This window comes from Microcaecilia unicolor, chromosome 4, assembly GCF_901765095.1.
Source record: "Microcaecilia unicolor chromosome 4, aMicUni1.1, whole genome shotgun sequence".
Classification (NCBI taxonomy): domain Eukaryota; kingdom Metazoa; phylum Chordata; class Amphibia; order Gymnophiona; family Siphonopidae; genus Microcaecilia; species Microcaecilia unicolor.
In genome coordinates this window covers 361354389-361468263 of record NC_044034.1, presented here as the reverse complement: position 1 = coordinate 361468263, position 113875 = coordinate 361354389, and the positions used below count along the sequence as shown (strand labels likewise).

General features: G+C 46.8%; 1 protein-coding gene across 3 annotated transcripts; it reads left to right on the top strand.

The window, feature by feature from the left end:
• Positions 1 to 5069: 5069 nt before the first annotated feature.
• SRPX (sushi repeat containing protein X-linked) lies at positions 5070 to 106866 on the top strand. 3 transcript variants are annotated; one of them, XM_030202326.1, is made up of 10 exons: positions 5070 to 5351; positions 68792 to 68851; positions 72918 to 73109; positions 79968 to 80144; positions 87869 to 87995; positions 90720 to 90841; positions 96768 to 96947; positions 98207 to 98340; positions 99493 to 99614; positions 105561 to 106866. In XM_030202326.1, the coding sequence occupies exons 1-10, from the start codon at positions 5279 to 5281 to the stop codon at positions 105739 to 105741; spliced, it is 1368 nt and encodes a 455-aa protein (XP_030058186.1). In that variant the 5' UTR covers positions 5070 to 5278; the 3' UTR covers positions 105742 to 106866. The 3 variants fall into 3 exon arrangements, with proteins under 3 accessions (XP_030058186.1, XP_030058189.1, XP_030058188.1); XM_030202328.1 differs by lacking the exon at positions 5070 to 5351 and adding an exon at positions 29053 to 29097 and having other exon boundaries at positions 68769 to 68851; XM_030202329.1 differs by lacking the exon at positions 68792 to 68851 and having other exon boundaries at positions 5071 to 5351.
• Positions 106867 to 113875: the final 7009 nt, after the last annotated feature.

Sequence of the window (113875 nt, the reverse complement as noted above, 5' to 3'; positions counted from 1 at the left end):
TTGCTGAACTTGAGACTTTTCCTTCTCTGGACTATCTCTTCTTTGCTTTGGTAATCAATAGAAATCAAACAAAATAAAACATGGAAAAGAAAATAAGATGATACCTTTTTCATTGGACATAACTTAATACATTTCTTGATTAGCTTTCGAAGGTTGCCCTTCTTCGTCAGATCGGAAATAAGCAAATGTGTTAGCTGACAGTGTATATAAGTGAAAACATTCAAGCATTACTATGACAGTAAAATAGATACCATTGGAGATTCTACATGGAATGTTGCTACTATTGGAGATTCTACATGGAATGTTGTTATTCCACTAGCAACATTCCATGTAGAAGGCTGCGCAGGCTTCTGTTTCTGTGAGTCTGACGTCCTGCACGTACGTGCAGGACGTCAGACTCACAGAAGCAGAAGCCTGCGCGGCCACATTGGTGATCTACAAGGGCCGACTTCTACATGGAATGTTGCTAGTGGAATAGCAACATTCCATGTAGAATCTATAGAAATCAAACAAAATAAAACATGGAAAAGAAAATAAGATGATACCTTTTTAATTGGACATAACTTAATACATTTCTTGATTAGCTTTCGAAGGTTGCCCTTCTTCGTCAGATCGGAAATAAGCAAATGTGGTAGATGACAGTATATATAAGTGAAACATCCAAGCATTTCATTGACAGTCTAACAGGGTGGGGATGGGTAAGAGGTATGCATGGGAATGCATGAATGCTTTGATGTTCAGGGACTGTCTCTTCATGTTCAAGTGTACAGCGCTGCGTACGTCTAGTAGCGCTATAGAAATGATAAGTAGTAATAGTAGATGGGAAGGTGGTAGAACTAGAGGACATGAATTGAGGTTGAAGGGGGGCAGACTCAGGAGTAATGTCAGGAAGTATTTTTTCACGGAGAGGGTGGTGGATACGTGAAATGCCCTCCCGCGGGAGGTGGTGGAGATGAAATCGGTAATGGAATTCAAACATGCGTGGGATAAACACAAAGGAATCCTGTTTAGAAGGAATGGATCTGTGGAATCTTAGCAAACATTGGGTGGTGACGCCAGTATTTGGAGAATAAAACCGGTGCAGGGCGGACTTGTACGGTCTGTGCCCTGAGAAAGGCAGGGGCAAATCAAACTCGAATATACATATAAAGTAATACAAGGTATGAGTTTATCTTGTTGGGCAGACTGGATGGACCGTTCAGGTCTTTATCTGTCGTCATTTACTGTGTTACTCTTTGGGGTTCTACATGGAATGTTGCTACTAACTGGGATTCCGGAATCTTGTAACTCTTTAGGATTCCAGAATCTTCAGAATCTTCAGTACAAGAAGAGTGCTGGGCAGACTTCTGGGGTCTGTGCCCTGTGAATGACAAGGACAAAGTAAACTCGGGTATACATATAAAGTATCTCATACCATGTAAAATGCGTTTATCTTGTTGGGCAGACTGGATGGACCGTTCAGGTCTTTATCTGCCGTCATTTACTATGTTACTATGAAATAAATAAATAAATAAAATAAATAAATAAAATAAATATGGTAAGCCTAGCTCCCGTGCCCATACCAAACTATACTTATGTCACACTCTCTGCTACTAGTGACCCTGTAATCAGGCAGGGCAGGCTCACTCACAAAGGACGGTGGCTTGGGGAAATGTAGATAGTGGTTTTAATCTCTGAAAAAAGTCCTGACAAGTTAGCTGATCTTCTAGACACTGAAACGAAAATCTGTTCAATCCTAAAAAATGCCAAATATTGAGCACATTTTCACAGCAGGGGCGTAGCCACCGGCGGGCCTGGATGGGCCCAGCCACTTTCCCTCCAGGCCCGCCCGCCCACCCAACATCCCTCGCATGTCGCTGCCCTTTCTCCTGTTGCTCCGGCCGTCCGGGAGCGTTCAACTTTGCCTGCCCTAAAACTCTTGTCCTCCCTGCCGGCACTGCCTTGGTCCCTGCAGCATTCTTTTCTTCGCCCGTTGCCGGCAGCACTGCCATTCACACAGGCAGCTCCGCTCCTCTCTGCCGTGTCCATCTGGCCCTACGTAAACAGGACGTGCATCATAGAGGGCCAGATGGACGCGGCAAAGGGGAGAGGCAGCAGTGGCCAGGAGGAGAAGCTAGCGGGTGGGCATCAATGTCCTTGCCCCTGCCCTGTGAGGGGGCGGGGGTGGAGAGAGGCGGGGAATGGGCTGGAGAGAGTGAGCGAGAAGCGAGGCCGGGGAGAAGAAATCCTGGATGGCTGTAGCAAGGAAGGGGGCGTGAGAGAGGAGATTCTAGATGGAAGGGAGAGACACTGGAGGGAAGGGGGAAAGAAGAGACACTAAATAGAAGAAGAAAGAGAGAGGGGAGGCAATGGCAGGGAGATAGAGGGGACGATGCTGGAGGAAAGGGGAGGCATTGGATGGAAGGGGATGAACAAGAGTGATGGGAGATGCTGTAAAGAGGGAGAGGACAAGATGCTGGATGGAAGGGGGAGGGGAGACACTGGAAGGAAAAGGGAACACAATAGAAGGGGAAGATGCTGGAGGGAAGGGGAGACACTGGATGGAAGGGGATGAATGAGGGAGATGGGAGATGCTGGAGAGGGGGGAGATGCTGGATGGAAGGGGAAAGGGGAGACATTGGATGGAAACAGTGGCGGGGAGGAGAAGAATTGCAGACAACGCTGAACGCTTCTGGACAGAAGTACCCAGAGCCGCGGGAGAAAAGGCAGCGACAGCGAGGGATGTTAAGTTGGGGCAGGATCAGGAAGGCAGAACTAAGTGCTGGACTTGTGGGGGGAGGACAGGGGCTGGAGGGAAGGGATAGTGCTGCTGGTCCTGTGGGAGGAAGGGGATTGGAGGGAAGAAAGAGAGCTGCTGGATGTGGGAGGAAGGAGATCTGGATGGGAGAGAGCTGCTGGACATGGGAGGGAGAAGAGGAAGGGGCTGGATAGCTGCTGGACATGGGAGGAAGAGGAAGAAGGGACTGGAGGGAAGGGAGAGCGCTGCTGGAAATGGGAGGAGGAGGGGGAGGAGAACTGGAGGGAAGGGAGAGAACTGCTGGTATAGCACAAGGAGGGAGGGAAGGGAAACAGAGATACCAGACCAAGGAGATGAAGGAAAAAGGGGGGGGGGGCGGGCTGGGAATCAAGCAACCAAACCAGATGCTGGAAAGGGGTGTGAGAGGGAGAGAAGCTGGATGGGGTAGGGCCAGAGAGGGTAGAGCTATATTGGCACTGGGGACGAAGAGATGGGAAAAGCTGGACAGAGAAATATAGGGACACAGAGAAAGGGACCAACATGACTTGAAAAATAAAGCAAGCAGACTAGAATATGTCAGATTTGTACATCCTGCTAGATATGGCTGGGGCCCAAGGCAGAAATTTGGGAGGTGACACAAAAGCTTACTAACAGGCTGCACCTTCTTCAGCTTCCAGCTGGCCTGGGGTTCTCTCTGGCTAAGGGGCCAAATGCAGTTGCCCTAGTTGTACCTACTACTACTACTACTTAACATTTCTAAAGCGCTACCAGGGTTACGCAGCGCTGTACAATTTAACAAAGAAGGACAGTCCCTGCTCAAAGGAGCTTACAATCTAAAGGACAAAAAGTGCAGTCAATCAAGATTGAGGCAGTCTAGATTTCCTGGATAGAGGTACAATGGTTAGGTGCCGAAGGCGACATTGAAGAGGTGGGCTTTGAGCAAGGATTTGAAGATGGGCAGGGAGGGGGCCTGGCGTATGGGCTCAGGGAGTTTGTTCCACGTGTGGGGTGAGGCGAGGCAGAAAGGGCGGAGCCTGGAGTTGGCGGTGGTGGAGAAGGGTACTGAAAGGAGGGATTTGTCTTGAGAGCGGAGGTTACGGGTAGGAACGTAAGGGGAACACTGTCTCTTGCATGTGATTTTGCACAGTATTGGAGAAAATGCCTCTCTTTGTATTTCTCTGTGCTGTGCTAAATGCAAGGTCTGGCCTCTTGGGATTTTGATTTGTTTATGGTTTGTGGTCACTTATTCTGTATTTGTGTTCTGTGTGTGTGACCAAAGTATTCTGTGAGCATCAATTTTCTATGTAGTATTCTATAGTACTTTGGCTTGTTCTGTTTTCTTGATAGATGTATTGATATTTTAGGGCCCCACTGTAATATTTAGGGCATATTTGGGGGAAGCACTGCTGCTCCCATTGAAGTTACTGGGAGTGGGGTAGGTGTGCGGTAGGAGCAGGGGCGTGGGCAGGGCATATCCAGTGTTGCCAGGTGGGTGGTTTTACCGCCCAATTGGGCGGTTTTCCGCGACCTGCCGCGGGTAATTTTTGCCCGCGGCGGGTTGCGTTTTTTTGGGCTTGTTTTGTGTCTTTTGGGCGGTTTTTTGAGCGTTTTTTCCGGCCGCGGGGGGCGGGGTTAGTGACATTTTGGGCGGGGCCGATGATGGCGGGGGCGGGGTTGATTATGGCGGGGGTGGGGGTGATGACGCGGGGGTGGGGGTGTCAGGGGCGGGGTTTGAGTTTGGGCGGGTTTTGGCCTGGATTTGGGCTGGTTTGGGTGGGAAAAAAATTTTCCACCTGGCAACCCTGGGCATATCAGGTGGCAGGTGTTTCTCTAGTGCCCATCCATCCAACCTGTTGGCCCACCCAAAAATTGCCTTCTGGCTACCCCACTGTTTCACAGCCCACCCCATACATTTGAGTCTTAATCAGGCTCTATCTAGGGCAACAGATACTAATTAGCAGCATTCACATAGGAATCAATTAAAAACAGACATACATAAAACAAATGGTTAAATCTTTCATTTGACTAGCGACAAAGAAAATGAAATACACATCAGAATTGGTACAAGGATAGGGAACAATTTCCAAACAGACCAGAGGAGAACCAGTTTCAAAGGGAGAATTTTTCTGGCCATTTTACTGTATCAAAAGTTTCTCTGCTGCAGAAGCTGCAAATTTGTTCTCTGCCTTTTCGCCTGCTTCGTTTCACCCCCCCCCCCCCCAAACTCAGTTATTTCGGTCCCAGACTTTCCAACACGTCGGACTGGAAAACAAAATAGAGGTTTGCCCTCCCCTAGTCTATGCTGCTCCAGTTTATCGGGAGAGGTGCAGCGGGAGGTCTGATCTGGGGTGGTGCTCCCCCCACCCCCCAGTCGAGAGTACATATCCTTTAAGGCTTGCCACAGCTCCGAGCCCTCTCCTGCACCATCCGATCCTTGCAGAGCCCGGCCCAGGGGGCGGGGATCAGCTGCCTCCAGCCCGGACTGGCCCAGCTCGGCTCTCTAGGCTTCTACTTCTTTCTGTTTCCCGTGCGGAGCTGGCCATGTGGATCCCGGTGCTGCGCCTCTGCCTGTTGCTGGCTGCACAGTCCGCTTCCCTGAGCTCCGGATACCCAGGTAGGGTCGGGGGAGGGTCAGCGAGTGACACGTGGCTGGGTTCGGCCGCCCCGGCCGGGGCAGGTGGACAGTGGACACGACCCCCACCACCTCCTGCCCCGAAGGGCTACCCTCTCTGTTGCAGCTTCCTGCCCCCCCCCCCCCCCACCGTCGGGGGCTGGGGGCTGAGGATGTGGCAGCTCAGGATCAAATTCCTATTATGCTGAGCTTCCAGACTCTTCCCAAATTCCCTGAATGAGTTTTAGATGGCTTTTTTTTTTTTCCTGGAAGGGCCCATGAGGTTGTATATTCCAGTGTTTTATGCCTCCCTCCCCCGTGTTCCTTGTCTGCCGGTCGACTAGATATAAGCTCCACGGGGCAGGAACCAGCTCAGTTCTGCGTACACTTTGTCAAGACTGGTGTTAAAGATGATGGGGAAACCAGGGCACCATTTTGTGTGTGTGTGTGTGTGGTGGTGGGGGGGGGGCTCAGTTCTCACCAGCAGGCTGTATGTTTTTCAAACTTTGGTGGCCCTGCACCTTTAGTGCTGTATGATTAACAGTAGGGCCACAGTCTGGCTCGCTCAGACTGGTCACAACTCACAAGGCCAGGGAATCGACATCTGCCCCCTCCCCCCTTCCAGGGATTGTGAACACTGAGCCAGGCTGGGAATTGAACCCAGCCCCCCCCCCCAACACACACACACACACACTGATTCACCAAAGGACTGAGAAATTCTTAATGGTATTAAACAAGCATTTTGTGTTTCTAGGAACGGGAGTCGGTCTGTTTGCTCCGTTTGAGTGTTTTGTGTGGGATCTGTTTTGTGGCAGCCCAGTCATGAATTACAGCAGACCAGATCCCCCCCCCCCTCTAATAAGGTCTTTAAAAAAACCATACAGCTTTATAACACAGAGCTCAGACTCGGGAATGGGTTTCCTAGACTGTAATTCAGGGACTTGGGTTTGGAGAAAGGTGCGTTTCTCCGTGGGGTCCAAGTCTTGATTTTAAGTTAAGAATTTGTCCAGAAGTGGAGTTTTTCATATGAATGTTTGAGATGAGCACACATGCCTCTTCTACAGCTGCCAATTTACAGTAACAGCAGGATCTTGGGATCATTTTTAGCTCAAGTCAAGTTTCTCCACATATAAACGAATTTGCAGACTAATCCAGCTTGTAATTACACTGCCAAAATTACATGACACTTTTTTAGTGTCTGTTGCCAAGCCCTTTCCCTCTCAGATGCTCGTTTCATGTTTTGGAATGCTCTTTCTTAGTCCAGCACTTTTGTAATTGTATTGACCAGCTTTTGGAGATGGTTCTCAGGGCTCGAAGCAGGTATATAGGTTGGAAATGTAAGCCAATTCCCAAAGCCTGGGTTTGCGGGTGTTATGGAGGGCCAGCACCTACCAAACGAGGGGTAAGGGATTTAGAGCAGAAGTTACAGGGTTTTGGAAGGAGCTGCAGTAACAGAACTTGGAACTGGGTTTGTGTGTGCATTTTTCTGTTCAAATAGGGGGGGGGGGGGGAGGTAATCCCTGGGTCGTTATATAAGAAGGCTGATGGTGCTGATTTGAACTGGATGCGGAAGAAAGGAGGAACTATCAGGCCAAAGAATCCCACCCCCTGTTTATATAGATTTTGTTTTTTTTTTGGGTCTTAAATATATTTACTTTTTTTGTGTGGTTTCTGACTGAGAGAATTTGTGGAGTGTGGGTGTCTGTCTGTTGGCTATGTTGTCCCACCTTTTATAATGAGTTTTAAAAAGTCTAATATTTATTCATTTATGACATTTTTACCCCACATTAGCCCGAGAGTGACTCAGATTCAATTAGATGAATGATACATATTCAAAATTACAGAAACAGATTATAAAATACAATAAGTAACACTAAAACATTGGCTTTGTAAAACAAATATAACATATATGGTGAATTAATCTGGATTCAGCTGTTTTTAAGGGTAGCTGGATAGAGAGGAAGATTAAGTTTGTAAACAAAGAAGTGAAGATGAATAAATAGTGCAAGCATGACCCGTGCACACTCTTTTGTAAAGAGGGCACACTATTGGTCCAAAGTGCATTCTATCTGCAAATAGTGCGCGCACGACCCATTGTGAAGAGAGTGCTCCATTGGTCAAAAGTGCACTCTATCTGCAAATAGTGCAAGCATGACCCGTGCACACTCTTTTGTAAAGCGGGCACACTATTGGTCCAAAGTGCATTCTATCTGCAAATAGTGCGCGCACGACCCATTGTGAAGAGAGTGCTCCATTGGTCAAAAGTGCACTCTATCTGCAAATAGTGCAAGCATGACCCGTGCACACTCTTTTGTAAAGAGGGCACACTATTGGTCCAAAGTGCATTCTATCTGCAAATAGTGCGCGCACGACCCATTGTGAAGAGAGTGCTCCATTGGTCAAAAGTGCACTCTATCTGCAAATAGTGCAAGCATGACCCGTGCACACTCTTTTGTAAAGAGGGCACACTATTGGTCCAAAGTGCATTCTATCTGCAAATAGTGCGCGCACGACCCATTGTGAAGAGGGTGCTCCATTGGTCAAAAGTGCACTCTATCTGCAAATAGTGTGCGCAAGACCCGTTACATGTGTGCACACTGTTTTGTAAAGAGGGTGCACCATTGGTCAAAAGTGCACTCTATCTGCAAATAGTGCAAGCATGACCCGAGCACACTCTTTTGTAAAGAGGGCACACTATTGGTCCAAAGTGCATTCTGTCTGCAAATAGTGCGCACACGACCCACTGTGAAGAGGGTGCTCCATTTCAAAAGTGTGCACCATTTGCAAATGGTATGCACATATTATTGTCAAATGAAAAAATACAAAATGTGTTTTATTTTGTTTTTCTGCTCGTTTTTGTTTGAACCATGTCTCTCTGATAGCAGCAAGATCCAAGGCTGCCTCTAACTTCAGGGCTTGCATACCCTAAACTTTGCTGCTCAGACTGTGAGTGTTTGGGCTCATGTTTTCCAGCTAGATTTTATTGGCTTTTTTTTTTTTCAGCTGTATAACATTTTGCTTAGTCTCTCCCTCTACTTTGTGGCTGATGAATGAATTCCTCAGATGTTTTATTTTATTATTTTCCCCGCAGCTGTGATGGTTCTGCTTTTGCTGGGGGTGCTGTCCTAAACTTGCCTCCTTTCATTTTCTAATTTAAATACTTAGAAACTTACCCCCCAGATTCTATATATGGTGCTTTTGAGTTGAATGCACAAATTTGGAGATCTGTCCAATTTGCACACACAATTTGATTAACCAGCCAATCTGCACTGATAATTGGGCAACAAGAAGAAATCATTGGCACCAATTGGGAATAATTAGAATTTTCGCATGCATCGTTTTAGGTGTATTTTATAAAGAGGTGTCTGAAAATCCTAGTGCATGAATCTGTAAAGGGGGCTTGACTGGGTTGGGGCGTGCCTAAAATTTATTCGGATTGTTATATAATTAAGGGGATTTGCGCCTAACTTACACATGGGGATTTACACCAGGTTTTCATTGACATAAATGGTCACGCCTTAATGTAGTCGTAAGCACTATTCTATAAACCACGTCTAACTGTAAGCGCTAATTTTATGGCACAGATTCCTTAGGCATCATTTATGGAATCTAACGTATCTTTTCTCATTTGCAGAACATTCTTCTAGAATAAGGAGATTATGGGGCTCATTTTCAAATGAGAAAAATGTCCAAAAAGTGACATAAATCTTCATATGGATGTTTTTAAAACATCCAAATTGGTATTTTCAAAACCAATTTTTAGATAAGTACATAAGCACCACTATACTGGGAAAAGACCAAGGGTCCATGAAGCCCAGCATCCTGTCTCTGACAGTGGCCAATCCAGGCTTCAAGAACCCGGCAACCCCCCCCCCCCCAAAAAAAAATATATATATTTTTAATAATAATCAATGGACTTTTCCTTCAGGAATCTGTCCAAACCCCCTTTAAACTCCGTAAGGACAGCCGCTGTCACCACATTCTCCGGCAACGAGTTCCAGAGACTAACTACATGCTGAGTAAAGAAAAACTTTCTCCTATTTGTTTTAAATCTACCATATTCTAGCTTCATCTTGTGTCCTCTGGTTCTGTTGTTGTTTGAAAGTGTAAACAAACGCTTCCCATCTGTCTGCTCTACTCCAGTCATTATTTGTAGATTTCTATCACATCACCCCTCAGCCGCCTTTTCTCCAAGCTGAAGAGCCCTAACCTTCTCAGCCTTTCTTCATAGGGAAGTCGTTCCGTTCCCTTTTTTCATTTTCGTCGCCCTTCTCTGCACCTTCTCCAATTCCTTTATATCTTTTTTGAGATGCGGCGACCAAAATTGGACACAATATTCAATTTTTCTATGAAGTCCATCAGAAGTACATTGAAATCACAAGGGGGCATATCAGGGGCATGTTAAGGGCAGGATCTGGGCATTTCTAACACTTGGACGTTTTCGGCTGCTATAGAAAAAAACCAAACCATCCAGGGCTATAAGTTGGATGTTTTGGTCTGGACCTGTTTTATTAACGAATAAGCCACGAAAAAGTGCCCTAAACGACCAGGTGATCACTGCAGGAATGAAAGGAATGACACCCCCTTACTCCTTCAGTGGTCACTGATCCCCTCCCACCCCGCAAAGATGTAAACGAAACAATACATGCCAGCCTTTATGACACCTTCAGATGTTATGACCAGACCTATTAGAGCAGCAAACAGGTTCCTGGAACAGCCTAGTGGTGGGTGCAGTGTACTGCAGAGAAGGGGACCCAGGCTCATAATCCACTCTATTACACGTGCGGTGGAAAGCGTCAGTCCCCCCCCCAAACCTACCGTAGCCACATTTAGGTGACACCTCCATCTATAAAGGCTATTGTAGTGGTGTACAGTTGAGTACAGTAGTTTTTTTGTGGGTTTTTATTATTATTATTTGTTACATTTATATCCACGTATGCAAAAAAGAATACTAGCAGGGTTTAGCTACATTGCTCAGCGTTGAGCCTGAACTGGTGATCCTGTGTCCCCTGAGGAAGCCCTTTTGGGTGAAACGGGTCCGTTGGGCGTGGACTTCGTTCAGGAGAATCGCTTATGGTCAAGCCAGCAAAGCTAAGTTAATTGGGCCACTGTTGTTTTTTGAATTATCAGCAGTACAAGTGCACGAAACAGTGACAACTATTGCCAGAGTTACCTATGTTAAAAAACTGTTATTGTTATATTTTGCGAACTGATAAAATTAGTCAAAAAAAATTTTTCAGGATCAAATTAAGAAGAGTACAGAGTAAATTTGCCAACCTTCGACCGATGATTAGAAATTGCACATACATGACCGAGATGGTCGGATTGCTCTAGGCTTGCAGGAGATGAGGTCTTTCCCCCTGTTCTCTTCTTTTGAGTTTGTGATTTGAGGTGTATTTAAAACATCCAGAATTTTAACCTGCTCTTTTTTGTTTTTACATTTATATCCCACATTTTCCCATCTATTTGTAGGCTCAATGTGGCTTACATAGTACTGGAGAGGCATTTGGTGACTCCGGTGTAAACAAATACAAAGTGATGTTGTGGTAAGATAAAGTTCACGTGGCACAGCCACACTAGGGAATCGTACAACGGAAGAGTTGCGTTATGTCCATTACGTTCTTTAGTTTTGTTGTGTTGCAGAGATCAGGCATTTATGTTGGATCAGTAGGGTATGCCTTTTTAAACAGGTTAGTTTTTAGTGATTTCCAGAAGTTTAGGTGGTCATTCGTAGTTTTCAAGGCTTTTGGTAATGCGTTCCACAGTTGTGTGCTTATGTAGGAAAAACTGGACGCGTAAGTTGATTTGTATTTGAGTTCTTTGCAGCTTGGGTAGTGCAGATTTAGGTACGTTCGTGTTGATTCGGATGTGTTTCTAGTTGGTAGGTCGATCAAGTCTGTCATGTATCCCGGAGCTTCACCGTAGATGATTTTGTGAACCAGAGTGCAGATTTTGAAAGCAATGCGTTCTTTGATTGGGAGCCAGTGTAGTTTTTTCGCAGAGGGGTTTTACGCTTTCAAATCACGTTTTTCCGAAGATAAGCCTAGCTGCCGTGTTTTGAGCGGTCTGAAGTTTCTTTAAGGTTTGTTCTTTGCATCCCACATAAATTCCATTGCAGTAGTCTACATGCCATTGATTGTCTCATGTTGCGAAATGTTCCCCTTGGGTTTTGAAGGGCTCACCATACAACGTAAGTGGGCAATGGTGAGATGGGTACCTGGGACCTCTTATGTGAAGTCCACTGCAGTGCCCCCTCCTCCTAGGGTGCCCCACTGCTCTTCTGGGATGCCTGAGTGGCCCGTCTACTAGGAAAGCTGGTTCCTCCTACATCCCAATGGCTTGATTTTGTGTGTTTTTCACTTGGCCATTGCTTTTGTTTTGTTTTTTTGTTGGAAAATGGTCCAAAAGGTAGGTGTACTAAATGCAACAACATCTAGGAAATGGTCATTAAAAAAAAAAAAAAAAAAAAAGACGCTTTTCTGGTTTGAAAATGGACATTTTCACCACTTGATTTTTGGATTTTTTTTTCAGCAAAACGTCCAAAGTCGGATTTAGACGTCATATCGAAAATGCCCTCTATATTATACTCTATCATCTATAGAAGAAACAAGTCTAAGATGCTAGTTCAGAGGACATTACTAATTGTGGATCGAGTCTCAGCAAGACATCCTGAGAGGGGAGCAATGAGGAAGTGACCCAACGTCATTTGTTGGTACTGGTTGAGCAGAACCCGACCACGCTGCCCCTGGGCTCAGTTCCTGTCTAAATAAATTCTCTGAAGGAGACTCGTTTGCATGTAAATGTACATTGAAGTGTGTATGCTGAGAATGTAGGGTGTAGGCCGGGTCTGTTTTCTTTTTGGGAGAATGGTTTACATTAGTGACCTGCTAGAGAGAATGGGGGTTTTATTTGGACTTTCCAAACAGTGCACTGAGGATCACACACTAAGGCTCTTTATTCTGGGTGTTAATGAACGGAATGCTCCGGGAGGGTGTCGTATATATATATTTCTGGTGTTTTTTTTCCAGCAGTGTAAGGGCACAGTCACAGTGGAGCAAATGTGGTCCAAGTTTTGGCTGAGTGTGCTGTTCTCTGTAATGCTTGACAGTGCTGAGAGGCAGGTTGTGATCTGAGCAGGGTTATTCAGGTATATATCACGCTGGTATGGGTTTAAACACAGCACCTCACAAATAATGAGGTTGATCTTCTGAGAATATTAACAGTCTTAAATGCAATAAATCAAACAAACACATCCTTCGGGATTACTTAATTTTCTTAATTTAGTTAAAGGGATTCCCGTTATTGGCCTTTAATGCTGATTATTGTGAATGCCAAATTTCGGATCATTCCCAGGGCTTACCAGCCAACAGTTAAAGCCAAAATAGTAGATTCACCAGTTTGTGTAAAATGTTTTCCACCCCCTCCGGGGTGTCCTCTTTCCCGTAGGGTTCCTTGTGTTGTAACCCTGGCTGCATTTGCCAATGTGCTAAAATTGATTTATGAGTAGAACTGTTGTAGCCTGGCTTAGCTGAGGGAGACGGGAGGGAGTCTTTGTGTTTCACAACCACTTTTTTTTTCGACAGTGTGAGGGAAGCTGAGAATGTAGCTGGAATCTTCATATTTAAAGAGGGTGTCATATCTTTCTGATCAGTGGTGTAGCTACATGGGGCCACAGGGGCCTGGGCCCCCCCAAATTTCCTCTGGGCGCCTGGTTTTGCTGGTGGGGGGTCCCCATTATTTTGTAAACACAGTGCTGTGCCGGGCAGAGTAGAAGCAGCGGATGGGCAGGAAAGAGGGGGTTTATTTCCTGCCCCTGAAGAAGTCACAGCCACTTGACCACCAGGGTTGTTCAAGGTAGGAGGGGGCAGCGTGGCAGGAGTGGGGGTACTGGTGGCAGTGGCAGCATGGGGGGGGGGGGGGGGGGACGGCAGCATGGAGGCCCAGAGTACTCTCAATCTGCTCCTGCAGTGGTGTAATTATTGATTTATTTGGATTTTGCTCACACCTTTTTCGGTAGTAGCTCAAGGTGAGTTACATTCAGGTACTCTGGATATTTCTCTGTCCCAGGAGGGCTCACAATCTAAGTTTGTACCTGAGGCAATGGAGGGTTAAGTGACTTGCCCAAGATCACAAGGAGCAACAGTGGGATTTGAACTGGCCACCTCTGGATTACAAGACCGGTGCTCTAACCACTAGGCCACTCCTCAAAGGTGGGTGCTGAGGGTCGCTGTGTGGAAAGTGATGAGGGAAAAAATGAAAATGCTCAATTAATACTTCGGTGTTCATGGAAGAAAAACCTGGAGAAGGTCCACAGAAGATTGACAAAGATACATATGGGGGTAGAGCAGATACTACATTGTTCATTGAAGATAGTTTTGATGAACAGCTTGTTGAAGAAACTTGGCCGTGTTGGGTCCGTAGTACATGTTTTTTATTTTTAATTAAATTCTGCTGTTTATGCCATACTGGTCTGCAGTACCTTCCTTGCCATTTCAGACCTGGTTTCTCCAGACCTAGTTCAATTTCTTTTTCATCTGATGAGATATATACCAGGGTACTGAGGGAGCTCAGAGGGGTGTTGGAAGGTCCTCTAAAGGATGTATTGAATAGATTCTTAGAAACTAGTAAAAAAAAGGCCCGTTTCTGTTTGAAAGGAAACGGGCGCTAGCAAGGTTTTCCTCTGAGTGTGTATGTTTGAGAGAGTGACTGTGTGAGAGAGGCTTCTGTTCCTGCTGCTGTGCATTCCCCGTGTTGTGCTGATTCACTGCTCCCTGTATCGTGGCTCCGCCCCTCTCCCTTCTACTGGCCAATCTGATGTGGGTTGTGTGACGTCACTATTATCTACTCCAACTCCAGACCACCTCCAAGGGATCCACGGTTCCAGGCAGCCTCAGAATGTTGGAGGTGAGAATTATTATATAGGATAGGGGATGTTCTGTGGGATTGGAGAAAGGCTGATGTGATCCCTCTTGACAGAAGTGGGAACGTAGAAGGGGTGGGAACCTACAAACCGGAAGTCTAACCTCGGTGGTGGGACAGGTAATGAAGATGCTGCTGAAGGGAAGGATAGCGAACTTTCTATAATCCATTGGGATGGAAAGAAGCTGCATAGCCCTAGTTTCCCAGACTCTAAAACATTTTAGCTAAAATATTGTAAAGTAAAGAATTGCGACAGGGGAAAGTATATTTTTTGTTTATTTATTGGGATTTATTAACCGCCTTTATGAAGAGATTCACCCTCTTTGTCTTATAGATAAAGAGAGAAAAGTCAAGAAAGGTTTGATTTTGGAGGAAGTCTGACGTCGGTAAAGCGAGGAGTTTTTTCCCCCCACTTGCGGAGTCTCTCCTGTCCTCTGGAGATTATGCCGACTTCTTTCCAGACTTTTCAACATTATTTATAGTTACAGTTATAGAGCCTGCCAGCATGTGGCATGTGCCAGATGAAGTTTGATTTGGGCTAAATTGGAATGTTTGCTCTCAGCCTGAGCGAGAGAAATTATATTTGGTATAATATTTTTTGTTAAAATGTTTCTTTTTGTTGTTGGTAGAGACGGCCTGTTCAAATCAGTGCTGGTTCATATGTGTTTTTTTTAGACATGGCAGCCAAAGAGGGTTTTGGTTTTAAAAAGAAAATACTTTCCTGGATTTATATCTCATCTTATTGATTTTGTGAATGAAGGAGTTTGTTTGCAAGAGTTTCTCTCTGCTTGATTTCGCGTGAAGGGACAACATCGCAGCGCAGCATATTGCGTCCAGCTGACATATTGAATTTTACAACACAGGCGTACCCACGGTGTTACACTTCGTGACCCCTGACGCAGGCGCTGAGCGCCGAAACACGGACCGTGTCGGGTCCACTATAGGATTGTTTCATCATAATACATGATTAAAGGCTTCAACCCCCTTTTTTTTTAAGGCTCCTGGTACTTTTTGTTTTTGTTCCCTGGATTTATATCCGTCATGAAGCCTACCTCGGTCTCAGATTTTTTTTAAATTGAATTTTATCAGCAAAGCGATTTAATAGTTAAATAGCTACCACAATGAGATTTATTGTGCAGTGGGGAAAAGAACTGCTGTTATCTTGGTACTATTACAGGCTGTCTTTGGTTACCATGTTTATATTTCTGAATGGATTGATGTGGTAGAAACGAGCCCCAAGTGGAACAGAAATGGAACCGGAATATTATAATAATTTGGATTGGTGGTTCTCAACCCAGTCCTTATACCCAGCTAGTCTGGATTTCAGGATATTCCTATTGAATATGTACATAAGTATTGCCATACTGGGAAAGACCAAAGGTCCATCAAGCCCAGCATCCTGTTTCCAACAGTGGCCAATCCAGGTCACAAGTACCTGGCAGAAACCCAAACAATAGTAACATTCCATGTAGAACCCCAAAGAGTAGCAAGATTCTAGAATTCTAAACAATAACAAGATTCCATGCAGAATTTCAAAGTGTAGCAACATTCCATGTAGAACCCCAAAGAGTAGCAAGATTCCATTCAGAATCCTAAGTGTTGCCATACCGGGAAAGACCAAAGGTCCATCGAGCCCAGCATCCTGTTTCCAACAGTGGCCAATCCAGGTCACAAATACCCGGCAAGATCCCCAAAATGTGCAAAACATTTTATACTGCTTATCCCAGAAATAGTGGATTTTCCCCAGTTCATTTAATAACGGTCTGCGGACTTTTCCTTTAGGAAGCCGTCCAAACCTTTTTTAAACTCTGCTAAGCTAACCACCACATTCTCTGGCAACGAATTCCAGAGTTTAATAACACGTTGAGTGAAGAAAATATGCATGATATAAACAATATGGGCAGTACATGCAAATCTGCCTCTTGCATATTCATGGTGGGTCCCGTGAAAGCTGGATGGCTGGATTGCTGGTTGGATCCCGCGGACTGGGATTAAGAACCAGTGGTTTATACCAATGCAGGGTTTTTATTGGCCAGTAAGTATTTGTTGAATAAACAAAAAAAACCTCTAATATGATCAGTGGTGACTTTACAGGGCTGTGCTTCTCGAATCTATCCAGGGGGACCACCAGCCGATCGGGTTTTCAGGATATTCTTAATGATTATGCATGAGAGAATTTTGCATATAATGGAGGTGACAGGCATGCTTATCATTCTGAAAAACTAACTGACTGGTGGTCTCCCAGGACAGGTTTGAAAGCACTCTTCTAAGGCAGACAAAAACATTTTAACGTTTTAGGCTTGTTTCAGTTTTGAAGTAGAACATCTGTCTTGCAAAGCCATCGTTCATTACCTGAATGCCTTGATCACTGTTGTATTACAGTAACAGGTTTACGCAGAGAAGATCTGCCGCTCTCTGTCACTCTCTGCTCCCTTGCATCCAGTATTTTCCACCCAAGAACGTGGCTTGGCAGTAGAGAGGGCTGGTGGGAAGAGGGCACTGTTCCAGGAAACTCTGAATGTGTCCTCGGATTCAGTAGAGCAAGAATCTAGAAAACCACAGAGAAAGAGCAGCAGGAGACAGGGGAGACAAGAGGTCCCCAGGAACAGCTGCCATGGAGAGTTAAGGGCAGCTCAGCACAGGCCTGGATTTTAGTCATAGGTCTTTAATGCCAAGATATTGATCTGGGCCTGGCTGCTGTCTTGAAGAGCATTTGGTTCCCTAGGAGCAATTCCTCTAAGTACATAAGTGTTGCCACACTGGGACAGACCGAAGGTCCATCAAGCCCAGCATCCTGTTTCCAACAGTGGCCAATCCAGATCATAAATATCTGGCAAGATCCCCCAAAAAGTACAAAACATTTTATGCTGTTTAACCCAGAAATAGTGGATTTTCCCCAAGTCCAATTTAATAATGGTCTATGGACTTTTCCTTAAGGAAGCTGTCCAAACCTTTTTAAAACTCTGCTAAGCTAACCGCCTTTACCACATTTTCTGGCAACGAATTCTCCAACAGATAACTTCAATGCAGGGACTGCCAACCCTTGCGGAGCTCATTCCTTGCAGGTTTCCATGGTGGGAGGCAGGGGCGTATCTGGACTCTGGCGGTAGGGGGGGCCAGAGGGAGGGGGCACATTTTAGCCCCCCCCCGGCGCCACCGATCCCCCCCGCCATTTCCGGACCCCCCGCCACTGCCAGACCCCCCCCCTCGCCACCAATGACACTCTCCACCCCCTCCCGCCGCCGTCAACTCTCCCCCGCTGCTGTCACTTACCTTTGCTGGCGGGGGACCCCAACCCCCCGCCAGCCGAGGTCCTCTCTTCCATGCAGGCTGCAAGTTGCAATGCTTCCTGTTCTTCTGAGTCTGACGTCCTGCACGTACAACATGCAGGACGTCAGACTGAGTTCCAAATTCTGAGTCTGACGTCAGACTCAGAAGAACAGGAAGCGTTGCAACTTGCATCCTGCACGGAAGAGAGGACTTCGGCTGGCGGGGGCTTGGGGTCCCCCGCCAGCAAAGATCGGCGACGGGTTGGTGGCGGGCGGGAGGGGGAGGTAGAGAGGGTCGATGGTAGGGGGGTCCAGGGCGGAATCTGCGGGGGCCCAGGCCCCTGTGGCCCCACGCAGATACGCCCCTGGTGGGAGGAACCCATGCAAAGGAGGGGGCAGACAGGGTCCTGCAGGGCCTCTCTGTTTGTTGTAGAGCTGGTCCCTCCTCAGAACAACAGTGGAAGCGAGGGAGGACAACAGATGAAGGGGCAACAAGGGTCCCTCTTCCAGCAATTTCTGGAAACTCCTATTGCCTAGGAGTGCACGTAATTTGAAGCCAGCCTGGACTCAGCATGGAGCAACATGGTCCACTATTAGATTCCTGCAGAAGAGGGGTTTTGGTACAGTGAGTAATGACCATGAGATACCAAACCGGAATGGAATAAGAAACTGCATCGCAGGAGAGAGAGGTTGAGACCTGCCCAGAGGCCATCTGCTCCAGAGTATTATTTTTAAACAAAGTGAGGAGCAATAGGATGACAGATCAGGAGTCGGTGAGTTGACGGAGGTGTTCTTTGGGGTGTCCAAAATTCCACCGCACGTCTTATCTACCGTGTGAACCGATACTCTCATATCACCCCTCTCCTCAAGGCGCTTCACTGGCTCCCGATCCGCTACCGTATACAGTTCAAGCTTCTCCTATTGACCTTCAAGTGCACTCAATCTGCAGCCCCCCATTACCTCTCTACCCTCCTCTCCCCGTATGTCCCCACCCGTAACCTCCGCTCTCAGGAAAAATCACTCCTATCTGTACCCTTCTCCACCACCGCTAACTCCAGACTCCGCCCCTTCTGCCTCGCATCACCTTATGCCTGGAACAGACTTCCCGAGCCCAAACGCCATGCGCCCTCCCTGCCCATTTTCAAGTCCTTACTCAAAGCCCATCTCTTCTCCCTTGCTTTTAGCGCCTAACCACCTTCCCATTCCTGATACCTACACTGACTACATAGTTTGTAACCTTTAGATTGTAAACTCTCTTGAGCAGGGACTGTCCTTCCCCATGTTTAAACTTGTACAGCGCTGCGTAACCCTGGCAGCGCTATAGAAATGCTAAGTAGTAGTAGTTATTTAACACGCTTTCCAAAAATACTAGGACTAGGGGACACACGGTGAAACTACAGTGTAGTAAATTTAAAACAAATCGGAGAAAATTTTTCTTCACCCAACGCATAATTAAACTCTGGAATTTGTTGCTGGAGAACGTGGTGAAGGTGGTTAGCTTAGCAGAGTTTAAAAAGGGGTTAGACGGTTTCCTAAAGAAGAAGTCCATAAACCGCTACTAAATGGACTTGGGAAAAATCCACAATTCCAGGAATAACATGTATAGAATGTTTGTACGTTTGGGAAGCTCGCCAGGTGCCCTTGGCCTGGATTGGCCGCTGTCTTGGACAGGATGCTGGGCTCAATGGACCCTTGGTCTTTTCCCAGTGTGGCATTACTTATGTATGTACTAATTTAACCCCTGAGTATACTGGGAACTAAAAGTTAAATCCATAGTACCCTGTACAGCTTGGGCAAACCGAGGGCCCTGTTTACTAAGCTGTGTTGTAGGCGTTCTAACTTTTTAGCATGCTCTAAAAATTAGCACACATTAACGATAGAGACACCAATCGGAATATAATGAGCGTCTTTCATTAGCGTGCGTTAAAAAGTTAACGCACCTACAGCGTGGCTAAGTAAACAGGGCCCCGAGTGCTGTTCAGAAGATGGAGGAAAGGGGCTACAGATCTTAGCGTCTCAAGGGAGGAGTAGGCCTTAGGGTTAGGGCAGTGGGCTTGTGATCTTGGGCAAGTCACTTAACCCTCCATTGCCTGAGCTATTGCTGAAAAACACATGAGCTAAATCCCAAATCCCTTCCTTCTTGAGCGTGAGAGAGATAAGAGCCAATTTCCAGTGAGTCAAGGAAAGATGTTTTGGTCTATATCCTGTGAAGGTTTAATGACAACTGTTAAAGCTGGCTTAGGAAAAGAGGTCATTTGAACACTTAAACTAATAAGTCAGAGTTTAGTAGGCTGAGTAAGCCATGAACTACAAAGGAAAGCAACCTCATCATTTAGTTTCCACATCTAGCACGAACTCATGGACATGCAACTGTGACGATATTGATACAGCATTACGAACTATGAGATTTATGCAGATTGATTTCATAGGAACAGAAATTTCCTTCCATGATCTGCTCAGATGAGGTGTGAAATAATCCCCTGGAACCGGCAAACTAGATTTATGATAATCTCTTAACGAGTAGTTGAACTTCTTCAAAACATGGGGGAATTAGTTACAGTAATAATTTGGTTTTATACAGACGTTTTCTTCCAGACACGTAAATGCTGATACAGAATGGGTGGTCTGGTTTGTTTTCGGTCACTGGGCTGCATTGTGTCCTGTTATTTAATCCCTGTTACTTCTAAGTAAGATTGGCAAAGAGTAAATGAAGCTTACAAAGTGAGCCAGTGGCAGAGCAGGGGTTAGAACTCAGGGGTTCCTTATGATCTCTGGTTTGCAGTAAATGGCTCAGCCCTCAGCCCAGTGGTCACCAAACTTTTTCTGTTGTTTTTTTTTGCTCTTGTTCATGCGCTGCGCTGTGTTGTTGTTACACTCTGTTACACTCCTCCAGGTGTACACCCTGCTTGCGCAGGATGTGGCGGCCATCTTGGATTTGGGCATCTCCAGGCTAGGGCAGCCATCTATAACATCAGCAAAATTCGCCCCTTCCTGTCTGAGCACACCACTCGAACTCTCATCCATTCTCTCATTACCTCTCGCCTTGACTACTGCAACCTACTCCTCACTGGCCTCCCACTTTGCCATCTATCCCCCCTTCAGTCCATTCAAAACTCTGCTGCACGTCTTATCTTCCGCCTAAACTGGTACACTCATATCACCCCTCTCCTCAAGTCACTTCACTAGCTTCCGATCAGGTACCGCATACAGTTTAAGCTTCTCCTTTTAACCTACAAATGTACTCGATCTACAGCCCCTCCCTTCCTCTCTACCCTCATCTCCCCTTACATTCCTACCCGTAACCTCCGTTCTCAAGATAAATCCCTCCTGTTGGTACCCTTCTCCACCACCGCCAACTCCAGGCTCCACCCTTTCTGCCTCGCCTCGCCCCATGCCTGGAACAAACTCCCTGAGCCTATACGCCAGGCCCCCTCCCTGCCCATCTTCAAAGTCTTGCTAAAAGTCCACCTCTTCAATGTCGCCTTCGGCACCTAACCACCATACCTCTATTCAGGAAATCTAGACTGCCCCTACTTGACATTTCGCCCATTAGATTGTAAGCTCCTTGGAGCAGGGACTGTCCTTTTTCTTAATCTGTACAGCGTTGCGTAACCCTAGTAGCGCTCTAGAAATGTTAAGTAGTAGTAGTAGTAGATGGGCGTCCTAGTTGTGGCAGCCATCTTTTAGTTGGACGGCTTCAGGAAGGAAGCCCATATTTGGGCATAGGGCATCTCCTCTGATGGAGGCAGCCATCTTGGAACAGCTGCACATGTTTGAGCCTAATTCCTGTACTATTTAAAGCCCTGCCACCAGTCCTTCCATGCTTCGGCTTCTATTGCTGTAGAGGTCGTGGTCCTTGTCTGTGTTCTACTGCCGGTTAGCTTATGATCCTGTGTTCCTGTGTTTTGACCCTTGGATTGTTTTCTGACTACTCTGCTGTATTGCTGCCTGCCCAGACTTTGGACTGACTCCTGAGCACTCTGCTGTGTTGCTGCCTCCCTGGTTCCTGGACTGTGTCAGCTTTCCCGCCTGTCTGGTTGGTGGCTGTTCACCCCGCTGGTTCCGGAAGTCCTGGTGGCCGCCTGCGCCTGGGGGCTCAACTCCCGGGGAACGGCGGTCGCTTCCCAGCTGAAGCTAGGGGTTGTCTGGCTGCCTGACTGAGCGCGGTGCTGCTCCATCTTCGCCGAGCTCAGCCGGGGCACAAGGGCTCACTTTCCCAGACGTGACAGTCGTCCTGAAATGTTGCATCTACAGTAAACAGAAAAGGAGGAGCAAACCTCATGTAAATGTGAGCAACAAAACAGAACAAACCAGTGAAGTAAATCCGAGGAGAATATCAAAAGGTCTTTATTGGAAAACAGCTAAAATGCGACCCGACACGGCTGTGTTTCGGCACAAAAAGCCTGCCTCAGGGGTCCAGGTGCCATTTTTTGCGGCACTCACTCTCGCCGGTTGGAGGGCCACTGCTTTCAGCGCTTCTATTCTTTTGAGTATGTTACAAGGATTCGATATTCAGAACCCTTACCACAATCTCACAGTTCAGCACTCCTGTCACATAACATCAAAGATTCACCTAGACCCCTGAGACAGGCCTTTTGTGCCGAAACACAGCCGTGTCGGGTCGCATTTTAGCTGTTTTCCAATAAAGACCTTTTGATATCCTCCTCGGACTTACCTCACCGGTTTGTTTTGTTTTCTGGCATCCACACTAAACCCACTTCAAGCCAGTATTTAACATTTGGCTTTGCAATTTCAGCGGTGCTAATGTGGATTGCCTCTTACCCATTTTTAGGTTCCTTGACGATTTAAAAATGTGAACACTAGTGGTGGTAGGAGTAACCAATAAATACATATACCCCAATTGTAGAGGACTCAAATACAAAATCACTACACGCATCTACCTTCGCACAAAATCACGGAATAAACTACCGAGTGCTATAAAAACAACGCATGACTTTGCAATCTTCCAGGAAATCTAGACTACCCCAACTTGACATTTCGTTCTTTAAATTGTAAGCTCCTTTGAGCAGGGACCGTCCTTCTTTGTTTATTTTGTACAGCGCTGCGTAACCCTAGTAGCGCTCTAGAAATGTTAAGTAGTAGTAGTAAGTTATTGAAGACGCACCTGTTCGAAGAGACTTACAATTAGAATCCTCCTTAATGACTCGATTCCATTCTACATCTAAACCAACTAATACTGATCCCTTCTAATTTGATTATGTTAATCACATTATCACTACTGGTCATTATATCTTTACCTGTTTTATTTTGTGTTATGTAAGTAATTCTACTGACCTATCTACCTAATTTCTTACACAGTAATATGTTAAATTAGACCATACCTCATACTCTGTTTATGATTATACCTTTTGCAACATATAGAGGGGCATAATTGAACGAAAACGTCTATCTCCATGGGCGTTTATCTCCGAGAACGGGTCCGTGAAGGGGCGGACCGAACCGTATTTTCGAAAAAAATAGACGTCCATGTTTTATTCGACAATTTGTGAGCTGGGCATTTTTGTTTTTCAGTGATAATGGAAAATGAAAGCGCCTAGCTCAAAAACGAATAAATCCAAGGCATTTGTTCGTGGGAGGGGCCAGGATTCGTAGTGCACTGGACCCCCTCACATGCCAGGACACCAACCGGGCACCCTAGGGGGCACTTTTACAAAAACAAAAAAAAAGGTAAAAGAGCTCCCAGATGCATAGCACCCTTCCCTTGTGTGTTGAGCCCCCCAAATCCCCCTCAAAACCCACTGCCCACAAGTCTACACCATTACTATAGCCCTAAGGGGTGAAGGGGGGCACCTACATGTGGGTACAGTGGGTTTGGGGGGGTTGGACGACTAAGCATTAAGCAGCACAATTGTAACAGGTGGGGGGGGATGGGCCTGGGTCCACCTGCCTGAAGTCCACTGCACCCCCTAACAACTGCTCCAGGGAGGTGGGTATGACATTTGAGGGTGAAAATAAAAAGTTGTGAAACATCATGTTTTGTGGTGGAAGGGGGTTAGTGACCACTGGGGGAGTCAGGGGAGGTCATCCCCGATTCCCTCTGGTGGTAATCTGGTCATTTAGGGCACTTTTTGGGGCCTTATTCGTGAAAAAACAGGGTCCAGGAAAAGTGCCCTAAATTCTAGCTACAAACGCATATTTTTTTTCCATTATCGGCGAAAGGCGCCCATCTCTCCTCGGCCGATAACCACACCACAGTTCCACCTTCGCCACGCCTCCAACACGCCCCCGTCAACTTTGTACGCTTCCGCGATGGAGTGCAGTTGAAAACATCCAAAACCGCCTTTCCATTATACCGATTTATTCGTTTTTGTGAGATAAACGTCTATCTCCCGATTTGGGTCGAAATCTAGGCGTTTTTCTCTTTCAATTATAAGGTGGATAGTGAAAGCCACATTGAGCCTGCAAATAGGTGGGAAAATGTGGGGTACAAATGCAGCAAATAAATAAATAAATAAATAAACAACTCAATGACTCCCACTGCTATAAACAAAAAGAAGGAATGATCAGATGGCCATATATTGTGACCCTCCAAAGGGGGTCTGGTGCGGGGGGTCTGTCTCTCTCTTGCTCCTGTGTCAGGACCCGGGTGATTGCGTTAACATGATAACCCGGGTCCTGGCACACAGGAGCAGGAGAATGACGGACCAAGGGAGGAGCAGACACAGGAAGGTAAGGGGGGGCGGAGGGGGCAGTGGGTAGTGGCGGCTGTGGTAGCCCTGCCTCGGGCCCAGCGCTGTCTCTCGGCAGCCCTGGCTGTAGAAGCCTGTCAAGATAGGACTGCTGAAGAGAGGAGATACCACTGCTAATGTGACTGTTTCCGTGTTAAACTCTGAGTCTATGGCAGAAACAGACTTGCTATTCTGTTTGTCTGTTCAGCAATCAACTTTCCTTTTGGATTCCTCTGCACCCTGACTCTGTCTGTGGGGCTCCCACAGTCTCTCCACCAGTTGCGTAGCTACGTGCGGCCACGGGGGCCTGGGCCCCCCCTAAATTTCTTCTGGGCCCCTGTTTTGCTGGCGGGGCTGAAGCCTTTGTCTAGTGCCGGTCTCAGCGCTGCTACCTTGCCTGCCCTGCTCGCTCTTTCCCTTACGTCCTGCACGCTCCTTTTAGTGAAATTGAGCATGTTCAGTTTCACTAAAAGGAGCATGCTGGACGTGAGGGGAAGAGCGAGCAGGGCAGGCAACACAGTGGTGCCGAGACCAGCGCTGGATGAAGGCTTCAGCTGGCGGGGGTTGGGGACCCTCGCCAGCCAAGGTATTAAATTGTGGCGGCGAGGTGGCAGGGAGCAGTGAGGCAGCAGCGGAGGGGCGGCGGTGAGGCGGCGGCAGTGGCGGGATGGCAGACCAAAATGTGCCCCCCCCCCACCTCGGACTCCGGCTCCCTCCCGCAGTGAGGTCTGGCTACACCCCTGCTCTCCACCAGCTGCATTACCACATAACCATTTACATATGTAATGGGTGTGTCAATTTTAGTGCCTGCCTTATAGAACCGCCCCCCCTAGTAGGGAATACAAGGGCTTGTTAGGTAAGTTTCTGCCCCAGAGAGCTTACAGTCCAAAGCAACAGGAGATGATGAGATGACCTTTCCAAGGTCAAGAGTAGAGGCAGTGGGAGAGGTGGAATTTGAACGCGGCTTTCTCTGGCTCTCAGCCGCCGTTCTATTCACTTTGATGTGGAAAAATGACCCTCTTTATGTGGTCGAAGAGGGAAGAGTGTTGCTGCCTGAATCTGTCATTATTCGTATTACATTTTAATGCATACGTTTCTTCAAAGTAAATACCGCAGTTCTGAGCCACGGGTGCCCCTTTTGGGAGTTGTGCATTCATCTGCTCTCCCAGAAAACGTTCATGAAAATAAAATTAACGATCAGAACGACGTGGTAACGTAGTAAGTGGCGGCAGGTAAAGACCATCCATGCTTTCGTTTAGGGTTGTAACTGCCACACAGTGCAGGTTACCCTCCCCCCCCCCCCCCCCCAATGCCTCTAATTTACAAATTCAGACTTTGAGAAGCAGCTTTAAATACTGGTGAGATGCTGAGAGCCCTCCAAGCTGCTGGAATAGCCCAGAGAGCTCAGATGTTAAAAATATCTTTACAAATTGTGCTCACTAAGATCCTCTTTTGATTTATAAGGAGAGGCACGCCCATATTGAACTATTAAAAGCGAGTTGGCATGCCCGGGAAGCTGTATTTGCTGCAGGAGCCCAGCCGACTGTGTGGTGTAACTGTAGCCTGCCAGCGGTTTGCGTTCATGTTGGCTGTAAAGGCAACCGCAGTCCTTGCCTCCTGGCAAGGGCAGTGAGAACAGTTACACTAGGGCCCCCGAGCTTCTAAGAGTCAGCCCTGCATGGGTTTCCTGACATTAATAACATTTGCAACCCTTTTTTTAAGTGTGGAAGAACAGGAGAAAGTGAGAGGGTCCTTTGGTTCTTTCATGCCCGTTATCCCCCATCAGCAATGTTACATTTCTTAGGATCTCATTAGACAAGACTCAGCTTTGCATCTGCAACGTGTCCCGCTCGGTACCTAGCTTTTAAAATGAAATATACAGTGAAACCTTGGTTTTCGTTGACTTCGGATTTCGTCGATTTGTTTCGCGAAATTTTCGTCTCGGTTTTCGTCGATCGCCTCGGATTTCATCGGCATGCCCACGCAGCTAATCTTGCGTTCTCACGTGTCGTTCTTCTGGGGCGTTGTTTCCGGTTGTGGGATCACACTGCTGCTGTTCTATGAACAAAATTTTGTTGTTTTGCCACACGACTGCTGCTGCTGGTTGAGTGCCTGTATAAAAGTCTCTGCTGGTTTTTGACCGAATTTTCTATACGTTAGTCTTTTTTATTCATTTAAAAGAAAAATTGCTTGTTGCCTCGGTTTTTGTCGGTTTCGGTTTTCGTCGATAGTTTTCGGATGAATTATCGACGAAGACCGAGGTTTCGCTGTAAAAAGAAAGGATTTTCTAGCGTTGTGACGGATACAGTGTTAAATTCTAGACAGCTGGGACTGCACTATACATTTCCACCAGGGGCGTACCCAGACGACAGATTTTGGGCGGGCCAGGGCAAGACGTGGGTGGGCACCAAGTGTTCTCCCCCTCGTCATTGCCAAAAAAATATCTCAGCTGGCGGGAAAACGCTTCTTTCCACCTTGGCAGTCTGCAGTAGGCATGCGCTGAAAACTGAGCATGCGCAGGTGCCGGTATCATGGAGAGTAGCGTCTCCGTTACCATCAGGGGGAAGTCTTCAGCTGGCCAAGCTTGGGATCCCCACCAGCTACTGCTAAATGTGTGCTACTGTTGGGTGGGCCTGAGCCGTAAGTGGGCGGGCCCCTGCCCACCCAGGCCCACCTCTGGCTACGCCACTGCTTTCCGCTGCTGGCTATTCATTTGACAATATAGGAGAGAGATGGCACTGTACAGGCACGCAGAAGGGACAGTCCATGATATTAATTTGTAAACTGCCTTCAAGGCTCCCGTAGGGTGGGGTAGTAAATATTAAATAAACTTGGAAACTTGGGGCTCACATTCTGCCAGTAAAACATGGGTTCAGAAGAGTTGTCGTGTTTGCTAGATTAGCATTTTCTCTCTGTTCCCTGGGGAATGTGTTTCCTTCTACTTTTGTCTTTAAAAAGAAAATGTTCATAGAGGTATTTTATTAACACAGCATCAAGTGAAATACACACAGTAAAATAATAACATGGAACAAGAACCAAGTCCATAAAACCTCAGTACACGCTGGTCTTTAAAGACACAAGACTATCTCTACTTCAGGAAGCAGGTGAACATAGTAACATAGTAGATGACGGCAGAAAAAGACCTGCACGGTCCATCTAGTCTGCCCAACAAGATAAACTCATATGTGCTACTTCTTGTGTATACCTTACCTTGATTTGTATCTGCCATTTTCAGGACACAGACCGTAGAAATCTTGCCCAGAACTAGCACCACCACCCAAACACCAGCCCCGCCTCCCAATCTCGGCTAAGCTCCTGAGGATCCATTCCTTCTGCACAGGATTCCTTTATGTTTATCCCACGCATGCTTGAATTCCGCTACCGTTTTCATCTCCACCACCTCCCACGGGAGGGCATTCCAAGTGTCAGTTGTTGTCAGACATAGGACAGGAAGGAGGTGCTGTCAGAGGCTCTGAGGAAAGGGAGCCAGGCCTGGTCCCTTCCCCAGCTAGGCGGAGGGGTCCTGGGGAGAGAGGCCCAGGAAACTCCCAGGCTATGGGGCCTACAAGGCCGAAGGATCTGAAGGCCCGGCGGAGTAGCTCTCAGCCAGCCCCTCCTCCAGCACGAAGGGAGCGTAGTCCCCTGGACCGTAAAGCTTCCAGGGCCAGGGAGGATTGTGGATCTGGCGCCTCCTCCATGACCCAGCGGCGTCCAGGTAAGGAGCCTGAAGATCATGGGGGAGGAAGGAGGAAGGTTGAGGCCCTAAAGGTGCAGACCCAGAAGGAGCAAGGACAAGAAGGAATGGAGGTGGGGCAGGAGGCCCAGTTGGGATTTGAGGAAGCCGGCAGTGAAGAAGAGTGGTCAGAAGAAGGGGAGGAGGCCGGTGAGTGGGAGAAGATGGACCCAGGACAGTGTGCCAGAGAAACGGTGGAGCGGGTGAGGCACATCAAGTCTCTGGAGAAGGAAATAGAGGAGCTGGGGAAACGGTTGAAAATGACTAAAGCCATGAGTAGGCTTGCCCCAGCAGAGCATGGTCAAAAGTATAAGACTGAAGAAAAGCGCTTAACAAAGTTGCTGAAACAGAAGGAAAAAAGAATTGCTTGTTTAAAAACAGGCTCTGCAAATCCCTTGAGGGAGGTTTATGAGAATCAAGAGAGGATGCAGGCTGGTACATCTAAAACTATGAGCCAGGAGGTTTTTTCCCCAGCACAGGAATCTACCAGTTTAAGCTCAGGAACATTGTTTCACAAAAGGCAGTTGGTAACAGAGATTGTACAAAGTCCAAACAGTCAAAGTACATTGCAAACTATGAAAGCCCTGATGAGCCCAAGGGAAGAGGGAGTACTCAGGTTGGATACAGCTCCAGGAGAAGGGGGAGGGGTGGATTGTTTGGCCTCAGGTATTCCGGTAGAACAGAAAGGAAAAGACACAAAGTTACAACACTGTCATATTATTGAAACGGATGGAGACAGGCTTTTCACCCAGGACAATTGTTCAGTACCCACTAGTGGGGAAGAAGAACAGGGTGTGGAAAAAAGTATTGAACTTACCTGTATGGAGAGATTGCAAGAGAAGCAAAAGCCAGCAGGCTTCCAACTGCAGGAGCACTCCAAAGGTGCTCTGATTGAGGCAGCAGTTTCTGGTGATCAATTATCATCAGCTGTGCAGCTTGGCTCAGAGCAGGTCTGCCCGCGAGGTCAGGACGGACAGGAGGAAGAATCAGGAGAGGTCTCTGTTCAATCTGCAGTCAAGGTTGCAGGGGACCTGCTAGGGTATGGTGCCCAGGACATGGAGAATCAGCAGGAGAAAGAGGAGCGGGAACAGGAGTTGCATGGAATGGAGCAGGACATTGGACCAATTGCTCAGTCCAGAGTAGGCTCTGAAAGTGCACTAATTTTTAAAGCTCCTGATGTCCCAGTTGAAGGTCTGGGTTTGAACTGGTTGAGGGGGGGCTGTGGGCGAGGGGAGGGTGGGGGGCGGGGGGAGGGTCTTGGTCAAGAGAGGGGTATGCTTTCTTGTCGGCAGGTGGGGGAGGGGGATGTGGGGAGCCGGGATTCGGAGGAAGGGAAGAAGGGTATGGGAGAAGTGAGGGGGGGCGGGGGAGGGGCAGGGTGCTCTTTCCTTTGCGGCGGTGGTGAGGGGTGAGGGGGGAGGGGAGATGGGGGGGCGGCCAGTGCCTGTGGAGGGATCAAGGGGGAAAGGGGGGGAAGGGAGAGGGGTGGGGCAAATCCCCAAACGAAGGAATGTTGTGCAGATTAGATGGGTGGGGGAGGGGGCTATGCCTTCTCGGGAGATGGTTTTGAGGATGGTCATGGGTCTGGGGTTTGTGCCGGAGGACTTCTATGCCTGTATTCACCCAGTTAATTTGCCTGAGTACGATGTTAGTTTTCTAACGCAGAGGGGTATGGAAATCTTTTGGGAAAGGTATGAGGAGGTGAAAGGAAGGGGAGATTGGAGCAATTATGTGGTTATTCCTATTAGTAGACCTGACTTGGTGCAAGTCACTGTATTGGTACGAAACGAGTCCATTTCAGGGGCAGACCTGGCCTACTGGTTACAGAGGCATGCGGATTTGAGAACCCCGTTATCCAAACTCCCGGATCCAAGTAGGGTGTGGGCAGGGGGGTGGGGGGCTTGGGTTAAGCTAAGACAGGAAGGGCAAGTGGTCAAGCACATTCCTTCTGCGGCTTTTATTGGCCGGGACAGGATTCTCTGTTTTTACAAGGGACAGCCACGGCAGTGTTTCCGTTGCGGATCCTTTCGCCATTATAGTATGTCTTGCCCAGTACAACAGTGTGTAAAGTGCGGGAGTAAGGAGCACTATACAGAAAATTGTTTCTCTATCCGTTGCAATTTGTGCGGGGGTCTGGGGCATGCCTTTAGAGACTGCCCGAGGGCGCGTCATAATAGGAGGGATGAGGGCAGGGGGAATATGATTCGGGGAGAGGGGCAGGATCTAGGTCAGGGGTCTGGGGGTTGGGAGGGCTTGGGAGGAAGGGGGAGGAGAGGGAGGTTTGGGGGTACAGGGGAGGGGTGGTTTGCAGGGGGAAGAGGAGGGTTTACGGTTAGAGGAGGGCGGGGGTCTAGAGAATAGAGGGGGACAGGAGGGGGAGGGAAAGGGAGAGTGGGTTCAAGTGTCAAAATTAAAGAAACGGAAGGTTTCAAAGGGTAAGGGTTTGACATTACAGGGGTCGCCTGGGGTGGGGCAGGGGGGTAATCGATTTCAGATTTTGGAAGAAGAGGATGGGGGGGCAGAGATACAGGGGGAGGGGGATGATGGGGAGAAGGGACCTCAGGAAGAGGGAGGAGGGGAGAGGAGTCGGGGAAAGGATAAGGGGGAAAGGAGTCAAGGTAGGAAGGGAAGGGGTACCCATGACGAGGAGGGGGGGATGGAAGTGGAAGATGCTGGGGTTGGGGAGGAGGAGGGGGTTCCGGTAGGGAAGGGTGGGGGGGGGTAAGAGGAGGATGGGGCAGGGGGTGGTTAGCCAGGAGCAGGCTCAAGGGGACGGTAGTGTAGAGGTAGGAAAGGAGGGGGAGGGGGTGCAGAGGGGAGAGGTTCAAGAGGGGAAGGTTGCAGGGAGGGATTCCGTAGGGTTTAAAAAGAAGAAAGGGAGGAAGAAAGGAATGAGGGAGGGGGGAGGGGAAGGTGGGGATCAGGATACAAGGATAAGGGACTGGGCGGCAGAGATAGGGGATAATGGAGAGGAGGATTACATTCTGGGTAGCAGGTTGCCACAGAGAGTAGATAGTATGCAAAGGAAGGAGGAGAGTGAGGAGTTGCATGAGTCCTAATGGGGGGTATGGCAGGGCTTCTTCTGACGTTCGCCACCCTAAATGTGGCGAGTGTGGCTTCCCAGAGAGCTCAGTGTTTGGCCTATGAGTGCTTTTCTCAGGTTAAGGCCGATTGTTTTCTGATTCAGGAAACGCGTTTGCAGAACCTGGAGCAGCTGAGAAGGGCGCGCAGGGATTGGAGATGGGGACCCTCGGTGTGGGGGCTGGCAGGGGAAAGATATGGGGGAGTGGGGATTTTATTTAAGTCACATAAGGTGGAAATTCAGCGTGTGATGGAACTCGGGGTGGGGAGGTGTTTAGTGGTAGACGTATTATGGCAGGGTATGGCGTTGCGAATTATTAATCTTTATGGGCCACAGACTAGGAAGGAGCGCAGTTTGTTATTAGGGAAGATCAGGCCTTACTTGTTTACTGCACGCCAGGTAATTTGGGGGGGAGATTTCAATTTAATTCTTAGGAAACAGGATAGTGGGGGTACTAAGGTACAGGTGACATATGATGGGGTGCGCTTGCTCGGGATTATGAAAGAGGGGGGGTTGATAGATGTTCACATAGAACATTTCCCAGATGAGGATGGATTCACGTTTAGCAGGGGGAGATGTAGGAGCCGTATTGATCGGTTTTTGGTTCGAAGAGGGGTATGCCAGCGGGGGCCTCGCCTGCTGGACGTGGATTTTTCCGACCATAAACTGCTTCTGGTGGAAGTAGGGGGGTCGGCGGCTCATAGGATAGGTAGGGGGTTGTGGAGGATGAATTTAAGATGGGGCCAGGATGAGGAGGCTCAAAAGAAATATTTGAATTTTTTAGAAGACCAGTTATCCTTACGGGGGATCTTTCCCTCCAGAGGAGAATGGTGGGAGGTGGTGAAAAAACGGACGCGTTTCCTTTTCATGGGACAGGCACGGAGGAGGGGAAGGGAAAGGACACGTTTGGGGATGGCCTTGAAGCAAAGGAAGGATTATTTGATTTCCAAGGGAGGGAGGAAAGAGGATATCCAAGAATTGCAGTGTCTGTTAGAGAAGACTCAATACGATCGGTATTCCTCTTTAGTTTATGAGAGGGACTTTGGTAAATTGATTAGCCCAGATCCCTTCGTTTGTTGTAGGGAAAGAAGAGAGCATAGGGTGGTGGAGGGTTTTAGGGATACTAGGGGGGTGATGCAGGATTCCAAAGAGGGAATATTGAAGGTGGTGGAAGAGCACTTCAGGGGTTTTTTTTCGGATCAGCACTTGGATGGGGGGAGGATGGATCAGTATGTGGAAGGGACTCCGGGGGTGGGGAATTGGGGGTCTCATTTCCAGGCCCTTTCGTGCCCCTGGACACTGCAGGAGGTTGAGGAGGCTATAGGGGCCCTGAGAAAGAGGACATCTCCGGGGCCGGACGGGCTGCCGGCAGAATTTTATCATACGTTTCGCAGGCGCCTGGCTCCGATTCTATTGGATCTCTGGGAAGAGGCACGTCAGAGGGGGTCTCTTCCAAAATCCTTGTTGGAGTCTGCATTGATTTTGTTAAGTAAGGGCAAAGATCCGCAGCTGTTAACTAACTGGAGGCCTATTGCGCTACTAAACTGTGATCGTAAGATCTTTGCGCAGATGCTCTTCAAGCGTATGCGGCAATTCTCGGGGGACTTGTTGGCAGCCTCACAGGCTTGTGGGGTGCCGGGTAGAGGGGTTCTGGAGGCTGCGGCATGGGTGAGGGAAGGTTTAGAGCGGAGTCGGGAGGAGGGGTCAGGGTGGCTGATGGTGGCGCTTGACCAAGAGAAAGCCTTTGACAGGGTCCAATGGGAATTTCTCTGGCGGGTTTTAGAGTATTACGGGTTCCCTAGGGATTGGGTGGCACAATTACGATTGTTATATTCTCATGCACAGGCATTTCCATTGATCAATGGGTGGAAAGGGGGGGAATTTGAGCTGACGGCAGGGGTTCGGCAAGGGTGCCCTTTAAGCCCTTTGCTGTATGCATTTTCTATAGACCCCTTTATTAGGCGTCTGGAGCAGGGTGGGGTGGGAGGATTGAGGGGGGTGGAGGTAAGCACGGGAGAACAGTTGCGGGTGGTGGCATACGCAGACGATATTACTGTGTGGGTGGCGAACAAAGCAGAAGGGGATAAACTTTTGGAGTTCATCCATGATTTCGCAGGGGCTACAGGGTCACGGGTGAATATCCACAAATGCAACAGTTTGTGGTTGGGGCCAGGAGGGGAGCAGTTTGAATTAGGAGGGGGTTTCCCGGGGGTGGTGGATAGAATGAGGGTTTTGGGGATTTACTTTGAGATAGGAGATTATGCTAAATTCAACTGGGACAGTTGTCTTCAGGAAGCAAGGGGGCGGGTGGACAGGTGGAAGAGGTGGAAAATGTCCATGGAAGATCGGGTGAAACTCATCAAGACCCATTTGGTGCCCCTCTTTTTATTCATCAGCTACATTTGTTTGGTACCTGAAAAGTGCTATGCCTCGTTGTATAGCATTTTCTTCCAGCTGCTGTGGGGCAATCGGTTGAATCCAGTTAAACGAAACACCACATATCTATCTAGGAAGGAGGGGGGGGGTAGGGATGATCAATCCGGTTTTGTTTTTTAGTTCTTTGTTTCTGCACTTTAATCTAGGGAGAGCGGTGGGTCAGGCTCCTCCAGGGTGGGCGAGTAGTGTGCTGGGGTGGTGGGAGAGGGTTTGGGGGGGGGTGGAGGAGAGGGGAGAGGGTAGGGGTATTGCGGAAAGGGGCTCCGGAAAGGGTAGGGTACTATAAAACGTTAGTAAATTAGTACGGGTCTGGGGGATTCTAGTGGGGGAGATTAGGGATGGGAAGAGAGGAATCTGGGTGGAGAGAGTGCGCTCCCAGATGTTCTCTTCCCCTCTGGTACTTAGGGATGCTCCTAGGGAAGTGCTGAGGCAGGGGCTACGGAATATCAATTCGGAGAGGATTCCGGCTAAATATCGGGACATTTGCCTGGCTGTCCCTACACGGCAAATTATATGTCAGAGAGAATCTGAGAGATAGGAAGATCCAGGACAGGAACTGTCCAAGGGGGGAATGTGTGGGGAAGTTAGAAACCATGGACCACTTTTTGAAGGACTGTCCCTTTTCCCGGGGGGTGGGTGACAGGGTTTCTGCTCTCCTCCAGATCCCCACGTTCCGTTCCTATACGTATGCGGACTGGGTGTATGGATATCGATTCAAGAGAGGTCAGTTGGATCCGGGGACAGGGTTCTTGATTTCGCTCATTCTCCGGTTCTGTCTTTGGATGGCTCGTTGCCGGGTATCCTTGCACCAAGAAGATAGATCCATTGAACAGGTCAGTTGGGATGTGGTGCGGGCGGTACAGCAAGTGGCGCAATGGGAAAGAGTGGAGAGGGATTCACCGATGGTGTCCTTGTGGTGGAAGCATGTGAGGTTAAAGGCCTTATGATTATAGTTACTGTGATGTTGTGTTGGTTTTAATTGTAGGGGGGGAATAAGGGGGGGAAAGGGAGGGGGAGGGGTGTATATACGTATAGGGGAAGAAGGGATTGTTTTGGTGATAGAATGGTTTGTGTTAGGCATGTGAATAGTGGTATTTATATGATTTCTGTATTTTTGTTATTCGTTGCTGTAAATAAAGAAATCTCCAAGTATCTACCACTCTCTCCGTGAAAGCTTGGCTCTTCAACCAGGCCTTTACTGGAAGAAGTAACTAACTCTTTAGTCTCACTCACACACGCAAGGAGTGATTCGGGCTGCACATACTGCAGCGGGACATGTTTATCCACTCCTACCCTAGCTGAGATAACATTTAACCATTTCTCTGACCTCATGTGCAACTTTCTTTAAATCATTCACCTTACTTTCTAACTCTTCCTACTTTCTTACCCTTCTATATGTTACATCTTTGCTTTACCCTTCGCTATCACCTATAATGTTCTATTACGTATTGTGTTGACGTTGTAAATAGTACACCGTGCCACACTTTGTATTGTTTTTGAATCTTTTTACTGCTGTAATTGTCTATTGCTCATGTTTGAGCTAGTCTTACTGTACACTGCCTTGACTGAATTCCTTCAAAAAGGCAGTAAATAAATCCTAATAAATAAATAAAATAAAGAAATAATACAACAATTACTACAACCTCTCAAAATTTTCACTGAAATTTCCCTGCCCTCAAGGATTAAAGATAAAAAAAAAAGTTATTAAAGAGAGAACCCAGTTAAGTACATAAGTATTGCCATACTGGGACAGACCAAAGGTCCTTCAAGCCCAATCCAGGTCACAAATACCTGGCAAGGTCCCAAAAAAGTACAAAACACTTTATGCTGCTTATCCCAGAAATAAGCAGTGGAGTTTCCCCAAGTCCATTTTAATAATGGTCTATGGACTTTTCCTTTAGGAAGCCATCCAAACTTTTTTTAAAAACCCGCTAAGCTAACCGCCTCTATCACATTCTCTGGCAACGAATTCCAGAGTTTAATTACACATTGAGTGAAGAAAAATGTTCTCAGATTCATATTAAATTTACTACGTTGTAGCTTCATCACATGCCCCCTAGTCCTAGTATTTTCGGAAAGAGTAAACAAGCGATTCACGTCTACCCTTTCCACTCCCCTCATTATTTTATAGACCTCTGTCATACTTCCCCTCAGCCGCCTTTTCTCCAAGCTGAAGAGCCCTAGCCGCTTTAGCCTTTCCTCATAGGGAAGTCGTCCCACCCCCTTTATCATTTTTGTCGCCCTTCTCTGCACCTTTTCTAATTCCACTATATCTTTTTTGAAATGCAGAGACCAGAATTGAACACAATATTCGTGGTGCGGTCGCACCATGGAACGATACAAAGGCATTATAATGTCCTCATTTTTGTTTTCCATTCCTTTCCTAATAATACCTAACATTCTATTTGCTTAGGTATTATTAGGATCTTACCTTTTAAATGGCCCCCAATTTTTTATTTAGTCAAACACCGACGGCTCAGAGCAGTCAGGTATTCCATATCCTAAATCTGCCTTTGGGTTTCTGCCAGGTACTTGTGACTTGGATTGGCCACTGCTGGAACCAGGCTAAATGGACCATTGGTCTGATCCAGTATGGCTGTTCTGATGTACCTCAGTTTACAGACAGGCTTATTTTCGAAAGAGAAGGGCGCCCATCTTTCGACACAAATCGGAAGATGAGCCGCCTCCTCACAGGGTCGCCCAAATCGGCATAATCGAAAGCCAGTTTTGGATGTCCTCAACTGCTTTCTGTCGCGGGGATGACCAAAGTTCATGGGGGCGTGTCGGAAGCATAGCGAAGGCGGGACTGGGGCGTGCTTAACACATGGTCGTCCTCGGCCGATAATGGAAAAAAGAAGGGCGTCCCTGATGAACACTTGGACAACTTTACTTGGTCCTTTTTTTTTTTTTACGACCAATTCACAAAAATGTGCCCTAAATGACCAGATGACCACCGGAGGGAATCGGGGATGACCTCCCCTTACTCCCCCAGTGGTCAATAACCCTCTCCCACCCTAAAAAAAATGTTTTAAAATATTTTTTCCAGCCTCTATGCCAGCCTCAAATATCATACCCAGCTCCATGACAGCAGTATGCAGGTCCCTGGAGCAGTTTTAGTGGATACTGCAGTGCACTTCAGGCAGGCGGACCCAGTCCCATCCCCCCCCACCTGTTACATTTGTGGTGGTAAATGTGAGCCCTCCAAAATCCACCAGAAACCCACTGTACCCACATGTAGGTGCCCCCCTTCATTCCTAAGGGCTATGGTAGTGGTGTACAGTTGTGGGGAGTGGGTTTTGGGGGAGGGTGGGGGGCTCAGCACACAAGGTAAGGGAGCTATGCACCTGGGAGCTTTTTCTGAAGTCCACTGCAGTGCCCCCTAGAGTGTCCGGTTGGTGTCCTGTCATGTGAGGGGGACCAGTGTACTACAAATGCTGGCTCCTCCCACGACCAAATGGCTTGGATTTGGTCATTTGTGAGATGGGCGTCCTCGGTTTCCATTGTTGCCGAAAATCGGGGACGACCATCTCTAAGGACGACCATCTCTAAGGTCGACCTAAATGTTGAGATTTGGGCATCCCCGTCTGTATTATCGAAACGAAAGATGGCCGCCCATCTTGTTTAGATAATACGGGTTTCCCTGCCCCTTCTCGGGACGTCCTGCGAGGAAGTCCTCAGGAAAACTTGGGCGCCCCCTTTGATTATGCCCCTCAGAGCCACATAGGAACAGAAGGGACCCCTCAATCCTTCCAGGCTACAGCCAGGCCCAGTCTCATAGCACTTAAACAATGCTGTATGAAAGAGGTCCTGGTATCTCAGAATCCAGGAATACATTTTACTTAAAAGGAAGGGACCAAACTACTCTTGAGCAGGCGCATCCGGAATTGGACACTCCTTCAATAGGCCTGTGCTTTGGGACGTCACTACCAGATATGTAACATAGTCCCCTGACTCCCACACCCACGCCAACAAGTTCATAGTAACATAGTAAATGACAGCAGATAAAGACCTGAACGAGCCTGTGCGAGGAATGAGGCTGAAAGCATGCTGCCAAGGAAGGTCTGCTAAAGCTGGGCAGTACTGGAAAAGGGATACTGCAGTTCAGCGCATATACTTTGTATTAAGTCACTGCTGTGTGTGTGCATGCGTGTGACAGAAAACCTGGACTGGAATTCCATGTAAAACAGGAATTAAATGGAAGCAATAAGGAATCACCCATTACGATTGCTTATTAAGGCCTTGGACAAGGTAATCTCACTGGCCTGTAGGGGGCGCTAGGTCCAGAACACCGAGGATCCAGGACCGGGACGGTCTGGGATCATCACACCCCCTCCTCCCCTTAGGACATCCCATTCAAGTGTTTGCTTGAGGGCCTGAAGTGCGTAGCAGGAGTGTAACGACACAGAAATGTCCCTAAGCGGCATTTCCCCAAACACTCACATCCTACCCACTGCAATCACGGCTGAGCAAGAGATGCCAATGGACAGGGCACAGCTTTGGCACCCTTGCCTCCTTCGGATGCAGTGCGGCCACTAGAAGAAATTCTTGCAGGAAGGATCTGATTGAACAAACTCTCTAGACACTGAAGTGATGGCCAGAGCTATCGTGAGAGAGTTAAGGAGGCTTTTTACTAATACTTGATCTAATCTTGGAGTTAAGGTTCTTCTTCCAGAGGGAAGGGCCATCCTTAAGGGGCGAGGTGAGCATCAAGGGATCTGCCCCTCCCCGCCCCCCCGCAACCAGCCACAGAATCCACGAAAAGGCAAAATCGCAAATATTACACCAATCTCTAGAACAAACCTCTTTACTGAGAAAGGAGAACAAGCCAAACTGCTACAGATTCCTAAACAGAAACCATATGCTGACAAAATTCCTCACCAAACACAGAATACGTGATCACACATTAGAAACAGACATGTTCAGACATAAATTGAATGGAAACTCCAACAAGCCCGAGTGTTCACGCAGTGCAAGGCTGCCTGTACTTCAGGAAACAGGTGACAGCTAATTCAAACCTCTGGGTGTTATCCTAGATCAACACTTGTCATTTACTAGTCAAATTACATCTGTAGTTAAACACTCTTTCAGGGCTCTGTAGTGCCGTCGTTCTGGGAATGATGAAAACCATTTTCCAACTGTTCCTCGTAATCGTTGCAACAAAACTGAATGACTAATAGAGTCAAATGCAACAAAAATGTCCAACGAGACTAGAAAAAAAATAGACTCGCCTTTATCAAATCCACCCCTAATAAGATCAGACATATAGAGAAGTAGACTGTGTATCATGTTCACTCCTAAAACCAAATTGATCTCGATCCAGGACCTGATGGTCATTCATAAACTCAAGTAACTGAGCTAGTATGGCTTTTTCAATCATTTTTGCCAAAAACGGGAGAGAAGAGAGAGATCTAAAATTCTCTACCTTAGAGACATGTGGAGGGGCATAATCGAACGGGGCGCCCAAGTTTTCATGAGGGCGTCCTCGCGGGACGGCCCCACGAAGGGTCGGGGAAACTCGTATTATCAAAACAAGATGGGCGTCCATCTTTCATTTCGATAATACGGTTGGGGACACCCAAATCTCAACATTTAGGTCGACCTTAGAGATGGTCGACCTAAATGTTGAGATGGTCGACCTTAGAGATGGTTGTCCCCGGTTTTCGGCCATAATGGAAACCGAGGACGCCCATCTCAAAAATGACCAAATCCAAGCCCTTTGGTCGTGGGAGGAGCCAGAATTCGTAGTGCACTGGTCCCCCTGACATGCCAGGACACCAACCGGGCACCCTAGGGGGCACTGCAGTGGACTTCACAAATTGCTCCCAGGTGCATTGCTCCCTTACCTTGGGTGCTGAGCCCCCCAAAACCCACTCCCCACAACTGTAAACCACTACCATAGCCGTAAGGGGTGAAGGGGGTTACCTACATATAGGTACAATGGGTTTCGGGTGGGTTTTGGAGGGCTCCCATTTACCAGCACAAGTGTAACAGGTACAGAATGAGACCGATTTTCGTGGGTGCAACTTCATCTAAGGATCAGACAAAACAGTATTCCAAAAGTCGACAGCATCACCTAAACATTTTTCATGAAGTCCTACCATTTTTGAACTGACTACAGATCTTAAAGTTAGTCGTTTCAAATAAATCTCACTTCTCAATAATGTTCTCAGTAACTTTATACATCTGTTTTCTACCAATACTCACATTAAAACTTAGCAACACACGATCAGACCAAAGAAAATACGTAAAGTCTTTATCTGACAGACTAAAATCAGTAGAGCCTTTATCTATAAAAGTAAGATCTAAAATGTGACCCTTACGATGAGTTGCCTGGCCAATCTGTTTCCATCCTAGCATATAAATCATAGCTAAAAATTCAGCAACCCTACTAACCGTACTGCTACAATCATTAGGAACATTAAAATCCTCCCCAAATAACTGTGTTAGATGGAGCAAATTTCAAACTAATCACCACGTCAATTAAGTGAGAATAATCATTACTTTAAATCCCAGGAGCACAGTAACATAATAAAATACATACATTTTTAGAACACAATCCAGCTTATTTTCGAAAGAGAAAAACGCCTATAGTGCGACCTAAATCGGGAGATAGACGTTTGTCTCGCAAAGGTGCCCAAATTGGTATAATCGAAAGCCGATTTTGGGCGTTTCCAACTGCACTCCGTCGCGGAAACGAATAAAGTAGACGGGGGCGTGTCGGAGGCGTGGTGTAGGCGGAACTGGGGCGTGGTTATCAGAGGAGAGATGGGCGTCTTTAGCTGATAATCGAAAAAAAAGGCGTTTTTACCGTGATTTTGGGTCACTTTTTTTGGACCCTTTTTTTTCACGAACAAGTCCCAAAAAATGCTCCAACTGCCCAGATGACCACTGGAGGGAATCGGGGATGACCTCCCCGGACTCCCCCAGTGGTCACTAACCCCCTCCCACCAAAAAAACCCCCACTTTACAAATTTTTTTTCCAGCCTCTATGCCAGCCTCAAATGCCGTACCCACCTCCATGACAGCAGAATGTGTTCGATCCTCTCACAGCCTTTCCCTGGGTCAGATGTGGCTCTCGGGTGCACTACAGGGTCACATCAGCACTGCATTGTGGTGGGTGTAGGGTATTGGGCTCCATGATTTAATTAGCTTGTGTTACAGTCTCACTATGTTGGTAATTGGTAGGCTCTTCTCCCATGGTGCTTTTCCACCTGCCTACTGGGTCAGAGTGTGCCCTGTTGTGTTTCCAGTAGTCCATGAGGTAGTGGCCATTTTTGTAAGCCAGTTTTAGATCCCTTCCACGTGTTAGCCATGTTAGAGAACTTAGTTCTTACCTTGAATGTGGCTGAAAGAGGGCATTGTACAGCATTCTGCCAGCTCTGACCTACTGCTCATCTCAGTACCAGGGAGACTCGTTGCCAGTGGGGCACAACCTCTGATTTGCAGTTAACTGTGAGTAAAGGCGGTTATTCCAATAAAGGATGTTTTCGGAGAGATTAGTCTTCGGGTGTCAACTGGTGTGCCAATGTTATATAGCAGCAACCAGTCCTAGAGGCCTGCGTGTATGCAGGTCCCTGGAGCTCTTTTAGTGGGTACCGCAGTGCACTTCAGCCAGATGGCCCCAGGCCCATTCCCCCCCACCTGTAACACTTGTGCTGGTAAATGGGAGGCCTCCAAAACCCACTGTACCCACATGTAGGTGCCCCCTTCACCCCTAAGAGCTATGGCAGTGTTGTACATTTGTGGGTAGTGGGTTTTGGGGGAGGGGGGTTGGGAGCTATGCATGTGGGAGCTTTTTCTGAAGTCCACCGCACTGACCTAGGGTGCCCAGTTGGTGTCCTGGCATATCAGGGGGGCCAGTGTACTACCAATCCTGGCCCCTCCCACGACCAAATGGCTCGGATTAGGACGTTTTTGAGCTGGGCGTTTTTAGTTTCCATTATCGCTAAAAAAAACAAACGCCCAGCTCAAAAACGTCCATTTTTTCGAAAATTCGGTTCGGCCCGCCCCTTCACGGACCCGTTCTCGGAGATAAACGCCCATGGAGATAGGCGTTTCCGTTCAATTATGCCCCTCCACGCCAATAATTCAAATCCTGGGGCTTTCAAAACCTAATTTTTTTACCAAATGAATAAAATCTTTAAAAATCACAAGAACCCCACCTCCCTTTTTATTGAGTTGGGGCTGAGAAATAACATAGAAATCAGGGAGACAAATCTAATTTAAAATCATAATATCTTCAGCTAACAGCCATGTTTCAGTAATACATACAATATCATAGCCCCGCCCCCATCCCTAAGTGGTGACTTAAACTTAATTGAAGCCTGCAACACAACTATACTAAAGTTCGTAATGGTCATCACACAACTCTCCCGTTGTACGATTCCTTCACGTGGTCCTACCACATGAACCTTTTCCTACCACAACATCACCTTGTATTTGTTTACTCTCCGGCACCATGTAAGCCACATTGAGCCGACAAATAGGTGGGAAAATGTGGGATACAAATGTAACAAATAAATTCAAACATGCGTGGGATATGCATAAAGGAATCCTGTGCAGTAGGAATGGAACCTCAGAAGCTTAGCCGAAATTGGGTGGCAGAGCAGGTTAGGGAAGAGGGGTTGGTGGTTGGGAGGCGAGGATAGTGGAGGGCAGACTTATACGGTCTGTGCCAGAGCCGGTGGTGGGAGGCGGGGATAGTGCTGGGCAGACTTATACGGTCTGTGCCAGAGCCGGTGGTGGGAGGCGGGGATAGTGCTGGGCAGACTTATACGGTCTGTGCCAGAGCTGGTGGTGGGAGGCGGGGCTGGTGGTTGGGAGGCGGGGATAGTGCTGGGCAGACTTATACGGTCTGTGCCAGAACCGGTGGTGGGAGGCGGGGCTGGTGGTTGGGAGGCGGGGACAGTGCTGGGCAGACTTATACGGTCTGTGCCCTGAAAAAGACAGGTACAAATCAAGGTAAGGTATAAACATATGAGTTTATCTTGTTGGGCAGATTGGATGGACCATGCAGGTCTTTTTCTGCCGTCATCTACTATGTTACTATGTAACAAATAAATAAAATAAATTTGCATCTCTGAATAAATGTATGACCAACGACTGCGCCGATAAACATTTCAGGGGTAATTGTTTAAAGAAGGGGCAAAGGGGATCTTTTACTAAGCTGAGGTAGTGTTTTTAGCTCATGGTAGAAATCAGCTGGCGGTAAAAGCCGAGACGCCCATTATATTCCTATGGTTGTCTCATATTTACTGCCAGCTGATTTCTACCACAAGTTAAAAATGCTATTGCAGCTTCGTAAACCACCCCCAAAATGTAGGCATCAAGAACTTGCGTAAATGACCCAAATTGCCATTAGGTATGCACACAGGTGTGCACATGGGGGGGGGGGGGGGGGGAGATTCTATATACGGCGTCTGGAAAATCTGTGCAGAAATCATTTTCGCCTAAGCGTATTCTATCAGATTTAGCTGCAGTACATAGAATGCGCTTGGTTGATAGCCAGGGCTTAAAACTACACCCAATCCATTTACACTAACGAAAATGTGGTGTAAATCCCTGCACGTAGATTGACGCGGACTGGGCCATCTTCTTTATCAACGCACATAAATTTGGGAATGCCCAGGAAATGCTCATTTCCCTGTCCATAATCAACGCCCCTTTTTGGATGTGCACATTAGAATTTAGTCGTTGTGCGTTACAGATTATGCTTAGCGAGTTATGTGCATAAATTCTAATTATCGGTAATTGGTGCTCATTATTTTTTGTTATGTGCTGTTAACAATGCTGATTGGCTTGTTAATCCAGTTAAGTTACGCACGTTGTTATGGAATATGCTTAGATTTTATTTATTTATTTGTTGTATTTGTACCCCACATTTTCCCACCTATTTGCAGGCTCAATATGGTTTACATAGTACCATCAAAGGCGTTTGCCCAGTCGGTGGATAACAAATACAAAGTTGTATAGTGATCATATGAGGTGTAAGTGGAGGGTCGGAATGGATGAAGATTGCGTGATGTCCTCTTCGATTATAGTCATGCTGCGTTGGTAGGTGAAGAGGGTTACGTTGGGTCGTTGGGGTAGGCCTTTTTGAAGAGGTTGGGTTTTAGTGATTTCCTGAAGTTCAAGTGGTCATGGATTGTTTTCACAGCTTTTGGGAGCCCATTCCATAGTTGTGCGCTTATGTAGGAGAAGCCGGCTGCGTAAGTTGTTTTGTATTTCAGTCCTTTGCAATTTGGGTAGTGTAGGTTTAGGTAGGATCTTGACGATCTGACTTTGTTTCTTATTGGTAAGTCTATAAGGTCTGTCATGTATCCTGGGACTACGCTGTATATGATTTTGGGGACTAAGGTGCAGATTTTGAAGATGATCCATTCTTTGATTGGGAGCCAATGCAACTTTTCTCGGAGGGGTTTGGCACTTTCGAAGCGTGTTTTGCTCAATATCAGCCTGGCTGTAGTATTTTGGGTGGTCTGGAGTTTTTTTATGAGTTGTCCTTTGCAGCCCGCGTAGATTCCGTTGCAATAGTCTGCATGGCTTAGGACCATTGATTGTATTAGGTATTGAAAAGTTGCTCTTGGGAAGAAAGGTTTTAATCGTTTGAGCTTCCACATTGAATAGAACATATTCTCTGTTACAGAGTTTACTTGGTTCTCGAGGGTAAGATTGCGATCGAGTGTGACACCGAGTATTTTCAAACTGTCCGAGGTAGAGAGGGTATGTCCTGGAGTATTTATGGCTGTGGGTTTGTATTTGTTATATGGAGAGGAGAGGCAATGTATTTTTTTCGATGTTCAGTTTCAGTTGGAATGAGTTTGCCCAGGAGTCTATGATGTTCAGACTATCATTGATTTTATTGGTTATTTTGGCGCGGAACACTAGGCGTGATGTACAGAATCCGGCAGATAATGGGAGAAATTCTTTAAATGGCACCCAAAGTTAGGCGCCAGGAAGATCAGCAATAAACTAGCAATCTTCAAATGGCGCTCTGCACGAAGAATAGTAGTTTGGCACAGATCTCACGCCTAACTTTGGGCGTGGTACTTACGCCTGTTGAAACCTGGTGTAAATGCTGGTGTTCAGTTGTGTGTGTCAATGATCCTGTTCTATAACATTGTGCGTAATTTCTGGGAACGCCCCTGACTTGCTCATGCCCCTCCCATGGCCACACCCCCTTCAAATTGCACACTGTAAAATATAGGCACGCATTTTATAGAATAGGGCAAAGGGCAGATCGGAGCATAAACCCAAATGAGTGCCAATTAGAAGCAATTATTGAGTGTTAATGGCTTATTAATTAATTACTTTACACTACATGAATCTGGGAACCGTGCTCAAACTTTGGACAACCTATATAGAATCTGGGGGAATTCTGGCTGCATACCAATCTGTCAAATGATGGTTAGATGCTATTGGCATGAACTTTGTAAGTGGGAGTTAGATAGGGGCAAATTCTGTGTGCAGAATGTAATAAGAAAGGGGAAAGGGAAATGGGACTTGATATACTGCCTTTCTGAGGTTTTTACAACTACATTCAAAGCGGTTTACATATATTCAGGTACTTATTTTGTACCAGGGGCAATGGAGGGTTAAGTGACTTGCCCAGAGTCACAAAGAGCTGCAGTGGGAATCGAACTCAGTTCCCCAGGATCAAAGTCCACAGCACTAACCACTAGGCTACTCCTCCACTCATTCCACCAATAAGAGCCAACCTCATCAGTGATGTCACAATGGCTTAAAGTCCATTGCACTAACCACTAGGCTACTCCTCCACTCATTCCACCAATAAGAGCCAACCTCATCAGTGATGTCACAATGGCTTGATTGCCCGATACTTGACTCACTTCTGATATTGTGATGTCATAAGGGAAAGGGAAATGGGACTTGATATACTGCCTTTCTGTGTTTTTGCAACTACATTCAAAGTGGTTTATATATATTCAGGTACTTATTTTGTACCAGGGGCAATGGAGGGTTAAGTGACTTGCCCAGAGTCACAAAGAGCTGCAGTGGGAATCGAACTCAGTTCCCCAGGATCAAAGTCCACAGCACTAACCACTAGGCTGCTACTCCTCCACTCATTCCACCAATAAGAGCCAACCTCATCAGTGATGTCACAATGGCTTGATTGCCCGATACTTAACTCACTTCTGATATTGTGATGTCATAAGGGAAAGGGAAATGGGACTTGATATACCGTCTTTCTGTGTTTTTGCAACTACATTCAAAGTGGTTTACATAGTATATTCAAGTACTTATTTGTACCAGGGGCAATGGAGGGTTAAGTGACTTGCCCAGAGTCACAAGGAGCTGCAGTGGGAATTGAACTCAGTTCCCCAGGATCAAAGTCCACTGCACTAACCACTAGGCTACTCCATACTGAGACAGACTGATGGGTCCATCAAACCCAGTATCGTGTTTCTAACAGTGGCCAATCCAGGTCACAAGTATCTGGCAAAATCCCAGAACAGTAAAACAGATTTTATTCTCCTGATCCTAGAAATAAGCAGTGGATTTTCCAAGTCCATTGTTATTTATTTATTAAGCTTTATTTACCGCCTTTTTGAAGGAATTCACTCAAGGTGGTGTACAGTAAGAATAGATCAAATATGAGCAATAGGTAATTAGAGCAGTAAAAATATTCAAATAACAGTACAAAGTATGGCATGGAAGGGCATTTTCGATATGACGTCTAAGTCTGACTTTGGATGTTTTGCAAAAAACGTCCAAAATCCGAATAGGAAAGAAGGTCATTTTCAAAAAAGAAAAACGGCTATCTTTTGTTTTCGAAAATACTGTTCCGAACAACATTTTGTGATTTGGACGTTTTGTTTTTTCGTCAATTTTTGAAAAAAAAAAAAAAATCCAAGTGCAAAACGCACAAAATCAAGTCATTGGGATGTAGGAGCAGCCAGCATTTTTAGTAGATTGGTCCCCCTGACATCCCAGGACAGCAATAGGGCGCCGTAGGGGGCACTGCAGTGGACTTCGTAAAATGCTCTCAGGTACACATCTCACCATTTCTCCCTTACCTTGTGTGCTGAGCCCCCCAAAACCCACCCAAAACTCAGTACCCCCAACGGTACACCACTACCATAGCCCTTACGGGTGAAGGGGGCACCTATATGTGGGTACAGTGGGTTTCTGGTGAGTTTTGGAGGGCTCACAGTTTCCTCCACAAGTGTTACAGGTAGGGGGATGTAGGAGCCTGGATCCATCTGTCTGCAGCGCACTGCATCCACCACTAGGGACCTGCATGCTGTTGTAATGGACCTGAGGTTGGCATAAAGGTTGGTAAGTAATGTTTTTCATCTCATTTTGGGGGGAGTGGAAGGGGGTTAGTGACTACTGGCGGAGTAAGGGGCGGTCATCCCTGATTTTCTCTAGTGGTCATCTGGTTATTTTCTTAGGAATGCCCAAGTTCCGCCCTGAACACGCCTCTGGCACTCCCCTTTGAGATTTGGACGCACTTCTGACGGACTTCAGAGAAAAACATCTAAAAATGCATCTAAAAAACATCTAAAAAAGCACGCAAATATGGAACGCACTACCAAATGTCATAAAAACAATGCACGACCTAAAAATCTTCCGGAAACTACTGAAAACCAACTTGTTCAAAAGGGCATGCCACAAAGATCCATCCTAAACACTAGGAAACAGAACTCTACCAAAACATAACAAAACCGAACTTCCTTACACGTGACTGCTTCAACCACTCCATCACTAATGAAAATCTTCGAACTACCTTGCTACCTCTTATGCTGAATTGAATTCTCTATATTTGACTGTTTAACTACTCTATAAATTACCGCCTAACTACTCTATAACTTACTTTTCAGATACGAACTTTGTATTTCTCATTCCAGAAATGGCGATCGCCACTACGGCACAATGTAAGCCACATAGAGCCTGCAAATAGGTGGGAAAATGTGGGATACAAATGCAACAAATAAATAAATAAATAAAATAGGTTTGAAAATGCCTATTTGGATGTTTTTGTGAGAAAAACATCCAAACGCGGACTTATGCCACTTTTTGGATGTTTTTCTCTTTTGAAAATGAGCCCGATAGTGTACTACTTACAATGTCAACACAATACATTATAGAACATTAATAATCTTAATAATGGCTTATGGACTTTTCTTTTAGGAAATTAGCTAAACCTTTTTTTAAACCCTGCTAAGCTAACTCACCACATTCTCTGGGAATGCATCAGTAGAATGATAGATCCTACTGTTCTCTGCTTCTGAAGAGAGCTTACTCTTTGGGGAAGAAAGGCTGGTACCTAAGAGAGAGAGAGACTGGGTTGTGGCAGGAGCAGGTGGTTCAGAAAGAAGAGAGATGCAATGTTATAGATTCTAGTGGAACATATCTGGTAAGAAGTAGTGTCTTGAGAGAGAGAGAGAGAATTCTAAACATCACCAGATGTCTCTTACTGTTCTGTACTTTTGCAAGTTTTTTCTCCTACCACAGATGTATTACTTTGGCAACACATGTACAAGCTGTCAAGATAATGAAGGCTCTTGAATTTGAATTTGAGAAATGAAGATTTGGGGGAGGGGAGGGAGAGAGATAGAAACTGCTGTATTTTAAGCACAGCCCCCTGTTTAATGTGGCAGATTTTTCAAGATCCAGTGGCAAGTGTTTTCAAATTCTGTAGCAATTATGTGGCACGTTTTCAAAGATTTGCATATATTTTTTTTTCAATTTTAAAGTTTTTATTGAGAGCTTAACAAGCATAACACCACAAAATACTGAACACGTATTACATTCCTTATTGAACATTATTCCTCCAAAGTCAACATTTACATATATGGGTGCATAGTTCTCTTTTCAACCTACCCACTCTCCGTTTTTATCCCCCCCTCCTCCCTTCCTTGATCTGTTTATTCCCCTCCCCCCTCCCTCCTTTTCCCACCCAAACTAACTCCCTTCCCTTCCCCTGAACATAGTAACTTAAACTTTACATTTCACCCAGTATGTTATCCAAATGTACCCACTCCTCTGCATCTAATAGATTTGCATATATTTGCGTATTAAGCTGTGCAGTTTTTAAAAACATTTTTGAAAATGTCTTTCTCTAGCATTTCTTATATATGCAAATCTCTGAAGACATATCTCTTCAACAAGGCATACAATGAGAACTAATAGCCACACTAATTCACCCGACAACCCACTCAGTCAAGATAGCTCACCTAATATAACTACCTTAATCAATCCTTTCCTTCCTCGTTCTACCCTTATTTAACCTCTGCACCATATTAAATGCAACTGACACCCGGCAATGACAATGCTAACAAAACTACGTAAGCCACATTGAGCCTGCAAATAGGTGGGATAATGTGGGATACAAATGCAAGCAATAAATAAATAAATAAATATCCAATCTATTTATTTGGCCTTCTTTTAGGGGAAAAGGATGTCGGTGAATGATGCTGGAAGGGATCCAGGGGATGATGAATAAGGGAAGGGATGTGGAGAATGGAGGGAGTGGGAATCTCAGGGGAAGGAAGTAGAGAAAGGATCTCGGGCAAGATGGGCAGAGGGATAGGGGTGGAAGGACGGATGGAGGTTTAGGGGGAAAGGGAGGAAGGGAGGATAGATAGAGTCATGGAGCACAAGAAAGAGAGGGAGGGGCATCATGGAGGGGAAAGAAATGATCCTCCTCTACTTCTCATCTCCTCACTCAATTTCTGGAGCCCCCCTGATCTCCCCACTCTGTCCCCATCTGCCACCATCAATCTCAAGTCACACAGTACAGCACCACCTCCGATCCTCATTCCCCACCTCAAATCTTCTGACTTGCTCTATCCTCCTTCACGCCTTCTGATTGTCCACATCCTGTTGGATCCTATCACTCTTTGCTCAGACTCCTCCTTCCTTTCCTCTATTTAAGCCACACCCCATCTGAGCCCCTGAACTGTTCTTCAGCTTTTTAATCCCTGGATTTTTCTGCAGTCACGTTTCCCCCTTATACTCCCCTACCCTGTAATCTTATGATCCCCTCACGCATTTGCTGCTCCCCAGACACCCTCAACAACCTCCCCGTGGACCATTGTCATCTCTTACAGTTGCCCAGTCACTTTCTTCTCCCTCCTCCCACGCTACCATCACCCTCATGACCCCCCTTCCTGATGCCATCACTAGCCTTCCCCCATTATTCAGTTCTCGGAGGACAGATGCATTACAACACATTGGGCTGCAACCTCCTCATTTTGTGTTTTTTTAGATAGACAAAAGAGCAGCACTGGGCCTCCAAGACTGGGACAACTGTAATTCTTTATTTATCAAGTGACCCGACACGGGCCGTGTTTCGGAGTTAGGCAACGCCTGCCCCAGGGGTCAAAGTGTAGTACTGTAGTATACAAGTTGTATAGGTTCTGTTCCTATATGATGACACGAGTGCAGACGAGAAGGCTCTACATAGAGCTCAATCCTCGAAAGTGCGGCGACTTATAACCGTTGTTATATACTTGGGGCACTGAACCTATACAACTTGTACACTGCAGTACTACACTTTCATTGTATCTCAATTTCATCATATAGGAACAGAACCTATACAACTTGGATACTACAGTACTACACTTTGACCCCTGAGGCAGGCGTTGCCTAACGCCGAAACACGGCCCGTGTCGGGTCACTTGATAAATAAAGAATTACAGTTGTCCCAGTCTTGGAGGCCCAGTGCTGCTCTTTTGTCTGTATACTTTCTATGTATGCTGTATTTCCCTCTCTATCTGTTTTGTGTTTTTTTAGACGCCAGGCACCACCTAGGACTAGGAGAGGAAGGGATATGGCCAAATGCATTATACCGCCACTGTCCTCCAAGCCCCTAGGTGGCGTGAGAGGATTTCAGTGGGATAGAGAAGGGCAGCCTATAATGTTGCTGCCATTGAATTTTTGTCTCAACCCCCTGTTTACTGCAGCTTTTCTGGGGGGACTGGTTAATTCTGCTGTGGAACATGGTGGGGGGGGGGGGGGGGCATGATTATAAAGGGAGTGAACTTCACGAGTCCAGATCACACTACTCCACCTTAATCAACAGATGATGAAAGACGAGAGATACCAAGATAGTGAGCCAGTTTTGGGAGTCTTTTCAAACCAATAATGCTTTAGAATCATTACCGAGCTGTGCTTTACATCTTTTCTGTGATCGCTAGATACTCATCTGTCCCACAGGTGTGAATATTTTAAGTATAATTTTAGACATTGCATTTGGGATGGATACTGTGGTTTGTTGTTAGCAGAAGCTCTTGGGTTACTCTGTAATTTAGCAGGATAACCTCAGGTCCCACTTCAGCTAATTAGCTGCCCGGTGCTCTTTGCTCGTCCTGCTTTTCAACCGCAGCCGTACCCTGTGCCAACACAAGCAACAGTTGTGTTTCAAATCGACTGCCAAGTGGCTGAAAGAAGACAGGCCAGGACTTGTGTTGGGAAACAGAAAGAACTTTTTGACACAGCAAATCATCTGTGTCTGGCCTTAGGGCCTTTACCCATCTTGGATTCCCATATGTCTATGTATTCAAATGGAGTATTGTGATATATATATATTTTTGTTACATTTGTACCCTGCGCTTTCCCACTCATGGCAGGCTCAATGCAGCTTACATGGGGCAATAGAGGGTTAAGTGACTTGCCCAGAGTCACAAGGAGCTGCCTGTGCCTGAAGTGGGAATCCAACTCAGTTCCTCAGTTCCCCAGGACCAAAGTCCACCACCCTAACCACTAGGCCACTCCTCCACTCTGCCTTGGGGTGTGTGTACTCTAAAAAAAAAAAAAAAAAGCACATCTTTACAAAGGTTTCCAACACGTGTTCTAGAATGCAAGGGAAAGAGGTTTTTGCCATGCTATTCAGTAGCATTATACTGGTAGCGGCAGGGGCGGGCCGACCATTAGGTCACCTGAGGCGGGGGCCTCGGGCGGCACGCTTTAGGAGCAACATCTCGGGGAGGGGGGGGGGCTTTGTGGTGTTTTACCTGGTTTTGGCAACTTTCCAAGCCCGGCCGCGATTCCCATATGCTGCCCTGCCACTACCGGCACCCGCCTGTCCCCTTTACTGCGGCTGCCTAAGCGAGACAGGAAGTTACTTCAGGCAGCCGCAGTAAAGGGAAGAGGCGGGTGTTGGCAGCAGCAGGGCAGGATATGGGAATCGCTGCCGCTGCTGGGCTTGGAAAGTCGCCATGACCAGCTAAAACACCCGGGGGGGGGGGGGGCACATGCCTTGGGCTGGCCCTGGGTAGCGGTGCTGAATATTCTTACAGACCACTTCCACAATATTTATTTATTTATTTGTAGCATTTATACCCCGCTCTTTCCCGCTAATAGCAGGTTCAGTGCGGCTTACAGAGTATGGAACAAGGTATCAAGAGAGACAATACAAAGTATGTAGCAATGTATCACAGAGATAATACAAAGTATGATATAATGTATCACAGAGATAACACAGCTGTGTAGAGTGGGATGTGGGCAGTCTTGGTGTTATGGACTGGATACTAGAATTAAGTAGGGTCGTTTGGGTAGGCTTGTTTAAAGAGGTATGTCTTCAGCAGCTTGCGGAAGGGCAGGTGTTCATTGGTTTTCCGGATAAGTCTAGGTAAGGCGTTCCAAAGTTGGCTGCCTGTAACGGAGAAGTTGGATGCATTATAGGTTTTGTATTTGAGACCTTTGCAGTTGGGGAGATGAAGATTGAGATATGTTCGAGAAGATTTGTACCAGTTCCTGGCTGGAAGATCAATCAAATTGGGCATGTAGCTTGGGGATTCACCTTTGAGGATCTTGTGGATCATTGTGTGGGCTTTGAAGTTGATTCTTTCCTTGATAGGGAGCCAGTGAAGCTTTTCTCGAAGTGGTGTTGCGCTTTTCGAATCGTGATTTACCAAAAATGAGTGGCTGCTGTGTTTTGGGCGGTAGTGCCAGGGTAGGGTTACCATAAGACCTTTTTACCCCCCACCCCCAAAATATTTTTATTAGATTTTGGAAAGTATAACACACAACTTAAACAGGTTATGAAACAAATTGTAATCACATCACCAAATCAGATCTGAGCAGGCGTATAGATGTCACACGTTAAAGTGCAAACTATTACAGTCCACAGCCAAAGGAGACCAAGGAGCTCATTTTCAAAAGAGAAAAACATTCAAAAAGTGCCGTGAATCTGCATTTGGATGCTTTCCTCACAAAAACATCCAAATTGGTATTTTCAAAACCAGTTTTTACATGTTTTTTTCTATGAAGTCTGTTAGAAGTGCATTCAAATCACAAGGGGGCGTGTTAAAGGCGGGATCTGGGCGTTCCTAACACTTGGACAGTTTTCAGCCATAATGGAACGAAACAAAACTGTCCAGGACTAAAACTAAGATGGTTTGAGCTAGACCTCTTTTTATAACGAATAAGGCATAAAAAGGTGCCCTAAATGACCACTGGACGGAATCAGGGATGACCTCCCCTTACTCCCCCACTGGTCACTAACCCCCTCCCACCCCCTGAAAATGTGATTAAAAAACATTACTTGCCAGCCTCAGATGTTATACTCAGGTCCATTAGAACAGCATGCAGGACCCTGGAGTAGTCTAGTGTTGGGTGCAGTGTACTGCAGACAGGTGGACCCAGGCTCCTACCTCCCCCCTACCTGTTACACTTGTGGAGGAAACAGTGAGCCCTCCAAAACTCACCAGAAACCCACTGTACCCACATATAGGTGCCCCCTTCACGGGTAAGGGCAATGATAGTGGTGTACAGTTGGGAGTAGTGGGTTTTGGGGGGGGCTCAGCAGAACAATAGTGAGATGTGTAACTGGGAGCATTTAATGAAGTCCACTGCAGTGCCCCCTAGGGTGCCCTATTGCTGTCCTGGGATGTCAGGGGGACCAGCGTACTAAAAATGCTGGCTCCTCCTACATCCTAATGGCTTGATTTTGCGTCCAAATCACAAAACCTTGTTCAAAACAGTGTTTTCGAAAAAAAAAAAAGGTAGACGTTTTTCTTTTTTGAAAATGACCTTCTTTCCTATTCAGATTTTAGATGTTTTTTTTTTTTTGCAAAACGTCCAAAGTCAGACTTCGACGTCGTACCGAAAGTGCTGCTCCAAGTCTTTTGAACATGAGTTATGTTATGAGTTTGACGAGCATTCAAAGATTCATATTTCCTGATTGCACAGATGTGAGACCACCATTCATTAAAGTGAAGCTTTGAGTTGTCTTTCCAGTGTAAAACTATGAGATGTATAGCTATAGCCAAGAGTATATTAAAGGCAAAGTGATGTAGTAGCTGCGTTAGTGCACTTTTAAAGGGAATAAACAGAAATAAATCAAAACATAGAAAAAAATAAGATGATACCTTTTTTTATTGGACTAACTTAATACATTTTTGATGGTCTTTTGAAGGTAACCCTTCTTCAGATCAGAAATACGCAAATGTTGACAAGTATCAAAATATGTTAATCCCTGATAATTGTCAACCTTTGCTTATTTCTGATTGCAAGAAGAAGGGTTACCTTCAAAAGACCATCAAAAATGTATTAAGTTAGTCCAATAAAAAAAGGTATCATCTTATTTCTATTTAGTTCCAGTATATGAAACAATCTAGTATGACTGTTGGATATATATAGGTTTGGGTATGAGGATTATAGAATGACAATCCCACAGAAGATATAGGTTTGTGATCTAAGGGTACTTACGGCCTGGGTACTGGGCTTGATGAACCTTCAGTCTGTCCCAGTATGACAACGCTTATGTTCTTCATAACCTGAGTTTGACTGACCGTCTTGATGCCGTGTCCATATACAATGCAACTTGCCCCGAAAGCTCTAGTCATTGAGCATGTCACATCATCAAGGAAGTTGAGCAGCATCCATCACTGACAAATGGATCTGTACAATCTGGTTTGTGCCAGGCTCAGCACTCAACAACATAATGATAAACTCTTCCGATGATCACTTATGATGTGCATAAGTAAGTACATAAGTATTGCCATACTGGGAAAGACCAAAGGTCCATCGAGCCCAACATCCTGTTTCCAACAGTGGCCAATCCAGGTTACAAATACCTGGCAAGATCCCATTTTATACTGCTTACCCCAGAAAGTGTGGATTTTCCCCAAGTCCATTTAATAACCGTCTATGGACTTTTCCTTTAGGACGCCGTCCAAACCATTTTAAAACTCCGCTAAACTAACCGCCTTTACCACAGTCTCTGGCAACGAATTCCAGAGTTTAATTACACGTTGAGTGAAGAAAACCTTTCTCCGATTCGTTTTAAATTTACTACATTGTAGCTTCATCGCATGCCCCCTAGTCCTAATATTTTTAGAAAGCGTGAACAAACGCTTCACATCTACCCGTTCAACTCCACTCATTATTTTATAGACCTCTATCATATCTCCCCTCAGCCGCCTTTTCTCCAAGCTGAAGAGCCCTAGCCGCTTTAGCCTTTCCTCATAGGGAAGTCGTCCCATCCCCTCTATCATTTTCATCGCCCTTCTCTCTACCTTTTCTAATTCCACTATATCTTTTTTGAGATGCGGCGGCCAGAATTGAACACAATATTCGAGGTGCGGTCGCACCATGGAGCGATACGAAGGCATTATAACATCCTCATTTTTGTTTTCCATTCCTTTCCTAATAACACTGAGCAGAAGGTTTCAACGTATCATCAACGACGACACCTAGATCCCTTTCTTGGTCCGTGACTCCTAACGTGGAAACTTGCATGATGTAGCTATCCCACTTCGCTGTTTAGGAAAGTGGATTCATTGCACCTGTTTGTGATTTCTGTTATGGTGATTAGAATCCACTACAAAACAACCCAGGTGGATGTGGAATCACTCAAAATAAAATTGTTGAATACGAAAAACCAAACTTGACCCACTAAATTGGCAAAAAATATGTGAAAATAAAGCACGTAATGTTAAAGGGAAAGAAAAAGCCTTAAAGAGCTCCAGGCCAGCTTCTTCTTCGGTCTGTAGAGCTAAAAGCGATCGATATGATCTGTTCCTCATCATTGGCTGAAAAAAAACCTTCCCTCATGTTCAAAAATCATTGCAGAACAAAATCTTCAATACTAATAATTCAGTTTCAGAACATGCACAACCCAGAACACACTAACTTAAGGTATCACATCAAAAGAGTACTTGGCTCAAACACTCCAGGATGAAATACTTAGCTTGAATGAAGTCGTCTGTCCTGAAGTCATATTTTCAACTCTAAACAATCCCCAGACCGACACTGGCCAGCGTTTCGCTCCAGCTCAAAATTTTGTTTTTGTTACATTTGTACCCTGCACTTTCCCACTCATGGCAGGCTCAATGCGGCTTACATGGGGCAATGGAGGGTTAAGTGACTTGCCCAGAGTCACAAGGAGCTGCTGCCTGTGCCTGAAGTGGGAATCAAACTCAGTTCCTCAGGACCAAAGTCCACCACCCTAACCACTAGGCCACTCCTCCACTGTTGCTACTATTTGAGATTCTACATGGAATGTTGCTATTCCAACATTCCATGTAGAAGTTGGCCCTTGCAGATCACCAATGTGGCCGCGCAGGCTTCTACATGGAATGTTGCTAGTGGAATAGCAACATTCCATGTAGAATCTCCAATAGTATCTATTTTATTTTTGTTACATTTGTACCCTGCGCTTTCCCACTCATGGCAGGCTCAATGCGGCTTACATGGGGCAATGGAGGGTTAAGTGACTTGCCCAGAGTCACAAGGAGCTGCCTGTGCCTGAAGTGGGAATCAAACTCAGTTCCTCATGGCCGCGCAGGCTTCTGCTTCTGTGAGTCTGACGTCCTGCACGTACGTGCAGGACGTCAGACTCACAGAAACAGAAGCCTGCGCAGCCTTCTACTTGGAATGTTGCTAGTGGAATAGCAACATTCCATGTAGAATCTCCAATAGTAGCAACATTCAATCCAGAATCTCCAGTAGTAGCAACATTCCATGTAGAAGTTGGCCCTTGCAGATCACCAATGTGGCCGCGCAGGCTTCTGCTTCTGTGAGTCTGACGTCCTGCACGTCAGACTCACAGAAACAGAAGCCTGCACAGCCTTCTACGCTAGTGGAATAGAGCAACATTCCATGTAGAATCTCCAATAGTATCTATTTTATTTTTGTTACATTTGTACCCTTCACTTTCCCACTCATGGCAGGCTCAATGCAGCTTACATGGGGCAATGGAGGGTTAAGCGACTTGCCCAGAGTCACAAGGAGCCACCTGTGCTTGAAGTGGGAATCGAACTCAGTTCCCCAGGACCAAAGTCCACCACCCTAACCACTAGGCCACTCCTCCACTGTTGCTACTATTTGAGATTCTAGATGGAATGTTACTAGTGGAATAGCAACATTCCATGTAGAATCTCCAATAGTATCTATTTTATTTTTGTTACATTTGTACCCCGTGCTTTCCCACTCATGGCAGGCTCAATGCGGCTTACATGGGGCAATGGAGGGTTAAGTGACTTGCCCAGAGTCACAAGGAGCTGCCTGTGCCTGAAGTGGGAATTGAACTCAGTTCCCCAGTTCCCCAGGACCAAAGTCCACCACCCTAACCACTAGGCCACTCCTCCACACATAATACTGGACTTAAATTATTGTATTGACCATATTACCCCTATAGTCTAGCATCTTCCTTTCCCATCCCTACAACCTCATGTCCCGCCTCTCTCTCTAGACATCCAGCATCTCTCCTTCCCCTCTTTTCTAGTATCTCCCATCTTCCTTCCCCTACCCTCAGTATCCAGCATCTCCCTGCCACGCAGAGTTTGCCCAGGTCAAGGAAACTAAACGGAGAAGGGGACAGAGCAGGGCCCTCATTGTTGCTGCACCCAGACTAAATACTACAAGGAGGATTCAGTGCGGAGTTGCCACGTAACTAGACCTAAATTTGAGAATCGACAGCTGATTCTGAGGACAATGACAAGTAACCTGTTCCAGTTAAATCTTCAATACTAATAATTCAGTTTCAGAACATGCACAACCCAGAACACACTAACTTAAGGTATCACATCAAAAAAGTACTTGGCTCAAACACTCCAGGATGAAATACTTAGCTTGAATGAAGTCGTCTGTCCTGAAGTCATATTTTCAACTCTAAACAATCCCCAGACCGACGCTGGCCAGCGTTTCGCTCCAGCTCAAATGAGCAACGCTGCTTCAAGGTCCGTATAGTTGAGGAAGATTGACAGCGTCTCAGTTAACATTACGTGCTACATATTTTTTGCCAATTTAATGGGTCAAGTGTGGTATTTTAATTCAAGAATTTCTCTTATGGCACCATATAAATATTTATTTTTATTTATTTATTGCACTTGATGAAAACAGTAGCGGAATTCAAGCATGCGTGGGATAAACATAAAGGAATCCTGTGTAGAAGGAAGGGATCCTCAGAAGCTTAACCGAGATTGGGAGGCGGGGCTGGTGTTTGGATGGTGGGGCTAGTGCTAGGCAAGACTTCTACGGTCTGTGTCTTCAGAAGCTTAGCCGAGATTGGGAGGCGGGGCTGGAGTTTGGATGGTGGGGCTAGTGCTGGGCAAGACTTCTACGGTCTGGGTCCTGAAAATGGCAGATACAAATCAAGGTAAGGTATACACAAGAAGTAGCACATATGAGTTTATCTTGTTGGGCAGACTAGATGGACCGGGCAGGTCTTTTTCTGCCGTCATCTACTATGTTACACATCCCACATTTTCCCACCTATTTGCAGGCTCAATGTGGCTTACAAAGGTCTGTTATGGCATCGTCATAACAGGGTCAATAATACAGTTGGTGTTACAAAGAAATTAGAGAGAGCAAGAGGACCTGGTCAAGGAGTTGTAGAGTAAGACAGTCTGAATAGAAGGTGTTTAGGTGTTGTGTTGTGGTTAATTATGGGTTCTCGTGGTAGGCCTTGTTAAAGAGAGAGGTTTTCAGAGCTTTTCGGAAGCTATTTAGTTCGTTTATCGTTCTTAAGTGAGTTGGTAGTGCATTCCACATCTGCGTACTCATGTAAGAAAAGCTGGTTGCATGTGTTAGTTTGTATTTTAATCATTTGCAGCTGGGGAAGTGTAGGTTGAGAAAGGTGCGGGAAGATTGTTTAGCATTTCTAGGTGGCAGGTCCACGAGGTCTGTCTTGTAGGTCGGGGCATCTCCAAAGATGATTTTATGAACAATCGTGCAGATCTTAAACGTGGTACGTTCTTTAAGTGGGAGCCAGTGTAATTTTTTTCTTAGGGGTTTTGCACTTTCATATTTTGTTTTTTCCAAATATGAGTCTGGCTTCGGTGTTCTGGGCTGTTTGAAGTTTCTTGATGGTCTGTTCTTTACAAAATACGTTTTAAAATGAAGGGACAGTTGTCAGTGCTGATTTGGCCTCGGTTCCTCGGCAGATTGCTCCTTGTTTTAAGCTTCTGCGCCTGCCTGGATTTGACTATGTTACGCATTATGACTTTCTTTAACATATATAGTAACATAGTAGATGACGGCAGAAAAAGACCTGCATGGTCCATCCAGTCTGCCCAACAAGATAAACTCACATGTGCTACTTTTTGTGTATACCTTACCTTGATTTGTACCTGTCCTTTTTAGGGCACAGACCGTAGAAGTCTGCCCAGCACTATCCCCGCCTCCCAACCACCAGCCCCGCCTCCCACCACTGTCTCTGGCACAGACCGTATAAGTCTGCCCAGCACTATCCCCGCCTCCCAACCACCAGCCCCGCCTCCCACCACTGGCTCTGGCACAGACCGTATAAGTCTGCCCAGCACTATCCCCGCCTCCCAACCACCAGCCCCGCCTCCCACCACTGGCTCTGGCACAGACCGTATAAGTCTGCCCAGCACTATCCCCGCCTCCCAACCACCAGCCCCGCCTCCCACCACCGGTTCTGGCACAGACCATATAAGTCTGCCCAGCACCATCTCCACCTCCTGCCACCGGCTCTGGCATTGACCGTATAAGTCTGTCCAGCACTATCCCTGCCTTCCAACCACCAGCCCCTTCTCCCACCACTGGCTCTGGCACAGACCGTATAAGTCTGCCCAGCACTATCCCCGCCTTCCAACCACCAGCCCCTCCTCCCACCACCAGCTCTGGTACAGACCGTATAAGTCTGCCCAGCACTATCCCCGCCTTCCAACCACCAGCCCCTCCTCCCACCACCGGCTCTGGTACAGACCGTATAAGTCTGCCCAGCAGTATCCCCGCCTCCTGCCACCGGCTCTGCCACCCAATCTCGGCTAAGCTCCTTAGGATCCATTCTTTAGCCTAAAAAGAGCATTTTGCTTCCAAAAAGTGAACTTTGGTTCCGTTCAGAAGACTATATTTAAACAAATTGTTATTTTAGTCTACAGCTATAATAGGATATGCATGAGTGAGGCTGCCATCAGTCCTCTAATTGTATTTGCCTGTTGACTGCAGTGTATCGGCTATAATTTTGAGGATCCTCTTTACATAATATGGAAAACCTTATCAAAAGGGAAGAAGCGTTATGTGTGGTTGTGTGGTCAAACAACACAGTGTTGGACAGCGGAGCCAACATAAGAAAGCGTGCTTTAAAGGACTGGAGCTGCTGTGTCATTACAGTAGTGGATTAGAAGTTGCCAGTGAATCCCAGACTACAATTACTGGATGGAATGCTCCCTTGAGATGAAAGCCCCCTATTATAGATATATAAACCATAGTTTGTGTTATACTGCCACCCTGTGACCTGCTGTTGTAACTGTAAGGGCAAGTAACCTTTGATCCAGTAGGTCATGAGAACAGGATTATGGGTAATACCCACTTTTCTATCTCCTGTCTCAGGAAATAGCCCTTTAGTCCAAATGTGTAATAGCATTCCAACACTCGGAAGCTGGAATGCTATTACACATTTTTTTTGTTGTGTTATTATTATTATTATTTATTGCATTTGTATCCCACATTCCCCCACCTATTTGCAGGCTCAATGTGGCTTACATAGATTTGATAACATTGTCATAACAAGATATCGGATACAGTTAGTAATGTGTAGCGATTAAGGAAGGGGAGAGGGAAGAAGGAAGAGAGTTGTTAGGGTAGTTATAGAAGGTGTGCGTTCATAGTTGAGTGGACTTAGTGAGGTTATAGGTTCTCATTGTAGGCCTTGTTGAAGAAGAATGTTTTCAGAGATTTTCGGAAGATAGATGTTTCTTTGATTGCTTTCAGGTCTGTAGGTAATGCATTCCATATCTGCGTGCTCTTGTAAGAGAAGGTAGTGGCATGCATCATCTTGTATTTAAGTCCTTTGCAGCTGGGGTAGTGCAGGTTGAGAAATTTGCGGGATGATCTTGTGGCGTTTCTGGGAGGTAGGTCTACGAGGTTTAGCATGTAAGTTGGGGCATCTGCGTGAATGATTTTGTGTACGATTGTGCAGATCTTGAACGCAATGCGTTCCTTAAGTGGGAGCCAGCGAAGTTTCTCTCTTAAGGGTTTTGCCCTTTCATATTTAGTTTTTCCAAATATGAGTCTGGCGGCCGTATTCTGGGCAGTTTGGAGTTTTTTGATTGTCTGTTCTTTGCACCCGGCGTAGGGTGCATTGCAGTAGTCCAGATGACTAATTACCATTGACTGTACCAGGGTACGGAAGATGTGTCTCGGGAAGAAAGGTTTTACTCTTTTGAGTTTCCACATGGTATAGAACATCTTTTTCGTCATGTTTTTCACGTGGGTATCAAGAGTGAGGTTTCGGTCAATTGTGACTCCGAGAATTTTGAAGTTTTGTGAGACCGGAAGAGAACAGTATGGTGTGATTATGGCGTTAAAGTTTTTAGTGTTATTTTGTGAGGTTGATTACACAGTTCTACTTAGATTTGGTTTGCTGGTTACTTGAGCTTTCAGCTCACTGTTCTATATAGACTTGATTCTTATTGACCCCTGATGCAGGCATATAATGCTGAAATGTGGCCCATGTCAGGTCTAGCAATAAAGGACTCTTGAAAGGCCCATTCTTGAATGGCCTGTGGTGTTTTTTTTTGCATTGCATAGTGTGCTACGTTACAATGCCAACACAAAACGCAATAAAACATTTTAGTAGGCCAGTATAGGGTGTAAGCAAAGATGAAACATGTAGATAGATAAGACAGAGTAACAGAAGAAAATAAAAGTTTCTACAGGCAAAGAAGCCTGGGATCATTTTCCTGCATTAGTGCCCCAACAAGCTCTTCTGCTCCTGCCCAGTGTTGCCACATGGGAAAAAATGTTCACGCCCGAAACCAGCCCCAAACCGCACAAAGTTAATTTGCATATGAATGACATCATTAATAAATATTAATGAGTCCATTTGCATACAAATGACATCATCACGGACGCGGAAAACCAGCAGGAAAAAAAACTGTGGCGGGTGAAAAAACCGCCGGCGGGGCAAGAAGAAGCCGCCCAAAATCCCGCAGCCCGCTAGTAGAATGGATACAGCCCGACCCGGAAAACAGAAACAGGGTGATCGGGAGGGAGGAGGGAAGAAAGAGAAAGGAGAGCTGCTGGATGGATGGGATGGGGGAGAGGGAAGAGAGGGAGAGAGAAACGGGACATTGCAGGATCAAAGATGAAGGAAGAGAGAGAGAGAGAGAGATGGGGTAATGCTGGATAGGAAAGAGGGACATAGAAGAGAGATGGGGATAATGCTGGATGGGGTGAAGTGAGGGAGAGAGAGACGGGGTAATGCTGGATAGGAAAGAGGGACATAGAAGAGAGGTGGGGATAATACTGGATGGGGTGAAGTGAGGGAGAGAGAGAGAGAGAGAGAGAGACGGGGTAATGCTGAATGGGGAGAAGAGAGACTGAGGAATAAGAGGAAAGGAATGAGAGGGCCCGGGTAGAGTGAAAGATATGGAACGCTGTAGGCGGATGCAGTGAATAAAGGGAGATTGAAGAATGGATAGTAAGAGTGAATGAAATTTGAATGGATAGAGAGGCAGAAAAATAGAAGAAAGTTGAAAGGAAAAGATCAGTGTCACAGTCACAAATGGATGTAGTGGAGGAAGTGAAGAAGACAGGAGGAGAGAGAAGAAAACGAACAGGAGACCCTGGAAAGAGACCTAAGAAAAGACAGGAAAGCAGTGACCAGAGACTGGGACATTCACTACATGGTTAGAAAAATTAAATAAACAGACAACAAAGGTAGAATTTTTTTTAAAATTTTGAATGTAGGGTGAAGTAGTGTGATAGCAATGTTAGTCAACTTTAAAAGTGAATACATTAAAATAAAGCAAAAAACGGAAAATAAGGTGATATCTTTTCGTTGGGAAGATGGAAGGTGTAGCAGGGGACCTGGGGTGGAGCAAGGGAGGAGTATGGGGCAGGGCAGGTTTTGGGGTTTTCTCTAAGAAGTTTGCAACTCTAGTCGTTTACAACCTTCTATTTGTCTTGCTGCAGCATTCTGAATCAACGGGAGCTTGTTTCAGACCCTTTTGTATAAATATAGTACAGGCCTGAGGCCTACTACCCGGCTTGGGTAGTAGGGTTGCTGGGAAATACAGGCCAAGAATTAATTGAAATCAAAAGAGCTTTTTTAATAAAAGGTTTCTGGCTGGCATAATTTGTCAAGTTGAAACAGAAATAGCTCAGAACCTAGTGTACCAGGTGCATGAAAAAAGCAGAAGTGAGAAAGAACATTTGTGGTCAAAGACAGTTGTCCATCTGCCGGAAAAAGGTGGGGGATTTTTTCCAAGGGTAAAAATATTCTGCGGTTGGTGTTAAAAAAAACCTGTCATCGGCCACCTGTGCAAAAGTAGTCAGACCAGTATAGAGTGCATTACAGTAATCCTGTGTCCATCGACTGAATTTGCTCGGCTTGTGGCTTGAGGTACATATTGAACAGAATAGGTGACAGAATTGATCCTTGTGGTACCCCCGCAGGTCAGTGTCCATGGTGGTGATGAGTTGCTGCCAAACATTATGGATTGTAGCCTGTCTGATAGGTAGAATCTGAACCAGGCAAGTACTGTACCATTGATACCTGTTTCTGTCAGTCATGCTAGCACAGTGGCTTACCGAGGGCGGGGCGGTGGGGGCGGTCCGCCCCTGGTGCACGCTACAGGAGGGATGCAGGGAGCAGCCGCGTGACTGTCGGCTCTGCTGGTTTCCTGCTCCCTCTGCTGTTACTTCCTGTTCTGGGGCAGAGGGAGCAGGGAACCTGCGGAGCCGACAGCCGCGCGGCTGCTCTCAGCACCCCAGCAGGTAAGAAGAATGCATCCGTTGGGGAGGGGGTTCTTGGAGGTGATGTGCCGGGGGGGGGGGGGTGTCGTGCTGCATTCGGAGTGGGGGTGCGCACTGGCGAACTGCCTCGGGTGGCAGCCGACCAAGAAACGCCACTGTGCTAGACTGATATCATGATCCACAGTGTCAAAAGCTGCTGAGAAATCTAGCAGTACTAACACTGAGGCAGATCATTTTGCAACCTGATACAATCAATGGTACTAAGCCATTTAGACTACTGCAATGGAATTTATGCGGGATGCAAAGAACAAACATTAAAGAAACTTCAGACCGCTCAAAATAAGGCAGCTAGGTTTATCTTTGGAAAAACGCAATTTCAAAGCGCAAAACCCCTCCGGGAAAAACTACACTGGCTCCCAATCAAAGAACGCATTGCTTTCAAAATCTGCACTCCGGTTCACAAAATTATCTACAGTGAAGCCCTGGGATACATGACAGACTTGATCGACCTACCAACTAGAAACACATCCGAATCCGTAAGTGGGCGGAGCCAACCGTGTTTTCGAAAAAGATGGCCGGCCATCTTTTTTTTCGCTAATACGATTGGGCCCAGCCAAATGTCAGAGTTCGCCGGGTTTGAGATGACCAACATCGGTTTTCGGCCATAATGGAAAATATTGCCGGCAATCTTAAACCCGGCCAAATCCAAGGCATTTGGTCGTGGGAGGAGCCAGCATTTGTAGTGCACTGGTCCCCCTGACATGCCAGGACACCAACCGGGCACCCTAGGGGGCACTTCTAAAAATTAAAAAAAATATATACAAATAGCTCCCTGGTGCATAGCTCCCTTACCTTGGGTGCTGAGCCCTCCAAATCCCCCCAAAACCCACTCCCCACAACTTTACACCATTACCATAGCCCTTATGAGTGAAGGGAGGCACCTACATGTGGGTACAGTGGGTTTTGGTTTTTTTTGGAGGGCTCCCATTTACCACCACAAGTGTAACAGGTAGGGGGTGGGGGATGGACCTGGGTCCACCTGTCTGAAGTGCACTGCACCCTCTAAAAACTGCTCCAGGGACCTGCATACTGCTGTCATGGAGCTGGGTATGACATTTCAGGCTGGCATAGAGGCTGGCAAAAAATGTTTTTTAATTTTTTTTTTTTGGGTGGGAGGGGTTGACCACTGGGGGAGGTCATCCCCGATTCCCTTCGGTGGTCATTTGGTGAGTTGGGGCTCCTTTTTGAAGCTTGGTCGTGAAAAAAAAGGGACCAAGTACAGCCGGCAAAATGCTCTACAAGCCTGGCTTTTTTTTTTTCATTATTGGGCGAAGCCAGCCATCTCGTGAGCACGCCCCCGTCCCTCCCCCGTCCCGCCTTCACTACCCTACTGACACGCCCCCTTGATGTTTTGCCGGCTCCGCGACGGAAAGCAGTTGAACCCGGCCAAAATCGGCTTTCGATTATACCGATTTGGCCGGGTTCAGGAGATCGCCGGCCATCTCCCGATTTGTGTCGGAAGATGGCTGGCGATCTCTTTCGAAAATGAGCTGGTAAGACACAAGTTCTTTGGCTATCAGGATTTGAGTTTATAAAATTTCTGTCAAGTTTCCAGTTTGAAGGTATGACCAATCATTCCTATTCTAAACTCATTTAAAAGTCTGGGTGTGATTTTAGATTCTTCTTCTTTTAAAGCACAAATTGCTGCTGTTATAAAACTGTTTTCTTTAAAATTAGATTCAGGTGCGAAGATGAAAATTATCCATAGATAAAAAAAATTTTCAATCTTGTAATGTAATGGTGGAAACGAAAATGGTAACGGAATTCAAACATGCGTGGGATAAACATAAAGGAATCCTGCTCAGAAGGAATGGATCCTAGGGAGCTTGGACGAGATTGGGTGGCGGGGCCGGTGGCGGGAGGCGGAGATGGTGCTGGGCAGACTTATACGGTCTGTGCCAGAGCCGATGGTGGGAGGCGGGGCTGGTGGTTGGGAGGTGGGGATAGTGCTGGGCAGACTTATATGGTCTGTGCCAGAACCGGTGGTGGGAGGCGGGACTGATGGTTTGGAGGCGGGGATAGTGCTGAGCAGACTTATACGGTCTGTGCCAGAACCGGTGGTGGGAGACGGGGCTGGTGGTTGGGAGGCGGGGATAGTGCTGGGCAGACTTATACGGTCTGTGCCAGAACTGGTGGTGGGAGGCGGGGCTGGTGGTTGGGAGGCGGGGATAGTGCTGGGCAGACTTATACGCTCTGTGCCAGAGCCGGTGGTGGGAGGCAGGGATAGTGCTGGGCAGACTTATACGGTCTGTGCCAGAACCGGTGGTGGGAGGCGGGGCTGGTGGTTGGGAGGCGGGGATAGTGCTGGGCAGACTTATACGGTCTGTGCCTGGAAAAGGACAGGTACAAATCAAGATAAGGTATACACAAAAAGTAGCACATGTGAGTTTATCTCGTTGGCCAGACTGGATGGACTGCGCAGGTCTTTTTTCTGCCATCATCTACTATGTTACTGTGTAATGCAAAGCTAGTGATGCGGCATTGGGATTACGGTAATGCCCTGTTGTGTGGTTTGCCTCAATCGTTACTATGGGCGTAGCAAGCGGCTCGAAATTCAACTTGTAAAACTTCGTTCGTTGCCAGTTGTTTGGTGGATTTGATCTAAGATTTTATTACGAGTATTTAAAACACTGCATAATGATTTACCTATGTGCATTGCTACCTGCGTAAAAGTGTATCATCCATCCAGAATGTTAAGATTCCAAGGAAAATGGTTTTAGCCCTTCCCTCACTTCATAGGTTCATCTGGAGGAGGGCTGTTCACACATGCTTTTTTATTGCAGTCTATGTGGAACGACCTCCCTCTAGAACTAAGGCAAATAACTTCAGTTTAAGACCTGTTTTATTCGCCAGGCTTTTCAATGATGGTGATAAATACTATTGGTAGGCTGAAGGATATTTACATGGCATGTATTACCTTAATTACCGTGATGGATTTTACATGATGTTCAAATGTAATTGTTTCATATATTATGTTTTTGTACTTTTCTAGATTATGGATGTTTTATTGTAACTTGCTTAGATTACGTAGATAAGGTGGGTTATAAATGTATCAATAAAGGACTGATGGGGCAAGTTGGGCCATTATAAGTCCTGTGCAGGGGGAAATGGAAGGGACATTTATTTATTTATTTTATTGCTTTTGTGTCCCACATTTTCCCACCTATTTGCGGGCTCAGTGTGGCTTACAATACATTGTAACGATGGAAGTACAATAAGTTATTACATGATTATGTGCTTACGATACATTGTAATGATGGAAGTACAATAAGTTATTACATGATTATGGTTACATTATGAGGAGTTGAGTTGAGACAATGTCCAGGTATCGATAAGGGGAAAGAATAACAGTGAGGAGAAAAAGGCTGGGTATGTTAGAATTATGGGGATAGGTGTAATAGGAGAATGTGTTAATGCGTTGCCAACAGTGTGTGGGGTCTTCATGTGCTTTGATCCTTTTGATAGATTTTTTCAAAGAGATGAGTCTTTAGTAGTTTGCGGAAGTTGGTTAGTTCATAGGTCGTTCTTAGGTTTCGCGGTAGTTTGTTCCAGAATTGCGTGCTCATATAGGAAAAAGTTGATGCGTGCATCACTTTGTATTTTATGCCTTTGCAAGTTGGGAAATGGAGGTTAAGGAAAGTTCTAGACGATCTTTTGGCATTTCTGGGTGGTAGGTCTATTAAGTCGGACATGTAGGCTGGGGCTTCACCGTTAATGATTTTGTGGACTAGTTGTGCATACTTTGAAAGTGATGCGTTCCTTGAGTGGGAGCCAGTGTAGCTTCTCTCGTAGTGGTTTCGCACTTTCATATTTTGGTTTCCTGAAGATGAGTCTGGCTGCTGTGTTCTGGGCTGTTTGAAGTTTCCTCAGTATTTGCTCTTTGCAGCCTGCATATAGTGAGTTGCAATAGTCAAGATGGCTGAGTACGAGTGATTGCACTAGGTTGCGGAAGACGGATCTTGGGAAGAAAGGTCTTATTCTCTTCAGTTTCCACATGGAGTAGAACATCTTTTTGGTTGTGTTGCTAGCGTGGGTTTCGAGTGTTAGATGGCGGTCGATAGTGACTCCAAGGATCTTTAGGGTTTCTGAGATTGGAAGGTTTAGGTTTGGTGTGTTTATTGCGGTGAATTCATTAGTGTTGTATTGGGAGGTGAGTATCAGGCATTGAGTTTTTTCTGCGTTCAATTTCAATCGAAATGCATTAGCCCAGGTGTTCATGATTTGTAGGCTTTGGTGGATTTCGTTAAGGATTTCTTTAGTGTCCTGTTTGAAAGGGATATATATTGTTACGTTGTCAGCATATATGTATGGGTTGAGGTTGTGGTTTGATAGAAGTTTTGCTAAGGGTCAAACATGGTCAAACAACATTCTGAAATGTGCGGTCTTGTCCATCCAATAAGAAAAGCAGACCTCCAAATCTAGAAATGAGGCGGGGCAGCTAATGCCCCTCCCCCCCAGTGAAGAAGGCGGCAGCTTCTCCCTGTCGGGCAAATATGTTTTCCACTGCAGCTTCTCTGTATGACGCCTGGCATTAGCCTGCAAATAATCAGCCCGGCTGCTTCAGCTCAAAGCATTGCTTCAATAATTGCTCATCACTCCCGGTCCCCAGGGGCCACCAGCAGGTCAGGTTTTCAGGATATCCCTAATGAATATGTATGAGAAAGATCAGCATGCTTACTACCTCCATTGCCTGCAAATTTCTCTCATGCATATTCATTATAATTCCTACCAAATAACTGCATTCAATTTAATTTCTATTTTTTACTTTAATCTTTTATTCAAATTCTTACATTAAAAATTTGTAATGTGAGAATTTGAATAAAGATTAAAGTAAAAAATAGAAATTAAATTGAATGCAGTTATTTGGTAGGAATTATAGCAGATCTGCAAGAAATTAACGAGAGCTCATTTTGATATAGTTATGCATATTCATTAGGGATATCCTGAAAACCTGAGCCAAGGACTGGGAGCGAAGACCATGGCCTATAAATGATTGCATTCAATATTTATAACCTTGCATGCTTTCTGCAAATAACTGCAAAAAATATTTTCTTGTCTTTTTTTTTTGCATTATTTATTTTCTATTTGCAGTTTCTCCTTTTTTTGTGTTGTAGGATCAGGGTATTCGGCATTCGAGGATGATGAAGATTTGCCTGCTCTGCCTAGATATACGGGTAAAGATGACTGCTTGTGTGCGCATGCTTGCCACCACCGCTGCTACTTCCCTGCGGTCCGCACTGCCACCAGTGTGCCACGGTCTCCTAATGGAAAAGGCTTGGAGAAAGATATTGGGGTTAATTTTTAGTGCTGGCAGTTGGCAGATGTGTTTAAACACTGGCCACAATGTTGAAATATGTGTGTTCGGTGCTGCTGTACCTATGGGGTAAATTTCTTAAGGATTTTTCACACGTCAAGGGCTTTGATAAAATTACACCTGGAGGGGCATAATCGAACGGGGGGCGCCCAAGTTTTCATGAGGGCGTCCTCGCAGGACGGCCCGTAAAGGGGCGGGGCAACCCGTATTATCGAAACAAGATGAGCGTCCATCTTTTGTTTCGATAATACGGTCGGGAACGCCCAAATCTTGAAGTTTAGGTCAACCTTAGAGATGGTCGTCCCCGGTTTTCGGCGATAATGGAAACCGAGGACGCCCATCTCAAAAACGACCAAATCCAAGCTATTTGGTCATGGGAGGAGCCAGTATTCGTAGTGCACTGGTACCCCTGACATGCCAGGACACCAACCGGGCACCCTAGGGGACACTGCAGTGGACTTCACAAATTGCTCCCAGCTGCATATCTCCCTTACCTTCGGTGCTGAGCCCTCCAAACCCCCCCAAAACCCACTCCCCACAACTGTACACCACTATCATAGCCCTAAGGGGTGAAGGGGGCACCTACATGTGGGTACAGTGGGTTTTGGGGGGGTTTGGAGGGCTCAACATTTACCACCACAAGTGTAACAGGTGGGGGGGGGATGGGCCTGGGTCCACCTGCTTGACGTGCACTGCACCCACTAAAAACTGCTCCAGGGACCTGCATACTGCTGTCATGGAGCTGGGTATGATATTTGAGGCTGGCATCGAGGCTGGAAAAAATATTTTTAAAGGTTTTTTTTTTGGGTGGGACGGGGTTGGTGACCACTGGGGGAGTAAGGGGAGGTCATCCCCGATTCCCTCCGGTGGTCATCTGGTCAGTTGAGGCACCTTTTTGAGGCTTGGTCGTGAAAAAAAAAATGGACCAAGTAAAGTCGGACAAATGCTCGTTAGGGACGCCCTTCTTTTTTCCATTATCAGCCGAGGACACCCATCTCTAAATCACGCCCCAGTCCCGCCTTCAGTACAGTGCCGACGCCTCCATGAATTTTGGTCATCCCTGCGACGGACTGCAGTTGAGGACGCCCCAAATCGGCTTTCGATTATGCCGATTTGGGCGACCTTCAGAGAAGGACGCCCATCTCCCGATTTGTGTCAGAAATTTCACCTGCTGGGGTTATGTGTTGTATCAACTAGGTCATCCTCTAAAAAATGGTACAAAATACCCAAAAAAGGAGGAAAAAAAACCTTCTTAAAATGCCAACACTGACAAATAACCACAAATATGCTCACTTAGCTGCAAAATAGGGGAAAAAGGACCTCAGAATAGAGAGCTGTACGGGAATGGGGTTAGCAGGAATCCTACAGCTCCAGTGGGACTTCCGCGGGCAGGGCCTGTCTTAGGGCGAGGCGACCGCATAGGGCCCCGCGCGGCGTGCCTCCCCCCAACCGCCCGAGTTCCAGTCCCCTCCCTCTGAATTTTAAAAGTTACCTCGTCGGGTTAAAGGCAGCGGCAGGCGGCAGCAATGAAAAGCGTGCGAGCTGCTTGGCGCTTCAGGAGCCTTCCCTTCCCTCTCTCAGCTCTGGTCCCGCCCTCATGGATTTTAGATTTTTGGTGTGGTTGTACAGGTGTTTGGAATGGAAGGAGGTGCAGGCCGCAGACACTTGTCTGTTCTCATGCTCTAGGGGTACAGTAGTTGTAACAGCACACGTCTGCGGTGGAGTCAGTTGGACACCATCCAAGTCCAGAATGGTAAGAGAGGATGAGTAAGGTCAAACTGGTCATACTGGGATTTAGTTTCACCAATTAAATCATATGTGTATGTTTGTGATTGGGGGGGGGGGGGGCTGATGGGAGATGGATAAGGGTGTATTTAGGAACAGGAAATCCAGGAACCCCCTCCCCCCCTTTGTCCTCATGGATTGTGCATTATGTAGGGGACCAGAATCCATATTTTGCCCACTGGTTTTGTTCTATACTGCTCCACCTGAATGACCCAGTCTTTGTACGTACGATTGCATTAACTATAAAATGAAAGTTTATTAAGAAAACTTTGAGAGCATCCTTTGACAGGATTGAAATCATAAATAAATGCTAGTGTCCTCGTGATTGCATTTGTTTTCACTATTAGCAGAAGAATTTAAACGCCTTCTTAATTGCACTGCTGTGTAGCATTCCCTCTCTCTCTTGCTTGAGTGCTAGCAGTTTGAGTTAGGTCTGTAATTGTTCTGTGCTCAGCATGGAACTGAGCTGAAGCCATCGCCCAGTTGGAGGTGAGTCAAGTCATTTAACTGAATTTGAGCTGGATCTGTTTTTTGAGTCTGAACTGAGTTGAGTTTGGTTGGTCATTGAACCAATTCTGCCACTGAGTCGACGCGTGAGCTGGGTCTCTCTCATGTGAGTCTGTCACTGAGTCAGAACGTGAGTTGGGTCTGTCTCTGAGCTGACTGTCACTGATTCGGTCTGAGCTGGGTCTGTCTCTGAGGTGAGTCTGTTACTGAATCAGTCTGAGTTGGGTCTATCTCTGAGAAGACCGTCACTGATTCGGTCTGAGCTGGATCCATCTCTGAGATGAGTGTCACTGAGTCGGCGTGTGAGCTGGGTCTGTCTGTGAGGTGAATCTGTCACTGAGTCAGAGTGTGAGTTGGGTCTGAGGTGAGTCTGTTACTGAATCAGTCTGAGTTGGATCTATCTCTGAGAAGACCGTCACTGATTCGGTCTGAGCTGGATCCATCTCTGAGGTGAGTGTCACTGAGTCAGCGTGTGAGCTGGGTCTGTCTCTGAGGTGAGTCTGTCACTGAGTCAGAGTGTGAGTTGGGTCTGTCTCTGAGGTGAGTCTGTTACTGAATCAGTCTGAGTTGGGTCTATCTCTGAGAAGACCGTCACTGATTCGGTCTGAGCTAGATCCATCTCTGAGATGAGTGTCACTGAGTCGGCATGTGAGCTGGGTCTGTCTGTGAGGTGAGTCTGTTACTGAATCAGTCTGAGTTGGGTCTATCTCTGAGAAGACCGTCACTGATTCGGTCTGAGCTGGATCCATCTCTGAGATGAGTGTCACTGAGTCGGCATGTGAGCTGGGTCTGTCTGTGAGGTGAGTCTGTCACTGAGTCAGAGTGGGAGTTGGGTCTGAGGTGAGTCTGTTACTGAATCAGTCTGAGTTGGATCTATCTCTGAGAAGATCGTCACTGATTCGGTCTGAGCTGGATCCATCTCTGAGGTGAGTGTCACTGAGTCAGCGTGTGAGCTGGGTCTGTCTCTGAGGTGAGTCTGTCACTGAGTCAGAGTGTGAGTTGGGTCTGTCTCTGAGGTGAGTCTGTTACTGAATCAGTCTGAGTTGGGTCTATCTCAGAGAAGACCATCACTGATTCGGTCTGAGCTGGATCCATCTCTGAGGTGAGTGTCACTGAGTCAGCGTGTGAGCTGGGTCTGTCTCTGAGGTGAGTCTGTCACTGAGTCAGAGTGTGAGTTGGGTCTGTCTCTGAGGTGAGTCTGTTACTGAATCAGTCTGAGTTGGGTCTATCTCTGAGAAGACCGTCACTGATTCGGTCTGAGCTGGATCCATCCCTGAGGTGAGTGTCACTGAGTCAGCGTGTGAGCTGGGTCTGTCTCTGAGGTGAGTCTGTCACTGAGTCAGAGTGTGAGTTGGGTCTGTCTCTGAGGTGAGTCTGTTACTGAATCAGTCTGAGTTGGGTCTATCTCTGAGAAGACCGTCACTGATTCGGTCTGAGCTGGATCCATCCCTGAGGTGAGTGTCACTGAGTCAGCGTGTGAGCTGGGTCTGTCTCTGAGGTGAGTCTGTCACTGAGTCCCATTCTGAGCTGGGTCTCTCTCTGTTAATCTACCGGTTGATCCTCTGGTGAATAATGCAGGCTTGCTGGTTCATGGTATTGAGTTGCCTTGTTCTTTCTTCTGTTTTAATTGGCAGAAACTCCCTGGTGTTCTCCCATTAAGGTTAAAAATGGCTATGCCAGTTGCAGAACCCCTCGCGGAGAATACGCCAAGACCGTGCAGGGCACCCGATGTGACATTCACTGCAGGAAAGGCTTCGAGCTCCACGGATCCCGACAAGTTGTGTGTCAATCAACCAAGCGCTGGTCCGACAAATTTGCATGCAAACGTGAGTGGCCATAGATCCTCTTCCGCCTTCACCCTTCACTCTCAGGATGCCCCACTTACATTCCTTTCCTGTATGTGTCAGTGTTCATGCTGCATTTGCTGGGATACTTTATAAAGCCTGTTTTAAACATGGATGTTTATAAAATACTGCAGGCCACCTCGTCACACATGTGGAAGGAACATACCTGCTTTTACGTGATCTATGCATAGGAATGCAAGGGGTGTAGTTTGGATGGAGACGCAGTTGCAATGGATGCCTGCATTATAAAAATGCAAGGGCACATGTGTAAAGTTCATTCGCACATTCACCCCTTTTTCAAAGCCGCTGGAAACGTGCACACAGGCGTTTTTGTCTCATTGGGGCTGCTTCTGGGAACCCAATGTTACCTTCATTGAACTTTTCATATAGGCGTCCTGTTAGAAAATTAGATTCTGTTTTGATCTGATGTGATAATTCCCATTGAAATTGCACTCCACAGTCAATTAGCCCCTAACAGGGCAGCCAAGAGGGGTGGGGGGCAAAATTTCCCAGGCCCAGGCCTCCAAGGGGGTCTCTCTCTCTCTTTCCTGCTCCTGATGGTACCCAGGTATTTGCGTCCTGACAGGAGCAAGAGAGAGAAATCTTTGGCGCCAGGTCCCCCTTGGAGGCTGGACTTCAGGTCAGGGCCTCTGGTTTGGCTGGTGGGGTCCAGGGATCCCTCCCAGGCATAGGAGCCAACTTTTCAAAATGATTGAGGGTGCTGAATTTTTTTTTTTTTTTTAACAGGTGGTGCTTTCCCCCCTCCCCCTGTCCCCCTCCCCCTGTCCCCCTCCCAGTTCCAGTCCCCGCTCTCCCTCCCTTCGAGTTCCAGGCCCCACTCCCTCCCTTCAAGTTCCAGGCCCCCCTCCCTCCCCTCTCTCTCTCTTCCCTCCCCCCTCCCTCTGAGTTCCAGGGTCCCCCCTCCCTCCCTCCCAGTTCCAGTCCCTCCCTCCCTTCGAGTACCAGGGCCCCACCCTCCTCCCTCCCTTCAAGTTCCAGGGCCCCCCCTCCCTCCCTCCCAGTTCCAGGGTCCCCCCTCCCTCCCTCCAAATTTTAAAAGTTATCTATCTTACCTTGTTGGGGTTAGGGCGGCAGCAGCAGTAAAAAGCATGCAGGCTTGGCTCGGTGCTTAGTTGTTTTCCCTTCTCTCTCTCTCAGCTCTGGTCCCGCCCTCATTTCCTGTTTCCACAAGGGCGGGACCAGAGCTGAGAGAGAGAAGGGAAAACTGAACTAAGCACCGAGCCGAGCCTGCATGCTTTTTACCGCTGCTGCCGCCCTAACCCCGACGAGGTAAAATAGATGACTTTTAAAATTTTGAGGGAGGGAGCCTGGAGCTCCAAGGGAGGAGGGAGGGAGTGAACGAACTTCTGGTGGGTGAAATATTGGCGGTGCTCGAGCACCCACAGTACCCACGGAGTCGGCGCCTATGCCCCCAGGCTCCGCAAGCAGAAGAGGTCTTCCTCCAGTGCTGCTCTTCTTCACTCTGCCACCTTGCCTGTCAAGCGGCAGCTTTTCCCCTCAGGCTGCGCATGCTTGGTTTTGAAACCAAGCACGCATGACGTGAGAGAAGAAGCAGCCATAGGGGCAGAATAAAGAAGACCAGTGCTGGAGGAAGACCTGCTGGTGGGGCCTTGGGATCCCTGCCAGCCAAGGTGGGCGGTGGGCAGCAGCAGCGGCGGCAATCCTGGGTGGGGGGCATGGGGTGGGTGGCAGGGGCGGCAATCCTGTGGGGAGGGGGGAGCGGCAGCCCTGCCCTTGGCCCGACTCAGTGTCTCGGCGGCCCTGGCCCTTCCTGCACATTTTAGTGCTGAGCTAAACAGAGCTGGCTAATATGAACACCTGGAAAAGAACAGCTTCCAAAGGTCTTTACGCCTGACTGAAAATCACCCTCCATCAACATGGCGCATTCCATAGCGTGGGTACTTGTATCCACATTAAAGAGAGATGCTCCTGAGGGCGGTTGTAGGTCAGGGAGATAGGCGGCGTGCGTACGTTGGATTTACAGCTGACTCGGGGGTCCTTCCTCCCCTGCTGTTCGTACGAACATCTGGTGCAAGGCATGCAGATTCTTTTAGGCCCCCGATACTCAAAAATAAACATGGGCGCTAGAAGCCATTAGTGCTGTACTAGCAGCCCGCATTCACCTGCGCAGAATGTTCAGAAGGGTCCAGCGCAAGAAACAAGGAGCACGCCAGGCACTACCTCTGAAAGCATGCAAATGTAGTCAAGTTCATGTAAATGAGGTCATTTTGTATTCCTTTCCCAATGCTCAGAAAAGATCACCCGAAATAATAACTGCCCTACTGCTGCGAAAAATAACACCAGGTCGGAGCAGGTGTTAGGGTGTTGGAAGAAAGGATTTCTCATGATTCTTTCTGCAAAATCTGTCAGTTTGGAAGCAGAAGGAAGCAATCAAAACTGGCAAATTTTGCAAAAAGAATCATGGGAGAAGCATGAGAATCACTCCACTCCAGAGGTCTCCAGGGACCACCACTGGCCCCTACGCCTTGCATTGAAGATCACTGCCCTAATTGCTGATCCCATGTACGGCAAGGAGCCCTGTTGGCCTATGCCATTTCTCTGCCTGTTTTTTCTGATATCCCCCAGATTGTATATAAGGCGTCGTAAGTTGTGCACACAAACTGCACACGCAACCTGATTGGTTAACAAGCCAGTGGGTGCTGATCATTGGCCACTAACAAGCAATTAACAGCACTAATTAGAATTTACGCGCACAACTTTGTAAGCACATTCTGTAAAGTGGTGTGCGTAAATTCTAACGCACAGATCTCAAAAGGGGGCGTGGCCATGGGAGGGGCATGGGCGGGTTGTGGTCATTCCTAAAAATTACGTGCACTGTTAGAGAATATGTCTGATCTACGCTTAAGTTAGATGTGGGCATTTGCACCAGGTTTTAGTTAGCATAAATGGTCATGCCTAAGTTTTAGTTGTGGGAATGGGCACGACATGTATCTATAAACCTCGCCTAGACTAGCGCTAAGCACGGGGTTTTTTTTACACTTTTTTGTGGCGCCCTCTGTGGGCAATTGTACACCTGGGCGCCTCCATTTAGCCACCCTGAGTTTGTGTGGTAGGTGCCTAGTCTGTAATGGCATATGGCTGCATGGATTCAGTTAAATATTAGCGCAACCTGGAATCAGCACATGGAACATTTAGGTGCCACAGTTCCACCCAATGAGGTTGGATGAGCAGGAGCTTGCTTGGCCCATTATATGGCCTGAAGTCAGTAGGCGGAGCTTGTTTGCCCTATCAAGTACATTGTTCTGGGTGTACCAAGATGGTGGCAGCTGCACTGAGGAGCATGAAAACCTCCTTGGGTGGACTGGCTTCAGCTTTGTGATATCACACCGTCTCCTGTTCATCAAACCTCCTTGGTTCCAGTGCCATAGAGCTGGCATAAGTTCAGGGGCCTAAGGAATCCATTTACTAAGTCACAGTAGCATGTTTAGCTCGCAGTGCAAAACATACCAGTTATTTGAGTCACTTTTAGTTGTGATTAGGTGTTCCAGTGACATGTTCTGAATGAGTCCGTGAGGAGGCTGAGCTGCCTGAGGGTACATAGGAGAAAAACATGGTGCCACATGCCTGCAAAACGTAAAGACAGGTTTAAGTTCAGAAGCAGAACATTTTGCCAGTGTAGCAATATTGACTGAATGCATTCAATATTTGTGCAAACACATTGGAGTGATGGGAGCAACAGGTATGGAGATGTACCCCCACTGCACAGAAAACGGATATGGTGAATTTAAGACAGGAAAGAGAGAAATCAGGAAGAAAGATGAGAATCGCTTCATTTTATCTGCTCCAAATAAAGACACAACAAAAATCATAGCACTGATCATGACCAAAGTCTGGAATGATTTTACAGACTGAGCTCTACTTTGTGTTGATATGTCGCCGATATTCAGAACCATCTGCCAATCACACACGTGCTAATCACACTAATGCAGTGGTCGTCACCTAGTACATGGGGATCCCATGTCCAGTCCAATTTTCAGGATATTCACAAGACCTTCATGCAACAGAGGCAGTGCATGCAAAGTCATTGAAGTAGCCTGAAAATCAAACTGGTGAGGAGGAGATCCCAGGGACTGCGTTGCGGACAACTGCCCCAGGGTACATTCCAGTTCTCAAGAGCGGTATCTGCCTCCCACCTTGAGAAGAAAAAGCCAAACTGGGGCCATCTCAGTGCGTTCTGCCCCCAGCAGCCTCCACTTTAAAATGCGTTTAATGTTATTCTCACTTCTTAGGATTTTAGTGCTGCAGTTACTTCCTGTCATGGTATGTGAGCAATGCATTGTGTGTAATGTAGTCCCATATATACTGCAGCCACCCCTGCTTAGTCTACAAGCTTTGCTCCTAGTGGTCTTCTGCAAGGACCTTCTCTTTCCCTCAGCCAAGCTTGAGCCCTTTGCCTACCTGCTGCTATTTCCTGATCGCTTTGACTATCTTTGCTCTGATGGATCAGCCTGTGTATGATCTTCCTTGTGACCTGGTCTCAGGTTCTGCTTCCACTGGTCATAGTAGTAGATGACGGCAGAACAAGACCCGCACGGTCCATCCAATCTGCCCAACAAGATAAACTCGTGTATACCTTACCTTGATTTGTACCTGTCTTTTTCAGGGCACAGACCGTATAAGTCTGCCCAGCACTATTCCCCGCCTCCCAACCACCAGCCCCGCCTCCCACCCCCGGCTCTGGCACAGACCGTACAAGTCTGCCCAGCACTATCCCCGCCTCCCAACCACCAGCCCCGTCTCCCACCACCGGCTCTGGCACAGACCATACAAGTCTGCCCAGCACTATCTCTGCCTCCCAACCACCAGCCCCGCCTCCCACCACCGGCTCTGGCACAGACCGTACAAGTCTGCCCAGCACTATCTCCGCCTCCCAACCACCAGCCCCGCCTCCCACCACCGGCTCTGGCACAGACCGTACAAGTCTGCCCAGCACTATCTTCGCCTCCCCACCACCAACCCCTCTTCCCCCCACCGGCTCCACCACCCAATTTTGGCTAAGCTTCTGAGGATCCATTCCTTCTGCACAGAATTCCTTTATGTATATCCCACGCATGTTTGAATTCCGTTACCACTTTCTTCTCCACCACCTCCCGCGGGAGGGCATTCCAAGCATCCACCACTCTCTCTGTGAAAAAATACTTCCTGACATCTTTCCTGAGTCTGCCCCCTTCAATCTCATTTCATGTCCTCTCGTTCTACCGCCTTCCCATCTCTGGAAAAGATTTGTTTGCGGATTAATACCTTTTGCCTTGCCCCCTGGCCTTGTGGGTGTTCTTCTTGCTCTCTCCTGACCCCGCAAGATAGTTGCGGCCATTTTGTTTCATGAGTATGTGCTCGTCTGCTCCCTTGAAGAGGGCTCATCTTTTTACCTCCTTCCACTATTACTGTTGCACTACCCAGCACCTTATTCCTGAAACTACTTCCAGCTGCCCGCCAACTCTCCTACCTCTGCCACAAAGCTTTTTCTCATCAAAATTCCACCCCTACCTTCAGCTGCTCCAGTAATATCATTGGCAAAAAAAACTCCAATCTTTACAAAAAACCATGAGGGTTTAACAGGTAGAAACGTCCAAAAAATCTCTTTCCACAATGCACTAGGAAAAATCACTTATCTGCAATACTCATCCAAATGCTTATATTTCAAAATTAACCCATACGTACATAAGTATTGCCATACTGGGAAAGACCAAAGGTCCATCAAGCCCAGCATCCCGTTTCCAACAGTGGCCAATCCAGGTCACAAATACCTGGCAAGATCCCCAAAATGTACAAAACATTTTATACCGCTTATCCCAGAAATAGTGGATTTTCCCCAAGTCCAATTTAATAATGGTCTATGGACTTTTCCTTTAGGAAGCCGTCCAAACCTTTTTTAAACTCTGCTAAGCTAACCGCCTTTACCACATTTTCTGGCAACGAATTCCTTTTCAATCCACATAATCTCTTCAGTTGCTCTCTGTCCCATCTTGGAACAGGGTCCATTCACTCGTGCAATGGAAGTCTTATAAGTACATAAGTATTGCCATACTGGGAAAGACCAAAGGTCCATCAAGCCCAGCATCCGGTTTCCATCAGTGGCCAATCTAGGTCACAAATACCTGGCAAGATCCCCAAAAAGTACAAAACATTTTATACTGCTAATCCCAGAAATAGTGGATTTTCTCCAAGTCCATTTAATAACGATCTATGGACTTTTCCTTTAGGAAGCCGTCCAAACCTTTTTTAAGCTCCACTAAGCTAACCGCCTTTACCACATTCTCTGGCAATGAATTCCAGAGTTTTAATTACACGTTGAGTGAAGAAATGTTTTCTCTGATTCGTTTTAAATTTACTACATTGTAACTTCATCGTATGCCCCCTAGTCCTAGTATTTTTAGAAAGCGTAAACAGACGCTTCACATCTACACGTTCAACTCCACTCATTATTTTATAGACCTCTATCATATCTCCCCTCAGCTGCCTTTTCTCCAAGCTGAGGAGCCCTAGCTGCTTTAGCCTTTCATCATAGGGAAGTCGTCCCATCCCCTTTATCATTTCCGTTGCCCTTCTCTGCACCTTTTCTAATTCCACTATATCTTTTATGAGATGCGGCAAGACAATGCCCCCAAGAAGACAATTCTTACGTTCATCCAGTTAAATGTACTCCAGTTTTCTCCCATACCAGTATGGATCCCAGTATAGCACCCTTACATCAAAAAGGCATGAGTGTTGAGTAATTTTCCCATTTCCTCTGCATACGCTTCATCCCCTTCCAGGAAGAATAATAGGCAAAGACTAACTTGCATTTTTTTTTTCTAGAAATTCGGTGCCCACGTCTTTCCATGCCGCCCCATGGAGGATTTAAATGCATAGATGGGGCCTATTTTGGTTCCAGGTGCGAATATTACTGCTCGCCTGGCTACCAGCTGAAAGGAGAGCGAATGGTCACTTGTATGGACAACAAAGCGTGGAATGGCAAGCCTGCTAGCTGCGAGGGTGAGTATGGCGAGGCCTGTTGTCTTCCAGATTGAGGGCGCAGCTCAGAAATGGTGGATACAAGAAAAAGAAAACCAAAGCCAAAACAGGAACCCTATCCCATTTGGCTGGTGGATGTGGGTGGAATAGCTGGGTAAAGTATGTTAAGAAACCTGCTACGGGAATTGTGTCAAGAGAGTGAGGGAGCTTTCTTGCAGAAATGGCACTTGTCACCAAGCAGTGCCATGGTAATAACGAATGTCCTGACTTTTTTTTTTTTTTGCAAGTGGTTATTCATTTTTTGAAGAGCTCTCTGGTTTATATAACTGTGGCTACTCCTTGTGCCAGAGCCGATGGTGGGAGGCGGGGCTGGTGGTTGGGAGGCGAGGATAGAGCTGGGCAGACTTATATGGTGCCAGAGCCAGTGGTTGGGAGGCGGGGATAGTGCTGGGCAGTGCCCTGAAGAACACAGGTACAAATCAAAGTAGGGTATACACAAAAAGTAGCACATATGAGTTATCTTGTTGGGCAGACTGGATGGACCGTGCAGGTCTTTTTCTGCCGTCATCTACTATGTTCTGTCATCCTTTCAAAGAAGTTTTCTGTTTAATAGATTCCTTTGAGGTTTGCTCATTTGAATCCGGTGTGTAAATAATTACTGGACCCCTGAAGCAGACAAATAGCTGAAACACGGCCATGTTGGATCTACGTTATGAATTTTTACTGTTTCTTACTTTTTGCCCTCTGTTATTTAATAAAGTTTTTTGAACATTATTATTTAATTTAAAAGACATTTATATCCTAGTTTATCCAAATGAATTCAAGGTGGGTAAGAAAATCAAAAGCAAAAACAAATTGAAAAATACAACCCCTAGCTAACGTGATAAAGCTAACACCAATACTTTTCATCCCAGTAAAACACAACACATATATAACACAAGCAGATCAACAGATATAACTCATCCTGAGGAGAAAACCAGGACATAAAATTATTTTTCAAAAAATAACGAGGTTTTTTTTCAATCAGTATTTCGTGGGGAAGTGAGTTCCACACAGGCAAACAGGACCTCAAATCGTATTTTTCTCATTGGAGGGCAGTCTACACTTCTTGACCAAAGGGAATTCTAACCACAAGTCATTACCCAAGCAAGAGAGGTACAGTGGAACAAAAATATGAATTTACTTGTTTAAAGAACTTGACCCAAGGCCCCAAATTGGCTCTGTGCCCCCTGCTTCCCATGCCACTGTGTTTTGAATTTGAGATGAAATTCCAGTGAGAAAATCTTGGTTTGATGTCTGGCCTCATGGAAGATCAGACTGTGATGAAATAATTTTGGTCCCAGCACACTGTGGGCAGGGCCAGCTGTAGCAGTTTTTGGGGTACTGTGTGGACCGGTTTGATGCCCCCTCCCTTCCGTGGCTGACAATATGCCTTGCCCTGCTGTCTACCACTCCCCCCACTCATACTCAGTTTTCATGCACAGGGAGGCCCTTCCATGCATGCTTAGTTGTTGTGCATGTGCAGAAACCGAGCGTGTTTGTGTGTGTGTGGTGGTGGGGAACCGGCATTGTGCTGGCCCATGGAAGGCGTCACCAACTGCCAGACCACAGGTGAAGAACCACATCCGCTGGCAGCTGTGGAACCCTGTATGGTCACCCCTGCTTAAGGCCAGCCCTCACTGTGTGACCTGGAGAATCTGGTGTAGGGCAGTAGTGTCACTGTTTAACCACTACAAGAATAGCCATATTGGAGCAGACCGATGGGTCATCTGTCCCAGTATCCTGCTTCCAGCAGTGACCAATCTAGGTCACAAGTACTTGGCAGAAGCCCAAATAGTAGCAACATTCCATGCTTCCAATCCCAGGGACAGCAGTGGCTTCCCCCATTTCTGTCTTAATTGAAGACTATGGACTTTTCTTCCATGAACTTGTCCAAACCTTTTTTTTTTTTTAAACTCAGATACCTTAACTGTTGTTATTACCAAATCTGGTAACGAGTTCCAGAGCTTAACTATTTGGTAAGTGAAAAAAATATTTCCTTCCATTTGTTTAAAAAGCATTACCATTTAACTTCATTGAGTATCCCCTAATCTTAGTAGTTTTCGAAAGAATAAACAATTGATTCACATTTACCCGCTCTACACCACTCAGGATTTTGTAGACCTTTATGATATCCCCACTCAGCCATCTCTTTTCCAAGCTGAAGAGCCCTAACCTCTTCAGCCTTTCCTCGTATGAGAGGAGTTCTATCCCCTTTTATCATTTTGGTTGCTCTTCTTTGAACATTTTCCAATTCTGCTGTATCTTTTTTGAGATACAGCGACCAGAACTAAATACAGTACTCAAGATAAGATCACACAATGGAGAGATACAGAGGCATTATAGTATTCTTTCTTATTTACCATCCCTTTCCTAATAACTCTTAGCATCCTGTTTGCTATTCACCCGGGATCAGGAAAACTAGTACTATCGTACGCGAATGACGTCATGCTCCTACCTCTGGCATCCTCACACCAACATCCTAGTCGATCGGCAACAATGGGGATGAACTCTATTCAGACCCTGGCCCTGGCAAACAAACTGAAATTGAATACCCCAAAGACTAAGGTTCTCTGGGTCCGGAATCAAGGAACCGAGGTCCCATCTTCAGTAATACTACCCAACAACATCACCTTCCCAGTTGAATCAGAAGCAAGAGTGCTTGGAGATATCTTCGATTCATCCCTATCATTCACATCCCACATCAACCAACTATGGAAGAAAACAATGTTTAAAATGAGACAACTTCTTTGATCAAAAAGCTTTTGCGATACTAGTACAAAGTCTTGTCCTACCACACCTGGACTACTGCAATGCCCTTTTTCTTGGCATTAGGAGCAAATATTAAAAAAAACCAAAACGACAGATCATACAGAACACAGCAGCAAGACTAATCTTCAAACAGAACAGATACACCAGTGTCTCACCTTATCTTACAAAACTACACTGGCTACCAATAACGGAAAGAACTAAGTTTAAGGTTGCCTGCTTAGTCTTTCCGATTCTTCAAGGTGCTACCTCCGCACTCCTGATCAACATCTCATCTATTCGCATTGTTCACTCCAACAGACTAAAGGGAAATGGGACTTGATATACCGCCTTTCTGAGGTTTTTGCAACTACATTCAAAGTGGTTTACATATATTCAGATACTTATTTTGTACCAGGGGCAGGACGTCAGACTCACAGAAACAGAAGCCTGTGCAGCCGCGTGGCTGATTTGCAAGGGCAGGCTTCTACATGGAATGTTGCTAGTGGAATAGCAACATTCCATGTAGAATCTCAAATAGTAGCAACAGAATCTCAATAGTAGCAACATTCCATCTAGAATCTCAAATAGGGAAAGGGAAATGGGACTTGATGTACCGCCTTTCTGAAGTTTTTGCAACTACATTCAAAGCGATTTACATATATTCAGGTACTTATTTTGTACCAGGGGCAATGGAGGGTTAAGTGACTTGCCCAGAGTCACAAGGAGCTGCAGTGGGAATCGAACTCAGTTCCCCAGGATTAAAGTTCACTGCACTAACCTCAAGGGAATCCGAACTCAGGAGATCTTTAACTCGCTCTTCTCAACAGCAGGGATCGCATTACGGAACTCACTCCCTCTGCCTATCAGAACAGAGAATAACTACCTCAGCTTCCAAAAGAAGCTAAAAACCACCTTCTTCCCAAAGAGTATATAATACTCACCGAGCACTGAACCCCAAATGGACTTTAGAAATATCAAATTTAACACACTCTGTAATCACACCTTATAACGCTCTATACCATCATGTCTATCCAATAACAATGTATTCACCCATTAGTCTACTTATAAAACTGTAAATGTTGTAAACCGCACTGAACCCAAACGGGGGATATTAGCGGTATATGAGACCTAAATTGAATTGAATTTAAACATATACCAATCACTAACTTAATGTACCCTTAATATCATTTTATATAAGTTTTTTTCCATATAGAGTGGAGGAGTGGCCTAGTGGTTAGGGTGGTGGACTTTGGTCCTGAAGAACTGAGTTCAATTCCCACTTCAGGCACAGGCAGCTCCTTGTGACTCTGGGCAAGTCACTTAATCCTCCATTGAGCCATAAGCCGTATTGAGCCTGCCATGAGTGGGAAAGTGCGGGGTACATACTGGGAAAGACCAAAGGTCCATCAAGCCCAGCATCCTGTTTCCAACAGTGGCCAATCCAGGTCACAAGTACCTGGCAAGATCCAAAAAAAGTACAAAACATTTTATACTGCTTATCCCAGAAATAGTGGATTTTCCCCAAGTCCGTTTAATAATGGATCATTTCTGAAGACTGCAGTTTCTGAGTAAGATAATGCTGGAATCTGCTGGGGGCCGTTTTCCATTTCCTGCCAGGCTGAGGTTTGGCCCTGGACCATTTTTAGAGCTGATGAGAGAGAGCAAGAAACAGATTTATGTGTCCTTGGCTTCCAGATGCAAAAATTCCACTTACTGAAATGATACAGGACGTAAATCAGCTTAAGCTGCTATAACTGGGGTGGGGGGGGGGGGGGGGGGAGGAGGAAGCTTGCTAACTGGTGAGCTGGGAAGAAATCTGCCTATATTTATTTTTATTTTATTTATTTGTTACATTTGTACCCCACATTTTCCCACCTATTTGTAGCCTCAATGTGGCTTACATAGTACCGTAAAGGCATTTGCCTAGTCTGGTAGAGAAACAAATGCGAGGTGGTATTGTGGTTGAATAAAGGTTCATGTGTATCAGGTACAATGGGGTTCAGGAGAGGAAAGGTTATATAGTGTCCATTACGAGCTTTGGTTTTGCTGTGTTGCAGAGTGTAGGTATCTATGTTGGGTCGGTGGGGTATGCCTTGTTGAATAGGTAGGTTTTCAGTGATTTCCTGAAGTTTAGGTGGTCATAGGTTGGTTTTCACAGCTTTTGGCAGTGAGTTCCATAGTTGTGTGCTTATATAGGAGAAGCTGGGTGCGTAGGTTGCTTTGTTTTTGAGTCCTTTGCAGTTTGGGTAGTGGAGGACCCCAGCCCCCGCCAGCCGAGGTCCTCTTCTTCCAGCGCAGGGCTTTGTTCTGTTTCTGTGAGTCTGACAACGTGCAGGACGTCAGACTCACAGAAACAGAATGAAGCCTTGCAGATCAGCCAGCAACGTGGCCGCTGGCTGATCTGCAAGGCTTCGTTCTGTTTCTGTGAGTCACAGAAACAGAATGAAGCCTTGCGCCGGAAGAAGAGGGCCTCGGCTGGCGGGGGTTGGGGTCCCCCGCCAGCAAAGGTAGGCGACGGCGGGGGAGGGTTGGCAGCGGGAGGGGGGGTTGAGAGGGTCATCGGCAGGGGGGTCCAGGGCCAAATCTACGGGGGCTCAGGCCCCCGTGGCCCCACCACTGGCTTTCACAAACAGAAGCATCGGTATTTAAGAGGTCCTATGGAAGTCACATAGCACTGTTTCATCCTGTTTACTCCAGAGGATCCAGTGTGATCACAGGGGCTTTTTGCTGGATGTAAAGCGTAGAACCACTAGGATTAGGGCAAGGATCTCAGCACTACAACACAGAGGGCCTGGCGCATTTTTGACTTTTTGAAAATGATTTGTATTCTTTTAATTTCATGTAACTTGAAAAAAAAAATCTATGGTAAAACACCTAGAACTTTTGGTTAATATGGTAAATAAATATATTCTGGCCGATATTCAGTGTGAGTTAACCAGTCGGGAACAGTCACTGACCGTTAGCTTGTGTTTCGGCGAATAACCCGTCATTGTCAGCGGCATTTAACCAGTTATTGTTACTGTAAATAACCAGTTAGCACCAAAAATAAGTGTTCCACGGGGCGTGACCGGTTAGGTCCCGATATTTGGAACTTAACCAACCAGGCTTAGTGGCCAAATAAGGCCACATAAAAAGCAGGCCTATCTTTGCCCGCTAAGCCATGGCTGATTAAGTCATAAGTACATAAGTATTGCCATACTGGGACAGACTGAAGGTCCATCAAACCCAGCGTCCTGTTTCCAACAGTGGCTAATCCAGGTCACAAGTACCTGGCAAGAACGCAAAACAGTATGATACATTTTATGCTGCTTATCCCAAAAATAAGCAGTGCATTTTTCCAAGTCCATTTTAATAATGGTTTATGGACTTTTAGGAAGCTATCCAAACCTTTTCTAAACCCCGCTAAGCTAACCGTTTTACTACATTCTCTGGCAACGAATTCCAGAGTTTAATTACACGTTGAATAAAGAAATATTTTCTCCGATTCGTTTCAAATTTACTACTTTGTAGCTTCATAGCATGCCCTCTAGTCCTAGTATTTTTGGAAAGAGGAAACAAGCGATTCTAAATATTGACTCAACCGGTCATGCGCTTGCCAACATTGAAAAACCCTGGATATTCAGTGCTGGTTGCCAGAAATGGCCCGGCATTGAATATCCAGGTTGAACGCCAGTAGCAGGTGGTCAAATCGTTGCCCTTCCGGCTAAATATTGGGTGGATTATTTTTATCATTATTATATAACTAGTAAAAGAGGCCCATTTCGAACAGAAAGGAAACGGTCGCTAGCAAGGTTCCAGGGCCCCCTCCCCCCTCCTGTTCCCCCCTCCCCCCACCCCCACCCCTCTTCTCCCTCCCTCCTCCTCCCCTCCTCCCCCTCTCCCTTCCTTCTCCCCTCCACCTCCCAACCCCCCTCCTCCTTTGACCCCCTCCTCCCTTCCTGCTCCCCCTCCCCTCCCCCCTCTCGACTCAGGACCCCCTCCTCCCCTCTCATCTCAGGACCCCCTCCCCCCTCTCTCTCTCGTCTCAGGATCCCCACCCCCTCCCCCCTCTCTCTCATCTCAGGACCCCCCCTCTAACCGTGCCCCCCTCCTCCGATTTCCGCCGCCCAACGCCTCCCTCCCTCTGTGTCTGTGGCCTGCGAGTGCAAGGAGGCCGTGTGCTGTTTAAAACGTTTTACCTCCTGCTCGGCCGCCAACACTGAAGTGCAGCAAGTACAGACGCCGCTTCAGACAGGCTGTGGTTTCAGCTGTTCCTCTGCTCCCGCCCTCATTTCCTGTTTGCGGAAACTGAGAGCGATTGTGATTGCCTGTGGTTGGTCCCTTCTCCTTCTGACGTCGCGTTTCTTTCCATGGCAATTATACAGAGTTCTCTTGAGGACGGGGCAGTGATCGGGAGTGCGATTACGAACCCTACGAGCACTACACGGCTTCATTGCCACACAGTCAGCTTCAGAACGTTGGAGGTGCGAATTATTATATTAGAAGTGTGCATTAATGCATCCCAGGGCAGTGCTAGCATTTTACCAGAGCTGTATGGCAGGTTCTGATGCATTGGAGGTCATCTTCTGCAGTTCAGGGCTTATCTCGGGGGTGGGCAACCTGTGGTCCACCATTGAATTTTACGCAGCCCCCGAGACCATGGGAAGTATACACAGAAAATGTCATTAACCAGAGTTCTGGCAATTTTAAATAGTTTTTTTTTCACAAATATTTTCAGAATAGCCACTGTAGCAGTTTCTTTCCATCATTTTTACTTAACATTTTTACTTATTTACTTATCACAGAAGATCTGTGTTGCTTTGTGCATTTTCACTTCTGATATAAGATAACGTTTCAGCCCGCTAGGGGTAGTACCTGACATTTGTGCTGCTCTCTGTATATAACGGTTGCCCTCCCCTGGGTTACTCCCCCCCCTCATTCCTCGCGTAACATTTTCTTTGCTCACTTTTTTCCAGATGTGGAGCCACCTAGAATCCAGTGTCCGAGCGTCAAGGAAAAGATTGCAGAACCTAACAAGCTGACGGTGAGATTGTTCTGGGACACGCCTGAGGGCAGGGATACTGCCGACGGAATCCTGACTGAGTAAGTGCAAGGACTGCCAAACTTTATTCGTTTTAACGTAAACACTCTACCTCCCACCTCCCCCCAACTCGTAACCTTGGGGTCATCTTTGACTCCTCCCTCTCCTTCTCTGCACATATTCAACAGACTGCTGAAACCTGTCGTTTCTTTCTCTATAATATCAGCAAAATTCGCCCTTTCCTTTCTAAGCACACTACCAGAACCCTCATCCACGCTCTTATCACCTCTCGCTTAGACTATTGCAACTTGCTTCTCACAGGTCTCCAACTTAGCCATCTCTCTCCTCTTCAATCTGTTCAAAATTCTGCTGCACGACTAATATTCCGCCAGTGTTGTTATGCTCATATTAGCCCTCTCCTCAAGTCACTTCACTGGCTTCCTATCCGTTTCCGCATACAGTTCAAACTCCTCTTATTGACCTATAAGTGCATTCACTCTGCAGCTCCTCAGTACCTCTCCACTCTCATCTCTCCCTACATTCCTCCCCGGGAACTCCATTCACTGGGTAAATCTCTCTTATCTGCACCCTTCTCCTCCACCGTTAAGTCAAGACTCCGTTCCTTTTATCTTGCTGTACCATATGCCTGGAATAAACTTCTTGAGCCGGTCCGTCAAGCTCCATCTCTGGCCGTCTTCGAATCTAGGCTAAAAGCCCACCTTTTTTATGCTGCTTTTAACTTGTAACCCTTTCTCACTTGTTCAGTACCCTTATTTTATCATCCCCACCTTAGTAATTCCCAATCTCTTATTTGTCCTGTTTGTCTGTCCTAATTAGATTGTAAGCTCTGTCGAGCAGGGACTGTCTCTTCATGTTCAAGTGTACAGCGCTGCGTATGTCTAGTAGTGCTATAGAAATGATAAGTAGTAGCAGTAGTAGTCTTTGGGATTCTGGAATCTTGCTACTCTTTGGGATTCTGGAATCTTGCTACTCTTTGGATTCCGGAATCTTGCTACTCTTTGTCCTTATCCTTTATCTGGCCTGTTTGTCTGTTCTGATTAGATTGTAAGCTCTGTCGAGCAGGGACTGTCTCTTCATGTTCAAGTGTACAACGCTGCGTATGTCTAGTAGCGCTATAGAAATGATAAGTAATAGTAGTCTTTGAGATTCCGGAATCTTGCTACTCTTTGGGATTCTGCATGGAATCTTGCTACTCTGGGATTCCGGAATCTTGCTACTCTTTGTCCTTTTCCCTTATTTGTCCTGTTTGTCTGTCCTTATTACATTGTAAGCTCTGTCAAGCAGGCACTGTCTCTTCATGTTCAAGTGTACAGCGCTGCGTACTGTGAGAGTGCAGGTGAAAGGGGATCCGGGAAGGCACGAAGAAAGGGGGTACAGGGAGCCGGGGAATCCCAACGGGGCAGATTTCATGTGCACAACACCCACATTCAGAAAGCTGGGCTACCGGAGGCAGAGAGGTTGGCTGGGTTAAGGAAGAAGGGGAGGAACTACCAGTCCCAGAATCCTTCTCTTCCCCACCTGGCTGTGCAAGAGTTAGGGGAGGAGATAGGAGATTGGGAAATGGTCTCTGAGGAAGGTGATGAGGGCCAGCTGGAGAGATTGGGGGCGGGGGAAGTTGGAGAGGAGGATAAAATGGAGATTACTGAAGGGCTAGGGGAGGAACAGATGGAGATTGGAGCCCTGGCTCAAACCCAAAAAGCTGCTGTAAGAGGGTGGCTAGCTATACCTTGGAGAGACTGGTGGAAGACCGGAGGAGAGAGGCTGAGGCACTGGGGGAAATCTCTACTAAAGAGGAAACAGGTGCAGCCTGTGGGAGAGAAAGAGAGCTGGGCACAATTGAAACCCCAGCCTGAACCAGGTGGGAATAAAGCTGTGTTACCGTGCTGTAAGAAGGTACAAGAAAGACTGTGTAAACTGTTTCATACTAAAAAGGTCTGGGCTGCAACCTACCAAGCTATTGGGTTTTTCCCTCTGATATTGTACTGTTCCGTAAGTGAAGTAATCAGAGCTAAAGTGAAGTGAAGTTATATGGACTGTTTTTTAACCTGAATTTGAAGTTATATGGACTGTTTTTGAGCCTGAAAATGACTGTGTTGAGCCTGAATTGTGCTCTGGGCTGCTAGCCTAAACAACCTGGAGTGAAGGGTGTTTTGTTGATTTGAAGCAAGAAAATCAAAGCTCTTACTTATAAACATTGGGCTTTGAATGTGCCTCTGTGAAAGGAACGGAGGGAGGAGGAAGTCCTGGGAGTTCGCAGGGCCTGGAGCCAAGGCTCAGAGGAGCCAGATTGCTGTGGAGTGAAGGCAACAGTCATGTGGAGGAAGAGGCAGCTAAGCAGGATCAAGCCTGGCTGGGTCCTGGATGGGTGACCCAGCTACAGTACGTCTAGTAGTGCTATAGAAATGATATAAGTAGTAGTAGGTGCGCTGAAAAATGGACCTGTGCACGTCCAATACACGCATCTACACCAGCACAGGCCATTTTTCAGCGCACCTTAGTAAAAGGACCCCTTAGTGAAATTTTGATATTCAGTCTCTCTCTCTCTCTAATCTGAATTATTGAAGTGTGAGGCCTTTCTCAATAACATCTTCCAGTTTAGCCTATGGGTCATTTATTAACTTACAAACGCTGTAAGCAGTCAACATCCCAGAGTCAGAATCAGTCTTCAGGGTTAAAACACCAGGAGAGGCCTCAGCTACATTCTTACAACTGGAACAAAGCTTTGTGATCGGCGGGAAGTTGACAGGTCCATTTTTGTTTTGCAGTGTGATCCTGAAAGGTCTTCCCCCAGGGTCAGAGTTTCCCGAAGGACACCATAAAATCCAGTACACAGTGTTTGACAGAGCTGAAAATAAAGCCTCTTGCAAGTTTACCGTTCGGGTCCAAGGTAGGTGTCTTCTAGAACTTTCTGTTGCACTGCAGGTTAATTGCACGTTCCGGACAAGAGTCCTGCTTGATAATTCGAGTCAGTTTTCTTTCTGATCTATCTGAGGTGATATCCTACAGAATATAGTATGTGACATTAGGAGGGCTCTTTGAAAGCATCCCATATACCAGGCTGTAGTTGTGCCCTGTGCAATTTGCCCACCACAGTTGTGTGGCCAGACCTTGTTTTTTTTGGGTAGGCCTACAGTTAACATGGATGGGTCCTTCTATTCTCCGTAGGAATCCTCCAATAAGAAAGCATCCTACGAGGCATGTGGTACGATCGAGGTAGGAAAGTTTTGGGACAGAATATATGATCACCTACTGACCCCCCTCAACCAACCCAACAGACTTTCTTCACGTATGGGAGGAAACAGCAGGAGGGTCCTAGATGAGATAGCCCCACCAAAAGTTAGTTAAAAAAAAAAAGGCAGTAAACAGGAAATTTCCCCCTGGTTTACAAATGAACTAAGTGAACTGAAAAGGCTTTACAGAAGACAAGAAAAAAAAAAAAAAAAGCAGACAAAGATAAAACCACAGTCAACAAGGAGGTTTGGAAGACAGCAGTAAAACACTCCATGATACCCACTCACACATCTACAACATTAAATGTTCCTTTCTGTTCTTTCAAATTTTATTATGTAAACTGCTTTGATCTGCTAAGTTAGCAAAGGTGGTATAGCAGATGCCAATAAACGAAACTAACTATTACAATTCGACATGTCAAGCGCATTTGACATGGTTGACCATTCGATTCTGCTGAGGCTGCTGGATAAAATAGGAAACGGAGAAGTACTCCGGTCGTTTGACGGTTTTTATAACTTCCAGAACCTGTCAAGTAAAGACGGGTACATCCATGTCTCTCATATGGAAAGCAGAGTGCGGAGTCCTAGAAGGATCACCCGTTTCTCCTACCCTATTCAACATTATGACATCTCTCGCACACACATTAACAAAAAACTTGTATTTGACTCTATGTGAAAGTGTGATAGAGAGAATAACCCTCCAGTCTACTGAGATCAATCCGGCCCCAGCCTGTGCCCTAACCAACCAGATTAAAATTTTGTTTTGTGACTCCTGCTCTGGGTTCCTGCCCTGACGAGCTAGCCTGCCTCCTAGACTGTACTTAGGTGGACCAGGGTTACAAGTGCATCACATCAGGCCTGTAAGAGCCCTGTCCGGTGTACCCAATGTTCACACACCAAACATTTTTTTTTTTTTGTTATTTGTACCCCGCGCTTTCCCATTCATGGCAGGCTCAATGCAGCTTAGGTGCTTATTTGTACCTGGGGCAATGGAGGGTTAAGTGACTTGCCCAGAGTCTCACAAGGAGCTGCCTGTGCCTGAAGTGGGAATCAAACTCGGTTCCCCAGGACCAAAGTCCACCACCCTAACCACTAGGCCACTCCTCCACTGTTGCTACTATTTGAGATTCTACATGGAATGTTGCCAATAGCAACATTCCATGTAGAAGTCGGCCCTTGCAGATCACCAATGTGGCCGCGCAGGCTTCTGCTTCTATGAGTCTGACGTCAGACTCACAGAAACAGAAGCCTGCGCAGCCTTGTACATGGAATGTTGCTAGTGGAATAGCAGCATTCCATTTAGAATCTCCAATAGTAGCAACATTCCATGTAGAATCTCCAATAGTATCTATTTTATTTTTGTTACATTTGTACCCCGCGCTTTCCCACTCATGGCAGGCTCAATGCGGCTTACATGGGGCAATGGAGGGTTAAGTGACTTGCCCAGAGTCACAAGGAGCTGCCTGTGCCTGAAGTGGGAATCAAACTCAGTTCCCCAGGACCAAAGTCCACCACCCTAACCACTAGGCCACTCCTCAACTGTTGCTACTATTTGAGATTCTACATGGAATGTTGCTATTCCACTAGCAACATTCCATGTAGAAGTCGGCCCTTGCAGATCACCAATGTGGCTGCGCAGTCTTCTACATGGAATGTTGCTAGTGGAATAGCAACATTCCATGTAGAATCTCCAATAGTATCTATTTTATTTTTGTTACATTTGTACCCTGCGCTTTCCCACTCATAGCAGGCTCAATGCGGCTTATGGCAGGCTCAATGCGGCTTACATGGGGCAATGGAGGGTTAAGTGACTTGCCCAGAGTCACAAGGAGCTGCCTGTGCCTGAAGTGGGAATCAAACTCAGTTCCTCAGTTCCCCTGGACCAAAGTCTACCACCCTAACCACTAGGCCACTGCTCCACAGTGCCCCAAAGTGCTGTCCTGCCACCTCCTGCTCAGTTTGGATGCTGGATCGTAGCTTTGCAGTGTCGTTGGGACACACACAGGGTTGTTACTGTGGATGTGGGCATGAGGCACATTTTCCAGAGCACTCATAATGTCACAAAAGAACTCTTTTCAGTACTTACTAGTCTTCATGGGTCTTAGTGGCTCAACCACGCTGGTACAAATTACTCATTCTTTGGTGGGTGTGCAGCTGCATGACTGGTCTTTTTTTATTTTTATATTTTATTTTATTTTTTTTTGTAGCAGCAGTTTTCTTTGATCTACCAGCCTAATCCGGGGGCTCTTATCCCGGGATCCACAGATAGATTTTAGGGGTCCAAGAACTTGGATGGGAAAAAATTACAACTTTATTTTCACTAACCTCTAACTGAAATTTAGCTTTTCATTCAATATTGAACGTAGACAACAAAATAATTTATGGTCTGTAGCCTCCAAAAAGGTTTGTTAACTTCAATAAATCTCCCTTTCTAAAATGAATTATACCCTAAAAAGGCAAAACCAGAATTTGGTTGTGTGACCGAAAAGCATGTAATTGATCACAGTCAACATACATTTGTTGTTTTTTAAATATATATATATTTTAATCGATTATATATACTTACATAAGAACATAAGCGTTGCCATGCAAAGGTCCATAAGCCCAGTATCCTGTTTCCAACAGTGGCCAATCCAGGTCACAAGTACCTGGCAAGATTCCAGAATAATAAAACAGATTTTATGCTGCTTATCCTAGGAATAAGCAGTGGATTTCCCCAAGTCCATCTTAATAATGGCTTATGGACTTTTCTTTTAGGAAATTATCCAAATCTTCTTTAAACCCCGCTAAGCTAACTGCTTTTACCACATTCTCTGGACGTGAATTCCAAAGTTTAATTACAGTCCAAGATAATCATCTTCTAATAGAAAACGAAAAGAACATTAGTAGCTACATGAAATAATAAACCAAGTTACTACATCATTGAAAAGGAAAAGTATGAAACTTTCCCAACTATCCAGTGCACAATTATTGTTTTATAAAGGTTCTTTGTCAGGAAAAAGGTGATGGAAGAAATAAAGATCTCTCTATATAAAAGGCAACCCCAACGTTCTGAAGCCTCCACGGAAGTTGAGGCGCCCGAGATATCCGGTGTGCCCTGGAGTGTCTGCACCGCCCTCGCGTCAAAACGTCATGACGTCGAGGGCGGAGCTATAACACTCGAGGCCCGAAACCGAAACGCCACAGGCACGGCCACGGAGGCGCAGCAATCAAAAAAAACCCAAAATCCTACCCACACACAGCGACGCCAACACCGAACAAGGCAAGTAGCTCGGAGGGAGGGGGCCCCTTGCTAGCGCCCGTTTCATTGCCCTCAGAAACGGGCATTTATTCCTAGTAGCTTAATATTCTGATAAATGTATTTGAGCATAATTGGTTTCCTTTGTAATCCAATCTGTATCTACGCATTTTATGTTTAAACTAGTAAAAAAGCCCCGTTTCTGATGCAAATGAAACGGGGGGGGCTAGCAAGGTTTTCTTCAGAGTGTGCATGTGGGAGTGTCCCTGCCCTCTCTCCCTCCCCCCTCCGAGTCCAGTCCTTCAGTGTTACGTTTCCTGCTGTGCTGTGTTTGTATTACCGAGAGAGTGAGGGCGTCTCTCTCCCCTCCCCCCTCTGAGTCCTTCACTGTTACAGAGAGAGGGATTTCGTGCTGTGCTGTTTTCCTTCACTCGTGGGGAAACCGGATATCTCTGGCGCTTCACACTTCAGGCTGGAGGCTTCATAGAACGTTGGGGTTGCCTTTTATATATATAGATTTGTTTATTAAAGTTTACAATATACACAAAAGGAAATAGCTAATAGATACTCAGTATCCAGTGCAATTCAAGATAATACATCGCAAAGGGCAAAGGGCCTTGTGTCTGATAACCCCCTGCCTATATACCCTTCCTCTGTGAAACCCATCGTTACTTGCACACTGTGCGCCTGAACCAGTCGTCTGCTTACGGGCGGCTCGCTAAAAGAAGATTTTTCATACAGAGATGGATATCTGCTAGCGTCACTTATTCGCCACTTTGTGGTACAAAGACTTTAAACATCTCAATATTTCAACAACATCTGAAAACAGTCGAAATTTCCCCCCCCCCCCCCCCCCCCGCCCAAACTGAAATATCAGCCCTGCACCCAGTGAGTTGCAAACTTTATAACCTGATGTTCCCCTTTCCCCCCTCCCAGCTCCCTCCCCGCCCTTCCCTAGTTAATTATGTATTTTATTTTTACCGTTTAAATACATTTTTCTGAGAAAAGGTCCATAGGTTTTACCAGACTCTCAAAGCGGTCTATAGCACAGAAAGGTTAAGGATCCCTGGCCTAATTGGAAACCGTGTCAACTGGGTTTTGGCATCACAGGTCGTCATCTGCAGCTACCCAGCTCACTAGGCCAAATCGCCAGACACCAGTGCTTCCTCCCGTACCTTGTAATTATAGGTGCTAAGTCCAGTCATTAGGGGGGGGGGGGGCCCTTTTGCAAGCTGTGGGAAAAAGGGCCCTTTGGTAGCGGCGGGGACCGTTTTTCCCGCTCGTCAGGACTCTTTTTTACCACAGCGGGTAAAAAGACCCTGGGCACATATGGCTATGCGGTAAGAGAACTCTTACCGAGGGGCCATTTGACGGGGAGCCGTTACCACCACCCATTGAGGTAACGATAAGGGCTCCTGCGCTAACCGGGCAGCCAGGTTATCGCCATGCAAGCCATTTCCGGGGTTTCCCCTTTTCTCTTGGACATGGCGCACGCTTGGGGGCGGGACTACCGCCGGTGGCCGCGCTGGGCTGGTGGTAGTCCCGAAAGAGCAAGCGGTAAGCCCACGTTGGCCTTACTGCCGCTCTGTAAAAGGGCCCCTCAGTGTCACCATTATACAATAACCAGGGGCTCCCTCTTCCTGTAGCGGCTGTAAGTGCAACCTCTGCTGCTAGCCGGAAAATGGAAGACGCCACTCAGAGGTCGATGGGCCTGCACTCAAAGACCATGCCAGTGTCTTGTGCTGAACAGGCATTTCCTCCCACGACCAAATGGCTTGGATTTGGTCGTTTCTGAGATGGGCGTCCTCGGTTACCATTATCGCCAAAAACCGGGGACGACCATCTCTAAGGTCGACCTAAATTTCATGATTTGGGCGTCCCTGACCGTATTATCGAAACGAAAGATGGACGTCCATCTTGTTTCGATAATACGGGTTGCCCCGCCCCTTTACAGGGCCGTCCTTAGAGATGGGCGCCCCCATTCGATTACCCTCTCTCTGTCACCTGGAGGAGTGGCCTAGTGGTTAGGGTGGTGGACTTTGGTCCTGGGGAACTGAGGAACTGAGTTCGATTCCCGGCACAGGCAGTTCCTTGTGACTCTGGGCAAGTCACTTAACCCTCCATTGCCCCATGTAAGCCGCATTGAGCCTGCCATGAGTGGGAAAGCGCGGGGTACAAATGTAACAAAAAATAAAAAAAAATTAATGCAATATAACTCTGTATTTCTCATTCCAGAAATGGCGATCGCCATTACGGAACAATGTAAGCCACACTGAGAATGCAAATAGGTGGGAAAATGTGGGATACAAATGCAACAAATAAATAAATTTCTCTGTGTTTTGAAGTCAGGCGATGCGGGAAGCTGAACGCCCCAGAGAACGGCTACATCAAGTGTTCGGGAGATGGTGATAATTACGGTGCCACTTGCGAGTTCTCCTGCATTAGCGGTTACGAGCTACAGGGAAGCCCAGCCCGAGTGTGCCAGTACAACCAAGCCTGGTCCGGATCAGAACCGACCTGTTCCTGTGAGTGAGTACATCCGCGTCCTATTCTGATGCTAACCTGTGGGGGGATCTTGCCTATAATTTCACTTCTCTTTTGCCTCCACCCTTTCTCCTTCTCCGAGCGTGTGAACGCGTACAATCGTCATTCAGTAATTAAATGGCTTCATTCTGGGACAGTAGAACAGGGGGTTCGGCATTACTTGTTCAGCGAGGCACCTCCTCTCTTTTTGTGACAACCTTGAGGCACCAGCATTCCCTGATCCCGTGAATCTCGGTGGAATAGCTCCGTCAAGTCTTCCATCCACCTGTAGAATGAGAAACTGCTTCCTTTTTCTGAAGTTTGCTATTTTATATTTATTTGGGAAACTATTGTTTGCCTTATGGGCCGAAGGGTGCTCTTAAAACCATAAGAATGACATCAGCGATAAGCAAAACCCAACAGTAAAATAGATTTGCTACAATCCAGTATCTTGCTAACTTGAAAAGGACTGGCCCTCCTAGTGCTACAATGAAGTGCTTTGCACTAGGTATGCTTGTGAGTGAGTGATTTTAGTAAGCATTACGTCATTCTGAGACCCCCCCCCAGCAAGACTTGGGGATTGCTGTCAGGGACTTGAAGGTCTTTTGTTGCCCCTTGTAACAGAAGAGTGAGGCTCCCAGATTTCCTCTGGGCCCCTTGTTTTGCTGGCGGGGGTCCCCAACCCCCGCCAGCTGAAGTGTTGTCCAGCGCCGGTCTCCAGCGCCTCCATGTTACTACTACTACTACTACTATTTAGCATTTCTATAGCGCTACAAGGCATACGCAGCGCTGTACAAACATAGAAGAAAGACAGTCCCTGCTCAAAGAGCTTACAATCTAATAGACAAAAAATAAATAAAGTAAGCCGTGCTCTGTCTTCCCCTCACGTCCGGCATGCTCCTTTTAGTGAAACTGAATTTGGGGACCCCCGCCAGTCAAGGTATTTGCTGCGGCAGTGGGTGGGGGTGGTGGCGAGGCGGCAGACCAGTATGTGCCCCCCCACCTCACAGGCTCTGGCCCCCTCCCACCGCGAGGTCTGGCTACGCCCCTGGCTTGGACAGGCGGAGTCAGGTCTGGCTTTGTAGCAGTGTATCCATGGAAATAGATTCACATCAGAGTAGGGGCGTTAGGGACAGGTTCCCCTGATTCTGGTCAATATTGTTCTCTCTCCCTCTATCCAGGTGTTACTCCATGGCTGACCAACCCCACTTCTCTGCAGGTTTCCAGTCTATAACCCTCTCTTCTGTCGATTCAATTCCAGACATGAATATTAATATCGGCGTGAGAACTGCAGCTGCCCTGCTCGATCAGTTTTATGAAAAAAGGAGATTGTTAATTGTTTCAACTCCCTCTGCAGCCAACTTCTTCTACAGATTACAGCTGGGACTGCTGCAGGTAAGGGGACTAGGGATTGTTCTGTGTTAATTTATATCCTGTGAGAAGGTTCTCAGGGCCCCAAGTTTGCACTCCAGTTTTATACACAGGGGCCCCTGTCATATTAAAGTAGCGATAACACAAGGGAATGGCACAATTGCTCAGCAGACGCCAGGTCACAAGTACCTTTCAGAAACCCAAATAGTAGAACATTCCATTCTACCAATCCCAGGGCAACAGTGGCTTCCCTCATGTCCATCTCAATAATAAAGTATAGACTTTTCCTCCAGGAACTTATCCAAACCTTTTTTAAACCCTGATACACTAACCACTGTTACCTCATCCTCTGACATTTGAGTTCCAGGGATTTACTATTCAGTGCTCTGGCCATGTGTACTCCCCCCCCCCCCCCTTGCCGTGTAATTGGGAGGCAGTCACGTCCTGCCCATGCTCCGCCCATGTGTATTCCCCCTTGCCGTTACTGGCACTATCGCACTTACACATCTCCATATGGAATAGCACTTAGATGTTTAAGAGGAATGTGTGCAAGGGGCATGTGTTTACAGAACTGCCCCTAAAGTGCCAGGGTGGTTGGGGGGGGGAGAGTGAGGGCAGACGCAGAAGTTATCCTGGCACTACATACATTCTGTGCCAGTGCTGGACACATGTAATGCAGGTTTAACTCTGCACCGCTAGTTACCTGCACGTTACCTGGTTCCAGTACCTGGATAAATACCAGGCCTGAATATCCGGGCCTGCGGTGGTCAGCAGCGTGAAAAAAAGTTGACTGCTGAAGGTTGAACATCTGTTGGACAATCCTGTAACCATGATGTTGCTAAATATCTTGACAATCAAATTTCACATATCTCAAAGCTGGCTTCAGTGCTTGAATTCTGATCAATGGTCAGCATTTTTTTTTTTAAATACACACTGCTGCGGACAGAATTGGCCCCGGCCACGTCAGGGCCCCGGCCTTGAATAGTTGAGGCTAATTCGGCAAGCGCTGGACTCCGTGTCTTAGGTGGATCCTGGCGAATATTCAGTCGGGACCCACATAAGACACTTAAATCGACTTGAATATTGGTGGTACGTGTTGTGGACTGTACCACGTAGACTATTTATTTACAGCCCGTGTCAAATATCTCTCTAATAAATACCTCTTTCCTGGTTTAGCAAGCGCAGTGTGGCTTGGACCTGAGACACATCACCGTGATTGAACTGGTTGGCGTGTACCCAGCACAGATCGGAAGGATAGGACGCAGGCTCCTGCCTCCAGCACTCAGTGTTCAGCTCAGGTAGCCTGGAGGGGCTTTCGTAAGACACAGTTTTGCAGGCTTAAGTGGTATCGGAGTTGGAAGTAGAGAGCTGCACGGGAATGGGGTTTGTGGGAATCCCGCGGGCTTCCCACAGGTATGGAAGCTCCGTGGGATTCCCACGGTGATGGAAGAAGTTACTGTGGAAGTCCCGCAAGTATGGAATAAGTTTCATGTGATTCCCATGGGGATGATGGAAGTTGCTGTGGGATTCCCACGGGAGCGGATTCAAAATCGATGGTGACTCCAGCATGAGGCTTGGAATGCCCAGAGAAGCAGCCGGAACATCAGACTGAGGCTCGGAGCACTCATTAACTGAATAGTGAATACCACCCAAAATATCATGGGATGCCATTGGTGTTGGGAGGGAACAGACATGGGCGTAGACTGGGGGGGCGAGGATGACGTGAGACTGGCGCCGCCGCGCCAGTAGTTAAAAAAAAAAAGCAGGCACGCGCTCGCCTCCGTCCGCTTCACTTCCCTGCCCTCTCTGTCTGCGTCCCGCCTTCCTCTGACGTCATTTCCTTTCGGGCGGGACGCAGACAGAGAGGGCAGGGAAGCGAAGCGGACGGAGACAAGCGTGTCCGTCTACCCCCTCTCTTCCTCCCTCCGGCGCAGGCAGCAAGCATGCTTCTTCAGTTTTTCTGTGTTCCTGGCAGCGGTAGCGACGTACACGCTGCCTTCGGCTCTGCCCCAAAGCCTTCTCTTCAAGTTCCTGTTCCCGCATAGGTGGGAACAGGAACTTGAAGAGAAGGCTTCCGGGGCAGCACGAAGGCAGCATGTACGTCGCTACCGCTGCCAGGAACACAGAAACGTTGAAGAAGACTGCTGCCTGCGCCGGAGGGAGGGAGGAAGGAAGAGGGGGTAAACGGAGTCCACGATCCTGGACCTCGCGGGGGGGTGGGGGGGCAGCAGAGGGAAGATGGATGGAACTGGGAGGGGTGGGGAGCAGATGGAAGGAACAGAAGATGGATGGGACGGAGGGATGGTGAGCAGAGGGAAGGAGCAGAAGATGGATGGGACTGGGAGGGGTGGGGAGCAGAGGGAAGGAGCAAGAGATGGATGGGACTGGGAGGGGTGGGGAGCAGAGGGATGGACCAGGAGATGGATGGGATTGGGAGAGGTCAGGCACAGCAGAGGGAAGGAGCAGAAGATGGATGGGACGGAGGGATGGTGAGCAGAGGGAAGGAACAGAAGATGGATGGGACTGGGAGGGGTGGGGAGCAGAGGGAAGGAGCAAGAGATGGGACTGGGAGGGTGGGGAGCAGAGGGAAGTCTACTGGAAAGAAGACACTGCATAAAACAGAAGACACTGGGATCAAAGTGAATAGAAAAACTAAATGATCAGACAACAAAGGTAGATAAAAGTATTTTATTCAGAATTTATTAATTGAAATATGTCAGCTTTTTGAAATGTGCATCTGTGATATTTTGCCTGTAAATTTCATTTCCTTCCTCCGTATTAGCATATTCATTTGCATATGTATATATGCAAATTAATATGCTAATATGCTCCTTCCATCCTTCCCTCCCCCCCCCCCCCCAAATGAAACAGTCAAACTACGCCTATGGGAACAGAGGACTGTGAGTAAGCAAGTAATTGCAGGTACAGGTGGGGATGGAATGGCTATGAGTGGTATGGGTTAGATTCCATTGAGGATGGGTGAAATTTCTGTCCCCGTGCAACACTCTACTTGGAAGTGAATTTGATGATTGCAGAGTTACGAGTCACACTGTCTCTGCTACTCAGCAGTGCTGTATAGGAGTCATTTTCAGGTAGTCACCTAACTGCAGACAGAGTGGGGGCTTTACAAATGGTTAGAGGGAACCGTTGTGCCTGCGTTTCGTGCAGGTGGTGGAGAGGGGCAAAATAGCATCTATAGTGTTGGTGATTCAATCTGTTTTCATTTCCTGTTGTTTCCCATATCATTTCTGGCAATTTCCATTTTATTCTTTTTTTGTTTGTCCATTTTGTCGATAATAGTGCACAGTCTCTTCCTGATGCATAATTTTGTGCATGGGTGGTGGTTCCACTATCGGGAAAGAGTGTCATGTGTGATTTTTCTACTCATTTTCATTTGGTAACGATATGCAACAGCATAGGGTCATTTTGACATATCCTATGCCACTGCAAATGAGAGCCCAGCCCTACTGTATTTGTACTGTGTGCTCCCCCTCCCGCAACCTCAGCACACATACACTTCCATTTTTTAAATCTTTATTTATTCAGTTCAAACACCAGAGAAAACCGTAGCTACACCATGTACTGAAAGATCAGCAGAGTACAGTTGCACGTTTAGAAGTGTTCACATCAACTCATAAAAAGTAACAAATATCCAGGGGAAATTGCATCCAACCAGCCTGTCCTCCATCCTCCCCCCTCCCGAGATGCCTTGTCACCATCAGCGTGAAGTTCACATTGTATTGTAACCATTTGATTTGCCCATTACAGCAGTTATTCCCAACCCAGTCCTCAGGGAACACCTAGTCCCATTGGGTTTTTCAGGATATCCACAATGAATATTCATGACTTAGATTTGTATGCTATTAACATATTGCATGCAAATCTATCATGCCATATACATGAATTGAAGTGGTGCAAAGAAAAGCTACGAGAATGGTATGGGATTTGCGTTACAAGGCGTATGAGGAGAGACTTGCTGAACTAAACATGTATACTCTGGAGGAAAGGAGAAACAGGGGTGATATGATACAGATGTTCAAATATTTGAAAGGTATTAATCCGCAAATGAACCTTTTCCGGAGATGGGAAGGTGGTAGAACGAGAGGACATGAAATGAGATTGAAGGGGGGCAGACTCAAGAAAAATGTCAGGAAGTATTTTTTCACGGAGAGAGTGGTGGATGCTTGGAATGCCCTCCCGCGGGAGGTGGTGGAAATGAAAACGGTAACGGAATTCAAACATGCGTGGGATAAACATAAAGGAATCCTGTTCAGAAGGAATGGATCCTCAGAAGCTTAGCCGAGAATGGGTGGCGGAGCCAGTGGTGGGAGGTGGGGCTGGTGGTTGGGAGGTGGGGCTAGTGCTGGGCAGACTTCTACGGTCTGAATCCCGAAAATGGCAGATAGAAATCAAGGTAAGGTATACAGAAAAAGTAGCACATATGAGTTTATCTTGTTGGGCAGACTGGATGGACCGTGCAGGTCTTTTTCTGCCATCATCTACTTTGTTACATTGTGGATATCCTGAAAACCCAATTGGACTAGGTGTGCCCCGACGACTGAGTTGGGAATGGATGTATTAGAGCAAAAGCCATTCCCACTCCAGCAGCGATAACAGCTGATTTTTCCGGGGACTGGCCCTGGGTACCTCTTGATCACATGTATCATCTGTGTGGTGCAGCCAAGCTTTTAGCGTGAGCAGGAATCTCCGCTCCTTCCCAAAGGCCCAACAGACAAAGCTAGGTAGCATGGTAAACTGAGAACCTCCGATGAGCAGGAGATCTGGTACAGCATCACAGACCCACCACAAATGCAAATATGACCCTGGGCTACTAACCCAAGCAGCCATACAGACTCTCTGTGGATGCAGAAGGTGCTTGAGTGTCCCCAGTACTGAATAAAATTCTTTACTTGTGTGCGGAAGGGTAATTAGTGGTAAGTTTAGCACCACATCTGTTTCAAGTTGGCTCTTATGCCTCAAGCATCAGGGGCTCAGTCTATGACAAAACTTTTCTTAACTATGAAGGGCAGCGGTAAGTGCAATGAAGGAGCCTAACAGATGGATCCCTAGTGCCCCCCACCCTTTCCCTGTGCTTACCTGTCTCTCCTGCTTCTTCCATTGCTACAGGATCTGCCTGGTACTTCACAAGTGACCCCGATTAGTGGCTGCTGGGCTAAATAGACCATTGTTCTAGCACCGCTTGTGTTCTTAGACTTAGGTATCAGTCTCAGGGCCAGATGCACTAAACTTAACGAGCCAGTAACGTGGGTTTTAAACTGGTTCTAGCCAGTTTAACGCACAAGTAGTAAACAGGGACATGCACAAAAGGGCATTGTCCTGTCACGGTAGCAGCTAACGAAAACAGAATGCAGATGAGCAACTTAGTATTATAATGTGGATAAATCATATTATAATGAGATGCACTCCCGTTTGCCGATTGCCTAACCGTGGAAAACCTAACGGGAGGTCTCCACCTCTCGTTGGGGCTGCTGCGAGGGAATCCGAAGGAAAAAAAAACCCATCCAAGTGCTCGTCAGGGACGTCCACGTGCCTAACACGAGCTGGACGTCTTCCTGCAGCTTTTGTGATGGGCGTCCTTCTTGGACGTATTTTTTTCTTACCTGCCTGAACTGACCACAACCACAGTTCTCTCGCACGTCCCGATCCTGTGCGTGTGTGGCGGGGGGGGGGGGGGGGGGGGGGGTCGCAAGCTGAAAACAACCTTGGAGTGGACTGTTGAGAGAACTGTGGTTGTGGTCAGTTCAGGCAGGTAAGAAAAACACGTCCAAGAAGGATGCCCATCTCAAAAGCTGCAGGAAGACGTCCAGCTCGTGTTAGGCACTTGGACGTCCCTGACGAGTACTTAGATGTTTTTTTTGTTGTTGCTCAGAGTCCTTCCTAGTTGCCTGATTTAAGCCTGCCTTTAACATGCAAAGCAGTTTTTGGATGTCGGCTGCTGCTCTTTCTTAGGTCACCCTCGCTGTGATCGGCTTGAAAGAAAGTCTGAAAAAGTGTAGCTGAAAACATACGAAAGTTGACCGGCAGGGATCCGCATAACATTAGACCTGCCCTAGCTAGATGTCTGAAAAATACAGGTTTTTGGATCCATGATTACTGGTACAACCTGCGCTAAAAGTAGATGTCACTGGGGGGGGGGGGTCTTTTACTAAGGCGCGCTGGCGTTTTTTGCCTTGCGCTAAATGCTAGAGATGCCAATGTATTCCTATGGGCGTCTGTAGCGTTTAGCTCATGCCTTATTTAGCGTGCGCTAAAAATGCCAGCGCGCCTTAGTAAAACACCCCCTAGAAGAGCAAGGTGTCTGAGGTCCTTTTCCTGATAAAATTATAAGCACTACTGAACAGTAGATATTTACCATCAAACCAGGGCGTAGCTGCTATGGGGCCACAGGGGCCAGGGCCCCCGTAGATTTGGCCCTAGACCCCCCCCTGCCAACGACCCTCTCAACCCCCCCCCCCTCCTGCCGCCAACCCACCGTCGCCGTCTGCTATCTTTGCTGGAGGGGGACCCCAACTCCTGCCAGCCGAAGTCTTCTTGCTTCGTTTGGTTTCTGAGTCTGTCTGTCGTCCTGCACGTACACAACGTGCAGGACATCAGACTCACAGAAACAGAACGAAGCCTTGCGACCTGCAAGGCTTCGTTCTGTTTCTGTGAGTCGGACAACGTGCAGGACGTCAGACAGACTCAGAAACCAAACGAAGCAAGAAGACTTCGGCTGGCGGGGGTTGGAGTCCCCCGCCAGCAAAGGTAGGCGACGTCACGGCGGGCGGGGGGTCATCGGCAGGCAGGCCACAGTTGTTGGAGGTGGCGGTGGCAGGGGGTGGGGGGTGTCAGCAATGCCGGGCGTCGTCGGCAATGGAGTCGTCATCGGCGATGGCGGCGGGGGGGGGGGGGGACTAAATTGTGCCCCCTCACCTCAGCTCTGGACCCCCCTAACGGCAAAGTCCAGATACGCCCCACATGCGATACACATGTTTCAAAGTTTAATGTGCATTTAAATATCTCCCATATGTTTTGTTTTTAATGTGTTTTATGGGGTATTTAATATGTGATTTTATTCCAGCCTCTAGTTTCCCTTTGGACTCTAACCACAAGCCCCTAACACACTAACCTTGTGGTGTTCAGTAATTCAGTGTGGATTCTTTGCAGTGGGGGTAACTGAAGCTTTTTCTGCAGGTAACACTGAGCTTTTTCATGTTTGTTTTTTGCTGCTCCGGTCCATCCAGGTTGTTGCTCCAGATCCCCCATCACAAGTTTCAGGTGGTGGTAGTGGACAAACATGGTGTTGACAAGGAGCGCTACGCTGCGCCAGCCTCTGCCGCAGAGCTGTTCACGCTGATTGACACGTTCCCGTCCAGGCAAGATGAGATGAAGTTCCAAGCTGAGGCCGGTCAGACCTGCAACTGAGAGAGAAAACTGGGGACTGCCAGCCAACTTCTAAGCCTTGCTCTCATCAAGGACATTAATACTGAAACTTCTCAATAATTCAGCAGGCAGAGCAAATTCAGCCATGAGGTGTCGTCTTGCTGCTCTCTGTGTACCCTTAGGCCCTCTGTGCTCAGACTGTAAGATTCGTAATGTAAACAGAGGAACTGTGGCAGTGATCCTGTACAGCTTTCTGCAGTAACTTTGGTGATTCAACCATACAGAGGATTGCTGTTCAGATTATTTCATTAGGAACGTGGAATGGGTATTTAATGTTTTAAATAGTTCCTTCTATTTATCTGCTCTCTCACAATTTTGGGATGGTGCCGCTGCGCTGATTGTCATCAGAAAAGGTAGCGATCTCCCCTTCCAACACAGTCCCAAACTTGTATAGTGAAAATCATCTGGAAAGTGAACTCAGGCTAGGATATTTGTTTTAAAAACGGGGGCTTGTTGGCAAACGTAAAAAGAAGTGCATTTTGGATTTAGAGCGCACCTTTGTTAGCTGTAGCTCAAGGTGCATTAAATTCGGGTACAGTAGCTATTTCCTGTCCCTGGAGGGCTCACAATCCAAGTTTGTACCTGAGCCAGTGACTTGTCCCAGATTACAAGGTGCAGTGGTGCGATTTGAACCAAGTTTCCCCGATTCTTAGCCCACTGCTCTACCCATTAGGCTAAAAGCATTTTGGACAAGAAGGATAAAACGAGCTAGAAATCAGACTAGCAGGGGAACAATTGGGCTGAACATTAGACCAGTCGATGTTGTGGACAAATGTCAGTTTAATCATGGATGGTGCAGCAGATGCCAGTGATCCTGATTAGTGATGGTGTACAGATTTCCTGTATTTTTAGTCTGTGCCTCCTCTCTGTATGTTACATATGCATGATGCGGGTTTGGGGCTTTCACCTCCCCTGGGGATCTTGCCTGTTTAATGCAGCCGCTGACGCTTTCCTATTCTATGTACAAACAGAAGCACGCATACGATTAAGCCAGGTGCTATGTATGGTATGATATTTTGTGTAAAGTTGGGGGGGGGTTTCATACAGGCACTTATGAAACTTTTTTTTTTTTTATTAATAAAGTTTTTATTTTTTTTGTTTTTGCAATCAAGTTATTTTTATTTTAAACATTTCATACATCTTGAAACCAGGCAGCGGCAACCTTCTGCCATCTTTCTAGGCCACGATACCGTTTAACTGTGGAGTGGAGCAGTGGCCTAGTGGTTAGGGTGGTGGACTTTGATCCTGGGGAACTGAGTTTGATTCCCACTTCAGGCACAGGCAGCTCCTTGTGACTCTGGGCAAGTCACTTAACCCTCCATTGCCCCATGTAAGCTGCATTGAGCCTGCCATGAGTGGGAAAGCGCAGGGTACAAATGTAACTAAAATAAAATAAAAATAACTGAACTCTGCTCTTGAACTAACTATTACTGTGCTGCACGACACTCAATGAAATGGTGTCTTTCCTCCCAATAGAATAGTCCAGGAAGCAGTATAACAAAATATAACAGCAGAGCAGGGGCGTATCTGAGGTTCAGCGGTAGGGGGGAGGGCAACAGCTAGAGTGAGGGGGCACATTATAGCCCCCCCCCCCGGCTGCTGCCGCCATCCCTCCCCCGCCGTCACTACCCCCGCCGAGGTCCGCTTCCTCCTGCCTGCTGGTGCCTTTTACTTCAGCTGGCGGGGGACCCAACCCCAGCCAGCCCAGCCAAGGTCTTGTTTAAGTTTTCTTCCTCGTGCTGTGCTGTTAAAAGCTGCATCCCTTCCCTTCCAGTTTCGGACGGAGTCTGACGTCGCAGCACGTTGTTTGTATGTGCAGGACGTCAACGTGCTGCGACATCAGACTCCGTCCGAAACTGGAAGGGAAGGGATACAGCTTTTAACAGCACAGCACGAGGAAGAAAACTTAAACAAGACCTTGGCTGGGCTGGCGGGGGTTGGGTCCCCCGCCAGCTGAAGTAAAAGGCACCGGCAGGCAGGAGGAAGCGGACCTCGGCGGGAGTAGGTGACGGCGGTAGGGGGGGTCCAGGGCGAAATCTGCGGGGGCCCAGGCCCCTGTGGCCCCACGCAGATACACCCCTGCAGCAGAGGCAACGCCCTGGTTCAAGCTCTGACTGAACCAAACAAAAAAAACTTCAGATTTTGTAACCTTGAAAAGAATGACTTAGTGGTGTAGCCAGCAGCAGCATGTGGGGGATGTAGGGCCATAGATCAAGACTCATTAAGGGACCTCTCATCCTTTTCACTTCTGCTGGTGTCTTACTTTTCCTCGTCTCGTTGGTATCACCACATTTCCTTCCCCACCCTCACCCCCAGCTGCCAAGAAGACTTGGGCACCCTCTTTTTCTGCTGGCTTCCTCCTGAAGTCAAATCGGCTAGGATTCCCTAATCTCAGGTCCCCAGAGAGTTCTGATTTTTGGAGGGAAGCCAGCAGAGGTGGCAGTAGCTGCAGGTAATGAGCAAGATTTACTGACTCCCCCTGCTGGCAAGAGGACAGAGAGCAGGACTGGACAGTGGAGGTGGGGAGCGGGGGGCGGGAGAGGCAGACTGTAGTCACAGTGGCCCACCACCTCCATCTCGTCACTGTAGATGACTCTGCGCAGGAGGGGGACAGCATGCTGGGCTGATATATGAGGTTGCAAGGATTCTGGGCCCAATCGTTGGGGCATTGGTCAGTCAATTTGGGGCACAGCCAGGTTCCTAGGTGGATCAGGGCTGTACCCAAGATCATTGCACACATGTACAGGCAGGAGCTGGTTACCGCTGGTTGTCTTTCTGCTTTTTATTGCAGTCTTTGCTCACTCCTGCGTTGGTGGTTAAGCAGTTTTCCAGAGGTGGGGGACGGGCACTAGCAAATTAATCCACAACGTCTACTCTTCACCCTCACACAGTAACTCAGTCCACATATTCTGAACCAAAACGTTTACTTAAAAAGACAGTTTTCAAACAAACAGAAAAGACTCATGACAACTTTCTGCCTGTCAGTAAATTTATAGACTATTTTTTGAAACCAGCAGCTAGCTGTGTCACAAATCATACATACAAGATACCACCCATTTCTGGAGAGAAATTCAAGAGGAGAAGCTGTATGCACACACTTGGTTCATAACGTTAGAGGTTGTGTCTTTATATACACACAGATACAACAGACTGAGTCCCTGGGTGTGATAATTCAGACTTTAAATCCGAGCAAGACACCTCAGTGCATTTCAATGGATTTTTTTTTTTAATGCATTGGCATGTCTTGTTATTAAAGAGAATAACTTTTACTTTCAAGGGACATTTAATAAACTACAAGGGGTACCATGGGGGCAACATTACCACCATCTGTTGCAACATTGTTTGTGTCTAGGTTCGAAGATTAATATATATTCCAGTGGCGTACCAAGGGGGGGGGGGGGGTCCACCCCGGGTGCACGCCGCTGGGGGGGGGGGGGGGTGCCGCGCGCCTGTCGGCTCTTTGTTTTCATGCTCCCTTTGCCCCGGAACAGGTTACTTCCTGTTCCAGGGCAGAGGGAGCATGAAAACGAAGAGCCGGCAGGCGTGCGGCACCCCCCCCCCCAGCGGCGTGCACCTGGGGGGGGGGTTCTTTCGCCAGGGGATCGGGGGTTCTTTTGCCGGGGGGGGGGGGGGGGGCGTCGCGCTGTTCAGGGGGGAGGCACTGCACCCGGGGGGCGGGGCGCATTGGCGATCCGCCCCGGGTGTCAGCCCCCCTAGGAACGCCACTGATATATTCAATTCTGAATGGCATAGGGTTACCCGGACATGTCCTATTTTGAGGACACTGTGGGGCATCTGGATGGGTTTTGCCAGCCTGCCCATTTGCCCGGGTTTGTGGACAAAGGCTGGCGGACGGGCAGATAGGCCTGGGGGGGGGGGGCGTCCTAGCCTCCCCTTTACATTATTATTGTGCCTTGGTAGTCTAGTGGTCTCTTTGGGGCAGGAAAGAGCCCCCTTTTTCCTGCCACGCATGGCTGCAGACCTGTCTTGCTCCCGGTGCCACTTCAAAATGGCTGCCAAGAGTTCAAGCAGCGGCCTCGCGAAAACTTCCGTAGAAGTCTTGCAAGGTCACTGCTTGAAGTCTTAGCAGCCATTCTGAAGCCATTGGAATGTAGGAGTAGCCAGCATTTTTAGTGAACTAGTCCCCCCAGACATCCCAGGAGAGCGATGGGGCACCCTAGGGGGGCACTGCTACCAATGCTCCCTTGTCTCCTGAGCCCTCCAAAACCCACTGCCCCCAACTCTACACCACTACAATAGCCCTTATGGGTGAAGGAGTCACTTAAATGTGGGTACAGTAAGGTGTGGAGGAGTAGCCTAGTGGTTAGTGCAGCGGACTTTGATCCTGGGGAACTGGGTTCGATTCCCACTGCAGCTCCTTGTGACTCTGGGCAAGTCACTTAACCCTCCATTGCCCCTGCTACAAAATAAGTACCTGAATATATGTAAACTGCTTTGAATGTAGTTGCAAAATACCACAGAAAGGCGGTATATCAAGTCCCATTTCCCTTTCCCCCTTTCCCTTATGACATCACAATATCAGAAGTGAGCCAAGTATCGGGCAATCAAGCCATTGTGACATCACTGATGAGGTTGACTCTTATTGGTGGAATGAGTGGAGGAGTAGCCTAATGGTTAGTGCAGTGAACTTTGATCCTGGGGAACTGAGTTCAATTCCCACTGCAGCTCCTTGTGACTCTGGGCAAGCCATTTAACCCTCCACTGCCCCAGGTACAAAATAAGTACCTGAATATATGTAAACTGCTTTGAATGTAGTTGCAAAATACCACAGAAAGGCGGTATATCAAGTCCCATTTCCCTTTCCCCCTTTCCCTTATGACATCACAATATCAGAAGTGAGCCAAGTATCGGGCAATCAAGCCATTGTGACATCACTGATGAGGTTGACTCTTATTGGTGGAATGAGTGGAGGAGTAGCCTAATGGTTAGTGCAGTGAACTTTGATCCTGGGGAACTGAGTTCAATTCCCACTGCAGCTCCTTGTGACTCTGGGCAAGCCATTTAACCCTCCACTGCCCCAGGTACAAAATAAGTACCTGAATATATGTAAACTGCTTTGAATGTAGTTGCAAAATACCACAGAAAGGCGGTATATCAAGTCCCAGTTCCCTTTCCCCCTTTCCCTTATGACATCACAATATCAGAAGTGAGCCAAGTATTGGGCAGTGAAGCCATTGTGACATCACTGATGAGGTTGGTTCTTATTGGTGGAATGAGTGGAGGAGTAGCCTAGTGGTTAGTGCAGCAAACATTGATCCTGGGGAACTGAGTTCGATTCCCACTGCAGCTCCTTGTGACTCTGGGCGAGTCACTTAACCCTCCATTGCCCCTGCTACAAAATAAGTACCTGAATATATGTAAACCGCTTTGAATGTAGTTGCAAAATACCACAGAAAGGCGGTATATCAAGTCCCATTTCCCTTTCGAGGGACTGACACTTTCCGCCACAAGTGTAACAGGTAGAGGGAGATACGGGCCTGAGTCTTCTTTTCAACAGTGCACTGCACTGACCACTATACCTACTCCAGGACTTGCTTGCTTCCCTACTATGACTGGCCATAACATCTGAAGCTGTCATACAGGCTGGTAAGTACTATTTTTATTCACATTTTGGGGGGATGGGAGAGGGTCAGTGATCATTGGGGGAGTAAGGGGGGGGGGGTCACTCCTGATTCCCTCCATTGGTCATCTGGTCATTTAGAGCACCTTTTTGTGTTAAGTCTAGACCAAAACGTTGACATTTTCGCGCTAGACGTTTTTGTTTTGTTCCATTATGGCTATAAAACGTCTTAAGTATTAGACATGCCCTAAGCCCGCCTCTGCAACACCCCCCAACACAGCCCCTTGTGATTTTCATGCACTGCAGATGAAATGCGTAGATAAAAAGTCTGCAAACTAGGTTTCGCAAGTACTAATTTGGATGTTTTGAGAAGTGTGGTAGCCGTGTTAGTCCACTCTTAAGGTTATCAATAGAAATCAAACAAAATAAAACATGGAAAAGAAAATAAGATGATACCTTTTTTATTGGACAAGAAATGTATTAAGTTATGTCCAATAAAAAAGGTATCATCTTATTTTCTTTTCCATGTTTTATTTTGTTTGATTTCTATTGATGTTTTGAGAAGAAATCCGTCCAAAGGGTGCTTTATGACACTTTTTGGACATTTTTCTCTTTCCAAAATGAGTCCCAAAGCTTTCAAATCTTTTCTAAAAGTAAGAATGTGAAATTTAAAACATTCACTAATTTTCTTCCAAAACCCTATAGCAGCTTGGAAGGCTAAAAGCTTTTCAAATAATTTAATCCTTTTTTTTCCCCTTTCACAGAAGGGAAGGCAAAAGGGGAATTATTATGGGATCTTCTTTTTCTAATGGAATTTACACACTGGAAGTGGGAAAGCATATATGCCGGACAATCTCCATTTAAAACTTTGCATAAGACACAGGAAAAAAAATTCCACAGGAAGCCAGTGAAGCTTGATAAAGGATCCTGAAATGCTATCGTATTTGCTCAATAAGATGATCAATTTTACAATATTCTGTGTTGTCTGCAGTTTTTTGTAGCAACTTTAGAGGCATCAATATAGCTGAGATTAGAATAATCTAGTTTAGATCAGGAGCATAGCTATATGGGGGCATAGGCCCCCACAGATTAAGCCCTGGCCCCCTCTACAATTGACCCCCCCCCCCCGCCGCATCAGGTACCTTGTTTGCTGGCTGTGGTCCCCAACCCCCGCCAGCCGAAGAGTCTTCTTCAGCGCCTTCGTTGTGTGATAATCTGTTTCTGACGCCTTACGTCCTTGCAAGGAGCTACATACAGGACGTGCACGGTGCAGGACGTCAAGAGTTCAAAAGATCATCGTGCAGCGAAGGCGCCAGTTGACCGGCGCCGAAAAAGACTCTGGCTGGCGGGGGTTGAGGACCCCTGCCAGCAAACAAGGTACATGGTGGCGATGGGGGAGGGTTTTTGTGGTGGCGCCGGCGGTTTGCGGTTGCCCAAAGTGGCATGGGGCGGCGGAGGCAGGCGGCTACACAGTGCCCCCCCCTACCTCAGGCTTTGGCTCCCCCTCCCGCCGAGGTCTGGCTACGCCCCTGGTTTAGACTGTAATAACGACTGGACTATTAAATCCAAAGTGTTCTTGAGTAAAATATTTCCTGATACATCTCAGTTTGCTGATCAAAAAAACCCAACAACTTTTGATTAAAGCATTAACTTGAATATTCTGAGAGTTTGATTGAGTTGAACCCCTCCCCCCCCACCGCAAAAAAAAATACTGGAGAAAGCATATATTCAATCTGATCAATCCTCATATGGTCAATTAACGGATCTGGTTTATTATCCAGAAGCAGGAATTTATTTTTCTCAGCATTTAGTTTGTGTTTCGACATCCAAAATCTATTAGGGAAAGACAATTCTTTACAGTTATATTTATCTGAGAGAGTGAAATAAAATTGGAATCAACACTGTAATGTCATCGGCATAACTATGGCTGCAAAACCCTTGATGCTCCAGCTCTAAACCCAAAGCATACAGGAAAATATTCAGTGATGTTGGAAACAAAGGAGACCATTGCGGAACACTGAAAGGATTAAGAAACTCTATTTCAGCTTAACTCTGTAGGACCTGGTGGATAAAAAGCCTTTGAACCAATTCAAAACATTATGGGTAATCCCGATATTTTGTAGCTCAGCCACAAAATATCATGATCCACCAGGTCAAAGGCACTTGACAAATCAAACTGTAAAATGAGGACCTTACAATTGTTAGTAAGGATCTAGCAGCATCTAATATTGATCCTAAAACTTGTCTCTGTACTATGGCAAAATCTTGATGGAGATGAATGCAGAATATTGCAAGTCATCTAAAAATCATTACGCTGAGCGCAGACTGGTCCATCAATTTTACAAAAAAAAAGGAACAGAGGCAACTGTCCTGTAATTACAGACAAGATGGGCTGATTTTTTATTCTTCAGATTTTTCACTAGAGGTGTTATAATAATCTAAATTGTCAGGGAATAAACCTAGAGAGAACATAAACTGTATCCATTCAAAAAGTTTGAAAAGTGATTGGTGAAAATACTATTCAGGACAGGATAG

Coding starts and splice junctions, on each gene's coding strand:
- SRPX (XM_030202326.1), top strand. CDS start 5,279: ATGTGGATCCCGGTGCTGCGCCTCTGCCTGTTGCTGGCTGCACAGTCC. Junction 5,352..68,791: donor CCTGAGCTCCGGATACCCAG/GTAGGGTCGGGG, acceptor TTTGTGTTGTAG/GATCAGGGTATTCGGCATTC. Junction 80,145..87,868: donor CAAGCCTGCTAGCTGCGAGG/GTGAGTATGGCG, acceptor ACTTTTTTCCAG/ATGTGGAGCCACCTAGAATC.